At 63.3% G+C, this 137924-nt stretch overlaps 1 protein-coding gene, 2 long non-coding RNA genes and 1 pseudogene across 7 annotated transcripts; 2 read left to right on the plus strand and 2 right to left on the minus strand.

Annotated features, from left to right (window-relative positions):
* Positions 1-34023: 34023 nt before the first annotated feature.
* On the plus strand, positions 34024-59557 carry LOC107503401. 5 transcript variants are annotated; one of them, XR_004950901.1, is made up of 3 exons: positions 34024-35450; positions 56543-57857; positions 58058-59557. XR_004950901.1 is itself a non-coding variant. In XM_036220991.1 (3 exons), the coding sequence occupies exons 1-3, from the start codon at positions 34827-34829 to the stop codon at positions 38551-38553; spliced, it is 633 nt and encodes a 210-aa protein (XP_036076884.1). In that variant the 5' UTR covers positions 34042-34826; the 3' UTR covers positions 38554-39414. The 5 variants fall into 5 exon arrangements, 3 of the variants coding, with proteins under 3 accessions (XP_036076883.1, XP_036076882.1, XP_036076884.1); XM_036220991.1 differs by lacking the exons at positions 56543-57857; positions 58058-59557 and adding an exon at positions 38439-39414 and having other exon boundaries at positions 34042-34949; positions 35054-35448; XM_036220990.1 differs by having other exon boundaries at positions 56543-59557.
* Positions 59558-59895: 338 nt separating this feature from the next.
* LOC118603310 lies at positions 59896-60014 on the plus strand (annotated as a pseudogene).
* A 4453-nt stretch (positions 60015-64467) lies between these two features.
* On the minus strand, positions 64468-66924 carry LOC118603004. Its single transcript, XR_004951082.1, has 2 exons — positions 66164-66924; positions 64468-65502 (listed from the first exon to the last, which is right to left on the minus strand). It is a non-coding gene; the product is annotated as an uncharacterized LOC118603004 (long non-coding RNA).
* A 41-nt stretch (positions 66925-66965) lies between these two features.
* LOC107503993 lies at positions 66966-68745 on the minus strand. The gene is made up of 3 exons (XR_001595343.2): positions 68256-68745; positions 67615-67737; positions 66966-67510 (listed from the first exon to the last, which is right to left on the minus strand). It is a non-coding gene; the product is annotated as an uncharacterized LOC107503993 (long non-coding RNA).
* Between the last annotated feature and the right edge of the window lie 69179 nt (positions 68746-137924).

Here is a 137924-nt window from a genome sequence, read left to right on the forward strand (position 1 = left end):
GCTGGGGGAAGCCAGCTTCGTGCGGCGTTGCCGGCCCCGGCGAGGGCTGACCAGCTACCATTGCGCGCAGGGCAGGCAGGCACTTCCAGGGCAAACGCCCTGCGACCTGGGGCGTGTGAGTGTGCCCTCACACGGCCGCCTCTCCGTGCGCGTGCAGAGAGAGCGTGTGCTCTGGCGTCTCTTCTCCGTGTAAGACACTGGCCCTGTGGGACCGGGGCCCCACCTTATGACCTCAGGTAACCTTAATTGGTCTGTCAAAGCCCCATCTCCAAACACAGCCAGTCACACTGGGGCTTGGGGCGTCAACATATGAATCCGGAAGGGACACAAATGTCCCTAATACCGCTGGTTTGTTCTCTGCTCCTATCATTTTGCCTTTTCCTGAATGTCATAGAAATGGAATTACACGACATATAAGGGGAAAAGTCCAATTTTTCCCCTTACTATACTGTGTGTCAATATTTTAATGTGTGTGGCATATTTCATCCTTTTTCTTTGCTGAGTAGTATTCCATTACACAGATGTACCACAACCGTTTATCCGTCGACCAGTTGACAGACACTTGGGTCCTTTTGAATTTCTGCCAGTTTTAAATAAAGCCACCCCAAACACTCCCACACAGGCTTATGTGTGAACATAAGTGTTCATTTCTCGTGGGTGAATACCTGGGAATGGGATTTGGGGTCCTTTGGTGAGGGAATCGTTTTTCTAAGAAACCGCTGAACTGTTTTCCACGGTGACCCTGCCGTTTTTACATTGCGTGCCATCCAGCTCCTCTGCACCCTCAAAGCCCTTAGTCTTGTCAGGTTTGTTTGTTTGTTTGTTTGTTTGTTTTTTCAAGAAAAAATAAACGTTATCGTGCTGTTCTTCCAAGAGGTAAGCGGTATCTCAGCGTGGTTTCGATATGCTTTCCGTAGTGACCGACGGTGCTGAACGGATTTTCATGCACTCATTTTTCAGCCATTCATCTCCTCTGGTGAGATGTTTGTTCAAACAGTTGACTCATTTCTTTGACTGTGTAGTTTGTTCTCTTGCTATCGGGTTTTGAGAGTTCTTTAAATATTTTGGATACAAGTCCCTTATCGGACGCTTGGTTCGCAAATATTTTCTCCCAGTCTGTGGCTTGTCTTTTTCGTTCTTTAAAGAGTATCTTTCGATGACCAGACGTTTTTAGTGTGGATGAAGTCTAATTTATCAGTTTATTCTTTCATAGATTTTTTTAAGTGGATGTATTTTTTACTGATTGTGATTTTGGTGCCACAGCAAAGAAATCTTTGTCTAACCCAAGGATACAAAGATTTAGCGCCTCTGTTTTCTTGTAGAATTTTTATAGCTTTGGGTTTCACATTTAGTTCAGCGATTCCTTCTGAGCCGACGTGTGTTTATAATTTTCACCGTGTTTGGAAGAACTGCAGCCATTATTTCTTCGAGTATTTTTTATTGTTTTTCCCTTCCTTCCGTCTGGGACCCCATCGCGTGAACGTTAGAACTTTTAACGTCGTCCCGCAGGTCACGGAGTCGCCGTTCATTCTTCGCGGTCTTTTTCCTCCCTTTTCTTCGGCGGAATGGGTCTAACGTTGCCAGGTCTTTGCATTCCACGACCTTCTGCCCTGCAGTATTCGAGCTGCTCTGATGTCAAGGTGGCGAGTTTTTTATTTCAGGAGCCGCATCTGTCATTTCTAGAAGTTCCGGTCGTGCGGGTGTGTGCGTATACGTCTCCCTGTCCTCTATTTCTTTCTCATTACGCTCACGCCTTCCTTTCGATTCCTAAACACACGTAGTGGAGCCGTTTAAAAGTCATCGCCTGCGAGTTTCAACATCTTGGTCACGTCCGCGTCTGTTTCTTTTGACTGATTTTTCTCCTGGTCTTGGGCCACATTCGTCGCCCGTTGGCATGTCTAGTAATTTTTGGCTGCGTGCTGAGTAGTACGAATGCCGCGTTGTTCTGAGTGTGGATGTCGTTCTTTTACAGTGGATTGACGTTTGTTTTGGCAGGCGGCGAAGTTCCTCGTGAATCGGTTTCATCTTGGTGGAGCTTGTTTCTAAGCTCTGTTGGTGAGGTTCTAGAGTAGCTGTACCGTAGGACGGACTGGCTCGTCACCACGACTGAGCCGTGATCCTCTGGGTCTCCGCCGAGCGCGTGTCCTGGGCCTTCGGCAAGGTCCCTCGGCTCCAGCGGGTGGGAGCTGTGTGCATCCCTGGCTCACGGGGCTCCGGTCATGCTGCGCCCAGCCTCGCGCCTTCTCCACACTGATGGGCAGCTCAGTCTCACAGCGGTCATTCCCCCACGGGCGGCGGTGGGGATTCCACTCCTCAATTTCCGTGCCTGAGAAATGGGATGACGATCCCTCCCGCCGGGGGCGTCCTCCCAGCCCCGCCCCCGAATCCCAGGCCGGCCCCCGCCAGTCCACTTCCTGTCCTTGTGATCTCGACCACTCTAAGGACCCGCCTCCTCTCTTTGTATCACCTTGGAGTATGGGAATCTTTTTCTAGAGGTACCGGGCGATCGACTACGGAGCGGGGTCGAGCCTCTGGGATCTCGGGGGGCCTGGGTCCCCGGCGAGGTGAGGGGGGTGCGCCCTCCCTGGGCACGTACACCCCTCCGTCTCTTACTTTCTCACTTCCCGGCCTCGGCCCACCAGCCACACCCCTGTCCCAGGTCCCTACCTGTCCCTGTGCACCGCACGGCATCTGTCCTGTGGGCGGGGCCATCGGTGCTCTGTGTCCGGCTGGCACTGAGGCCGTGTGAGCCTCAGTGTGCCCGGCCACACGGCGGGGCTCAGATCCCCGCGCCGACCCCTGTGGGCCCGCGGGATTCAGGGCGCCTGGCCTCTGCATGTCGTAGGTGCCGCCTCGTTCCCATTGTGTTTTTTCTGGCTCCTGCGTGGGCTCCCTCACGGGGGGCGGCGGCGGGGGGTGGGGGGTGTTTCGTGCCTGCATGGGGCAGCAGGGAGCCGAGGGTCCGGGCCGCCCGTGGGGAGAGCGAGCATCAAAGGAGCCGGCGCAGCCGAAGCGGCCTCGCCCGGATTCTTGAACACGGCCTCTTGATGGACCGATTGTGTAACCACATTCCTCCCGAGGAAACACATCTGCCCCTCGGAGAAGGCGCGAGAGCTTCCCAGACTCCGAGGGGCCCTGCGGGGCGAATTAATTCTTCCTTATTCCATTCCTGGGCTCTCGCGTTGGCCAAGTGCTCGGCACACAGACGCCCGCCCGCCCGCCGGGGTCGCCCAGACGCGGGGGCCGCCGAGTCGCAGGTAGTGTCCACCATCCCGCAGCGTCAGAGGACGCTCCAAAAAGGCAGATTCCCACCCACCCCTTGGCCCTTAGCCCGGGACCAAGGGTCTGTCGTGGACAGGTGGGCCGGCTCCCTGGCGCCCGTCCGCGTCCGTCCGTCAGCTCAGCCGGCTCCATGCGGCCGGGGCTTTCGCCCGGCCACTCACTGTTTCCTTCCTCAGCAGGCCATTGTTTACCCTCCGTCACCTCTGCAAACACACTCCAGGGCCGGAAACGCCACCTGCGGTGAAGATTTCCGAGTGGGGCCAGTTCCCAGGGTGTGGAGCGTGCACCGCCCGGAAGTGGGGGCGGGGGTCACGGCTGGAGCGGAGCCGCCTCGGCAGGGACCAGGGACCAGGGACCAGGGACGGCTCCTTACCGCGAGGCCTCCCTCGAACGGCCCGCCGCGCCTCCTCTCGCTCTCTCCGCTGCCTCTGCTCCCCGCTTCATTCAGGACGGAGGCCGGAGATCAGGGTTGGAACCCCGTCAGGGCCACTGACGAGCCCCGAGCCCGGCAGCCCCCGGCATCCTCATCTTTAGAGTGGGGGGCTGACCCCACTCCTCCAAGCCAGCACGTGGGGGAAGGAGAACAGGAGGGTGGGAGGGCGCGCTGAGGACGTGCCCAGTGCCGGGGGGGGGGGGCTCGGGAATGGCCCCTGGGTCCCCCGGTTGCTCAGTGTCCTGGGCAGTGTGTCGCGGGGCCTTGCCCCAGGGGAGGGCAGGGGATCCCGTCCGGGCGTCGCCAACGGGCCCCGGGCGTGGCGGTGACAGTCGAGCGGTGAGGGTTCGCCGTCGGGGCTTCCCGGTACCCGCTGCGTGCCTCGGTTTCCCCAAGGCGAGGTGGAGGCGATGCTGATGGCCGTGCTCGTGGGGCGGCGGTGCGGGTCTGCACGATCCTCGCGCGGAGCCCGTCACGCGGGGCCGTGTTTATCGTCAACGCGTAACGGTGTCTGGGCCGCAGCAGCGGGGACGTCGCGAGCCGCGGCCCAGATGCGGGGTGCAGGGGGTTGGCGGGGTTTGGCCCCCGATGGGCTCGATGTCAGAAGCGGCGAGGGAGCTGGCCCACGCTGGGCCCCTCCCGGAGTCGGTGGCCAGGAGGGCCAGGGCGGAGGAGCTCGCATGTCTTGTCTGCAGACGCCCGGCCCCCGCCCAGCCACCCGCCGTGGCCCCTGCCGCCCGCCCGCCCGCTGCAGCCCGGGCGCTTCGTCCACCTCGGAGGGGGCGGGTCACGGCGGAGGCCATGGCTCCCGAGCACAGGTGGGGATGGTGCGTCCTGACGGCCTGAGGGTGGAGCCCTGGTGGCTCCGGGCTCCCGGACGCCCCCACGGCCCGGCCCCTCCGGGCGCCTCCAGCCCGGGCGGCTCGGACGCCCCTGAGAGCGGCCCGTTCGCCGACACGGCACAGGGACGGAGGGCGCATTGCCGAGGGCGCCAGCCCGGCCTCTGCGCCCTGCCGGCCGCCCGACCACAGGAATTGCTCTGCTCGCCCTCGCGCGCGGCTCCGGGGCGGCCTCCCGGCCCCCCTCGTCCTCCCTTCAACGCGGCCTTCGGGCCGGAGGCCGAAGCCTCGCCACACGAGCCTCGCCACCCTCTTCCAGAACCTACTCGCCGCTCGGTGCCCGTGACGGGCACCGGCCCAGGGCCCGGGCCTGCCAAGCGCCTCCCGTGCGAACACCTGCCCTGGGCATCTCCCGTGGGAACCGGGAGCCGCGCAGGGCCTGGCGTCGGTCCCCGGCCCGGCCCGTGACATTAGGCAGATCAAAGCCCCATTGTAAAAAAGTCATGTTCGCTCCGTTCAGCCGCCGGGGGACAGCCCTTCCCTCCTCTCAGACGTGCTCAGGGGGGCACTGACCCCCGAGGCACGGCCCTCATTGGACCCCCCGGCGCTCCTTCAGGCTACATTGTCTTCCCTGGGTCTGAGGCACGGCCTGAGAGGGCGCGAGAGCGTGTGGGGTGGCCCGCTCCTCCCCGGGGCCTCAGGGGACCGAGCTCCCACTAGGTGCTTCGGGGAGCAGCCCCGGGGCCAGCGGTGAGGGGAGGGCGGCTGGAAGGGCCCGGAGGGCAGGCCGAGAGGGAGGTGAGTGTAAGCGTCTACGGATGCTCCCAGGGACACTTCCCTCGCTCCCGATGTCCCCCACTGGGCGCCCCATGGGGTGGGGGCGACTCAATCACATTATTTAAGCAGCCGAGTGGCAGCGTGCAGGCCGGCAGGGCTCTCGCAGCGCGTGGACCCGCTGGCGCGGCTGCTGCCTGGAGCTGGCGCGGGGAAGGAGCAGTGTGCCTCACTGGGGGACACCCGGTTGCTCAGGGTGCCTGGAGCCCGTGGTGGGGTACAGGCGCTGAGGCTGGGGGGCCGTCTGGGGCCTGCTGACCGCCCCTCGCCGGACAGGGCTGAGGCGGGCGAGGCGCCCCGAATAGCAAGCAAGGACTGGGGCTGGGGGCCGGTCTCGACCTCGGCCCGCGAGAACGGGCAGAGCACGCGCCGCGGGCCTTTCTCCCGTGTGGCGTGGATGCCCAGAGGGGGTGGCGAGGCAGAGCTGGGGGGCTGGCCAGGTGTGCTATTGTAATCTGGCCTTTGCCTCCTTTCCGGGCATGGGGTTCCTAAAAGCCTCGGAATCTCCTGCGATGGGAGCACAAAGGTGTCCTCCGGTATTCTGACGCGGCGACGCTTAGAAGCCACCTGCAGGTGGGGGCTGGTTGCCAGGGGAGCCAGCCATGGGCTCAGAGAGTTGACCTTTCATTCGCGACCATGGGCCGGAGCGGCCAATGGCCAATGACTTCATCAGTCATGACTACGTGACGAAACTTCTAGAAACGGGAGCTTCCGGGGAGAGGCGTCCCCCACGCCTCACCGGTGCGTCTCTGCACCTGGCTGGCGGCACCCGCCCTGCTTGGCCTCTGAGCCCCAGCCACGAGTGCCCCCCCCCCCGGGCGAAGCTCCCCCAATGCCACCAGGGCCCCTGCTCTGCGTCCCCACACCATGGGACGTGCCCCTTGCCCGTGACTGGCACTGGAGTTCGTGCGATGCCGGGACGTGTCTGCGTGGTGCCCACCGGTCCTCGCAGACGCCCCGGGCCACTCCGGTGCGGTGGCCCCTTCTGGGACATCCTGGGGCCCAGGGCCCTCAGGAGACTATGCGCGGCCATGGTCCAAGGGGCCCCTGGAATCTGTGACCGGGAGCTCTCTCCCTTCCCTCCTGGGCAGAACAAAAACCACACTTCAACCCCAGCACTGTGACATTGTTGAGACACTAGAAGGACCAGAAAGATCTAGAAGAATCTAGAAAGACCCAGAAGAACCTGAAGAGAACTGGCCCTGAGCACCCTGTGTCTGGCGTGCAGGCGGTGCCCAGGAAGTCGTCGCTGACAGGCGGGATCACCTGGTTTAGCCTGAAACATCGGGAGGAGCCTGAGAGGGGGAGGGCCGGGCGGAGGAGGAAGGGCGAGCCCAGCCGCAGAGGACGGAGCGGGAGCGGATCCGCCAGCTGCCTCGGCTCCCCGCGCCGCCCCGTGGCTCCCAGGCTCGGACCCGAGGGCAGACAGAGTCCTCGGAGTGGGCACGGGCTCGCTCCGTGGAGAAGGCCGGGTGGGGGGCAGGGGGGGGGGGCACCCACACGGCGCGGCCTTGCCGGGGACCTGCGGAGCCGCCCTGGCTCCCGCTGCAGGTCTGGGCGGAGTGGGACCTTCCTGGGTGTCACGGTGGTGGCCAATTCGGGGCGCCGGGACCGTCGGCCCGCAGGGCGCGTGCTCACCGCGCGGTTTGCTCCGCGGGCCGCTGACTCCCTTGCCGCGGCTCCGGCGGCTCTGCTCCTGCTGCTCGGCTCCCTACGTGCAGCAAGGACGGGCCCAGCCCTTCCCCCCGCGGGAGCGCTGCGTGCAGGTGGCCAAGGGGCAGGGGACCGGCACGGGGACCGTCCACACCGCTGAGTGCCCGCTGCGCGTGCGGCCCGGCGCCCAGCGCCTCGGGGCCCCCGGAGCGACCCTGCAAGACCCCACCCCCACCCCGGGGAGCTGGCGGCCCGGACGCAGGTGCCGGAGGGAGATGGCAGTGGCCGCTGGGGGGCTTCACGCCATGCGAGGGCCTCACGCCAGGCGGGGCTCAGCTGAAGAGCCCACAAGACAGTGCGGATCCCACAGCGGGTTGGGCTGGGGCAACCGTTCTCATTCCTGACAAGTATTTGTCGAGCGCCTCCTGTGTGCCCGGGCCCCGCCCCGCCCGCCAGTGCGCTGGTGACAGCCTCACGCAGGGGCAGCCCCCCACACACACACGCGCGCGCACACACACACACACACACACGCATAATCTCACCTGTGGCCAGGACAGGGCCATACTGGGAACTGGGACGCTCCGAAGAAATGACAGCCTGGGTCCTGAGGGGTCAGCTAGTCCCTCGGTGACAGAAATGAGGGTGGCAGAGCCTGGGGACAGGGACGGAGGCCAAGGGCAGGCGACAGGGACGGGAGGCCAGTTCCCGGCCGGGACGGTACAGGACTGAATCCTGGAGGCTCGTGAGTGCCCGGCGCAGGGCAGGCTTTGGCGGAGCGGTCACACAGTTGTCCAGGGCCCCACACCTGGGGCTGGCCCTCGGTCCGATGCCCTGTGCTCGCTGTCCTGAGACCCTTCATCATTTCTGAACGAGGGCCCCGTGTTTTCATTTTGCACCGGGCCCTGCGAGTCCTGCCCACCTTGCTGCTGCCCAAGACCCAAGCCCGGCCAGAGGCCGGCGGGCAGCCCAGGCTCGGCCCTTCCGCTGTCCTCTTGCGTGGGAGGGGGTCGGGGCTGCGTCAGGGCCTGGGGCTTGCCCTCTCTGCTGGGCAGGCCCCCCTCACGGATAATCACATGGGGAGCTAAGTTGCTTACCCTCAGGTGGGCCCCAGGGCCTGGCGTCTCACGAGGACGGGGCTCCCCCGGGTGCCTGCGGGAGCAGGGAACAGAGTGTCTGCAGGGAGGGCAGGGGCTTTTCAGGACAATGTCAGAGCCTGGGCCACATCCTGCGAAGTGTGGCTTCCCGGGGTCCGAGGCTCAGAGCGGTCAGGTGGCTCACCGTCACTGGTCAGTGGGGGCAGCGCCAGAACCCCGAGGCCAGTCGGGACGGCCCTTCCGTAGACGGGGCCGGAGGGCAGACATTCCCGTCCTGCTTCGCACAGCCTGGGGACCCGAGCCGGACGCGAGCCGCCGAGGCGACTCCTGACCTCAGCTTCATCACAGGGCCTCTCTCCAGGCGTCGGGAAGGGGCTTCGTCCCTGCCCCAGAGGCCTCGCGAGAGCCCCCAGCAACACTGGGGACTCGCTCTGTCTTCGGAGAGGAGCCCCGACGTGCACGGGGTGCACCCAACGAAACCTGGGTCCCTGAGCGGAGGGGGGGGAGGGCGGAGGGCGCGCGCTCCAGGACGCGGGGCGGCCCGGCCCTCACGAGGCTCGGCCGCAGCTGGGAGGCAGCGAGATGGGCCGGAATGTCAAGGGGACGAGGACGGGTTGGCCGGTGCTCAGGAGGGAGGGCTAAGTAAGCAGCCCTGAAGGATTAGGAAAACTCCGGGCGGAAAGAGGCGTGGAGGGCCCTTTGCGAATCAGACGGGAAGCCAGATAGGGCGCTGAATGAATAGGAGAGGCTTCGGATGGAGGGCCCTGCTGGGGACAGGTGGAAGGCTACCCGGGGTCAGGCTGGAGGAGGAGGGCCCTGGGCAGCCAGTCGTCCCTGCCACCCCTGCGGCCGGGGAACCAGGCCAGTCGGCACCCGCCTACCTGCCCGCCGGGCCCTCACAGGCTGCTCGGGGCCCCTCGGGGCTGGTCCTGCACTTGCCCCCCTATGTGGCAGCCAGCCCTCCCCGGTCCTGGGGGCCCTACCAGCTGTGGGGAGGGCACGCCAGGCAAGGAGGGCGGGCAGGCAGAGGTCCTGCGAGGGGCAGGAGCAGACCCAGCCTGCCTGGTTCCTTCCTAAGGGACAGTCACCTGTGTGGGTCTTTCCAATGCTTCCTGAAGCTTTTGTTCAGGCTGTGGCCACAGGCTCTCCCGGGCTGTGGGGGCCGTGCCGTGCCTCCGGCCCCCAAGAGGGGCTGCTGCGTGGTGCCCCCACATCCTCGGTGGTGGCCTCGTGGGCTTTGGGGCCACGTACTCCTCAGCAAGGAGGCAGCTGCAAGTGTGGCTCACACGGTGTGTGGGTGGGTGAGACCAGGAGCCCCTGCTGGGAACCCCGAGGTCTCTAAGCATCGTCCCCTGGCCCCAGCCACGCACCAGGGTGGGCCAGAGTGCAGCATCCTAACATTTCGGGGCTTCAGAAGTCACTTGGGCAGTGTTCCTCAAACAGGGTTCCGAGGAACACTGGGCCCTGAGGCAGCCCGGGGAAATGACTTCCGAGGTCAAATTGGCTCAGAACCCCTGCATTTTCTCCTCTCGGAGGGACGGTCCCCAGGACAGTCCCGTGGGGCCCGAGCTTCCTCGGTCCTTCCCGTTGACAGCCCGTGGAAGGGACGCGAGCCCACACTCTGCCCACGTTGGGTGCAGCGAGATCCACTTCCTGCCCTTGGACTTGCACGTGGACTGTCTGGAGGGTGGGCCCCCTGCTGCTCCGCCTCCCCCTCGGGGACGGGGCGCCGGCGGGGCATCTGCTCCTTCGGTGGGAGCCCCTTTCCGCCCGTGTGGCCGGATCACAGAGTGGGGGGCCGGGGCTCTGTCCCGGCCGGAGCTAGAGGTCCGTGCAGTTACAATGGCGCTGCGGACTTGCCTCTCTTCATGCTCCTGGTCCCTGGGGAGGCTGGGGACAAGAGGGGTCCCCCATCCTGTCCAGGGAGGGTGAAAAGGCGGGGGGGTTGGAGAGGACCCCCGGGCCCAGCAGTGCCATTTGGCACGCACAGAGGGTGCCAAAGCCCGGGACGCCGGGCAGAGAGGGGCCTCCCACACCTCGGCTTCGGGGCTGATGACTCGGGCTGAGCAGGGACCTGCGGAGGGCAGGGCACATGGGGGCGGGGCCAGGCAGGCCCGGGGTGGGGAGCCAGGTGGGGTACGGGGGTTTGGGAGGGGCTGGGGGTCAAGGCGCACGGGTTTGTGCCTGGGACCCTGCGTGAGCGGCCGAGTGGGACGTATGAGGGGAGGAACCTCCCAGCCGGCGGAGGCCCGCGAGGCGGCCGGCCCGGCAGAGCAGCCAGCACCTGTTCGCGGGAGCTGCTCCAGCGAGAACCAGGCGGAGCGGCGTAGGCTAGAGGGGCAGAGTGTGGCCGTTGCGGCCCTCACTCGCTCACGCACTCCTTCCTTCCTTCCTTCCTTCCTTCCTTCCTTCCTTCCTTCCTTCCTTCCTTCCTTCCGCACCTACTACGTGCAGGACACGGCTCTTCCCCTTCCTCGTTCTGCGGCCTCGAGCAAGTCATGACTTTGCTGAGTTGGGTTTCCTCCCTGGAGAGAGTGAGTCTGAGAAACAGGGCCTCAAACAGCCCTCAGGGGACACTGTTGGCTTTGGACGGGCCCCCTGCCTGGGCCACCGCGGGGACAGAGAGCCGGCGTGGGCGTGAGGACGGGCCCAGGAGGCAGTGACCCTGTGTGTGAGGGTTGTAAGTGGCCCGGTCTGCTGACCGGCACAATGGGGCAAGGGCCCGGGCCTGCTGGGGTGTGGGGGCCCAGGACCGGGACCTCCCGGACTCGTGCCTTATACAATTCACCAAGTTCCTTACCCACGGTGGCTTCCCCCACGGGCCCAGCGTGGAGACGGGACCGTGGTGCCTGGGGAGGGACAGGGCTTGGCCCACCGCACATCCAAGGGGACGCCTCCGGCCGGGTGAGATTAGGAGCCCAAAGAGGCCAAGCATCTTCTCTGTATCCAGCTGCCTTTCCTTTGCAGCCTGTGGGGGCCTGGGGTTTCCGGCCAGAATCTCAGCCTGTCAAAGCTGGAGGGACCGCGGGAGCTGGTCCCCGCTGGCGGGTCCGGAGCGCCCTGGGCCCCAGGGAGGAGCCACAGGACTGTGGTCAGGGGCGTGGCGAGGGTCTCCGGGGCTCCGTCGGCTGCAGTGGGGCCACTCCACCTGTGTCCACCGGTGTTTTCGCTCCTGACCGCCGCCTGTGCCGGAGTCCCCCAGGTGGGCAGTGCCCTCCAAGGACATGTAGCAGGTCAGTGCCAAGGCCGGGCTCTCCCTCCAGCTGTTTCAGTGGGGAGGGGGAGGGGCCGCGCCTTGGCCTGCAGCCGCCCAGCCTCAGTGGGGCAGGAGCGGAGGTGATGGAGAGGGGCTGCCTCGCCTAGAGCTGCGGCTCAGGCGCTGGACTCAGCACAGCTGGAGGGGAGAGGGGCCTCCCCGGCCTGGCCCCGCCCCCCTCCCGGCGGCTCCCGGACTCGGCACAGCTGGAGGGCACACTGGCTCTCTGAGGTGGCTCTGAAGATACACGGGCAGCACCCAGACCACGAAGCTGGGCATCGGGCGTTTGCGAAGAGTTTCTTGTGCAACTGGAGGTGATCAGAAGGGACCCACCCACTCATCGCCCACCTGCTCCCAACCTGTCTCTCCGTCCAGCTTTCTGTTCTTCATTCCAGTCCTCCGCGCAGTCACCCGCCTTCATTCGCTCATTGCTTGCTTACCCTAGTCATCCGTCTGTCGATCCGTTCATTCGAAGGTCCAACCATGCATGCGCCCATCTATCCGTTTCCCCCTCTCTTCACCCATTTGTCCATCCGTCCGTCCATCCATCCACCCAGTCGCCCCTCACCCGTTCACCCCTTCCGTCATCCACAGAGTCATCTACCAGTCTATCTGCTCCCAGGCGATCCATTTACCCATCCCTCATCCATCCGTCCATCGCCCATCCTTCTCGACATCCATCCATCCACCCATCATCTATCCATCCTCCCACCCCACTCATAAGCACGGCACTCATTTATTCACCGTCTATCCATCTATCTGTCCAGCTGTCCATCCACCTGTCCCTTCACTGATCCAGCCAAGTATCCATGAGCAAATAATGCCAAACGAAAATTGGTCACAGAGTGGCAGAACGAAGCCATGTCTGGAATTGTGTGACTCCGTCTACTTAGTAGATGAAATCATTGAGTCATGGAGGGCAGCGTATGTATTAGAAAAAACTACTCAGGGTCAGACAGACCTGGGTTCGGATCCTCACTGCAGCATCTCATTAGCTGCGTAGTCTTGGGTCGGTTTCTTTTTCTGAGCCTCAGTTTCTTCCTGTGTCAAGCAAGAGTATGAGATAGTTTGGGGGATTTAAAAATAAAACGTGTAAGGTTTCTGCCCGTAGTAGCTTCTTAATCAAAGTTTATGCCCTGGGGGAATGACCATTCAGACAGCGCTGTGCCCAGAGCTCGTTCCTCTGGTCCCTGACCACCTGGCCATCCTGTGCAGGTGCTCATCTTGGCCACCAGTGCAGCTGACCGGTGCCAAACAGTAGGCTTGCCACCCAGATGTGGCTCCGGGCTGGCCTCTGGCCGCCCGTGAAGGAAGCCGCGGCTCCTGGCCTCCCCCGTCCCCGCCACGCTGCCAGCCGAGCGTGCAGCCCAAGGGACCGGCCCGCGACCCCAGGATGTGAGGCGTAGCTTTGCGCCGTCTCCTCCGCCCGCCCGCCAGGCACGGGATGGGTACACACAGAGAGCGGAACAGAACTCAGAGCCAAAGTCCTCTGAGCTCATCTCCGTCCACCCCGCTGGGCAGGCCTGGCCCGCTCCCACGGTAGGTAAATACAGGGTTCTGTTCACGTGGCAGCACGGCTGGCCCGAGGTGGCCGGGTAGGCGGCTTACGTAAGGGCGGCATGGCACCTGGCAGCCCCTGGGTGCTGCGGGGGAGAGAGGCCTCCTGCACAGTGCGGCTTGCACCCAGGTGCTGGCCCCTGGGGGCCACCTGCTTGGACCTGGGAACCCCAGATGTCAGGCATGAGACCTCGCCTGCCGGCTGGGCTCCCGACTTCCCGTGTGGCCCCTCGGGGTGGACGCGCATGTCTACGGCTCACCGCGCCCGGCCGGCCTCCACACGTCCTCTCACGGGGCCCTCCCATCGTCCTCTCTTTGTGGATGGGGCGGCCCTCAGAGAGTTCACTCAGAGCAGGGTTGGTTTGACTCAGCTGTGCTGGAGGCTGAGGCCCCCGCCCCGGGCTGCCGGTCCTCGGGCCGGCCGAGGCTCTGCCCGGTGTCCCTGGGGCTCTCCCGGCCCGCTCAGCGTGTCTGAGGCTGGCAGCCACCATGTCCGGTGGGGCCACCAGGCTACACTCGGCCCCATTGTCCTGCCACCTTCCTTCCATCACGCGACACCCTTCCACGTTCCACCGCTGCTCAGGGGACCCCTGGGTGCCTGGCCCAAGCCCACCGGGCTGTCCCCTCTGGGAAGCCCTCCCTGACCCCGAGGCCCAAAGTCTCCAGGGTCTCCTTGGACCACAGGACCAAGGGGAGAGTGACCCTGGCCTGGGAGTGGCCTTGCGGGTAGAGCAGCGCTGTGAGGCACCCCCTGTGCCCCCACACTGGCAGGGCCCGAGTCCGGAGTTTGAGAACCACGTCGCCGTGGATGCTGATCCCCGCCCCACCCTGTCACCAGGCACCGACCTTCCGCAGGCAGCCGCCATGTCTCCTCTGCCTTCTACCTCTCTCTCGGCCCAAGCCCAGCACCGAAAACTCCTGGGGGCCCAGCGGGTGGGTGGATGGATGGATGGATGATGGATGGGTGGTTGGATGGATGGATGGGTGGATGGATGGATGGATGATGGATGGGTGGTTGGATGGATGGATGGGTGGATGGATGGATGGATGATGGATGGATGGGTGGGTGGATGATGGATGATGGATGGATGGATGGGTGGGTGGGTGGGTGGATGGGTGGATAGATGATGGATGGATGGATGATGGATGGATGGATGGATGGATGGGTGGATGGATGGATGGGTGGGTGGATGGATGGATGATGGGTGGGTGGATGATGGATGATGGATGGATGGATGGGTGGATGGATGGATGGATGGATGATGGATGGATGGATGGGTGGGTGGATGATGGATGGATGGATGGATGGATGGGTGGGTGGATGGATGGATGGATGATGGATGGATGGATGGGTGGGTGGATGATGGATGGATGGATGGATGGATGGATGGGTGGGTGGATGGATGGATGGATGATGGATGGATGGATGGGTGGGTGGATGATGGATGGATGGATGGATGATGGATGGATGGATGGGTGGGTGGATGATGGATGGATGGATGGATGGATGGATGGGTGGGTGGATGGATGGATGGATGATGGATGGATGGATGGGTGGGTGGATGATGGATGGATGGATGGATGGATGGATGGGTGGGTGGATGGATGGATGGATGGATGGGTGGATGGGTGGATAGATGATGGATGGATGGAGGGATGGATGGATGACGGATGGAAAGGTGGAGGGATACACGGACACACGGTTTAACAGAGGGAGGGCGGCCGAGGAGGGCGGGAGGGACAGACAGATGGGGCGAGGCGGCAGGCGGCACAGCGCCATGACCCCGCGGCACGCAGCCGGGCTGCAGTTCACGCCCGGGCTCTGCCCGCGGCCGCCGCGTGACTTGGGCTGGGAACCGCACCTCTCTGCCTCTCCTTTCTGCTTTTCATCTGTGCAAAGGAACACGTCCGAGCCTTCCCCTGGCGCGGTCGTGAAGATTAAACGAAGCAGTCGTGCCCCGGCAAAGGACACTTGACTGTCCCCCTGCCTCCCCCTCTCCAGGACAGAGCCGGCCCCAGCTCCCGCAGGGCGGGGCGCCTGTGCAAGCCATTCCTGCACGGGGCGTGCCGGGGCTCCCCCCTCCAGCCCCCTCGCCTGCTACAGCCCCGGGGTGCGGGGTGCCTCTCCCAGGTATGTCCTGGTTATGTAACCGCCGCGATGCCAGCCAGCTTCCCTCCGCCTCCCGCCCGCGTGTTTACTTTTTGGCTCAGGGGAGAGTTCCATTCAGAAGAAATTGCTATCGTTTCTCAGCCTTCCCATGGGAAAGTGGCTGTGGGAGGGGCCCGGCGGCCCAGCAGGGGCGGGGCGGCGGGGGCCCGGGAAGCAGGCGAGCGGCTCACGCTCTCCCGACTCTCGGGCTCACCCTCCGCTCTATCTCTTTACAAAGGCCACAAAGAATTTTTCTTTGCCTGACCTGATTTTCTGATAAACCTGAAAAACGCTTCCTAAGAAAAAGGTGGGCCATTGGCTCATCTCCTTCCCTGGTCGTGACCTTTTCACGTCTTACCAGATGTCGTTACCATTTCGTTCATTCGTTTTCGTGTGTGTATGCGTCCACCTGTCCGTCCGTTCATTCGTCTGCCTATCTGTATGCCGACCCATCCATCCACCCACCCAGTTATCTACCCATCTACTCACCACCCATCCACCCATCCATCCATCCATCCATCCATCCATCCGTCCATCCATCTGTCCATCCATCCATCCACCCACCCGTCCGTCCATCCACCCACCCACCCATTCGTCCATCCATCCACCCATCCATCCATCCATCCATCCATCCATCCATCCACCCACCCGTCCGTCCATCCACCCATCCATCCGTCCATCCATCTATCCATCCATCCATCCATCCATGCATCCTTCCCTTCCTTCACTCAACATGTACCAAATTAGTAGAAATTTCCTCATCTGTGAAACGAGGCAATAATGGCACTTGGCTTATTATATGGGGGACATAATAAGACATAGACGTGGAAATTCATGGATTCATTGTGAGGCTTCTGGTGGGAGATTTCAGGCCACGCGATTTGGGTGGGGGACATCTAGACAGGGCGAGAGATAGCGCTCGCCTTTGGGGGTCCCTGGGTAGTGGAGCAGCCAGCTCCCGGGGTGTCTGTGGGGGGATGCAGGCAGGGGGCGAGGCCAGGGCAGGTACGGAAGGGTCCGGAGGGCCGTGGTGGGCAGACTGGACTGGGGGTTTTGAGCAAGGTAGGACATAGTCACGTGGGTGTTTGGGAAGGACCTTTTCCAGTGGCCGCGTGGGGAAGGTATGAGACCTGGGACTCCACCGCGGTGGGGAGCTGGTTAGGACACCCCAAGTCGCTGCAGTAGATACCACGCGACTAAGGGACGGCGGGGGAGACGTGGCATTGCACTCCACAAACGTTCTTCCTTCTACACGCGGAACGTGTGGGCCCGGCATCGACCACCGAGGCCGCAGGCGACCGAGGGCCCCCCAGACGCCCTGGTCACGCCGTGCCGTGGCGTTCACGCCTCCCCCCATCCCGCGTCCCTGGCAGACGTCGCTAACCGACCACTGCCCTCTTTCTCCCGAAGCCGAGCTGCTGCCGTCCAGCGCGCTGGCCGCCGTCCGCACGCGGCTCTTCCCGTCTAAATCAGCTGACGCGAGGTGAGGGCCGACAGCCGCGTTTCCAGGGCTCGATGTCGACATGCGGCCGGCGGCTCCGTCTTGGACAGAGCGGGCCCAGGGCACCACCGTCATCGCAAAAGTCCCCTCGGGCGGTGCTGGCCCCGGGGAGCCTCCGATGGCCAGTCACTTGTACCAGGAAGGAGAACAGACCCTCGGGGTCCCCCCGGGCCAAGAGGGAGCGAAGCCCGCCGAGCCTGAGCCCAGCCAGCCTCACTTCTCACCATGGGCTTTGTTTCCGTGTGACTTTTACGTGTGGCGAGGTCGTACTTACCAGGGCACAGACCTTCGGGGCCGACCTTCTCGAGTTTGCTTTTAGTGTCTCTTAAGAAAAAGATAAGCGTGAACCCCGCGCCTTGCCGCGTGGCCCAGACGTAATCGGCGAGCCTCGCCTCTGCCCCGAGCTCACCTTGTTCCTCCAGCCTCCCGAGTCTTGATGCCTCTGTTTTCACGGCTATTTTTAGCGTCTCCGGGTGAATGTCATTGCCGCTGGAGGCTGACATTTCATACTCTGGGAACCTTGACCTGCCGCTTTTCCGGTTGTGAGTGGAACCTGATTTTTTTTTATGCCCCAGAAGGAAAGAACAATGATCATTAATAATCGGAAATCTTCTGGAAAATCGGAAGTGAAGCTTCCACGATCCCAGGCTGCGCTTAACCCCAGCCGAGCTGCTGAGGTTACACCCGGGGCTGCCGGCCACGCCGACGCAGGGGAGGTGGCAGTAAGGAGTGGGCCGGCCGCAGGACCAGGGGGCAGAGGAGGCCAGGGCGGAAACTGTGATGAAAACTGGTGGACCAAGCGCCCACAGCCGTGTAGAGCCCTGTGGCCCACCTGCGGAGACCAGCACCCAGCACCCGGACCCCCTCCCAGGGCAGTGGGAGGAGGAGAGGGTGCCTTGCTCTTGCGGGTTGGGAGGCTATGGGCCTCCCCTGAGCTGGGGAGCTTGATTGATTCCCAAACGCCTGAGCCTCTGACCTTGGCTGGATGCCATGTGGGGTCTGGGGGGCACAGATGGATGGGGACGAGAAGGTGGTGGGGTTGCTGGGATCCCGAGGGAGCCTGGACGGGGTGGGTCGGGGTGGGGGGGAGGGGCATGGGGCGTCGTACCTGCCGAGGGGGGCGGGTGGCCCCTCAGCCCCTTCGCAGTGGGGAACCACGCTGGCCTGGCCCTGGGGGAAGGGGGGAGGCGCTTGCCAAGATCACCTCTGACAAGGAAAGCAAAGGTCACGGGAACAATCTCTCCCTTTCACTCTGGGTGACCTGGCAGGAGGTGCTGGAGCTGACAGAGGGTGTCGGCCCCTCCCGAGCTGCCCAAGACAAACAGGGCGGCAGGAAGTTCCCACGCTCCCAGGGCCGGCGCCTGGAGCCATCGTAAGTCACCTGCAGCACGGGGCCGCGAGGGGGGGGGGCCCCGGGGGACAGGTGAGCCTCGAACCCTGAAGGCTGCCTGAGGGCGGGGCGGCGCACACGGCATCTGCTGAGCACCTACTCAGCGCTGCCTTTTGCAAACATTGTCTCACTGAATAGAGACCCTACTAAGTTAACACTGTGATCTTCACTTCACAGAGTGGGACCCCCCCCAGCCGAGACCCAGAGAGGTTAAGCCACTTTCCTCAGGTCACACAGCCAAGAAAAGGAAAAGCCGGGATTTGGCCCCGGGCTCCTCTGGGTCCACGGCTGGGTGGGACTGTGGTGGGGTCGATGGCCATGTGACTGCGGGATCCGCCCTGAGCTGTGACCTCAGGTCCCACCTGCAAAACGGGCCCGGGGACCCTGACCGCCTCTTCTGCAGGGCGTGCTGGGAGGTGCTGGCCCAGCACCCCTAGCGGCGGGGCGGAGGCACTGGGGGGCACCGCCGGTTCCCAGTTGGCTGTGGGTGCCCCTTCCGGGCCCTCGGGCCTGGCGCGGTGGGGCTTTTCACCCGGAGTCGGGGGCACGGGGGCACCACCACCATCCGCCTGTGCTCACGTCCAAAGGAGCCGATGGCGTGAAGACGGGGGACCTGCAGGCCATCGCCCCGCGCGGGCCGCCTGTCCCGGAGGCGCTCCGGGCGGCAAGCCGGCTGCCACTCCCGGGAAGGACCGGCCGTTCCGGGGGTGACAGGGACTGAGTGCCTGCCGCATGCAGACGCAGGGCTCCCTAGGGGTGGGGGGCGAGAAATCCCCACCATCAGCACCCGGCGCAGTGCCCGACACATAGTAGGTGAGCAGGAAGGGTGGGCTGAGCGCTGGGGGCCATCGCTGGGTCATCAGTTGTCACCGCTGCCCCCGGGGACCGAGGCTCCTGGGGGTCCCTGGGGCTTGGCGGGTCGCTGGGCCTTCAGGCCTCCGAGAACAGAACCCTTGGGACCGAACCTTGTGACAAAGCTGTGTCACAGGGACCCCGCCAAGGCTGGTCCCCTGTATGGGGCCTGGGCCCCCACTGTGCCCTTCTGGGGCCTCCTCACGCCCCATGGTTATGAGGCAGTCGGGCCAGTCGGGGTGCAAAGCGCAGGCTGGAGCCTGGGGCCGGCATCAGCTGCTGGGGCCCAGGGTACGGTTGGAGCCAAGAGGTGGACGAGGCCGAAACCCCGGCGCCAGGCCTGGCTGGGCGGCCACAGGCGAGGGGCCTCCTCCCTGGGCACCAGCCGCGAGAACAGTGTAACCCCTACGACCCTTCTCACCTGCCCAGTTCCCGATTCTCAAGGTCAGGAACGAAGGGCCTCGTGGCCACAGGGCAGGTGCTGGAGAATGACCTGTCCTCCAAGGGCGGGTGTCTGACCGGGCCCTTCCTCCGCCAGCCTCCGCCTCGCTCTGGCTCCTGGCTACAGAAACAGGAAGCCAGACCCGCGGTCAGGGACCGGTTCTTGTGCCCTGAGCGTGGGATAGCCTGCCCATCATCTAGTCCACTGCCCGCCTCCTTGCGGACCTGGCCACGGTTCGAGCTGGCATTCGCCATCATCCGCCCGAACCCACCCGGCCTTCCCCGCCCCTCGCTTGCCGGCCGCCTGAGCGTGTGGGAGCCACCCTGCCCGGTCCCCAGCCGCCCACCCCTCTCCCCCTCCGCTGCACTGTCTCCCGCCCACCGCCGGGTCCCCGCACCCCCGTCTGCTCTCTCCAACCCCTGGGGCAAAGTCGTGCGTGGGGCCTGGGCCAGCACCGTCCCCGTCCGGGGCCTCCTCTCAGCCCGTGGCTATGGCATTAGCGAGACCGGCGTCCATTCTGGCCCAAGGGGCAGACGCCCAGCCGGGTAAAAGCGAGCGCTTTCGGTCGCTGGCTTCGCGGCCTTCCCACTGGCCACGCCTGCCCTTCCTCTCTCGGGAGGCCGAAGGGTGCAGGGTCGGCTTGGATCCGCCCTGTGTTAGCCGCACGACCTTGGACAAGGCCACCAGCTTGTCCTCGCCTCGGAGTCTCACACCCGCCCTCTTTGCTGAGCCGCGATCGCAGCGAAAGGCCCCCGGCCTCGGTGCCACAACCGACTGTCGCTTACCGAGACCGCACTGCCCAGCCGTGCCTGGTCGTACGCAGGGTGGGAGGCTGCTGTGATCACCGGGCACCAGACCGGTAAAAGGCGATCTCATTTCGCAGTTTCTCCTTCACCCGGGCCTTCTTTTTTCCGATCGGCCACACCTCCCCGCCCATTTTTCCTCTTTAAGCCGCCCCGATGACACCTTTTTGCTGAACGGAGAAACCAGACTTCCAGTGGAGAGGGAGGAGAGGCCGGCCGAGTCCTCGGTCAGCGGTCTGGGGCGGGCGCGGCCCACATTCCACTCGTTTTCCCACTGGAATGTGAAAGGAGACGTGCGAACTGTTTGTCCGGACCGTTGGCCGTGACTGCGGCATCGGTGGCCGCGAGCGATGTCGGCCCTTTCTCCCGAGCGCCCCCGGGAGCGGTGGCATGTCTGGTAGGCCGAGTGTGTGAGGGCGACAGCCTCGCCCACCGGCTGACCCGGGACCAGCGTTCCCTGCTCTCCCCTGGGGTGATGTGTCTGACCGGTCAGCGGCTTGTCCTGCTGCCGGGCCTGGGCTGTGTCAGAGGCCGAACCTGACCTCTGCCAGGGGCCAGGCCTCCTGACGCATGTGGCTTTATTCTCTCCTGGCGCGGGAGAGATGATTAATTACCCCGTTTTAGAAGAGGAGGCTGAGGGTCAGAGCGGGTATGGGAGACTTACTCGGGGTCATACCCGGTGGACGTGTTTTAGGTCTGCGTCTCAGCCAGAAGTGCCGCCATGCGCCTGTCCCCGAGTCCCCACGGTGCGTCTCGGGAGTGTGTCCAAGAACGCCTCCGGGGCCCGCCCGCACACTCGCTGTGTCTCCCAGACGCCACGAGGCCCGGTGTGAGCGTCGCGCCTCGGCCGAGCCCCAGGCCCAGGGCTGCCTCCGCGGCCCGGGCTCTGTGTCCTCTCGGCGTGGCCAGCACGCCCTCCGGCATGTCCCCTCCCCGGACCACCCACTCCCGGCTGTCTCTGAGAACCCCTCAGATGCAGGCAGCATCGCGCAATGGACCGCGGGTCTCGTAGCAGGACACGAGCTCCTGGCCGGAGGCGGGGACAGGCCTGGGCGGCGGCCGGTCCGAGATGGGCCCGACGGTCACCCCTCGGCTTCACACCCTCACGTAAGCCTCCCACCTCGAATGGGACCCCCCTTGACCAGTAGGACTCTGTGGGAACGATGGGGCGGGACACCCAAGGCCGCGTCCCAGAGGCCGTGTGGCTTCTGCCCGGCTTTCCTCGACCCCTCACTCGGGGGCGGTGGCCGCCACGTCGTGAGGACGCCCAAGCGGCCGCCCGGAGAGGCCGCGGTGGCCAGGCGTGGAGGCCGCGCGCCAGCAGCCAGGCTGGTCCCCCGGCCCCAGCCCCACCGACCTCTCGCGAGAGACCCTGACCCGGAACCGCCTGATCCGGCCGCTCCCGGCCCCTGACGCAGCCGCCGCGCGAGGCGGCGTGTCCCGGCGGCTTCCGGACGCTCCGTTTCGGGGTCGTTTGTCCCTCGGCAAGAGAAAACCGACGTGTGAGGTTGGAACTGCGCTCTTCCCCCTACCAGCTGGGCGACCTGGGCCGGGTGACTCGACGTCGAGCCTCCAGTCCCTCCTCTGCAGGGCGGGGTCACCTAACTCCCCAGAGCGCCGCGCCGGGACCGTGGGGCGTGCGGGCAGAGCGCCCCGCCCCGTGCCTGGCCTCCGCGGTGGCCTCGATGCCACTCATGTTGTTGCGGCCATGCCTGCCGGGTGGCCTCTGGCCTCCCGCCTACGGGGTCGGCAGCCTGCACGCCGGGGCGCCTTTCCACGTGCCTCTTGTGCCCGGCGCACACGCACACGCACACGCACTGGCCCAGTGCCCAGGGGGACTCCGTGGGCTCTCTGTCATTGCCCTGGAACCCAGGAACGAAGCGAACGTTTTTTTTATTTTTTTGATTAAAAAACATTTTTAACCGCGATAAGATGCTCATAACATGAAATCGGCCGCCGTCATCGTCTTTCCGCGTACAGTTCGGCGGTGGCCGAGTACGTCCCCGCGGTCACGCAGGCAGTCTCGGGCGTGTCTTGCCCCCCTGATGCTCACACTCTGTCCCCGCCCGATGACAGCCCCGGTCCGCCTCCCCCGGAGCCCGGCCCCCAGCCTGCTTCCTGTCCCTGCGAGCCCGACTCCCCCGGGCTCCTCGGAGACACGGCCTCGCACAGGGGTCGTCCTTGCGTGTCTGGCTTATTTCACCCAGCGCCATGCCCCCGAGGTCCGCCCGTGCGGCAGCCGGTGTCAGGACTGTCCTCCCCTTCGAGGCTGAGTACCGGTCCCTGGCGACTGGTTTATTTGTTTACGTTCTTCCCTCCCGACCGTGATCGCCGGGGTCAGGCATGAGGTCTCATCTGCCCCATCTCGGACCCTGGCCCCGAAGGCGCCCCGCGCGAGGTGGAGAAGAAACGACTAGAGGCCGAATGTTGGGGGTTGCGTCCTGGTGCTGCCACTGGTTGGCCGGGCGGCCTCGGGGAGGTGGCTTGCCTCCCGGAGTCCCAGCTTCCTCGTTTACGGGACGGGGATGGCGACTCACTCGCGGGACAGCTGCCGGGGTGTGCCGCCTGCGCCTCGATGGTAGGGGGTGCTGGCTGCTCCCGATTGGAGCCCCAGGTCCTGAAAAGGTGACACCCATTTTCCTGACCCCAGGCTGACCCCTCCGCCACTCGGCAGGGGACAAGCGTGGTGGCCAGCTCGCCATTTCAACATGGCGGCACGGGATGGTTTCATTACCTCCTGTCCTCCGAGATAAGGCGTGGGCCCCACATTCCAAGCCGGCGATTCCTTCGCTCAGCCCCGGGGGCCACGCCGTGAGGGCTCACACCCACACACGCCCGCGGAAGGACAGCAGGGGCCAGAACGGGGCCCGCGCTGGCTTCGCCCGCGGTGGAATTTCAGACGGTGCTGAGGGCGGCGCCCAGGTCCTAGAATCCCCGCTGTGCCCAGGAGACGGCGGGGGGTCTGTGCCCAGGCTGGTGGCCAATGACCTCAGGCGAGTTACCCGGGGGCGGTGGGGTCAGATGGCCTGGATCAAACCTCTGGCCAGCCACTAGCTTCTTAGGTGACCATGGGGACCTCGGTGAAGTGCCGTGTGCCTCAGTTTCTCCAGCTGTAAAATGGGGAGAATCACTATCATCCCACCGTGTCCTGGGGTGGCCGAGCGGCATGGACAAGCCGAGGCTGCGGGCTTGCCCCCGCGAGGCTCCCTGGCTCTGTCCCCCCTCTCTGAGCCCGGCTCTGTCCCCCCTCTCTGAGCCTGGGTGCCTTTGTCTGTGAAACAGGGAGACCCTCGCCCAGCGCTGAACACACGGCATTCCTCCCTTTTCTCCCACCCGATCCCTGGGGTCTGGGGAGCTGGGAAGTCACGCTTTCGGAGCGAGGCGGCTTCTCAAACGCGATTCTTCCGGGCGTCGGCCGGGCCTGCTCTCCTGAGCGCTGCGCATTCGACCGCCCGGCTGCAAGCCCGCTTGGGGGCTCGTGGGCGCTGCGTGCCAGGCACGTCCCCCGTGGGCCGCTGGTTTCAGCCCCCCGCCCCTCCCCCCAACTCCCGTCCTTGCCTTTTCCGCTCAGCAAATGCACTGTCTCCCCCTAGGGCCTGGGACCAGACCCTCCTGGTCCACCTCCCCGGCCCCCGCTGCCCACCCCAGCCTCTCGCCCCTGCCTCTCCCTTCTCGGCCTCTCTCAGGTCCGTCCCATCAGGCCGTGCTGCCCCTGCCCATGCCGGCCGCCTGCTCAGGGCCTCACTGGGCGCGGCACCCCGACCCCGGCTCTGCGTGTGCCCCCCGTCCCCCCGGCACCTCGCACCCCCAGGTCCTTGGCACTTCCTGCTCCCGGGCCGTGCCTGCCCTCTGCCCCGTCCCCCACACTGCTGGCTCCTCCTGTCCTTCAGGCCTCGCCTTCGGGGGTCCCGCCTCAGAGGGCCACCCCACTGTTCCACTGAAGCAAGTCAGAGCGAGGGAAGCAGGTGGGGCGGCAGGTGTTCAGGAGAATCCCTGCATCCTCTCCGCTCCCAAAACGGCGCTCCCGGCCAGCAGACGAGTGGGTCCCCCACGCCGAGCAGCTCCAGAGGCCGGCTGTCCCGCAATTTCATTCAGGTCCGACCCCGTCTCCTGGGAATTAGCCGGGACCCCGCAGGCCAAGGTCTCCGTCCCACGTGACCGCCCCCACCTCAGACACCAGTCGCCAAGTCCAGATTGTCACCTGTGCTCCAGACTGGCTACGAACCGGAGGTTCCCACAACCCCTGCCCGCACCCCGCTCCACCCAGGGGTTCGAGACTTGCCGGGGCGGCTCAGGACTCGGGGGAACAGTTCAGGTGTGAGACGACTGGGTCGTTACGAAGGGGTGTAAGTGGGGAACCACCACATGGGGGAGACGCACGGGGCCAGGTGTGGGGGTGGGGCGCGGAGCCCCCTCCCCCCCCATGTTCACCAGCCCGGAAGCCCCCTGAGCCGGTTCTGATTTTTTTCATGCGGGCCTCGTTACATCGGCCCAATCGATAAGTCGCTGGCCATCGGCCATCGAGTCAGCTTCCAGCCCCTCCCTTCCTGGGTGATTGGGGACGGGGCTGAACGGTCCAAACCTCCAGTCAGGGGCTGGTTCCCCTGGCAACCGGCCCCCACCCTGAGCATAACCCGGGTGTGGCTGGGAGGGGCCGGACTTCGGGGCTTCTCCACCTGTCTCCGGCCTCCGGGCCTTTGCATGCGGGCTCTCCCTGCCCAGAGCCGTGGGCCCCGCAGGCCCCACTCTCCTGGCCAACGCGGCTTCTTCCCGCCGCGCGGTCTCTCCCTTTCCCAGCCTCCCTGAGACCGTGGACGCCCCTCGTTTCTCCAGGTCACTTCCGGTCCGAGGCAGTCGGAGCCGGTGTGAGTTCTCCGCACCCCGTGCTCCCGGGTCCCTGGGTCCCTGCTGGAAGAGCCCTGCTGGGGAGCCCCTCGCTGGGCCCTGACAGGGCGAAGGACAGGCGTCTGTCGTGTTGAGACCCCGAGGTCTGGGTTTCCGTGTTACTGCGGCACAGTGTGAACTGACTCGAGGTCCCCCGGGCAGATCGAGCCGAGCCCGGCGGGGACGGGGCATCTTCCCTGGGCTCCCCCGCCCCTCGGACTTCGCCGTCATGTCCCGCCTTGCCGGCTGCCCGCTCTCGGGCCCGGCTCACGGCACCACCTCCCGGTCCGGAGCAGGCGGGGCCTGCCCCGGCCCCGTCTCCGTCCCCAGGCCCCGGGCCCCACCGTGGCCCGTCCTGCCTGGGGCTCAGGCTCTGCCCGCTGAGTCCGCTGAGCGGCTGCCCTTGGCGGGGACCATCTGTCCCCCACGTGCACATTCTTCTTCCCGGAGGAATGTCCCAGACCCAGGTTCCCACAGAGCCGTCCGCACCGAGGGGAGGGACTCTCCGCTCGGGCTGTTGTTTTGCTGCAGGAAAAAAAAACCCCAGCATTCTTTTGAACTCTGCTGAGTGAGCCCCGAACGGGGCAGAAAGGAGACACAGGAATTCCGGGGTCACTCGGGCAGGGCTGCCCCTGCCCGCGGGTCAGCGGGGACGCCGTCAAGTGAAACCCATTCTAATTTAAGGGGGCATTAAGCAGGGGCCTCTCGAACACCGCTGTTTCCTAAAGGCCCCTCTTGGTACCAATTAACTCCCCCGGGGGAGGGCAGGGATGGGGGTGGGTGTCGCCGGAGACCCCTCGGGGCGCCTGGTTCTCCCACCCCTGTCAGTCACTCTGGATTTATCTAGAACTTTATCTCGACAGTCGTTTAAAGACTCCAGGGGCCGAGTCACCCGCAGATCAGTGGGGGTGCCGTCACTCAGCCTCCACCCCTCCCGGGAGAGGGGAAAGTTGAGGGGGCCTGGACGGGGGTCCCCAGATGGGCACAGCCAAGGGCACTGCCGTGACGGCACGGCTGGTCCAGAAACAGCGCGGACCATAGAAGTTCCTCCACCCGTCAAACGTCCGGGGGGCCGGGACAGAGCGCCAGACGGGACTGGCCGGCGCCCTCGCCCGGAGGCTTCAGGGGCGCCTGGCCTTGCTCTGCCAAGGTTTCGGGGTGCGTGTGCGTGCACACGTGTGTGTGTGTGGGGGGGCAGCTGGCTCACAGTCCCTTCGCACTGGATTCTGCAATTTTTCCAAGAGTCTTGGGCAAAAGCGGAGGGCGGGAAGGGAGGCCAGACGCTGGTGGGCCTCGCGACAACGCCGGGTGCTCGACTCCCTGCATGGAGCGGCCCTGACTCCGACCAGCCCCCAGGCTCGTGCGGGAGCCGGGTCGCGTCCACCTGTCGTGTCTGCCTGGGGTGCGGGGTGGGCAGCAACGGCCAGCTGGCCCTGCCCGCTCCGACATCCAAACTGGGGTCATCTTCGAGGACAAATGATGAGAGCAACTGCACGAAGCCCTTGAACTTTCTCATCTCGAGGGCCCGGAGCAGCTCGCGACAGGCCCCGCCATGAAAGCTCACATCGGCCCCGCCCGTTGCCCAGAGCCACCTGCCGGCTTCGGACCCCTGTGAGGACTAATTCTGCATCCGCCTGCTGTATGGCTGCCGCTGTCCCCCTCTGGCCTCGCCCTGGGGCCCCGTTTGGCTGCCAACTCAGTCTGCAAAGCTTGCTGGGAAAATCGTGCCTTCAGTTAATGAGCCGTCTGTGTGTGCGCCTCGGAAGGAAGTCCTGTCCGCAAGCAAGGCCCGCCTCCCGCACCGAGCAGCTCGTGGGGCCCCAAAACGCCATGCTCCCGCCAGCCTCTGCGCCTTCGCCGAGGCCGACCCTTCCTCTTGGGGTGTCTTCCCCTGCCTGGTCCGCCAGCAGAACTTGCTCCACGGTGCTCAGAGCCGCCTGCCCTGCCGGAGCCGTCTGCCCCGGAGCCGGCCTCTCGACAGCTCTGTGCTCTGCGCTGGTCACACCATGCTGTGTGCCGGGGTCTCCATCCTCGGTTCGATTCTAGGGTCCCAGAGGACCCCACGGTCCAGCCCGAGGCGTGACGCATGGCAGGGAACCCCAAAGACCCCAGCATGGTGTTGCCAGCCATTATTTCTGAGTCTGCCTCTTCCACAGTGGCTTTGTTCATTCTGGTGCCCACGGTGCCCGCAGAAGCCTGGGTGTCCAGGTCTCCCTTGGTCCCCGGGCACAGAAGAAAGGCCCTCTCAAGTTTTGAAATTTTACCTTTTATTATTATTTAAGAAATACCCTCTTAAACTCTTCTGAAAGGTTCCCGAGGATATAAATACGCGGGCTCCTCGGGGTGAGCAGGAGTCGAGGGGGGCCTCAGGGCCACCTCTCTATTGCCCCTTGGGGTGAGAGTCCCACTTGGGGCTCTGGCCAGGGAGGCAGAGATGCAGAGCCTGTTTCCGCTCTAGGACTTGGCCCGGACACCCCCACCACCTGCATCGTAATCACGGTACCATTCCGGTTAATATTAGGGTATCATTCCATCCGCGTTTTCTTAGACACCTGCGGATTTCCAGACACCCGCCGAGGCGGCCTTCAGCGCAGGCCCCTGTTTCGCCGTCTCATAATTTGCCAGTGTCAGGCCCGTTTCGCTGGTGAAGAAGGGGCGGTCCAGAGAGCCTGGGCTCCCACTATGGCACCCGCCGGCTCTCCAGCACCCGAGCCCCCAACCTGATCCCAGGCTGCACTCGGCCTCAGGGCCCCTCCCAGGAAGGTGCCTCCGACTGTGACCTCTGAAGTCCCATCAGAGGCTGCCCGATGCACGTCTGTATCAGCTATGTCTGCCGCGTACCAACTCACTGCTACCCCGGAGGCTTAAACCCGCATTCACTTACGGGCTCACGGCTCTGCAGGTCGGCAGTCCGGGCTCGGCTTAGCTGGTTCCTTCGCTCAGGGCCCCACATGGCTGCCTGCAAGTGCTGGCCAGGCTGCATGTCTTCCGGAGGCTCCGGGGAAGAGTCCATGTTCTTGCTCGTTCAGGTTGCCGGCCAAATACAGTTCCTCGCAGCGTGAGGGCCGAGGCCCCCCGTGTCCTCACGGGTCGGCCGCGGGCCTGTTCTTAGCTCCTGGAGGCTGCCCGAACCCCTTGTGACGCAGCCCCCTTCCTGTTCGAGGGGCCCTTCTCATTATGCGAACCTCTGACTTTCTAGTCCCTGAATAGCTGGAGAGAATCCTCTGCTCTCAAGAGGCTCCTGCGATCAGGTGGGGCGCACCTGGCTCATGTCTCTCTCTCACCGCGAACCAGGGGACTACGCCATGTGACAGCGTCTCGTTCCACGAGTAAAATCCATCACAGCACTGAGTCGGCGGTGACGCGGCGCGTGGACGCGGGGACCGGGGGACCTTGGGGGCCGCCCTAGAAACTCGCCTGCCACTAATTCAGCATCGGGCGTCAGGCAGCCCCGGGGTGGCATCGTGGCCCTGCTCCCCAGCGGCCCATGGCAGCTGAGCCGGTCCGGGTTGGCTCGTCTGTGAGGTGAGGAGGGGCCACCGGCAGGGCGGCTGGAGGGCTGGGTGAGGTGGCGCCGGCGAGGGACTCCGGCGGAGCCTGGCCCTCGGGGACCGGGCAGCAAGTCGAGCACGTGCCACGTTTTTAAACACAGCCCGGCCTCCTGCCTTTGTTAGAAGCAGGTTGTGATCGATGGTGAAGCATGTTTTCAGGCCCAAACGCATCCCCGTGGGCGGCAGGTATCTTTCGAAGTCCAAGTGCGGCCAGAGAGGGGTCTGTCGCCGAGCCGGGTCCGGTCCCAGCAGGGTCCGGGTGGCCTATCGAGGATGAGAGTGTGGGCCGCAGAAGCCAACGCCGGCCTAGAGAAGCGACCTCGGTTAACCAGATCCAGTGTCACGCGGCACGGTCTTGGGTGAGTGGAGGGATGCCGGAAGCGTGTGGGATTGTTGGCGTGTTAACGGGGTTGGAGCAGACAAGGGTGGGAGGAGGCACCTCTGGTCCCCACCTTTCCAGCCGCTCCCAGGAGGGTAGAGGGGCTGCAAACAGGTCTCCTGCCAGCCACACCTCTTCCCCCCTGGGGGACCCCAGACAGGCCTCTCTCAGCCTTGATCCCCCCATCTCTAAAATGGGGACACGGCTGGGCCTACCCGAACAGCCAGTAGGTGGCGCTGATGGTCACGAAAGCTGCCTTGGGGCAGGTGGAGGGGCCGTGGGGGTGGAGGTGGCCAGGGACGCTGAGGTGCGGTTCCCGGGAGCAGCCCCAGGGTGCCGTCAGGGCCCCCGTGACTCCCGGGGGCACAGAGCCGGCCTGCGTCAGCGGCCGCCCTCCCGTGGGGCCGCGGACCCCGCCCTGGGCCTCCGAGCAGCTGTCTGTAGGTGTCTCCAGCTCGGCAAGGAGGAGGAGTGCCCCTCCCTCGGGTGGCACCCCGTGTCCCCATGTCACTGAGTGCTGCCTCTGCCCCCCCAGGAGTGATCTGGGCACCCCCCTCTTTGACCCGCATATCGACTGTCCCCGAGCCCTGTCGAGGTCGCCCTCCGCTCCCTTGCCACCCCCGGTCTGGGACCCGTGTGGCAGTTGTGGCCCCTCCAGCCCTCCCTCCCCACCCAGCATCTAGACGGAGCTTCTAAGGTGGCAAACATGGCCCTGTCCCCGTAGCTTGCAGGTCCCCCAACCCTAGGGACAGAGTGCGAGGCTCTGACCAGGCCCGCGAGGCCCGGCGGAGTCTGGGGCTGGCTCCCGGCTGCGGCTCCGTCTCTGGCGGCAGGTCGGCTTGCTGCCGGGTCCCAGTGCACGGGACCGACTGAGCCAGTCCGCGTACTCTCCCTCTGGACCACGGCACCTTCCCCGACCCCCACGGAGGCCTGCGGGTCACGGGAGTTACCGCCTGGCGCACATCCGGAGCCTTCAGGAGTGTCCCGCATTCCTACGCCTGCTGTTACGACCCAGGGAGGGATGAGGATGAACGAACGGGTGAACGAATGAATGAATGAATGAATGGTACCCCGGATGCTTCGTTCCCCGGTTCCTTAGGTGGCTCTAGGATCACTTAAGGGGGTGGCTGTGTAGGTCTCCCACAGGTAGGACCCAGGTAAGCCTGGGTGGGTCTAGTTGGCTTGCAGCTCCACCCTGACCTTAACCCCAGAGGGAGGAATGGGGGCCCCGCCCACCTGAAGCCCCTCCCCCACCGGAAGCCCCTCCCACTCGCCTCCGAGGTCTCGCTTCTGTCCCCTTTCTGCTTTCACCCACCCAGCCACCCGCCCTCTTACGGAGGAAGAAAGGAAGTCGGGGAGAGGGCAGGGCACTGGGCTAGAAGCCGGGTGTCCGGGGGCCTCTCCCACCTGAGGCTACGACCGGCTCCCCATCATCTCAGGGCCCTGGGAGACAGAGGGCGGGGCGTGCTGCTGGGTCACCCTGCTCCCTGCACCGCTGGGGAAGGGTCTGGGCTTTCACACGTGTGGGGCTGGGGCTCCCCACCTCGGGGACAGACTGTTCAGCTTCCGGGGAGCCCTGCCGGCCACTGAGCCACAGTCCGCTTCCGGGACATTCTGCCTGTTGTCTGGGGCCCCGCGTCCTGGGGGGACCCGCGGGCTCCCTTCACCCCCTGAAGAGGTCCAGGGACCGCGGGTGTGCGTCCCAGGAAAAAAGGATCAGCGCCTCTCTCGGCCGGTAGGCTTTGGCGGGGCGGCGTCGAGGACGCGTCCCGGGGACCCAGAGGGATGACAGCCACCGCCCAGTGGAGGAGACTGTCAGCCCCCCGAGCAGAGGTGGCGGCTCCCGGGGAAGAGCCAGGGCTGCGGTCGACCCGTGGGGAGTGAGCAGGGCACCGTTCCCAGAGCTGGTGCACAGCGGTGGCCCCGGAGAAGGTGACCTGAGGGCCACGGCAAAGAAGCAGGTGGGAAGAGCAGGCGCGAGGCGTGGGGAGACGTGGGTGGCGGGGTTCCGGGGAGCGGAACAGTCGTGTAGAGCTCGGGACGTGGGAAGGAGCGAGGCCGGCCAGGGGCTGGCAGAGGCCGCGAGGCCGCGGCAGAGGTGGGGGACAGCGGGCAGCCGTTCCATGATCGCGTGGCCTCCAGGTGTGGTGGGGACTCTGGGTTCTATCCAGGGTGAGGTGGCCGGCCCTGGTGGGCCTGAGGGGGGACAGCAGGGACCCTGTCCTGCTTTAAGTAGCGTCCTTTGGCTGCTGCGTGAACTGGCTGCGGGGGGGGGCCGGGGGGGTGTCGCCTCCCTATGGGAGCCAGATGCGGCCACACCAGGCAGAGGGGGCTGCAGGTAGAGGCTCAGAGGTGTTTTGGAAGGGAGACCAACAGACCTTGGGAGGGGCCAGGCCAGTGAGCTGTCCAGGGCCTCTTCTGCCAGGTACCTCCCCGCCCAAGGCGATGCCAAGGCTAGACCATCACACGGCAGCAGGCTGCCACCCGAAACAGCCGGTCCTCACCTCATGCAAAGGGCAGTGGTCCCCGAAGACCCTCGAGCCAGGGCCGAAGCCCCCCGTGTCCGGGTCAGCCTCCACGGCTTGTACACGCCGGCGGGCAAACCCGGGCTAGCAAGGCTGCCACCCCTGTCCTCTGAGAAGGGGAGGCTGGGGCGCCGGGGACAGTGGGAGGGATGTCGGGGCTGGGACTGTCCCCACGGATGCGGGCAGGTTGCTCTCCGCCACCCAGGTGCTGTGCCTGCAGGTGAAGGTGCGGAGGGCGCAACCCCGGCCCAGAGCAGCTGCCCCCCCCAGGCCCAGAGGGGCTGCCCCCACCCCGCCAGGCACAGAGCAGCTGCTCTTCCCCCCCTCCCTGCGCCAGGCACAGAGCGGCTGCCCCCACCCCCCCCCCCCAGGCACAGAGGGGCTGTCCCTCCCGCCCCCACCAGGCACAGAGCGGCTGCCCCCCCGCCAGGCACAGAGCGGGTCCCCCACTCCAAGAGAGGGGCCCCCTGGGTTATGGAAGTCAGGGTTCACCCAGAAGCAGGAAAGTTCTCCTCGGTAGTAATCAAGTCGTGTCGCACCGCTGGCATGTGCGGCACCACGAGGCCCCGGAGGCCCGGCCCGCCTGGGTCTGTCCGGCTCAGGCGCGGTGCCTGCCCCGGCCTCCGGGTCCCGCCCGTCCACCTCGCTGAGCTGTCCCGGACCTGGGCCTTCGCACGTGCCGTCCCCGCCCCAAACAGCTCCTCCGCCTTGGTTCTCAGCTTCAAGGTCACCTTCGCGGCTTGGCCTTGCCGACCAACCCTGGAGCAACTGCTCCACTTTGCCCGCACGGCCCAGACGCAGCTCGCCGCTTCGGGCTTGTTCCGGTCTGTCCTCTTGTTTATCAGCTGTCCGTCCCCCTGAGGACAGACTGGCTTCTCTTGACCACTTGGTGGACCGGCGGACATTCCGGGGGGCACCGGAAGCTGGGCCCCGTGGCCCTGTCCCTCCCACCCGGTTCCTCTGGTGAAAGCGCTTCTTAGGGTGACGGCTGCGCCAGAGCCATGCGGGGGAGGAGAGAGGCAGAGAGGACCTGGGCTCCGGACGGGAGGTCACCGATGCCGCCGGGAGCCCCGGTCGAGTTGAGGACCAGGCACCTGGGGGAGGTAGCTCTGAATCCAGCTGCCCTGACCGGTGAGGGAATTGGGCAGACCCAAAAACCCCACCCACGACCCGCCCTGCTCCACGTGGCCCTGTCCTGGGGGCACTGGGGGCACTGGGGGCCTGCTCAGGCCCTGGGGACCTGGCGCCCGTGAGTCAGGAGGGCCGGCCAGGCCGGGGCCGCGATGCTTCCAGTGTCGGGCCTTCCTAGGGACGACGACGATCCTCACCCGCTGAGGACTTCCTGTGGGCACGCCCGGCCTCACTGAACTATCAAGGCCACTCCATGGGGCAGTGACTAAAACCCCCACTTAATGGATGAGGGAGCCCAGGCCCCGTCCCCACCCTCCCTCCTGCGTCTTCCTCCTCCCCTCCGCTCCCCCCTTCCCCCCATCTCTCCCCGTCCCTCCTCCCCTAGACAGTTTTTATTGAATCCCCACCGCGTGCAGGCATGAGCCAGCGTTGGGGTCCCCGAGATGGCTGAAGCCCTCTTGGGCCTGTCCTCAGCTCGTTACAGGCCTGGATGACAAGCAGGTGCGTCCCCAGGCTGCCTCTGACATGCCGGCGACCGTGCACGTGGGCCTGTGGGGCAGAGTCTGGCTTGGGGACGCACGTGGGTGTAGGGGGCAGGGTAACCGTGCTGCGCGGAGACCCCAGACCCGCCGAGCATCCGCAACGCATGTGACAGTGCTGGGTGCCCCGCACGGCCCCCACCCCCGCCCGACCACCTCCGCCTTCTTTCTGTTTTCAGATGAGAAAGCAGAGTCTGAGGTCTCACAGCAAGTCCGCGGCAGAGCTGCACCCTGAACCCGGGCCCCGAGGCCCCCAGTGCCCCCCGGTGTCGCTGCTGCGCCTCGGTCCCTTCTTGCTTTGGCTGCCAGGGAGCTCGGAACGAAGCTTTAGGCTTGCTCTAGGGCGCCACGTGATCCCCAGGGCTTGGGACATTGTGTCACCCCCTCCTTTGGGTTCTTTATCTTCCCCCCCGCCGGGCCTCCGGTGGGGCAGGCCGGACATAAGTTATCAACTATAAATAACACCGAGACTCCCTCTCTCGCTTCAATTTCCTGGTGCATTTTTTTTTTTTTCCAAGTCCTTAATGGGCCGGGGTGGAGGGGAGACTCCTAACGGACGGTGACATCACCATCAGCTGGCCCCGGGGGGCCGGCCCCCAGCTCCGCAGGCCTGCGTGGGCCCTGAATGCCCCCATTATGAGGGGCACCTCGTTACACAAGTCGCACTGCACAGCGGAATTCAAATGGCGTTTTGTGGTTTCTGTCCTTCGCGGCAGAGCGCTAGCAGCTGCGGTCACCTGCTTCCTCTGCGTCCCCCCCCCCACCGCCCGCCGCCCCACCCGGCCACCCCCCCTCCACTCCCCACCCCCAAGCCCTGGCACCCAGCCAGGCCCGGGACCGCCCCTTCCACCCAGAGTCAGTTTCATTCTTAACTCTGACTCAGACCCCTTTAAAGGGACAGCAGAGTTGATTTGTCTGGACGAGGAGGGGACAGAGGTCAGGAGAAGCTTGGGGTACCTCTGGCAGAGCTGGGTGGGCAGGCCGTCCCCCTCCCTGGGGGCGAGGGGTCTGTGATTCCCCGAAGCTGGCCGTCCGCAGGGCCGGAATCCCCAGGCATCGGGCGGCCTCGCTTTGTGCTCGGCCACCGCAACCGAGCTCTGGCCCAGAGGCCCGCAGAGCTTGGCCAGCCGCACTTCCTAGAGCACCCCCAGCTGCCTTCCCGGGCAGCCCCTCCCGCCACGCCGAACGCGCGGCCCCTGATTTCTGGGGGGTCCGGGTGGGGCTCGGCTTCATGCCGCCTGCTCCGCCTGCTCCGAGGTTCTCCCCGCCTATGCCCGGCAAGGCAGTTTGCTCTGTCCTTTGAGACACGGATAAGAGCCCATCGCTTTACTCCATACGCCTGTGTGTTGACTCGTCCCCCCCACCCCCACCCCAAGACTGGCAGCCCCTTGAGAGCAGGGATGCTGTGTCTCAGTCACAGCACGAGGTCTGGTATGTAGTAGGAGCCGAACCGGTAACGGAGCAGAGTTCCTCCTCAGCTGTCCCCCGTCAGGGCCCCAGACAAGTGGGGTGCGGGGGAACAGAGGACCCCCAGTGTGGCGCACAGGCCAAGGTTGCTTGAGTCCGAGGGCTCCCGCGGGGGACAGGTCTGTCACCCCAGCTCTGGGACGAATCTCGGTTTGAGGCCTTAGTGAAACCAAGCATCTCTCTCTCTTTTCCTGCTGTGTGACTCACACTTAGACGGTGAAGTTCCTCTTGTGGTCAGCGCTTCCCCTGAGGTTACGGGGTGGTCATGCGAGGCCGGCAGGCAGGAAGCTGGGCTGTGTTCCATTCACAAAACCAGGACCCGCCTAGGTCCGCGTCCTGGCTGGCTTCTCAGGCCCCCAGCCCCGTGGCCAGCCCGCTGCGTTGGCGGGTTCGCGTGGCGGGGAGGCAGGGCCGGCTGCTGGGGGGCGGTGCAGAGAGCCAAGGGTTTTGTCTGCATGGCTGACAACCATCTTTCTCCCTCTGACCTCCTAGCTCACCCTCCTCAGGGTCCGGGGCACGGGCGGGAGCCTGGAGCTGGCCATGGAGGACACCATCCTCAGGGGACTGACTGGTGTTTGTCCCAGGGAGCCAGGAGGCCAGGGCCCAGGTGGGGCAGCCGGCTCCTTGCTGCATGGGCCCATTTCTCACCGTGGTCCCCACCACCCAGGCGGGCACGGACCCGAGGAGGAAGGAAGAGAAGGGAGTAAGACAGAGCCGATGCCCAGCAGGGCACCAGCTGCTAAAGCCAGCCGCATGTCCCCTCCTGGGCTACGGCGCGAAGTCTGCAGGGAGCCCCGGGCGGCCTCACTGGCATCACCTTGTCTTCTCTCATTCCCGACCTGGAGCTCCTCGGTGCCAGAGCCCTCGGCACCGGGCAGACCCCCGAAGGGTAAGGAGACATCAGCCAGGGGGAGGGGCCGAAGGCACGCAGCAGGGGGCGGGCCCCCCGGCAGAGGGACCGTCTGCTCAGCGGCTCAGAGGGGGCTGGTGGGTTGGAGGAGCCGGGGGTCGAGGGTCCTCAGGGTGCTGGCGGGGAGGGTGTGTGCTGGGAGGGGGCCCTGGACGGGAGAGGTTGGGAGGGAGCAGGGTCCAGGTGAGCCGAAAGCCAAGCCTGGCTTCTAGAGGCTTCGGCCAGCCGGGTAGCTCAGGAGGGGGCCTGAGCAGGGGGCCTGGTGCGGGGAGGCAAGCCTTCGCCCCCCCAACCTGAGGTCCGGGGGCAGGCGGGCCCGGGGCATGTGGTAGGGACACCTCCAGGCCCAGCGGGCAGGGTGGCTGACACTATTGGCAGAGGGAAATTTGAGACCCTGCACCTTGGCCAGTCTGGGAAGGGCTAAGGCAGGTGGGAGCATGGTGGGCCATGGCCCTGAGCTCGAACCAGAGAGAAAGGACTGTTGGGTTACAAGCCACGGCCGGCCCTGCCCTGCCACCCGAGGCTCCTGCCCCTGGGGTGGAGCAGCGTCCCCAGACTCTCCCTGGAGACACCCCAGTAGCTCCCTGTCAGCAGGCTCCAGTGGCTTGGGAACCCAGGGGGCCGGGGTGCAGAGGTGACCCCGAGCATCCATCGGGGACCCCTTTGCAGCCGTCGGTGCCGGGTCCTTGCCTAGGCTCGGCCACCTTGATCCTGACTGCATTCGCCGGTCCCATCTGTCATCCATGGCCGTCTGCCACCTGTGGGGACTGTTTCGATTAGCTGGTTTGCAGTCAGCACCAGAGAACGACGATTCGGCGGAGAAAAGAAAGATGGCGGTTATGCTCAGGAGTCACCTGTGGGATGTGGACGGAGGAGGCAGATGCCGAGGTCGCCATGGAACCTCAGGCCTGAGGCACGTTCTGGACCGCGGAGCAGGGCGGTTTCTCCGCGGCGGGCGGGACAGCCCGTCGGCTCCGCCACCCGCCCTCGCCCGCCGGCCTCGGCCTCCTGCGTCACGCACCTCAGGGCGCTGCGCTGGGCTCTCCGGCAGAGGGCCGCGTTTCAAACGGCCAGGCAGGCATCGCCCCGCCTGCACTGTCGAGCTGTCCCGTGGCCTGTTCGCTGCCCTCCTGACCCTCCCGCCGCGGCCGCTGCAGGCCCCTACGCGCACTCGTGGAGCGCTTCGGAACGCAAGCGCCGTGGAGTATCACAGTGATCGTGAAAGCACGGCCGCTTACGGTTTCGCGAGGCTGAGCGGCCCATCTGGAACTTCCTCTGACCCAGCAGTCTCAAAGTGCCCGGCCGTCCAGAAGGTCCTAGGCCCAGCAGCCGAGGGCCGCAGACTGCGCCTGGAAGCTCCGGCCGCTCTCACTGCTGCCCTGAGTCCGGATCCCCAGGCCTTTTCCTGGGGGCGTCGAGCCCATTCTCCCGGAGCCCGCTGGCCGGAGAATGGGAAGCCTGGGGGCCTCTCCCTCCCCACTGGGTCGGGGATAAGGACCAGCGGTAGTGGGAACGAGGCCGAGGGTTCTACAGTCAACCTGGTGGGAGGGAGCGAGGCGGGCCGGGGCGGCGGGGTCTGGTCTAGAGTTTTCCGGGTCCAGATCTTGTCTGTCCCTTGTGACCGTGAGCTCCCGAAGGGCATGGGCCATGACCTGAGTCACAGGGGCGATTGAGATGGACAAGGGTTTCATGGCTGGGAGGAGGGAGTAGGGGGTGGAAAATTGGGGAGCAAAGGGAAAGCCACGGGACCTGGTATCTCGTTAAGGCTTACTAAGTTTGGCTCAGCGAATAAATAAATGGGTGGATGGATGGATCGATCGACAAATGTATGGATGTTCTAAGGAAGGATAGATGAGTGGGTAAATGCATGGATGAATGAATGAACAGACGACAATGTGGATGGGTGGATGGGTGGACGGGTGGGTGGGTAGATGGATGGATGGGTGGATGGATGGATGGATGGGTGGATGGATGATGGATGGGTGGATGGGTGGGTGGGTGGGTGGGTGGATGGGTGGGTGGGTGGGTGGATGGATGGATGGATGGGTGGATGGGTGGATGGGTGGATGGATGGATGGACGGGTGGACGGGTGGATGGATGGATGGATGGGTGGATGGATGATGGATGGGTGGGTGGATAGGTGGGTGGATGGGTGGGTGGGTGGATGGGTGGGTGGATGGGTGGATGGGTGGATGGGTGGATGGATGGATAGACGGGTGGACGGGTGGATGGGTGGGTGGATGGGTGGGTGGATGGGTGGATGGGTGGATGGATGGGTGGACGGGTGGATGGGTGGATGGGTGGGTGGGTGGGTGGGTGGATGGGTGGGTGGATGGACGTGTGGATGGTAGATGACTATATGGATAGACGGAGGATGCATGGGTGGGTGAACATGTGGGTGCATGGATGAGTAGGTAAACGAATGGATAGACAGACGTGGAGAATGGGCCGTGAGTGAACACAGGATGAGCGTGTATGGTCCAGATACTGAGATCTTGGCTAGCCTGGAAGAGGTCACATTGGATGGACAGGTGGGCAGATGCGCAGAAGGGCAGATGAATCGATGGGTCGAAAGGCAATAAAACGAGCACCTGAGTCCATCCCTAGGGGGAATGCGGGCAACGTGAGGTGATCCTGGCAGAGACCTCGGAGGGGCTAGCAGGGCCCCCTGGACGGTCGCATGATGTCCATGTCCTCCACCAACTGGGCTGCAGCCTGGGGAACCAGTGACCTAAGCCAGGACTGGGAGACTCGGAGCCGCTTCTCGATTCGGCTTCATCTGCTCTGCAACCCTGGTTGGTCGCCTCCCCTCCAGGCCTTGGTCTCCCCGTCTGTAACGCGAGGACTTGCTGGGTGAGATGGGCTTCCGAGGAAGGCAGGAGGCTCCCAGGGACTCGGGGGTGATGGGCAGCAGCCCGGCCTCTCTCTCCTCCTGCTCACAGGGTCTCCCCTCTTCACTCCTGTGTGGGTACCCGCCAGGCACCCTCTTCTCCATCATTCTCCGAGTGTCTGGGCGTGAAGCCAGGCTGCGAGACGTGTTCTGGGGAAAGAGGAACTGGCCCCTACGAGGTGGGCCGGTGAGGGCTGCTGCGGCCGCAGACGGCTGCTCAGCTGGCCCTTGGCAGGCTCCAGGCTGAGTCACCCTGAGTCACCACTGTCACTTCCTACCACACATTCCTTCGTTCATAGTGTCTCATCCTTAAGGCCACCTCCCTGGAATCTCTCAGGCAGTTGCCAAGTGTGAGGGGCACTCCGCCTGCCCAGCCGGAAGGGCCAAGGCCTCGGCCCCGGGAGCCCTGGCAGGGAGAGGGGGCCGGGCAGCGTCGTGTCCCAGGAAGGAAAGGACGCCCCCTGAGCCCTGCTCTGGCCCAGGAGGTCTCTGACCCTCGCGGGCCAGGCGCCCCCGGATGAGAGGTGCAGGTCCCTGCTGCTCTGAGGCCCTGGATCTGCTCCCTGGAGACTTGGGCACCTGGGGACACAGGTCCTGCCCCAGCACGCTGGAGTTCGCCGAGCCGGAGAGAGAGCAAGTGGCCGAGCTGCCAGCTTCACCTGTGCCCTGCTCTCGGCTCCTTCACTCGCTCGGAGGAAGACCCCGCCCGCCTCGGCAGGCCTGGCCCCTGCAGCCCCAGCCCAGCCCACAAACGCCCCTCCCTCCACGGGCCCCTGTACATCAGTGCGGCTACATCTGCTTCGTTTCCGAAATTTTACCGATTTTCCTTTGTGTCTTTGCACTATTGACACGCCAAAGGGACGTTTTTACTCCTGACCGTTCGGAGGAGAGGGGGAGAGGGGCGGCCCAGACTGCGCTCCGGGCAGCCTCCCCACACACACGCCAGAAGGGACGTCAGCTCGTGACAGTTTGATAGAAATTACAGTCCCAACGGTTCCTGGTGGGGTGGACTGTCATGACTTCATGACTCTTTTACAGGAATCCATGCCGTACCTCTTTGTCGGAGAAGTTTCTTTTGCGTCCCTCCCCCGGGAAGAACTTGTTATGCCCAGAAGCTGTGGCGGGTCCGGGTTACGGGGGGAGAGAAACAGGAACAGAGGCCCGAGGGTCGGGAACGCCGGGTTACTGTGCGGCCTTCGGCAGGCTGCTTGCGCCCCCGGGCCCTCCGCGCTTCATCGGGGAGCAGGTGTTGAGTGTGGTGTGGCTGGTGGGAACAGGCTGGGGCTCGGGCCGCCGGTTTCCAGCTGTGTGTCCTTGTGCAACGTCTCTGAGCCTCCGTTTCCTGAGCCGTAACGTGGGGATACTGATGAGAATTACGCCCCCACGGGGTTGTTTTAGGAACTGAATGATGCAAGCAAGCCGATCTAACCTGTGCAAGGCAGCTGGCAAGAAACGAGCGCTGTTTCCGTTTGAAAGTCCCCACGTGCAAGGGGCGGGAGTTACAGGCGATGCCGACGGTTCCATACAGAGAAGGAACCCGTAATGGTCAGAGCCGTGAACGAGGCGGGGTCCCACGTCACCCAGGGCTGAGGGGAAGTGAGGGAGCCCGCGAGAAAACCCGAACGCTCGCCTCCCTGGCGCGGGGACCCATTCGGGGGGGCGCGCGGTCTCCAAGGCGGCGCCGGCTGGTGGATGCCGGCACACGGCACCAGATGCCATTGCCGAGGCCGTCCTGCCTCTCTCTGGGGTGGCCGGCGATGGCACCGCGAGAGGATCTGGGGGTGGGGGAGCTGGGAGCACCTCCCTACTCGCTGAGGCCTAAGCGGACCCCACGGGGCCCGAGGGCGATGCTGGGGATGGCGGCCCCGCCCTGGGACGTTTGTTTCACTGCGATTGGTGGCAACCGCTCTCTGTTCCTGCTCCCTGTCACCCCTCCCCTGAGCCGGGTGGCACCAGAATGGCTGTCAACATGTCTGGGACCCGGTTAGGGAGGAAGTGAGCTGGGGACACATTCGATTCGGGCTTATGAGGCGTATGTATCTATGCAGTTTGTGGGCATGGCTGTCTGCAGCTGGGTCGCCCGTTGCGGGCTGTGCTGCTGCGGGCAGGGCTTTCGGGGGCCCCCTGCCACACTGGGAGCTCACCCAGCACGGAGCTGGGGAGACGCAGGGACAGCGAGGATGGAGGTACCCGTGCCAGACTCAGCCCGGGCCATGCGGGGAGCCACGGGGCAGAGCAGGCGGTCTGGAGGCATGAGGGGCAGGCACCCCGCAGAGGTTAGTCAGTGTGGCAGCTCTGCGTTCACAAGCAGGGGACACGGAGGCCCGAAAGGGCAGGGGACTCGCCTGGAGGCACAGGTCTAGGTCCCGGGAGGACTGCCCGGAGCTCAGTTCCCCTCTGCTCCCGCCACGTGGTGGCTCGGGACTGGGGTCACCCCACGACTTCTCAGTCGAAGAAACAGGCCAGAATGGAAACTGCCGACCGGCGCTTTGCGAACCCCTCTCGTACACCGCCGCGCGCTCGTCTCCGGAATGTTCTTCCTTCCCCGTCGAGGAGCGTCTGCAGTCTTGCAGGAGGCCACTTCCCTTTGCTGCCAGGAAGTTGCCGCAGGGTGCAAAGGTCACAGCAGTGGCCGAGGGGGTTAGAAAGCGCTGGTTCACAAGCCAGGGAGCCCCCAGCGCCCCCGGAGCTAGACCCCTCGGCAAAGGGCTGTGCCTCCCAGACGGTGTTGGGTCCCGGCTGCACCTCTCCAGCGACAGGTGCAGGGTGCATCGGAAGGCGAGTCGGGCGGCAACCTGGGGGCGACGCCAGTGAGGGCCGAGGTGTGCGAGCAGACGCGAGAGCAGAGGGGGGCACCCCTGGGCTCCCCGGGGGGGGTCGGCGCGGGTCCAGCCTGGCATGTGCGGAGGTTTCGCTGCGTCTGGGCCTCTCAGGAGAGGAGCGGCTCTGGGCCCAGGGGGACGTCTGGGCCAGAGGAAAAGGTTCGAGGGTCCCAGTGCTCACGTGGGGAGGTGACTTCAGCCTGGAGGGGACGAGGCCCCTCTGTGGGGGGGCGTCTGGAGGACAGAGGGCAGTCGCCTCAGCTCCAGGCCAGATCAGCGGCTGGCACCCCGCCCCCGTCCCCCCCACCCCCAGCCACAGGACCTGCTCTTCTCCGGCAGAGCGGCTGGTGCCGGCCCGCTCCGGCCCGTTCTGACCCGGGAGGCCAGCCGGGGCTGAGAGCAGCCGGGGGGTCCTCTGCCTGCTGCCCCTGGGTTTCACGGGGTCAGTGTGACTGAGGCAGATTGGCCGTTATTTGGCCGCAGGAAAAAAAACCGTATCGCTGTTGGGCTCTTGCCGACGATTCCAGGGAAAAACAGCGGGAAGGTTGCGCGTTTCTAAGCGCACCCCGCCCCCCGGGGTTCGCCCCCCCTGCGCCTCCTGCAAACCCACAGGGAGGGCGCGGGGAGGCTCCGGGCCCGCTCTGCTCACAGCTCTCCGCATGACCCCGGGACTGTGACCGCCAGAGATCGCGCAGCGGCGCCTGGTCCCTGCGCGCCGGGCCCGCCTCTCAGCCTCACCCCTGCGTGGGAGCTCAAAGCACCCCAAGGTTTATCTTCCAATCATCTACTCAGTGTCACCTTCGGGGGCCCAAAGGGACGGTCGACCCAACACGCCCCAAACCGAACCGGTGATCGCCTCGCCAGCCAGGCCCAACCTGGGCCTCCAGGGTGCTCCCCATCTTAGGGAACTGTGCCAAGCCCCACGTGCGGCCGTCACCCCGACACGTCCTTCCACACCCTGTCCAGGGAGGCCCACCCTCGCCCCTCTCGGGTCCAGCTGTCAGGGTCTCCCGCCTCGTTCCGGGGTCCCGGCCTCGCTCCGAGGACCGCAGCCCCATCTCCTGGCCTGTACCGCGGCCGCCACCGGCTCTGCCGCCTGCTGCCTCCACGGCCTCCCCGGCAGCCTCCGCCCTCCCTCCCCACGTGAGCCTTCGGAGCCCAGCCTTGGTGGCTCTCCGGGGACCCGCGGGAGGCGAGCAGAGATAAGCGTGTGCCTCAGGAATGCGAGTCCAGCGGGATAGGACGGCAGCGTAAGCGGAACACGCCCAGCAGGGTCGGGGGAGGCGCGGGGCCCGGCCCCGGGGGGCCGCAGCCTGGGGAAAGCCCCCAGGACGAGGGTGATGTCAGCGCTGGCCTTCGGGGCATGGGAGGCCGGGCCGTTGGACGGGAGAGGAACCGCAGGCACTTTCTCTCCCTGGGGCGACCCTTGGGGAGGTGGCTGTGTGTCCCTCAGCCCCAGGACACTCCGGGGCTGGCGCTGAGTTTGGGAATAAATGAATCACACTCACGCATGTCACGCCAGCGTTTACCGTGTGCCAGGCCATGGGCGACGCTTGACATGCATTGACTTCACAGACGTAGGGACGGAGGACGGGGGCTCAGGGAGGCTCTGGGGCTTGCTCGAGACCACGCAGAGAGCAGGGCCCGTAGCAGGGCCTCGCGGCTGCGGGCCCCGGGCGCCCCTGGAGGCCGCCATCTCGCTCGGGGTGGGCCACGAGGTCCCAGGCGCTCACATGGCCGCGGCCCAGAGGGCGTCTCCTGATCCTGCAGCTTCTTCCCTTCATCAGCCCGGACCGGGTTCCCCTCGCACCCCAGTTTTGGGGCAGGAATGCAGCGGCTGTCCGCTGGGCCTTCATGCCCATCCTCCGCCCCATACCTTGCACAGTGGAACCGTGGGGGACCCATGAAGGTCGGCGGCTGTCCCGCGTTTGAGTGCGTCCAGGACCGGAACCCCAGCCCTCCAGGGGCGACCGACCGCGCCACACCCTGTTTCACGCCCGTTACCGGGGTTCATCCCTTCGCCCTCGGACGACCCAGCGATGTCGGGACCCCTGCCACTCCCCGATCATGGACCCGGAAACCGAGTCGCAGAGGAGGCGTCGTTCCGCCAGGGCCTCGCGGCTCAGCCCGTGAGAGCCCGGGGGGCAGCTGGAGCCGGGCGGCCCGCCCTCGCCTCCCCCTGCGCTGCCTGCGAAGGGGCGACCGGAGCCGGGAGAATCCTGTCCTCGTGCCCGCCTTCCTCCCACGACGCCGGGCGGCGAGAGCCTCGCGTTTGCTGAGCACCTACTACGCGCCAGCCCGTCTCACGCCATTACTTCGCGAGGTGAAGACTCTTGACAGCGTTTCGCGGGCGAGGAAGTGAGACTCGAGGAGACAGGGCCTACTTGCTGCGGGTGACCTGGTCGGGGGCGGGAGGCGTGGGGGTGCCCGGGACACCAGAGTCCCCGTTGGAGATGCCCGGAGAGGCAAGGCCTCCTCCAGGCGGAGCGGCCTCCCAGGTCAGCGGCTTCCCCTCCCCCTGCTTCCCGCCCCGGGGAGAATTAAGCAGCGGCTTTCGAAGGGGGCTGGCAAAGGAAGGGGGTCGGAGGAAGGAAACGGTGCAGTCAGGAGCTGCGGAGCGGCTTCCACGTCGCCGTGGGGTCCGGGCTCCGCCGTGAGCGCCCAGGGTGGCGAGCACTCCGAGGACAAGGACGCTGCCCCCCCCCCCGGCTGGGGTCCCCGCCAGCTCTGCAGGGCCCCAGGCGGGGCCGGGCCCAGGCGGGGACCCCAGCAGGGAGGCGGCGGGCGGCCGGCCTCGGACCAGGCAGGCAGCCGGGGCTGTGGGAAGCTCCCATTCCCAAGAGAGGCTGCATCCAGCAGCATGTCCGGCCTTACAGAAAGGAAATATTAACATTATAATTATAATTCTGTGTATTCAATTAAGTTATTAAACAGGCCCGGCCTGCGGGAGACAGGAAAAAAAATCCCGAGCTTCATTCTAATTGTTTCTCCCAGGACGTAATTAGAGCTTTTCGGAAGGAATCGGGGCCAGAAAAGGCGGCGGCTCTGCCGGGCCTGGCCCTGGGCCTGGGCCTGGGCCTGGGCTGTGTCTGGGCCTGGGGTCTGGGCCTGGGGTCTGGGCCTAAGTCTGGGCCTGGCTCTGGGTCTGGGGCCTGGGCTCGTATCCTTGGAGGAGGCTCTGCTCTGGGAACAAGTTTCAGGAGGGCAGGGCTTCGGGCCCGTTGCTTTCCTCGTGCCTGGCACGTAGTAGGTGCTCCAGAGATCGCTGCGAAATGAGCGTCTCGTGGGCGGTGGACAGCTGGAGGGGCCGGGAAGCCGCCCTGGAGATCCTTAGCAGAGGGCTGTTCCGGAAAAGACAAAGCCGCTTCTTGCTGGACTCAGGGCTGGAACACACTGCTTTGGCCTCCGGGCGGTCAACCCCGGTGCCCACCTGGCTGTCATACATATCGACCTTCACCTTTTCCTTCACTCTCTGCTCGGAAGGGCCAACACGCCCCCCCCACCCCCCTACGGCTCCAGGCCCTGCACCTCCTTAAAGGGACAGCTTGAAGGTCCCAGGGCCCCGGATCTCCCAGAGTTGAGACAGCAAAAGCTCTTCCCCCATACCCCCGCTCCAAGGCCCCCGGCGGAGCCTCCGCTGAGGGGGGCCCAGGGAGGGCGTGGGCCCCGGGCAGGCCCCAGATCCGGTTCCGCGCTCCCCCAGCCGACAGCTGCCCCCAGGCTCCGTGCAGAACCTCCCGTCGGAGGGGAAGTGTCTCCTTCCAGCTGGCGCGGCCTTACCGAACAGTCGGGCTTTGTGAGTGCGGACAGCTGCGGGCTGCGGGGACGGGGGGCCGGCCCTGCGCTGGGGGCGGGTGCCGGTGAGGGGGCTGGATTTGGGAGGCTGAGGAGGGGAGGCCGACGCCAGCAGCGTCTCCCAAGCGGGTGGGTGGGCAAAGATCACAGGGATTTGGTTAGAACCGAGCCTCCTGAAAAGCTGAGCCCCTTAGGCGGGTGCCAGGGGGTGAGGCTACTTGTGGGTGGGAGGGGTGACCATGAAAAGGAGGCATGTGCAGAGAAGGCGGTAGGGGCTGGGGCTGCCCTCCAGGGCTCCTGCTCCCTCCTGGCACAAAAGAGCCATCCTTCAATGGGTGACACTGAAGCAGCCATAAAGCTAACCATTTCGGAGGGACAGTGGGTGTGGGGACCCATCCTACACACAGCCATGCATCCATCCATCCATCCATCCACCTATCCACCCATCTATCTAACCATCCACCATCCATCAATCCATCTACCCATCGTTCCTTCTGCTTATTCACCCACCCATCTACCCACCCATCCCGACTCCCAGGTGTTAGGCTGAGCGATGTGGAAACCGATGACCCATTTGCAGAGACCGGGATGACCCCGGAAGGGGAAGGTTTGCAGATCGATGGCACACACCTCGGTCTATGCACACGGGCCCTGGAGTCAGAGAGACCTGGGTTCGAATCCTGGTCCTGCCGCCTTCTTTCGTACCCTCGCGTTGGTCACTGAACTCCTCTACGTCTCTGTGTCCTCGCCTGGAAAGTAGGGCTCGTCACATCATCCCATGACGTATGGCAGTTAATGTAACGTGCTTAGCTTGGCACAGTGCCCGCACAAGGCAGGTCATTACCTGTCCCCTGCATGGGGACCTGCTCCGATTGCTTGTTCCAATGCGCCCTGGGACCTGGGTTGCCAAGAGCAGCTCCTGACACCTGCCACTCCTTCTACTGCCCTCCCCAGGCTCTGAAGCCCGGGGGTCTGGGGCATCCCTTGGGGGCTCTGCTGGTTCCAGAATCAAGCAAGCTCACAGAGGGGGATTTCGCAAGGGTGGGAGGGAGCGGAATTCACCTTCCTGGAACCCAGCGAGGAACCCCATTCATGGCGGTCTTCCTCCGGCAGCTCTAATTGGCAGAGAGGGTCCCCCACCCCCACTCCCTCTGCTTCATGAAAATCCTGTAACGACTTTTTGGGTATCAAAAGGGGCAACTGCTGGGTGAGACTATGCTTAGGGGCAAAGTCTTCTGAGAGGTGGGATTAAGAGGTGTTATGTATAGTCACCTAACCTCGGTAGAGTTCAATGTTTTTGTTTGTTTTGTTTTTGTTTATTTGTTTGTTGTTTGTCTTACCTCTCTAAGGGGAGGGAAGGCTTTGGTGGAGGTGAAGATTACACCACTCTCTACAATCCCGGGCGCGAGTTCATCTAGTCTCATTTCTATGCTGATGCCTTTCAAACATCTGTCTCCCAGCGTGGGCTCCCTCCTGAATTTCGGACCCATATCTCCAACTATGTATGTTAATGTCTCTAACTTTTCAGTCCTAGAATTTCCATTTGGTTCTTTATTACAATTTCCATTTCTCTGCCTAGTTTTCTTATCTGTTCCCTTATTAAGACTATGTTTTCCATTAATTCTTCAAGCATACTTTTCTTTAATTTTTGGAACCTAGTTATAAGAGCTGTTTTGAAAGATGTGTTTGCTAAATCTATTATCAAGGCCATCTCAGGACTGATTTCTATTGACTGTTCTTTTTCCTTCTTGACTATGGGTCACATTCTCCTGTTTCTTTGTGTGTTTGGTAATTGTTGATTCCATATTAGACGTCGTGGATGATATAGCGTAGGAATTCTGGATTCGGATATCTTTCTTGGAAAAAGGTTGATTTTTAGTCCATCAGGCAGTTCAGTTACTGACTTGTTACTTGAATGTTTGTGGTCTCGGTTTCCTTCCTTGCGATGGTGGGTCTGTGGAAAGCCATAGCATCTCCCAGAAATATTTAGCTTGGCGAGAAACTGAACTGCAAATCGCGAGGCTTCGTTTTGGGCTTTGTTGTGAAAGGTCTCCAGTAAGCTTTCCCCTAGGGTGTGGTCTTTATCACTAAGACGAGGCCTTGGGGGTATCCTAGCCTAGATGCCTGCTGTTAACGAAGTCTCTCTACTCTGATTGGGCAAGAACCCCAAAGTCCCCCAGCACCGCCTGACATCCAGCATCTCTGTTCCGCTCTCAAAGTCTTAGGGATTGAGACAAACTTTTAAGCCTCAGGTGGTCCCACCAACACCCAGGGACCCTCACGCAAACTCCTCCCCCTCCGCTGTGTACCAGCTTCTTCTCTTGCTCCCGGCCCTGCAGAGTGCGGCTGCTTCCGAACTCCCAAACCCTCACATCGTCCCCTTCATTTCGGTGGGATCACCAAGTCCTCCTTGGATCCCCGCCCGCCGCACCATGATCAGGGACGTGTCCCCAAGCACGGGTCCAGGGAGAGCGCAGGGCTTGTCCCGTGCTTTCTCTTTCCCTTGGGGATCCGAGTCTTTCTCCGCCTATGACACAGTGTTGAAAACGGTGGCTTCGTACATTCTGTTCAGTTGTACGGTTGTTCGTGACAGAGGGCTTGGTCCAGTTCTGGTTACTGGGCCATGACCAGAAGTGAGAACTCACTCTCTCACCCCAAACCTTCCTCTGGAGACTTACTATAACCCACCCATTCCTCCAAAACAGAATCCTGGGCGTCATCTGCGGAACCACCCTCTCTCTGTGACCTCTTGTGGGAGCGCCATCAGCAAAATCAGCCCCCTTCGACATGTGTTGGATCTCTTTGGGGCCGGGGAAATTTTTTCTCCACTCCCACAGCCTGCTCACTGGGCTTAGGGATTCCGGCCTGGCTCTGTTCCACCCCGCCCCCACCCAGCAGCCCGGGAGCCCCTATTCAATCGATAAGTCTTCCGGAAATCCCTCCAAGTCACCCCTGATGGCCACTCCCTCACGCACCTGCCACACGGATCTCTTCGCGGCACGCGATGACGTCATGTCCTCTCTTCTCAGAGCCCGCGCTTGGTGGGCCGCTGGATGCCATCCTCCGAGGACTGTGCCTGGTGAAGACCCTTACGCCTTGCTTGCATCCCCTTTTGGGTGACCTTGCCTGACCTCCCAAGCCTGAATTAGATGCTGTCTCTTCGCAAACACGGCATCTGTGTTTTCTTCCCCAGAACAGGCTCCGAGCTACTCAAAGGGGCGAGAGGCAGGTTTACTGTGTCCCCTCCCCCCAAGAGCCTGGCCCAGGAACGTGGTCCCCTCACCGTTTGGTGAAGGAGTCGCTGCCCTGGGCTGCTGAGGGACCAGTAGGGGGAGGTGTTTGTGCACCATGGTGCTGGAGGTGGAGCCCAGGCATTTCCTGACCAAGATGCCAGCCCTGGACAGGGAGGGGACGTTTCCTCAGGCTGACCACCACTGGCGACAATTCAGGGGGCTCGGATCCCTGATGGTCCCATGCAGGGAATGAGACAGTGAGAGCTCCTTGCAGGAATAGCGAGCCACCCCCAAGGCCTGGGCGTGCTGCAGACAGGGTTGTGTGCACATTGGTCCTCAGGTGCTGTATCCGGGGCCACCTGTGGCCTCTTGAGGACCCTGAACCCCCCGGAAGACCTGAGATTGGATGAGTGTCCTGCTCCTCCCTCCTGCTGCCTCCCCTCCCTGATGTACCCCCATTCGTGGCAGGAAACCCCACCAGACACCTCTATTCCTGTGACAATTCAACCTCTGGCCTCAGCCACATTCCAGGATTCCCCAAACCAAGGACATTTCCTGCCTCTCATCACGCGCCTCCCGCCTCCACTCTCCTGAGCCAGACCCTCACCCGGGGCCGTCACGTCCCGGCTGGCGGATGCAGGCGCAAGGGCGCCCTGGGCCCAGGGGTGCCCTCCGTTCCTGGGGCCAGGTCTCCAAGCAACTGCTGCACAGGGCACCCCTGTCCTGCCTCCCCCAAAGTCTTTTCAGGTTGCTTTGGTCTGGTCTCTCTCCTCCAACACCAACACAGTTCAGGTCTGGATCGCGATGCTCACGTCACGACATCTCTCCTTTGGGGTCACCTCGGGCAGGCTGTGTCCCTGGATTCAAGGTCACATCCTCCCCTCAGGCAGCCCCCTCTGTGAGTCTCTCCTTCCGGGTTCGGGTAGTGGCGCCTCCCCCCCCAAAAACCTTCAGCCTAAATAAGGGTGTCGGTAGCCCTGGGGCGTGGTGCGCTGCCCACCCCTCAGCTTTCCTGCCCTTCGAAGTTTTCCCAGCCTGCATCATCTCTTTCCTGGTGGACCATGACTGACACAGAACCCCATCCTGCGGCAGCCCAAGGGGGCCCTCGGTACCCCAGAGAGGCCTCCCACGCCGCTGCTCCCGCAGCGGACTCTGATGGAGGACGCCCTTGGCACCACCCGGGACCACCGAGCCATTGTCCTAGAAAGCTGGCTGAAAGCCAGAGAGATCCCACTCGGAACGGGGCTCCCGGGTCCGTGGGTGAGTGGCGGCCACGGAAGGCCGGCCTCGTGAAGCGTGGTGACAGCATGGGACAATGACGTCTGTGGGCCCTGGAGCCACAGAAAGCGGGGTTCGGAGTCTACCTCTTCCTGCCATTCACTGTGTTACCCTGGGGCGCCCCCCTCCATCTCTCTGAAACTCAGTTCCCTTCCAAGTTCCACAAAGGAGTCAACAAAAGACAATGCGGAGCCCCAGGCGCCTGCCGCCTCGGCAGCGCTTCCGAGGGGGGCAGAGTTCCCAGCTCCCCGAGGAGGGCAGTGTTCCCAGCTCCCCGGCCGGGCGAATCGCTGCTCAGCCAAACTTAGTAAGCTCCCAAAGTAGAAACCTTGTCAGAGCCCAAAGAATGTCAGCCCCAGTGACTCACGTGTGTTTCTCCCCCTAAAACGATCACAGGCCTTTGGGATCAGTTCAGCCACCTCCGAGAGGCATCGCAAAGCTGTGAGTGGAATGCTGGGTTCCGGCCACAAAAGAGCTGGGCCCCGGCCCAGAAAGGAGTCCCGCTAGGAAAGTCTGATTCAACAGCTTCTCCTTTTTGGTTGAGGTTGACGGTTCCTTGGCTGTGTCTACAGCTGAGAACTAGGGCTCCGGGACGCGCTGCTTAGCGGATGGCGATGGCCAGGTTTTTGTTGTTATGGTGATGGTGTTGTTGGTGATGGGGGTGATGGGTTTATTTTTTTAATGGTAGTGGTGGTAGAGTTGATGATGGTGATGGTGGCGGTGATGGGCTGTTGCTAATGGTGACGGTGATGCCGTTGTCGATGGTGGTGTCAGTGATCCCAATGGTGGTGGAGGGTTGTTGTTGATGGTGATGGTGGTAGTTGTGGTGGTGATGGTGGTGGTGGCGGCGATGGCGGTGGCGGTGTTGGTGGCGGTGTTGGTGGCGGTGTTGGTGGTGGTGTTGGCGGCGGCGGTGGTGGCGGCGGTGGTGGCGGCGGTGGTGGCGGCGGTGTTGGCGGCGGTGGTGGCGGCAGTGTTGGCGGCGGTGGTGGCGGCGGTGTTGGCGGCGGCGGTGTTGGTGGCGGTGTTGGTGGCGGCGGTGTTGGTGGCGGTGTTGGTGGCGGTGTTGGCGGCGGTGTTGGTGGCGGTGGTGGCGGCGGTGTTGGTGGCGGTGTTGGCGGCGGTGGCGGCGGTGTTGGCGGCGGTGTTGGTGGCGGTGGCGGCGGTGGTGGCGGCGGTGGTGGCGGTGGTGGCGGCGGTGTTGGTGGCGGTGTTGGTGGTGGTGTTGGCGGCGGTGTTGGCGGCGGTGTTGGCGGTGGTGGCGGCGGTGTTGGCGGCGGTGTTGGTGGCGGCGGTGGTGGCGGTGTTGGCGGCGGTGTTGGTGGCGGTGTTGGCGGCGGTGGTGGCGGCGGTGGCGGCGGCGGTGGTGAGAATAGGACGTTAACACTGATGGCAGTGATGATGAGGACGGTGTTGACACCTCACAGCCCGAGCCCAGGAGCAGAGTAGTACAAGAAGATTGAAACGCAGAGAGCCCGACTGCCGGTCCCTATCCTGCTACTCCCTGGTGAGCTGGAGCGATTTACTCAGTCCCTCTGAAGCTCAGTTTCCTCATGAATAAAAGAAGAATGATTTTGTCTCCCTTTCTGGGGTGTTCGGGGATCAGAGTGGCCGAGGCCTGTCCACATCCGTGATTAAGTGTCAGTCTCGGAAGCTGTAAAGCTGTAAAGCTCTGAGCACGTGCCGGCCGGGCAAACACATACCAGCGCCTATGGAGTGAGGCTGCGGTGGATCATGGCTACTGCGATTGCTTTTCTGGTGGAGCGGGATTCCCCTTTCCTCTGAAAAATGTTAATGCTCTCTCTCCCCCTTGATGTGGTTTGGAGGAGCCTGGCAATCCTCGAACCCCACGTCCCCTGGTCCAGGCACAGCCATGTGGCCCCGGCTGGGTGGGGCAAGCGGAGCATTCCTGAGAGGTTTTCCAGCAGAGGGCGCTGTCATTTGGCTCAAGACTCACAAAGCTGCCTAGGGCTCCCAGCAGGCATTGCTCGTACCCCAGGAAGGGTACGAGACGCACTGGAAAGCCTAAGGGTAACATGGGAAGAGAAGCAGAGACAAGAATAACCGGAAGAAGATAGCAAGAAAGAGGAAGAGAGAGATGACGGAGGGACTTTGTTTGAGCACCTGGATCCAGCTGTACCTGAAGATGGCCAACCACCTCGCAGACCTCCAGGTTACATGGGCCAGATGGCAACCTCGGGGAGTTCGAGGCGGGCGTCTGTATTGTGCGAACTGAAGCGTCCTTCCTAACATCTCTAACGTCCTCAGTCTCCTACACCTTTCCAAGAAAGCAAAATTTATGGCAAGGCTGACTTCCAAGCTTGAGGACAAAAGACTCTTGTCTCATCAGACCCAAATCTGGCTCCTTTGCCCCCCTGTTTCCAGGGAACAAGTTGGGACTGACCCAGCTCCTGAATATCAAGGGACAGAGTTCCAGATCTGCTGCGGCCACCATGTCCCCAGGCAACACCTTCATAGGAAAACATTATAAACCGGAAACTGCTGTGACTCTTTTCTCTGGCTATGTGAACACAGTCTCACCTAAACTGTTTGAACAATATAGGAATGCATGAGAAAAATGCACGAACCAGCCGACAGCCACCTCCGCCGCCAGAGGTAACCACGGGGCACCTGCAGTCTCCCAGGTGTAAACATTTCGTTTCCCGTCGGCAGAATGACTACTTGCTGTTTGGGAATTTTGTCCAGGCACTAACATATCACGGAACCTTCTGGACACCGAGCACACCTCCCCTCTCTGAGCAGAACTGCTCAGCGCTGTCACATGGGCGTCTTTGTTTAATCCCCAATGATGCGTATTTAGGTCGTTGCCAAGTTTTTACTATTTTACAAATCTCTTTAGCGTATGTCCAGATTTCCCACGTGTCCGATCATTTCGGTGGGGGTATTTCCTAGAAAGAGAAGTGCTGAGTCAGAGAATGTGACTATTTTAAGGCCATCTGATGCATTCTGCTCACGGGTTCCCAGCGGGGTTGAGGGTCCGTGTGCAGGGAGGTGCCGAGCTCCCCACGGATGACAACATTGGCCTTTATTTGCCCCAGAGAAAGCTCTTCTGAAGCGGGAGAGGGAAGTCGGTGAGAAGGTCCCACTTGTAGGAACAGTGGCTTTTTTGGTGCTCAGTATGGGCTACTGTCCCCTTTGGGAAGAAAAAGTGGCCAGAGGGGAAGGAGGAGGTGGCATCGTGGGCGGTGGCTCTGTTAGACATGCCAGGTTGGTTTTATCACCGAAAATCCCGCATCCCAGGAAGCCCCCTCCACCTGAGCAGACCCAGACAGTTGGTCACCTACGTCCACCTTCTGGGGCTGGCCTCCTGAGCCCCAGAAGCACTGCTGGGACACTCTGTCCCTGTCCCTGGGACAGCAGGTCCCGTTGGTGCCTCCTCACTGGCTTCTGGGAAGGCGTGTGCTGAGAAGTGGCCAGGCCAACCGCCTGGGCGGGCTTGTCCCCCGGCTACCGGAGGCTGGCAGCGCAGCCTGGGCCCCGGTCCTCTGAATCCAGGAGCCCGGGGCGCCATGCCTGTTCCCACGCAGCAGGTGCCTTGCAACAGTCCAGCTGGCAGAGGCGCTAACGCCGGAAGCGCGCAGGCTCTCCCCTCTCCCCGCCCCCACGCTCCACACACAGGAGGGGACCCAGGCGCAGAGAGGGGAAGTGCCTCGGCCGAAGTCATTAGCTCTGAGTGGCCAAAGGGGCAGCTGGAATCCAGGTCTCCTTACTCCGGACGGGTCCCTTCTTTAGCCCTGGCCCACGTGCACAGTGCGTTGCTTTGAGAAAACACCAATCTGCTTTCTGTCACTCTAGAGTGTTGGCGTTTTCCAGAATTTTATATAAATAGCATCACATAGTACGTACTCTTATTTCGCCCAGAATCGTTTGGTCCGTATAATTATTTTGAGATTCATGTATGTCGTTACGTGTATCACAAGTTTCTTCCTTTCATTGCTGAGTAATGTTCCACCGTGTGGATGTATATGGTGTGTTTCTAGCCATTCACCTGTTGATGGACGTTTGGGTAGTCTCCAGTTTTGGGCCACTGCAAATAAAACTGCCACGAACGTTTGTGCACAGGTTTTTGTATGAACGTACGCTTTTATTTCTCTTAGGTAAATGCCTAGGAGTGAGCGGCTGAGCTATATGGGAGGAGAATGTTTAGCTTGTGGAGAAATGGCCACGCAACGTTCCCACCAGCCGAGTACAAGCACCCTTGCCGGCCCTTGGCATTGTGACCCTTGAACATTTTAGACATCCGACGAGTGCAGCATGATATTGTATTGTGGTTTTAATCTGCGTTTTCCTAACCACAAATGATATCGAGCATCATTTCATGGGCTCGTTCTCCATCCCTCTGTCTTCTCTGTTCAAATCTCTTGTTCATTTTTATTGGGCGGTTTACTTTTTTATCATTGGCGTCGTATGGTTTGGATGCAAGTACATTCGTATATTCTGGATGTGAGTCTTTTCTCAGACATATGAGTTGCAAACATTTTCTCCCTGTTTGTGATTTGACTTTTTATTCTCTCTAGTGTCTTTCAAAGAACAGAGATTCTTAATGTTCGATGAAATCCAATGTATCCATTTCGCAGAGGTTGTATCGCAAAAATCTTGGCCTGATCCAAGGTCACAAGATTTTTCTCCTTTGTTTTCTTCTAGAAATTTTCCTTCTAGATTTGTGATCCATTGTGATTTCATTGTTACATGTGGCATAACGTGTCAAGCGAAGTTCTTTTTTTCCACATATGACTATTCCGTAGTTTCAGAGGTATTGGTTGAACACACTATCACTTTTTTACTAACTTGCCTTTATGCTTTTGTCAAAAAAAAAAATTAACCATATATGTATGGGTCTGTTTCTGTACTCTGTGCTGTTCTATTGATCTCTTTGTCTATTGCTGGGCCAAGAAATCTACCACCATCTTGGATGCTTTCAAGAGTCTGTCTTTGTGACAGCAGCCTCTCGGATCTGTGAATTTACAGTTTTCATCAAATTAAGAAGCCTTTTGGCCATTATTTCTTCACTTGTCTTTCTGCTCCCTCCTCTTTTTTGACAAGTCCTTTGATGTGCACATTGGGACCCTGAAGTTTTTTCACAGTTCACTGTCACCGTTCATTTCTTCGTTGGTGTTATTTTTTCCCCCTGTGTTTCATTTTGGATAATTTCTATTTCTCTGTCTTCGCATTCACTAATCCTTCCTTTGGCGATGTCTAATCTGCCAATAATCCCATCCAGGGTGCATTTCATCTGAGAAATTATAGTTCTTATATCTCTAGAAATTCGAGTTGGGTCTTTTTGAGTCTTACATATTTCTACTTGACATGTCCCATCTTTCTTCTACCTTTAAAAAACTAAACGTTTTATTTCAGAATAATCTTAGATTTACAGAAAACATGTAAAGTGAGCACTGAGTTTTACATAGCTCTCACCCAGTTTCGGTCTATTGTTAATGTTTTCATCCCGTGTGACTATGGTATAAGAATATGGTTTTATCATAAAGTTCTTATTTTCTAATCCTATTAACTTTGTCATTTTGGGGTCGGTTTGATGGACCTTCCCTTCATTTGGTGTTGTATTTTCCTGTTGATTTGCACGCTGATAATTTTGGATTGGATGGTTGGCATTACACATTTTACTTTGTAAGGTGCTATATATATATATATATATTTTTTTATTCCACAAAGTATTCTCGAGCTTTGCCCTTGGGTGTGGTTAAGTGTACTGGGGACGATCCGATCCTCGTTGGTCTCACTTTTAAGATTCGTTAGGTGGGACCAGAGCCATGTTTTGTCTGGGGTTAGTTTTACCCCACTACGAGGCAAACTCTTCCCTAGCATTCTAACTGACGCCCGGAGGATTGTGAGATTTTCCTCTCCGGCCGCTGGAGTCAGGCACCATTCCCAGCCCCTGTGCTCAGGGCACCACTCTCTCTCATCCTGTCCCTGTCCTCAGGTGGTTTCTTCATGCGGGTCACGAAAAGCATGCCGCTGTCCCCTGTTAAATGAACTTAAGCCAGCTCGCCCACTGTGCCTTTGAAAAGCTGAGTTGCCCGGAAATGCGAGTGGCCCGCTATCCACGTCCATTTCCACACTGGCCCTGCATGTAGGCGGCCGCCATGCACAGAAGTGCACGATCCTAGTGGGTGCTACTCACTGAGAACGGGGCCGACCTTCAAGACTCAGAACTAAGAAGCGAAGGGAAAGAAAGCCCAGTCTCTGACCTTGTGGTTCGAGCTTCTGCATCAAGCTGTGCCTGATGCCATGAATCCCCTGTGTTTTGAAATCCAGTCTGAGGTGGCAGTTCTTTTCCTTGTGGTGGGAAGCATCCTCCATGACACATTTAATGATCAATGTGGAGAGTCAGGGAGAAAGGGCCGTCAGAGATGCGGCCCAGGTCTCCAGCCCAGGGGACGGGGGACTGTGAGGCCACCACCAGGTGAGGAGCACCCGAGGAGGAGGAGGTCAGGTCTGGGAGCCGGACGATGATTAGAGTTTACGAAGGGTCTTTCTGCCCCAGGCCATCTTTTGTCTTTAGGTCTCCGACCTCGTCAGATGGGACTTGTGGTTGTAAAAGGCTTTGCAAGGTGGAAAGCTCTGTGCACCTGGGGTCGGGAGATGTGAACGATGGCCCTTTAGTCCGCATCTCCTTCCTGCGCGAGAGAGGGATGTCCCCACGGCCGTCCGGCGACGTGGCAGCGCCTCCTGCGGCGAGGGCCTGCGTCCGTCCCCGGCACTGCTGGGCTCGTCCCTCCGCTGACCTGAGCCGGGGGTGTGTGAGACGGTGCCCTCCCGAGTGGGGACATTAAGTGCCCTGAGTGTTGCCACAAGAACCGAATGTCCCACAGCGGGGCCGTGCCTTCGGCTTGGACCCCGGCATGAAGAATGTGGGACAGGCCCGCGGCTACCACGTGCGCTGCGTGAGACGCAAATCCTCCCCGGCGTAGGCCTTCGAGATGTGGGGCAGCTCGCGGCCGCGGCAGAGCTGCCAGGGGCTGTCACGGCCACGTCGCCCTTGACCTGGTGTTCACCCTTCTGCTCACCCCCAGGAATCTGGTCCTGGCTCAGCCCAGCAACAGAACACGTGGTTCTGGGCGGAGAGGAAAGACAAGAAGCACGTGTCTCAGACCGGAAAAGACCGGGTTTACGGGAGTATGATCGACATGCAACAGTGTCCACCAGTTTGAATGTACAATTCGACCAGTCGACAGATGTGCACAGTCGGGCAATCGCCACCTTGATCAGGAAACGAAACACTTCCAGGAAGCTCCCTCATGCTGCTTTGCAACCAGCCCCTCCCCACCTGCAGGTAATGACGGACCCGCCTCCGGGGGCTGCCCCTTCGGTTTGCCCGACGCGGAAGCCACTCGGACAGAGTCCGTCGCCCCAGGTGCTCTCCTGGGTCCCGTCCTTCGGCTCGGTGCGACGGTGGCGAGACCGCGTGAGCCCGTGCGCGCCTGTGCTTTGCTCCTGTTATCGCGAACCCGCCCTCGATTGTTGGTCCATTCACGGGCCGATGGCCGCTGGGCGTGTTCCGGGCCCTGCTGCGATGAACTCTCGTGTTCGAGTCTTTCCGTGGGCAAATCTTGCCCTTGCGTCGGGGCATGCCGTAACGGCGCATTGAATGAAGTTCGTGAGACGCTGCCAAGTTATCCCAAAATGGTAGTGCGATGTCACATGCTCCTCCCCTCTTCCCACGTCGGTGTATGAGCATTCCAGGCGACCCGCATCCTCGCCGACTCCGGGCAGGGCCCACCTCCAAAACGCAGCGCTGTAGCGGGCGTGAAGCGGCGTCTCGCTGTGGTTTCAGTCGGCGCCCCCAGGATTACTGCGTCTCGCGCCGTGTGCTGGTCGGCCGGTTAGAGAGCTGCTTTTGGGGGGCGTCAGGGCGCAGCCTTTGCCCGCGCCTGCACTGGGTCGCGTATCTTCAGGCTGAGTTGCAAGGGTCCTTTGTACATTCCGAATAAAAATCCTTGGGCAGAGACACGCGTCGCAAATATTCTCTCCGTCTACGGTCTGCCTCCTCAGCTTCCTTCACCGTGGGTTTGGAAATGCAGAATCCTTTCATTTGGGTGGAGTCCGTTTATGAATTTTTTTTTTTTGCTTTCATGGTTAATGCTTTCTGTGTCCTGGCGATGACTTCATGGGCCTATGAGTCATCTTGCGGTTAATTATCACTGACTGCTTATTTCTCTACGTTGGGTCATTTTCCTGTTTTTTGGGGGGTTTTTTTTGTTTTTTTTTTTTTCTTTTTTCACTGTGTACTGAACCTCGTGAGGGGCATGTTCTAGTCTCTTTTATCCCTCTGGAGAGTCTAGAGTTTTGTCCTAGCAGATAGCTCCATTTCCTCCCTGCCCTGAACTGGTATGTACTTGACTTCATATCTTGTTGGTGGGTTTGGGGAAGTCCCAGGTGTCCCTGAGTCCCTGGCTCAGGGAGAGCCACCTCCTGCCCTGCCTCCAGGGCCTCCGTCTGGGCTCGTGGTAAGTTTGTTGGAGGGTGGGGGTCTACAGCGAGTCTTGCCCTGGAACGTGTCCTTGACCCTGGGCGTGACCTCTCGCCAGCTGGGTCCCCGAGGCTCTGCGCCCCGGCTGGAGCACGTCCGGCTGACACCGCTCAGCCTCTGGAATCACGCCGCAGCCCCTCACGGGCGCCCTGCACGGCTTCCAGAACCGCCGGCGCCCTGAGCTCCGTCCTCCGCCTCCTCCACTCCGTGCGACCACCGTGCTTTCTGAGGACCCCGCTTGCTGAGCCATGGCAGGAATCGTCCCAGGGGATCTTGCTGTTCTTCTCCCTTCACCCACCACACGGTCACACACAGCTGGCCATACGATGCCTGGCACGAGGTGCCTCGTACCTGGCATCCAGGTGCGTGGCCGTCTGTCGGAGGCGGGTCGGTCCAGCACCAGGTTTGTCGACAGACGTGGAGGCGGAAGTCGCCCAGAGCTCTTTAGTAGAACTGCTGAGGTCTATCCCGAACCATGAGGCCGGGGCAGACAGCCCCGAGCAGGTGAGCTGCTCCTTCCCCCAGGTACACGAGCGAGGAGCTGGGACGACCGGCCAGGACGCGATGCCGGGGGAGCACCAGGCAAGACCGTGGGTCCCCAAACTGCCGAAGAGCCAAGCGCAGTGCCTGGCACACGCAGAGTGTGATGGCAGTGCCCCCCGACCTGCGAGGCCGCCGGCGTAGAGCCGTCTGCAGCTCCCCGTCTGCGGCTCCCCGTCTGCGGCTCCCCGTCTGCACCTCCCAGTCTGCGGCTCCCCGTCTGCACCTCCCAGTCTGCGGCTCCCCGTCCGTGTCCTGCCCTGTTTCTCTCATGGTGTCTAAGGAAACGCCTGTCTTTCCTCTTCTCTCCCTGGAGAGGCACAGACTGCCCAGCAGGGCTTCCCCCGCCAGCCTCGAGCCATCCCAGAAGCACTAGCCTCCAGCCCTGGCCGCAAGGGGCTCCAGCGACAGGGCACCCACCCCTCCCCCGTCCTGGGGACATCTGTGCACAGCCCTCTCCTGACCAGCGTGCCGTGGGACGAAGGGGCACCACCCCAGAGGAAGGCATGACCTGGCCTATCGCCCCTCCTCAGGAAAAGAGACAGAGACCCCGGCTGGAACGACGCCAAGGTCAGCTCCTGACCTTGACACTGACTGTTCTGCTCCAAACGGCTCACATTTCCATGGCTCCGCGTGGCCCTTTTATCATTGGAGGTACACCACAGCATCATTCATTCACTCACTCATTCATTCATTCGTGGTGGGGCGAACATGACCTGAGTTCTCCCAGCCCGCCCCCTGCCTCTCCCGAAGGGGGCTTGGTTTCGCCCTCTGGTGTCCTTACAGAGAGGGCCACAGACGCGCCCTGTGAACATGAAGACGGCCGTCCGCAAGCCCCACGGGAAGCCGGCCCGGCCGACACCTGGATCTCGGACTTCCGGCCCCCGGGCCTGGGAGACGATAACCTTCTCTCTTTTAATCCCCTAGTCTGACATGTGTATTCACCGTTTCTTTGAGTTTGTCTTGTTTGAGTTTCTCTGCACTCTCGAATTCATAAATATATGTCTTTGGCCACGTACAGGAGGTTTTGGGTTATTCTTTCCTGAAAGGTTTTTCTGCTCCCATCTTTCTCCCTTCCTTCTGGGCTAAAGTGGGATGTCTTAGATCTTTTGATATTGCCCCACAGAATTTCCAATGATCTGTTCATTGTCTTTCTCATTTTTTTTTTTTTACTCTACAGTCATCAAATTGGATGCTTTTCATTGCTCGACAAGTTCGCCTCTCTTCTGCTACTGAGCCCACTCACCGATGTTTTAAAATTTCAAATATTTCAGGACGTGGCTCCACAGTGCAGCGGCGAGCATGTCTGCTTTACACGCAGAAGGTCCTGGGTTCACACCCCGGGAGAGCCACATGGTCTCCGGCCACGCCACCCTGGACAAGCCAGATCCCATCTGATCTCAGAAGCTAAGCAGGGTCGGGCCTGGTTAGTACTTAAATGGGAGGCCGCCTAGGAAGACCAGGTGCTGTAGGCATAAATAAAAATAAATAAATGAAATAAAATTTCCGGTCTTTCGTTAGTTCCGGCATTTGACCATCCTCCTCCGATACTTCCTCTGCCGAGATGTCCTGGCTTTTCATTCCCTCAAATACATTTCTCTTTGCCTCGGGGCCGCGGTAGCTGCTTTGAACACTTTGTCTGAAGATTCCAGTGTGTAGGTCATCTTGGCATTTGCATCTGTGGATTGTCTCATCCCTTGAGAATGTGTCGGAATTTTCTCTTTCTTTGTACGTCAAATAACTTTGGGTCGTATCGCGGGCAACGTGAATGCTCTGCTGCGTAGACCCTGGGCTCTGGGGAATGTTTATTGATTGATTGATTTTTTTTGGCAGGCAATAAACCTGGTGGGGCTCAGACCGTGAGCTCTGTCTCGCCTTCCGTGGGGGGTTCAGCTCTCTGTTCAGTGCTCGGTTCGGTACTTGGCTCGGCCGCTTTGGGTCCCGCCTGTGCATGCATGGCTCAGGGTCCGGCGGGTGCTTGTTCAGGCTCCTGCTTTGAAAACAGCCCATTGTTCTCAGCTGTGCCCCCAGGTGAAGAGGAACGTTCTCCTCAAACGGCCGACCTTGTAATCAGCTAGGCCGAAGGGCAGGGTGACCTCGAGATCAGCTGAAGACTCCCCCGCCCCTCTGCTTGTTCTGTGTAGGTAACAGGTGCGTCCCCTTTACTTGGACTCTGTAACTGCCCGTAACCCATAGCAACTCCTGCGCTCTGTAACCGCCTGAGGACAAATGAGCTAATCGGCCCATGCCAACCGTAACTGTGCAGATAAGCCCTATAAAAGCAGGGTTGCCCCTGAGCTCGGGGCCCAGATTTTCAGAGCGCCAGCTCCTCTGGGACCGCCGGCGTTGTAACCCTGAGTTCTGCAGCTCCCCGAGTGCTGCTTAGTTTCTCGCCGCTCTGATGTTTCTGCAACACAGAATGTCTCCCTCACCCCGAGCCAGCCTGGGCTCCTTGCCTCTAGCCAGGAAGACGGCAGGGTTTCGCTCCCGGATGGACCTGATTGGGACCGGGGTCCACCTTTGGGGCAAAGTTATGAGACAAAAGAAAACGAGGGACCCCACCCTCCGCCCTCGCAGGCAGCTCTGCTCCAAGTTGCGACCTGCATCACAACTTGTTTTGTGCGGAGTGTGGACTTGTAAGCAGTGGGGGGCGGGGGCGAGGGGGGAGGGGCTCACGCCGTCACAGTGGACACGTGTCCTCCGTGAGTGTGCACGTGCTCCCGCGTCCACGTAGTCATCGCCTAGGTCGACAGAGGCACTGCTCGTCCTGCTCAACGCCCCATCCGCGGCGGAGCCCGCTGCCCCGGGAATCATTGTTCCGACTTATTTAACCTGGCTCGTTCGGCCCGGCGTGGGCCTTGTGCAAACAGAACCGTGCAGGGTGCACTTTGGAACGCCTGGCTCCCTTGTGTGTTTAACACGGCGTCTGAGAAGGCGCGTCCGCGCTGCTCCGCGTAGAGGCGGCTTGTTATTCTCAGAACTGGGCGACGGCGCGCCCGGCGGTGCGGGCAGCCCACCGTCGGTCGATCGGGCCCACTGTCGCCGGACACGGGGACGTTCCCAGCTTCGGGAGCCGGGCTGGGCAGCACGGAGCGGAGCGGCCACACGCTTGTCTCCCGGAGTCACGCAGGCCTGGCTCTGCCGCGCACCAGCTCTGTGACCCTGGGCGGGTCCCTGGCCTTCTCTCGGCTGCGATGTGGGGATCATGACATTTTTACTATTGACTGCGCTGCTGTGGCGACCGAGTACGACGGGGCACATGAAATCACTCCGCCCGCCGCCTGCTGGAGCGGGCGATCGATAAATGGCAGCTGGGAAATCGCCATCGGCGGGAGGGGACGGGGTGACAGGTGTCAGCTCCGGCATCTGATGTGGGTCCCGGGTCCAGGTTAAGTGAAGCGACTGTCCCCAAGCGCGCCGTGTAGGGCCACGCGAACAGTGAGCGCACAGTGTGTCCTCGTGGGAGCCTGGTATTGCAGTCCTCACGACCTCGGTGACACCCCCACAGCAGGCCCCGCCGTGTCATCCAGACGTGAGCTGGCGGGCCCCCGGTCACACGGCAGGAAGGAGCTGCAGCCAGGGCTGGGGTCCGGGCGGGGGCCCTGCTCACTCCGCACTGCCTTCCAGACGTGGGGGCCCGCTCCCCCAGGTTCTGGGTGCTGTCCCTCCCTCCCCCGATGGCCTCGCCCTGGCTTTTGCTTCTGGCCGCCCTGACTTCTGCTTCTGGCCGTCCTGGCAGGACCGCGGCACCCTGGGAGAGTCGAGAGGACCGGGGTGGCAGCATGACTCTCGGGGGTCGGCCTGCAGGCCCGCAGGGCTCACGGGCGTCCCCTGGCCCGTCCACCCCCGCGTCGGCCCTGGGTCCGGGCAGGGAGTCCCCTGGCTGGGCGGGTGGTGGGCTACACAGCTCCAGGCCACCGCTCTCTCTGGGCCATGGTCACCCACCGCCCCGGAGCTCCTCGGGTGCGCGCTCTGTGCACAGACCTGCACCCCGCCTGCCGTTTCCCCAGCACAGGCGGTGCCAGCACCTCTGGGGTCAATGTGGGGAGCTCCGGCAGGGCGCCGTGGGGCTCTGCTCCCCAGGAATCCAGGCCCCTCTGGGGCGGTGCGGCCACCGGCTGGTCTGCAGAGGCCAGACCTCATGACGGGCCCGCGCCCACTGAGGGGCTCTGAGGGGCCAGGGGGTGCAGGTCCCAGGAGATGCTCTGGGTGACGGAGGTCAATCTGGGGTCCCTGAGTGGGATCAGGCTCCAGCGTCGGAGCCAGGGTTCGAATCCACATAGCACCCTCTCCGTGCCTCGGTTTCCTCATCTGCAAAGTGGGCGTGATGGCGGCGCCTGCGCACGGGGCCCTGGTGGGGGCCGAGCCAGGAGGCCCAGGCGAGGAGCCGCTTGGCCGGCACAGGCTGTGCTGGCGCCCGAGGCAGCCAGGTCAGGGCAGTGCCGCCGGAGGAGTCCAGGGGCCACCCGGGCCTTTGAGAGGCGCCGCGGGCCTCGGGTCCACATACCAATTGCCACCCACACAGGCTGACTGACGTCCCTTCCGATGTCACAGCGGGGCCAAGGTCACTTGGAATTGCAGAGGGGGCAGGTGAGCCGGGGGTGGGGGCAGGACAGAGTCCCCATCAGGGGACAGGCGGGTCTCAGCGGCTCCCCTCAGAGAAGACCCCAGGCTGCTCCAGGTCAGGCCCGGGCTTCGTCGTGGGCTTCGGGGAACACCAAGGGCCACCACCCCCCCACCCTGCACCACAACCATCACCAGCAAGTAACCCGGGGCCACAGACCGGAGGGGCTGGGGAGAGGAGGCAAGTGCAGAGGACAGATCTGCACAGCCCCGGGCCAGGCCCAGAGGGGTTAGGGGGCAGATTGCAGGGTCGTGCGGGACGGCAGGGTGAGCGGGGACCTTGAGGCCTCTTCCTGTCCTGTCTCCGCTGCCCTTCTCAGCCCAAAGAGGGGGGTCGGTGTTTAGCGAGCACCGCCCCCCTACTCCGTGTGCCAGGTAGTAACCACAGAACGCCCCTGCGAAGGGGTAGCAGTCACCCCCTGTCCCCCGTGATACTGATGAGCAAAGGCGGGCTCGGGGATGGATGCCCAGGCTCATACCCAGGGGCACCCGGCTTGTGAGTGGCGGCTGGCCCGGCCGCCCCTCCCTGCCACTGCCTTCCAGCCTCCGAACAGACGTGAGCCTCGTCAGTTACACATGGCGTAGCTGTGGAGCCCAGCGACCCCCCGTCTAGGTATAAGCTCACAAGAAAGAAAAACACGGGTCCACACAGACACTCGCCCACGAATGCCCATAGCGGCGTGATTCGTGAAAGCCAGAGAGTATAAACCGCCTGAATGTCCACTGACTGATAAATAAACAAAGAAAAGGTGGCCCGCCCGCACGAGGGACTAGTTCTCAGCCCTCGCAGGGAACGAGGCGTGACACACGCTCCGGCGAGCATCACGCTCCGCGAGAGAGCCGGGCGGGAAAGGACCGCACGGCGTGGGACCCTTCTACGCGAAACGTCCCAACAGGCAGATCCGTAGGGACAGGAAGCGGAGTGTTGCCAAGGGCCGGGGTTCGGGGGCGGCAGCCGAAGGGCGCGGGGTTTTCGTTTGCAGGGGGGCGGCGAGGAAAATGTTCTAACACGGATTATGGTGATGGGTGCATGGCTCTGAATATACTAGAAACCACTGAATCGCACACTTCAGATGGGCAAATGGTAGGGTACGTGGATTATACCTTTAAAGGTAAAATCATTAAAGGGGAAGAAACCTAGTCAATGTGGAAGGCGCCTAGCCCGGTGTCCTTCCCCTTGTAGGTAACTAGATGAATAAACAGATGAAAGATAATAAAAAATAAATAAATAAATAAATAAATAAATAAATAAATAAATAAATAAATAAAGAGAGACCACACAAAAAAGTGCCCACCCCAGAACGCTGCCGCTTTAAAAACATTCAATACATGCAGGTTTCTGTTTTCATTCTGCTTCTCCTGCAGTGCCCACTTGGGTCCAGTCTCAGGGTCTGTCGGGCTATGCCCGCCAGCTGCCCCGGCCGGGGCCTGGTCCGGGTATCGCGGTGCTTGGGAGCCTGGAGCACGCTCACTCTGCTGGCAAGACACCTCAAGGTCCATCTGCCAAAGTAACACATCGGAGGTCCACGACGATAACGGGGAGGGCAGATTTGGGTGACTCTGTGTGAGTCAGGGTGCGGCTGCTGTGTAACAAAAGGCCCGAAAAATATTGTGGCTCGATCTCGAAATTAATCTCTTGCAAAAAAAAAAGGCCAGACAGGCAGCCCGGGCTCCCTGGGCGCCTTCCATCTTCCTGCCCCGCTGTCCTCATGAAGCAGCTTCCATCGGGTCGCAGGTGGGGCAGGGGGCAGGGAGGACACACGTCCCCACACGGCACGGGGCAGACCTTATTCGTGGCCGTGGCTTGTTGCAAGGGACTCTGGGAAACGTGGCGTGCGGCCGGGCGGCTGGGCGCCCAGCTCAGCTTGCTGCTGCTTGGCAGTGGAGTGGGTAGGAAGGCAGGAGCAGGGAGTGGGCTGGGCGCGCAGGACCAGCAAGCATCGGGCGTCGCGATTCACATCTGTGGCGTGAGGGTGACCGTTCCGAGGGCCGCTCGGGAGGGGGAATGGGGCGCAGCACGCCCTCAGGACACGGGAACTACCTCGCTGTTCTCCATGCCCGGGCTGGGGGCCGGGTTTGGGGTGAGAGCCCCACGGTGTGGAGTGAAGACTGGGCACGGGGCGAGTAGAACCTGCCGGAAGCTCGGGAGCCTCGGCCTCTGCCGCCCTCGGCCGGGGGTGGACAGGCCGCGGGGCTTCGGCGCTGCCCGCCGTCCGAGGTCTGGCCGAGCTCCTGCGGGCACTGCCCCACCTGCGATGCCGACTCAGCATGCCCAGTGGTCACAGCTCCTCCGTCTGCTCTGGCCCCAGACCCACTGGCCGGCCGGACGCTCGATACGTTCTGTTTTGAAAGAAAACAAACTCTTTTGAAACTGCTGCCGGGAGCAAAAAAAAAGGCGTCTCGTCCCCTCCCGTGGGACCGGCGGACACCTGAGCTTCGGGGAAACCTGACGGGGAGGCCTCACGTGGGATGACCACCCCACCGCCTCCGCGGAGGCGGTGCGGCCCTTTAGGAGGATGTCGCAATTGATGTGAGAGTCGAATTAGGCACGAGATGCGGGTGACAGATGTGAGTGACATTGTCAGGCAGAGATCCATGGCCTTAGGGCGCTCAGGCCCACGGGGGCCCAGACCATGCCGTGGAAAGCCGGCCCGGCCTCAGGTCCCGAAGGCGGGTTCCTATTTCGAAGGTTCTAGGGGCCCCAGCAGGGCAGAGGGCTTGGGGCAGGGCTGCAAGGTGGGGTCCTCGCCATGTCCAGGGTGGCCAAGCTGGAGGGAGGACAGTGTCGTGCAGAGCCCGGGGTGGGGGGTTCCCGCCGCCCTCCTTCCTCCGGTAGCAAGAACAAGCTCCCCCCGGAGCTCTGGAGGTTGTGGGTGTCTTTCCTGTAGCCTGAAGGGTGTGGGGTACCCTGGCAGCTGCACCCCACAGTGGGCGCGGAGCCAGGCGTGAGGAGAGTCGAGTCCTCCAGAGCACGGTCACCCAGCCTCAGAGAGGCACTGACCTTGTGGGGCTGGGCCAGGGTCACAAGGCAGTGGCAGCCATGGCGACCTCCTCCTGGGCCAGGGGCTCAGCACTGAGAGCTTCTCGCGTATCATCTGGGGTCCTCCTCAAAGAACCGGGTGAGGGCTGCTAAGGCGCCACCTTGCAAATGAGAAACTGGGCTCCCAGGAGGAAGGGGACCCTGGCTGGAGGGGGCACAGTGGGGGAGCGGCAGAGCCACGGCCCTCTGCTCAAGGCCCCGTGAAACCGCGAGCCGTGAGGGCACCAGCATGCGGCGTGTGTGCGCGTACGTGTGTGTGCCTGTGTTCACATGTGTGTGCACGCAGGTGCGTGTGTGCGTGCATGTATGTGTGTGAGCATGCATGTGTGTGCATGTTAATGAAACAAAGCCCTGGGGGGTCTAAGCCGGACTACTTGGGCTCCTCCCCTGACTTGCGGGAGTGCCGGCCCTGGGACCCCGGGACAGGCTGCATTTTGGGGCAAGGGTGACTTTGCGTCCTGGAGCCACAGGCTCAAGCCAGGCCCGGTTCTGCCAAGACCCTCAGCCTTTCCCTCAGGAGCCGGCGCCTCGGCGTTCGTTTGAGGCCCAGACAGGCGAGCAGCGAGGCCACGCCTTCTGCCTCTGCCTGGAGGGCCCGCGGGTGGGGGAGGCTCTGTGGGCCGGGTGGCCAGGCGTCTCTTCCCAGGCCCCCGCCCCGTGGAGGGGGCCCCACGCCAGGGCAGGAAGCTCCTCCCTGCACGGGGCCTTTGTGGGTGCAGATCTCCCCCCGCCCCCACCTCACTCAGTGACGCCCGTCCTCGGCTCACATGCCAGATCTCGGGTCCCTTCCGGGGCCGGCGTCTCTGGCTTCCCTGCTGGGGTCACCCTCGCGGCCTCCGGCGGCCTCCTCCGTGAGAGTCGTGTCAGCATGCTGACGTACGGGCTGCCTTTTTCGCTTCCTTTGTCCCCAGTGGACTGAGAGCAGCCCGCCACTGCAAACCCGGTGCCCGGCCCCTCGGCCCCGGCCGGCGGCCACTGAGCGCCTTAGGGGGCGGGCGCGAAGGTCGGGGAGGGGCTGGGCGGCCCCTGAGGCTGGAGGGTCCAGGGGCGCAGGTGGCGAGGTGCTCAAGGTCATAGATTTAACGCACGCTGCTGCCGACGAGCTGAGTGACCGGGGACAGCTCAGCAGCACCGTGCCTCAGTTTCCCCTTCCGTGGAGTGGGGGTAATGACGCCCCTGCCAAGGCTGGTGCAAGGACGAACCGGAGGGTTCGCGTAAAGGTCTCAGAGTGGCGGCAGCTCGCCGCGCATGCTGGGCATGGGGCAGCTGGCTTCACTGCTTCCCCGTGGGCTTGCCGCTGAGAGTTCCCTAAATTACGGGTGGGTTTTCGTTTAGCAGTTGACACCCAGGCTTCTACTCTAAATTTCCCCTTTCATCGGCCCGCCTCCATTTTCCCATGGGGCGTTTCTTACAGTTCGTGAAGTGTCGGGTTTGCTGGTTACTGATCCTTCCTCAGTTACCGCGGAGTTCACCTCTGGGATCTCCCTCGAGGAACGAACTCACTGCTTCATTAGGGAGCTTGAGACGAGATCGGCCTGAGGACAGGGTGGGCTCAGGCCTCAGGAGGGGTGAGGGACACGTCCAGAAGTCAGGTAGAAGAGGGGGAAGGGGGGACGGGATTTGGGGGCCGTGGTGGGGACTCGGGCATTTACTCCAGCAGAAACGAGCAGCCCCAGGCAGGTGTTGAGCAGCAAAGCAACGTGACCGGATATAGACGTGACCTGACCAGGTACAGCACTGAGGAGGGCAGAGGCCGGGCCGGCGGGGGTCGCACGGGGGCCGGCGGGGGTCGCGCGGGGGCCGGCGGGGGTCGCGCGGCCGGGCTCCCGCCGGTGCGGGCCGGGGTGGTGGCAGCGAGGAGCCGTGGTCAGGCTCTGGGGCAGGGCTTGCTGGACTCACGCGTCGGAGGCGGGAGGTGAGAGACCGGAGCCGAGGGTGAGCCCGGACGGGGCGCCGAGGTTGCTCGTTCTCCCGTCTCGTTCTGTCCCCCCCCCCACCCCGGCTTCCCGCCGCGGGGGCCCCCTGACGACATCTCGTCCATCACTGTACCGACCCGTTCACTGGTGCCCTCACACGGAGAGGTCAGGACGCAGACATGCCCCGAGGCCGACCACGCGGGGACACGGGAGGAGCCGCCGTCCACACGCCGGGGCGGGAGGCCGCGGGGGGAGCCGCCCGCCCACACCTGCGTCTCGGGCTCCAGCCTCCAGACCGCGGACAGTAGCGCCTGTGGTTTGAGCCGCCCGGTGTGCGGGACTTGGTACCCGCCGGCCGAGCCACCGCACAGGCGGTGCTGCAGAGGGGCGTGTGTGCAGCGGGGCGGGGCGCCCGGTGGCTGAGCGGGCGCGGGATCCCCGTCTCCTGGGCCCCCACACTAGTCCTGGGGCCGTGGAGCGGGGCAGGGGACAGCAGGCATGTGAACCCTGGGCCTGGCGGCAGGACAGTGGCTCTGCGAGGACAGGAATTCCAGCTGTCCCTGGTCTGCTTGGCCGTGACAGAGGAAACCGCGCTGGGTGCACTGCGCGCTTCTCCCCAGCGGTCCCCGAGCCCAGCACAGGGGACCTCGGGCCTCGAGGCCCCGCCCCCCGCCTGCCGCTGGGGCACCGGGGGGGGGGCGGGGTGGGTGGGGGGCTTCCACGCGGCCGGGCCCGCTGCTCCCTTGCCAGCCGCTTCCTCTGGGTGCGTCTGTTTCCTGGAGCCCGGCCGAGTTCCACCCACCCCCTCCCCTTCCTGCACCCCCTCCCCCGGCGTGGGTCGGCGGCCCAGGGCCCAGGCGGGTGGGCGCTGTGGCCCCGGAGGGCCTGCCCGCCCCGGGCCACCCGGGCTGGCACCGGCGGAGGCCGAGGTGGGGACCGGGGCCGAGGTCCCCGTGCGGAGCCCGGGAGCAGGCAGCGCTTTGCCAGCACGATCCGTTGGCCGGGGGCCGAGCCGCCCCGTGAGGGATGAGGTCACGTCCTGCAGAGGCCGCGCGGAAAGGGCGGGCCTCCCACTGCGACCGGGCCTTTCCCTGGAGGCCCTTGGGAGGGCGATGGCTCGGGGCGACCCCCAGGTTGGGGGGCAGGGGCCGGCACCGCTGGGACACACGGTGGGAGATTGGGGGGGGCGGTGCCCAGGGCCCCACCCTGGACACATTTCCTTCCACCGAATGGACAGTGACGGCCAACATTTCCCCCGTTTCCTCAGACCCCACCCAAGGGCCACACTGCATGGCGTCCTGCTGGCCGGGGACCGTGTCAGAATAAAACACTGCAGAGAGAGAGACGAGGTCCGGGGCCCAGTGCAGCCTCCCAGACGCGAGACCTTGGAGGGCTCGCCGGGCCCCTGGGCCCACCCCCAGCCACCTGTGCCATCACCTGCTGGGGGCGCCCGTGGGACCAGGGACTCGAATGCAGGGGAGCCGCTGTTGTCACCTCCCTGCGTTCTCAGCTCCATCCCCAAAACGTCCCCTACTTGTGGGACTCCGGTAGCCGGAGACCCGACCTCCTGAAGAGAGAGGTCAGATGCACGGGACCCTCCGGCCTTCAGGTCCCCGGATGCAGGCAGGAGGAGCTGGACGGGACCCGGTGGCCAGCGGGGGTGGCGAAAGCTTTGTGGTGGGCGCGCAGGCGGGGCAGGGCAGGAGGGCCGGGCGTGAGGCGGGGGGCGTCTTGGAAACCACGTAGACTTTGGGGACAGCCAGAGACGGTTGGAATCCTGGCTGCCCTGTGGCCAGGCACCCCCCCCCATGCCTGCATGTGCCCCCTGTACACAGGGGGTGCCGTGTACGGCTCAGTTTAGAATGACTCACAACTTCACATTTGGGGTCCGAGCAGGGAACAGTTTTTTCTCTGTGCATAAAAATCTGCACGTGACCCGATATTCCCCGCTCCCTCTCCCGCCCCCCTCCCCCCACACTTAGCTGAGATTTGAGGACGCCGGAGCCCACTTGGAGCCTGGGCTCCTGAGAACCTCATCGAGGTTCGTCCACCGTCAAAAGGCGGCTCCGAGAAGTGGCACCCGAGGACGGACTCTCGTGCCAGAGCTGGGGCGCACCGGGTGCCGGCAAAGAGCTCGTGTGCTTCCGCCGTCCCGAACACGGGGCACACGAACCCTAGCGTCAGGGGGACCGTCCAGCCCAGCGTGTGGGGCCCGAGGGGCTTCCCAGATGTGGGACTTTCAGAGCGGAACCCGGGAAAGCCCAGGCTAACCGGGCAAGCTGCCGCCCTGGTGGGAACAGTGGGTGGGCCAGCCGGAGGCCGGGCTGGGACCGGCCTCGAGTGGCCTTTGCGTGCTGGGACAGCGGCCGGGGCCTCCCAGGTGACGAGGGGCCCCGGGAGACCAAGCAGGGCGGGTGGCATTGTGGCCGTACTTCCAAAGTGACAACCCAACACTTATTCTGCCCAACCGCACGGCCACCCTGAAATCTCACACCCGTAATAGCGGGGGGCCACTGTGGACCCCGACTACCCTCGCGCCCCTTGTCACCCTTGCTCCCCCCTCCTCACGCGACCTCCTAGGTGGCTCTTTGAGAATGTGGGGGGGTTTCTTCCCTCAGCCACACACTAAGATGGGAGAGGACCGTGCTCTGAGGGCGGGGGGCCCTGCACCCCCCTCTGCTGCACCTCGACTCCCACCTCCCCACGGAGCATCGAGTCCCCCAACGAAGCCCTTGGCGGCTCTGGAGGAGGACACGCTCCCTCGAGGAATGCACGGCGTGGCTGCGAGCAGACCCCGAGGTGACAAGGGGCACGGCCTCCCTAGGGTCCAGCGTTCACCCCGACCCAGGTCACAGCTCAGCGACCGCACACCTGCCGAGGCTGGGCCCTGCGCCGAGGCCCCGGCTAAGTGACCCCTCCCCCGTGGAGGTGTGAGCACGGCGACACCCGCAGCCTCGGCCGGCCGGCAGTCACTCTTCCCTCCCGTGACCCTCCCTCCCCTCCCTCTCCCCTCGCCATTTATAAGTCAGACACACGTGGCAAAGAGCTTCCGAGAGCCTCCTTCTCCTCAGCTATCCAAACGTAACAAAAACCCCTCCCCACAGCAGCGCGAGTAAATGAGTAAACGTGATGGGGGTGATTCTGGTGCTGGTGCAGGAGGTGATATTGGTGGTGATTCTGGTGCTGGTGCAGGAGGTGATGGTGGCAGTGATGCTGGTGATGCAGGAGGTGATGCTGGTGATGATTCTGGTGCTGATGCAGGTGGTGATGCTGGTGATGCTGGTGGTGATCCAGGAGGTGATACTGGTAGTGATTCTGGTGCTGATGCAGGTGGTGATGCTGGTGATGCAGGAGGTGATGCTGGTGATGATTCTGGTGCTGATGCAGGTGGTGATGCTGGTGATGCTGGTGGTGATGCAGGAGGTGATGCTGGTAGTGATTCTGGTGCTGATGCAGGTGGTGATGCTGGTGATGCAGGAGGTGATTCTGGTGCCGATGCGGGAGGCGATGCTGGCGACGCTGGCGGTGACGTCGCGGTGGTGAAGGAGGACCAGGAGAAGAATCTGCAGCTGGTGCGGAGCAGGTGCTCACCGAAGGTGCCTTCCGCTTCATGTGAAGCTCTTTCCCTCCTTTTAAAGCACGACGCTGAGACGTAATCGAGCTCCCAGGCGGGCAGCCCTGGGGGCCCCCCTCGCTTCCCTGGGGCTCAGCTTTGCAGCGTGGAGAGCTGGGCCAGAGACCAGGTTTCCGTCTGGCGTGGCCGCAGTCTGTTCTCCCGTCCTTAAAACGGGGATGACAATCTGCCCGAGGCATCGGTTGTTGAACAGTCCACAAGGTGACATGGCAGGAAAAGCCCCGAAAACTGTGTCTGGCTCGTAAGTGCTAATAAGTATTAGGTCACCCTGTTCTCCAAGGACGCAGACCGAGAGGCGGATTCCCACTCGGGGCCACTCCGGTCTACCTTTGCCCTGCCGGGGGGCCTGAGCAGGGGTGTCCGCTCACTTGCCTCCTGTCACAGCCACCTGGAGCCAGGTAGGCTCTGCTGCCTCCTCAGCGAGGACCCAGACGCCACAGGGCCGGGAGCTGTGGGGTCGCCGGGTGAGGCGGGACCGGTCTCCTGCCTCCTGGCTCCCCTCTCCTGCGGGCGGGCGCCTGGCGACTCTGCCGAGGCTTCTGCTCCCCGCTCTGCCCCATTAAGCACAGACGCCATCTGTCTGCTGGCTCCCCGGTGGCCAGAGGGCGTCTGGTCAGCTCCCTGCACACAGGCTGCAGCTTGTTCTCCGAGGCGGCCCGTCTGGGGTCCCTCTCTGTCTGGCCCTGTCCGTCTGGACTTGGAGAAGCTGGAGAGGATCCCGCCGCCCAGGGCTGTTTGTTGATCTTCCCGGAGCCCACTGAGGGCACCGGGAGGCTCTGCCTGGAACTTGGGGCTGTGCGGGGACCGTCCTCGGTCAGCCAGGAAGCCAGACCCCGCCCAGGCCTGCAGACAAGGCCACCGGCGGGCCAGCCAGGGGTGACCACTCGCTGGGGGTGAGGTCTGGGAGGGTGCATAGCCATTGGTACACGTCCTCAGGGAACCTTCTCAGGGTTGTGACCGCCCTGGCTCCTGGGTGTCCATCCTTCTCGGGGCCAGTAGAACCAGAGTGTGGCCTCCGGCGGGAGTCGGGCCCCTGCCCCGGGGAGGAGCCTCAGAATGCTGGCTTGGCCCAGCGGCTGCTCAGGCCTGGATGCCCAGAGGCCCTGGCCACTGGCGTACCTGGCCTTAGGTCATGAGCTTTGGACCCCAGGGACAGCCACCCAGCACGCGGCAGCTGGCGCCCGGGCCGCGGACACCGGGCCGCCAGCTTGGAACCCGGGGCTGTAAACAGCCACGGGACTTGGTGGCCCCGTGACCACAAACGCACGCCATCACCCTCCAGACGCGGAGGGGGCTCTGGATCCCCGGCTCGGGACCGCTCTAAATTACCCCCGTCCAAAACTGCCACCAGACTCATCAGCACCGAGAAGGGGGCGCCGATCCCGCAGGGCCCCAGGCTGGTCTCGGGTTCTGGGGGGAGAGCCAGGCGTGGAGGGCTACATTTATGCCAAGGTCCCGAGGCTCACCCCAAAAAGGCCCAGAGCTGAGGGGGGCCGGGGTTGGGGCACAGAGGGACTCAGTGTGGGTGATGCAAAGGGCAGTGGACGGAGGCGGGGGACAGAGCGCTGGCTCGTGACAGCGGCCGGAGCGTCCAGCCCAGGAGGTGGAGAACCAACCTGCCCAGGACGAACGCGGCACATGCTCCCCGCTGCCCCTGGCCGCCTCTCGGGGGCTCAGGCGGCTGTCTGCGGAACGGGGGCCTTAACTGCCAAGCTCCCCGGGAGGCCCCGCCTAAGCAGCCGGGGCGCGTGGGGGAGAATCCAGTCGTGAAGAGGACAGCCAGGTGACGCCGACAGCGCACGACGAGGAAATGGCGGGACCGCCCTGGTCAGCGCCGCGCCATGTGCCCTCAGCGCGGACATCGTGTGTGGTCCGCCCCGAAGCCTCCGCCCGGGCTGTGTCCCAGGGTGGTCTCAGCCTCAGACCCCCGCCTCCCCCGGGACCCTCACGGCAGAGCCGAGTTGGGTCGCGTATCGGTCAGGGAAGGGCGAGTCACGCTGCAGTGACAAAGGACCCCAAATCTTAGCAGCCGGAGAAAGCAAAGGCCGATTTCTGGCTCACACGGCGTGTCTGTCACACACCGGCAAGGGCTGGACGGCCGCCCTGTCCAACACGGCAGAGGACGGCCGGAGACCCGTCCGGACGGGGGTCCACCCGCGTGACAGCTGTCCGGCTTCCTGCCCCCAGGCGTCTGTCGGCGCCGGCGCTGCCGAGGGCTCCACCGGCCGGCCTGCAATCCCACAGCTCATCGTGTCGGACCAGGGGCCCCCCTCCAGCACGGAGAAGGGCGCCGGCCTCGAGGGAAGAGGGGCGAGCCCCCCACCCACCTTGCAGACCCACCGCCCCGGCTGGAGCATGACACAGGCTCAGCGGGAGGAGCCTGCCGTGTGGCCCCGGCTGTCCGACACCCAGGGAAAGGGACCCCCCGACCTGCGCTCTGGGAGGGCTGGAAAGGACTCGGCTGGGAAAACGAGCCGGGGCTGCAGAGTGACCCCAGACGCCCTAGTCCCCTGCCCAGGCCGCCTCCTGCAGCCCAGCCGAGGCCGTGCCCAGGCTGCAGGGGGAGGCTGGACCCTCGAGGCCGGGGGACAGGCGCCAGAGGGGTCAGGCCGCCGGGCGGTGGCTCCTGGGGTCCAGGCGAGTGAGCTTTGTCTGAGACGCTGTCTGCGCAGGGCGGGCTGAGCCGCGTGGGCGCTTCCAGTCTGCTGTCTGCAGAGAAGCCCCAGTGGGGCGGGGCGGGGCACCGTGGAGAGCTCCGGGCGCTCGCACCCAGGTGACAAGCTGCCATCTGTGGAGCACCGTGCCAGCCGGGTCCTGTGAAACATTCTCCCACATTATCCAGCCGTGCCGTGGAAACGGCACTGCCCCGAGAGGCGGGGGCTCTGGAGAGTCCAGCTCAGGTGGGGAACTGAGGCACAGGACAGCCCAGTGACGCCCCCTGGGTTGCCGGGGCTCCGGTCTGCGTCCCGGCTCCCCAAGACCCCTCCCCCCAGCCTGCCGCTCTGAGTGGTCCCCGAAGTTCACGAGCACCGCGCTGTGGGGCCCCTCGCGGGACCCCTCGGGCCAACGCGAGCGGCTTTAGCTCCCCCCCTGCGCTGGCGGAGGCCCCCGGAGGCCCTGATGTCACAGCTAGAGCGGGCCTCTGTTTTCACCAGGAAGGCCTCATTTTCCTTTTTCCGGTCCTTTATTCGTGCACTTCCTGCCATGCACCAGGGCGGATTGCATTCTGGGGTGGACGACCGACAGCCTTCCAGGGCGAGGAGATGCTCAGCCGCCCTCGGAGGGGTGGAGGCAGCCAGAGGGCGGCCAGCGTGCAGGCCGGGGCCCTCGTCCATGTGTATCAGAGCGTGAAGCCTCGCGGGAGCCTCCCGCGAGCGGGGCCGGGCAGGCCCCTCGCCTCGCTGGGCCTCTGTTCCTGCGGCATGAACGGGGCGGGGCAGGAGGAGCGAGGGCCGCAGGGCCCACAGTGCTCCAGCCTCAGGCCGCCTCCGTCCGCTCTCGTCCTGGAGAGCAGCTGAGTGGGGTAGACTCCCAGGACGCCTGGGCGCCGGCTCTGCACCCCGGCTCTGCACCCCCATTCAGCGGGACCGCCCCACCGAGAAAGCCTTCCTTTTGCTCTGACCACGCAGGGCTGTGGGACGAGGGGCACCAGGGTGATCTCGGGAGTGGGGAGACCACGGCGGGGGCCTGGCCCTGCGGCCGCGAGCCCCCCACCTCTCTGCAGGCCGCTGAGGCGCTTGAATGAGAGATCGGAGGGGGCTTCGGAGCAAACGTGCTCAGTGCTGGTGGACGGAGAGTCTCCTCTCTCCCCTCCTCCTGCCCTACCTCCCTCCCTTCCTTCCTCCTTCCTTCCTTCTTTCCCTTCCTCTTTCCTCCCTCCTTTCCTTCCCTCTTCCTTCCCGGAGCGCAGGCTCGTCGAGCTTGCCCGGTGTTGCCTGAGCCTGCGCAGAAGCCAGAACCCCAGGCACCGGTACCTGGGGCTCCGTCGATCCCAGCCCCACCCACGCCGCCCTCCGTGCTGACCGGCTGCAGTGCCCAGGAGTCCGACCACCTGCTGATCACCGCTGCACCTCCCTCCCACGCCCCTTGCCCCCAGTGTGGTGCAGCCACCGCCCCTTCCACAGGACAGGACGGGACCGGGCCCCTCTCTTGCTCTCCCGGCCTCGCGTCTCCCCGCGGGCTCCTCGCCAGCCCCTCCCCTGCACCCCCAGTCCCCTCCTTCCTCTGCGTGGTCACGAGGACCCACTTGCGGTCCCAGAACGCACCGGGAGCTCTCATCCCCCTGGACGCCGGCACGCGCCGTTCCCTCCGCCTGGAAAGTGCCCCCGTACCCCATCTGCAGAGTCTGCTCTCTCCTGTGGGCTGCGCAGGTGTGAGAAGTTCAGGACAAGGACCCCAGCACTTGGCACAGTGCCTGACCGCAGAACGTGCCCGGCGATCCTTGTGGAATGATGAATGAATGAATGAACGAACGAATGGGCTTTAGTCCCAGAGAGCCTCTGCGCTGACTCTGATCTTATGTGAGCGATTCCCCTTCAGGCTCGAGGTCCTCACCGGTGAAATGCGGGTGGACGTGGGACCCCCACGCCCCTCCCCCCGGGCTGTGGCGTGATGCCCGCGTCCGGAGCAAAAGGGGTGCTACGCCCACGGAAAACCGAATGGAGTCGCTTCTTCTGTCCGGAGGAGTTTTGCGCCTCTCCTGTATTTTCCTGGCAACGTCTCTCTTGCCAAGCAGATTCCAAAATTCATGGGAAACTGCAAAGGGCCAAGAATAGCCATGCAAGGAACAGAAGCAGAAGGCTGGCAGAGGGCAATGTGGGCACGCTAACTCGGAGTGGCGAGGCCGCGGCCGGGGACGAGAGGGGAGGGGAGGCCCGCCCACGCTCGCAGGGGCCGGGCCGCGCCGAGGCGCACTGCGGAGCCTCGCCCGTGAGCGGGTTGTCCCCTAAGGAAAAAAATAAAGAACATGCCTCGACGCTCACCCCGCGGCACGCACGGATCGGTTCCTGGCAGGTTACAGATCTGCATGTGAAGGTTTCCGAAGAAACAGGAGAAAACGTCTTTATACGTTGGCGTGGGCAGCTTTCCCAGCTCGGCAAGAGTGGAGGACCCTTGCCTGCTGCACGGGGCAGCGGCGTTTGCGCCCTGGAAGACGACGTCCCGGTTTCCTGTGCGATTCGCAGCGGGAGAGCCGCAGGAGGAAACACGGTTCCGTTCAGTCCGCATTAACATTTGGACGGTCGACAAAGCAATCGATCAGCGCTTGCCCACGTCCACGGCGTAAACGCTCCCGCGACAGCCAAGGGCGAGCCACCGAAGCGGGGTCTCTGGGCGCAGAGCTGGGGAGAGACGCGCAGCAGGCGCCGTGAGACGCTGTTTCCACCGTGCGATTACAATAGATCACACGACCCCAGGGCACTGAGAACGGTAAATGATTAGGAAGTGGTGCGTTTTGAGCACCTGCGATACTTAATTCCTATGCGATTGTAAGTGTGTATAATTGAATTTTCAGTAACGGTCGTGGTAAACAGCCAACTCCGCAAATTCCCGGAAGCCGAGCATTCGGCTCTGGGGAGCCGGCGTGAGGGCGGGTTAGGCCCGGCCTTTCCCTGCTCCGGCCACCCCCCCGGCCGCCATTAATTCCATTTAATGCAACTGTTCAATCCTGTTCTATCTCCTCGACCCGGACCGCGGGGGCAGAGGGGATGCTGTACCTGCCCCCGCCCCCCGCCCACGGCTAGTGAGCTCAGGGAGGGGGCAGTGGATGTGGAACCCCCTTTCCTAGTGAGGGGACAGAGGCCTGAGTGGAGAAGCCTGCCCGGAGCCCCACGGAGCCACAGCAGGGCTGGGCTGAGCCTCTCATCTATGACCTGTGAGCTTTGCTCACCAGCACCAGCTCCTTCCACGAGAAAACGGGGTCGCGTGGGTGGCACGCCATCTCTCTGAACTGGCCCTGGGTCCCCGGGGCACCTTCGCTGGAACACGAATGGCAGATGGGCAAAGGGCGGCAGGGTCTGATGATGACGGGGGGGGGGGGGGGGGGGGGGGGGGAGGGAGGCGGGAGATGGTCGGGGGCAGTGGATGAGAGGGGACAAGACAGAGAAGGCCGGGGACCTGGTCTCTGCAGCCTCTTAGGTGACCCAGAACCGAGACTGGACAGAGAGAGGGTGGCGGCCCCCATCTGGGGCACACCAAGATGCGCTCTGGCTGACTCTGAGGGGTCTGAGGGGCTCCAGGGGCCTCGGCACAGAGCTAAATCCCCAGAAAGGGGTGGGATGTGGGGTTTTCAGGATCCTTGGGGATGGAGTTGGAGTTGGAGCTCTGTGGGCAGAGGTTACTCACGGCCACTCAACAGCCCCGCCCCACTGCAAAGACCCAGCTCCTGCTGGGAGAGCCATCCAAGCACGCAGAGGCCTGGAGCCTCGAGCCTCCCTCCTGGGCCTCCACCTCCTTCTGTGCCAGGGGCCAAACCACTTCCGAGAAGGGCAGCAGTGCAAGGCTGAGCTCCTGCTGGAGGCGCACGGGATTGTCCCACTTAACAGCTCTGGGTCCCTCGGGCTGGGGGCGGGGGGTGGGGGGCTGCTGGGAAAACTTGGTGAGGGGAAAGTCAAGGTCGGTGATCGAGAGGACACTCGGGAATCGGAGGGTGAGAGACAGGTGGATGTCCACCTCAGAGAACCGGACCCTCAGAGAATCTCAGAGCAGCAAAGGCTGCTGGGAATATCCCGTGCCGCCCATCCCTGAAGGAGGCCAGAGAGGGCGCCCAGTGGAATCTCGTCCCGCAGCCCGTCAGGGCAGAGCTGGCGAAGACGTGAGGAGCACTCCGTCCTCCACCCCAGGGCCCGAACGGACCCAGGACAGGCCACGGGGGGAGCTCCGGGTGATGCTGGGGGCCCCGTCGCCTGGCGACAGGTCCCCGCAGGCCTGGCGGGCCCCTCGCCCTGGCCGCTGCCCACTCCTGACACAGGCTACAAGCACCTTCCACTGCTGTGCGGCATGAATAAGCGCCGAGCCTCCTGCCAACTGTCCCCCTCCTAAAAGGCAGCCCCGGCGAAAGGCCTTTTCAGGTGGGATCATGCAGCGTCACCCAGGCCGGGTGGGCATTGTTAGGGGTCAGCGGCCTCAGCGGCCGAGGCCAGGGGCCACACAGAGCACCTCAGCGGAGGCTTCGCGCACTCGGCCGCTGCAGCCTTGTTTACGACTCTGGGAAACTCGCGCCACCGTCTTTGGCGGGGGGACCGAGTGAAAGGGACGTCCCCTGAGGAGCGGCCTTTGAGGGCGCAGTCGTGGGCGCCTCGGTAAGTCGATTTTCAAGGGCAGCGGAAGCCCCCAGGGCTGGGCGGGGGCCGGGTTTGGGACACGGCACGGACCGGTGTGACTGGGCAGGCGGCCCCGGCCGGGCGGGCGGAAGCCGAGTGTCGTTGAGGGCTCGGGAGGATGGTCTGCCTGGAGTGTGCGTTTTCACACACATGTCCCTGTAACACACACACACACACACGCACCCCCCGCAGGGACCCAGTGGAACGCCCCGGAAAACTGGCTGCTCTGGGCCAGCGGGTGGGGGAAAATCAGGCAGGGCGGGCGAGCTGGAGCCTGAGGTCTGGACAGGGACACCGAGGCAGGTCCAGGCATCCGGGCCACAGGCTGGGACCAGGAGGTCTGTGTCACATGTCAGCCAGCGCCAAGTCTGGCCCACCTGGAATGCTGCCCCCCACCCCGGGCTCTCCCAGAGCACGCGGGCGCCCACGCGGAGGCCCACCCCCCCACCCCGGGCTCTCCCGGAGCGCGTGGGCGCCCATGCGGAGGCCCACAGCAACCTTATTCATCACAGGCCCCACCTGGACTCGCCGCAGGCCCCTCGGCAGCCAGTGTGGTGTATCCGCGCAGTGGAATATTACTTGACAATGAAAAAGGACGAGCCACAGAAACACGCACCGGCAGCGAGGAATCTCCGAGACATCACGCTGCGCGCAAAAAGCCAGGCGCAGGAGAGAACGTGTCGCACGGTTCCACGCACACCGAGTTCAAGAGCGGGCGCAGGGGACGCGAGAGAACTTCTAGGGGTGACGGAAATGGCCTCCGTCTTGATCCGGGTGGTGGCGGTGGCGGAGGTCTCTCCACGTGACAGAAGCCGCGGAGCCGTCCCGCGAGATGAGATCTGGGTGTCTCGCGCCACGTGAAGCGGACCTGTGTTGAGAAGGAGTCAGTTCCGATGGGCCGCGGGGGCGAGGCGGGGGAAGGAAGCAGGCACACCGCCTCCCTGCACGCGGCGTGGATGCCCCGGGCGCGGGAGGAACCGCGGTCCTCTCCCGACCACGCCCCGGGCGACGGGGCAGGTCGTCCGATCCCTGGGCCTCTCCTCCCGCGTCTATCAAGCGGAGCCGCACCCGAGCGCCGGCCCGCGGCCTCTCTCCCCCAGCCTGGCTTCCTCGTCGCCGGGGCCGGCACGTCTGCCGCCTGTCCCGGAAACGTGCCCCTTGCTCCCCGTTCCGTCTCAGCTTAGCGCGGTTCCCGCCCGGCCCGCGGCGTGCTGCCTGGACCTCTGGGTGGGCGGGAGAGACAGGCCGCCAGGGGCCGGCCAGGAGGGAGCCGGGCAGGGCCTGGTTCTGCCGCCCCCTGTGGCCACGGAGGCCCGTGGTCTGTGCCGACCCCAAGTCCCTTTAAATCTCATTTGTGTCCAGACCCTGGACACCCCTGGAGGTGACAGGGAAGTCGTGTCCCTGCCCCGGAGCACAGCTAGCTGGCCTGGGCTGCCGATCGAGACCACGGCAGAGTCACACCTGGCGAACAGGGCCCCGAGCAGTAATGGTCAGGAAGGCGGCCTCGTGCCGGGAGAGGGACAAGAAATGCTGAGCATGTCCCAGGAGGGAGACAACTGAGCTCATGGGGTGGGGTGCTGCGCCCGTCCACGCCCGCCCCAGTGACTGGGTGCCGTGCTGGGCGGGACGGTCTGCCGTGGAGCCCGGGGCCTGCCAGCCGGAGGGAGTTAAGGTGGTTTAAATCGGGGGTGCGGCTAAAATTCTAGGGCGTCAGCGAGGAGCAGGTGAGCTTGCCATGGGGCCCAGCGTGATCTGCGGCGCGTGGCCTGAAGGGGGAGGGGCAGTGAGGTGCCTCAGCACGAGGCAACCGCGTGGCCCAGGGACAGGAAACTCCAGGCCAGGCCCTGGGGCGTGGGGGGCACGGCTCCCTCTGGGGGCTGGAGGCAGGCGGGGCTGCAGAGGGTGGTCCCCGTGCCGCAGAAGGAGCACGAACTCTCAACGGGGCCGGGGGGAACTGGGCCACCTGCCAGCAGGGGAGCCCCGCCAGAACCCCTCAGACGGCCGGTCCTCTCGTCCTGCCTGCTGCCCCGTCCTCCAGCCCAGGCCTCTCCCCCTGCCCACGCCCCGAGCTCAGGGGAAGGAGGCGCTGGCAGGCCGTGGCCTGCCCACAGCCTCTGCCCTTCCCCGGGCCTGGGAAAGGAGGCCGCCTCTGCTCCCATCCCCCAGAGGGCCGCGGGGCTGGGGCGGAGGGGGGGGGATGGGGGGAGGGCTGTGGGAAAGCGAGAGTCTGGGCTCTGACGTGACCCTCGCCGCTTCTCGCACCAGATGAAGATTTTGCGCCTCCGGGAACAGGGTCAGAGCTGAATCCCGGCCCCTCCCTCCCACCCTGAGTCCCCTGCCTGCCCAGGGTAGGCCCGGGCCCCGCTGCAGGCCAGCGGACTGAGGGGAGGAGCCCAGGTTCGGGCCCAGGTCCCCGGCCTGCTAGGCAGGGTGTGCCCAGTGCCCGGCCATCGGCGGCCTGGAGAAGCCCAGGTCCGTGTGGCTCAGTTTGCAATCATGGGTTTGCTCCATCCTCCTACCCTGCTGGTCGCCGCTCTGGACTGGAAGCTCCAGGGGGCGGGGGCTTTGTGCACCTTCATGACAGGCAGGAAGGAGGACTGGGTGCCCGCCTGTGCTTCATGCCCAAGTGGGGCCAGGTGGGAGGTCCCTGGCGGGCAGGGAAGACAGGAGAGGCCCGTGGGAGTGGGGGAGAAGGCCGAGGGTCCCCCCTCCTCTTCTGCCAACCTCTGCCGCCAACGGCGGGGGCCTGACCCCTAAGTCGCTGCAGAGAACAGGGCTCCCGGTGTCAAGGCCCTGGCCGCAGCAGCAGAAGGATCCCGAGTGGGGCCAGTCCGGGGATGGAAGGCAGGATGCGGCCAGCTGGGAAGCCTCGTGCACCCCCGAGTCCTTTCCTGGGGTCCCCTGCAGTGGGGCAGCTGGCCCTGCCGGCCCCTAAACCCCGCTGCGACCTGCTCAGAGACGCCGCCTTCCTCCCGACCAGCTTCCAGCTGACCCCGTCTTCGGACCCAGAGGCACCACCTGGTGAGCGGGCGCCCCTTCTGCCTCAGGAAAGCCCCCAAGGAGGAGCCCAGAGAGCTCACTCTTGAACACCAAGGGGGTTCAGGGACGACGGATGGCCCCACCTGATCCAAGTGGGGAAGGAGCGAGGAAGCGGACCAGGTCTCCACGGGCAGCAGGCTGCGGGGGGCCCTGGGCCCACGCCAGGCTCCAAGAGGAAGGCGGTGACTGAGAGCAGACCCAGGGGGGCACCGTCCGGTGGGGGAGAACACTGCGCAAATATTAAACGAAGGGCCAAGACGCACGGCACCCCGAGTCGGGGAGGACGGGCCGCGAGCCGGAGCTGAGGGAGGAGGGGGCGGCAGAGACAAGCCGAGCCCAGGCTGCCAGGCCAGAGAACGGGCTCCGGTCAAGAGCGGTCAGGTCAGCGGGAGAGTCGGAGCAGCCACCGGGAGCCGCAGACCTCTGCGACGCGGCGTACCTGAGGCAAGGTGTTCATCGAGGGCAGGGTTGACTGGCCCGCGGACTTCCCTACGACCGCGTCCGACTCATCTGCTGGGCGGGGGAGGGTGCAGAACCCCACAGTTCCCGTCAGGTCCCCGTCAGGAGCCGTCTCCGGCTGCCAGCCACGTCCCGTTGGTCCACCACGAGCCCTGGCTTGGAACCACTCGCAAGTGATGGAAATACGAAGAGTTGGTGGACAGTCCAGCTGAGGATGGTCAAGGCCGGAGGGCCGGCAGACAGGGGGGATGTCTGGAGCGCAGGGCTGTGGAGCGCCGCTTAGGGAGAGCCCAGAGCCTGCCGGAGCGAGCCTGGGTGCGGTGGTCGGGGACCGGGGGAGCAGGAGGGCGGTGACAGCCCCCAGGGCTTCAGCGGGGCCGAGGCGGGGCGGGCGGGAGGGCGGCCAGGAGGCCACCTACCCCGTTGTGCTTGAATTGGGACTGGGACAGCCGGGGCCCGCGGAGGGGCGGGGCAAGCTGCCCAGGGACGGACGCCTGAGCCCGGCAGGGGCCCCGCGGCCCGCCGGCCCCGCCTGCCCCTCACGCGCCCACGGCGGGGCCGGCCCAGGCTGCGCCTGGGTGCCACGCGCAGACGTTTAAATCACGGGGCGAACGCGTTTTTCTCGCCTCCCGCCCACTGCCCCGCATTCCCGAGGCCGGGCCTGGCTCCGGAGGGCGCCCGCCCCGCGAGCTGGCTCGGGTCGGACGATGCCGACGGCTGCTCTTCTCCAGCAGCAATGAAGCAAGTCCCAACCGGCGACGGGCTCGCAGCGAGCCGTGGAAACTGTTCCCCACCAGGGTCGCGCCGGGGGGCCAGGGCGCGCGTCGGGGCGTCCGCGGGCATGGAGGTGCGCGCGCACGGGTGTGGCGGGCGAGTCTGCCCGCCCGTGAGGCTGCCCGTGCACCTGCGCGTTATCGCGGGCGTCGGCGCGAGGTCAGGAACGTGCGCCCACACCTGCGAGGGAGCACACACGTGTCCCCGTGTGCGCCCGGCTGTGCGCGGTGTTTACGCAGCACGGCCCGCTGCCGCAGGCAGGCGCAGGGCCGAACTCGCACACCTGGGCACCGGTCCCACACCCGGGCACCTGTCGCCTGAGCTCGCACACCTGTCTCTGTGTACCCCTGGGAATGTACGTGCGTGCACGCATCTCCGTGCCCACTCAGGCCTGTGGACCATCTGCATTTGTGCACGGCGTGGGATCCTGGCGAGCTTGGGTATCTTCCTCCATCCTTATAACAACCCGCCACTATTTTTTCCATCATGGTAAAATAGACATAAATAATATTTATTATTTTAACCATTTGTAAGTATACAGTTCAGTGGCATTAAAAACATTCACAATGCTGTATCATTAACAACACTATCTACACCAAAACTCTTCTGCCATCCCAAATAGAACGTTTGTGCCCACGAAACGAGGACCGCCCTTCCCTCCTGGCCCCAGCCCGCGGCAGCCTCCGTCCGTGACTTCGCCTGCTTACTGCAGGCGCCTCCTCCACAGGGCATCACACAAATCGGTCCTGCGTCTGGCTTATTCCACTCAGCATAAGGTTTCCAAGGTTCATCTATGTTGTGGCATGAGCCGAATTTTTATTTCTTTCTCTGGCTGATTAATATGCCACTGCATAAAGATGCCGCTTTTTTTTTTTTCTCCTTTTTTTGCTATTTTACTATTTAAAAAATTTTTTTTTGTTTTTCCGTGAGTCGACATTCAATATGCTATCAGTTTCAGGTGTGCGGCGCAGCGGTTAGACATTTAGGTAACATACGAAGCGACCCCCCCGCCCCCCTGCCCCCGATGTGTCTCGTCCCCGCCCGGCGCTGCCCGTGGTTCTCATGGTATTGTTGATTTTACCCCCTGTGCCGTGCTGGTCCCCCCAGACCTGCCGCTCGCCCGTCGATGCACACGTGGGTTCCCGCTGTGAATGAGGCCGCCGTGAACGCGGGCGCGCAGATGCCGCTCTGAGTCCCCGCCCTCGGACTTTGGGTGCGTCCTCGGGGGTGGGCGCCCAGCTGTGCCCCACCGTGGACGCACGATCCATCCCCGCGAGCGAGGCACGAGGGTCCCAGCGTCTCCTCCCCGATTCCCCCCGCCCGGTGTTAGCGGCGGCCGCCCGCGTCGGGGCCGGGTGGGATCGCGCTGTGCGTCTGGTCACGACACGACGGCCACGGGCAGCTCCTCGCGTGCTCTTGGCCGTCCCTCTGTCTTTGTGGAAAACGTCTGCGCAAGCCCTCTGCCCGTTTCGGAACCGAGGTGCTCGTTGCGCTGCTGCTGAACCGTGGGGGTTCTGGACACATTCTGAATGTCTATCTCTCGTCAGATTCATGATCCGTAAGTATTTTCTCCCATTCTGTAGATCGTCTTTGCGCTGTCCCGATGCTGCCCTTCGATGCACAAAAACTCGTAAAGTCAGGTTTATCTATGCGTTTCCTTCCGTTGCCTGTACTTTCGGTGTCATAGCTACGAAACGGTTAGAAAAGCCAACGCCTTAAAGATTCTCCCCAATGGTATTTTTAAAAGAGTTTTAGTTTTAGCTCTTAAGTCTTGGATCTAATTTGAGTTAATTTTTGTACCTGGCATAAGGTAAAGGTCTAACTTAATTTTTTTTTTTTTTTAATGTGGATATCCAGTTTTCCCAGAACCTTTTGCTGGAAAGATTGTTCTTTTCCCCACTCAGCGGTCTTGGCGGCCTTGTTGAAAATCATTGGCTGTTATGTGTGAGGGCTTCTCTCTGGGCTTCCCGTTGGGGTCCGTTGGTCTATACGTCTGTTCCCGTCCCACTGCCATACTGTTTTAATTACTATAGCTTTGTCGTAAGTTTTGAAGATGAGAGGTGTGAGTTCTCCAACTTTATTCTTCTTTTTCAAGATTGTTGTGACTGTGTGGGACCCCTCGCACAAATATGTTTGAAGATTGGCTTTTCCATTTCTGTAAAAAAAAAATAATAATAATGCTCTTGACAGTTCGATAGGACATGTGTTGACTCTGTAGGTCACGTTGAGTAGTCTTTGCCACCGGAACAATGTGAAGTCTTCCTATCCGTGAACATGGGCTGCGTTTCCATGTATTTAAATCTTCTTTCATTTCTTTCAGCAGTATTTTGTCATTTTCAGCTTACAAGTCTTTTACCGTCTTGGTTAGATTTATTCCTCCTAAACATTTTATTCTTCTAGATGCTACTGTAGATTAAACCCCTTTCCTCGTTTCTTGCTTTGATTGTTTGTTACCAGCACGTAAGCTGATTTCGATGTGCCAATCTCGTGCCCTGAAACTTCGATGAATCCATTTACTAGTTCAAGTAGCTTTTTTTCGTGAATTCTGGGGATTTTCCTGCATGTCGGATTATGTCATCTGAAAATAGCTTTCGCTTTTCCTTTCCAATTTGGATGTCTTTTACTTATTTTTTCTTGCCTAATAGCTCTGGCTAGAGCTCCTAGAATCGTGCTGACTAGAAATGGTGAGAATGGATAGCCTTGTCTTGCTTCTGATCTTAGCCGTGGGTTTTCCACAATTGAGGTGTGTTCCCTCTATTCCGAATTTTCTTGGAGTTTTTGTCATGAAAGGGTGTTGGGTTTTGTTAAATACCTTTTCCACATTCACCGAGAGGATTGTGTTTCCTTTTCTTCTTCATGGTACTCACGGGATGCATAATGTTGACTAATTTTCTTATGTTGAGCCACCCTTGCAGTACTAGGACAAACCCCACTTGGTCATGGTGTAGAATCCCTTTCATGTGCTGTGGGATTCAATTTGCTGAAATCGTGTTGAGGGTTTTTGTGTATAATTTCATAAGGGTTATCAATCTGTCATTTTCTTTCCTCGTGACTTTGATGCCAAGTTAACGCTGACCCCGTACAATAAGTTGGGAAGTGTTCTGTCCTCTTCGATTTTCTGAAAGAGTTTGAGGATGGTTAATTCTTGGAATGTTTGGTAGAATCTACCTGTGACGCCATCTGGTCCTGGACGTATCTTTGTTTGGAGGTTTTTGATGACTGGTTCAGTCTCCTTACTCATTATGGGTCTATTAAGATTTTCAAGTTCTTCCTGAGTCAGTTTAGGCAATTTGTGTGTGTCTTCCAGGTTATCTAGTTTGTTTGTGTTTAGTTGTTCATGTTATCATCTTATAATCCTTTATCTCTGTAAGGGTGGTAGAAACATCTCTATTTTCCTTTCTGATTTTAGTTACTTGCTTCCCGGTAAATCCATCTTTACTCTGATGAGAAATAACTTGGACTTTACCCACTGACACTATTGAAAATACAGTTTTTCCTTGAACGGGGCCAAGTGAAGCTCGATCCCATCAGACACACGCCCAGGTCAGCCATGGTCAGTGTCTATTTCTGTTCGCCTGGCAGGCCCAGGGACCTCTGCCAGTACTTGCAGGGTGACCTTGAGAAGCACTTGCCCCGTCTGGAGCCACATCTGCCCCACGGAGGGGTGGCAGCCCTCGGCGGGCCTGGGCCTCCCGTGCATGTGTGTACTGTGTCTCCACGACGGAGGGACAGCCCGTTCTCAGGGGCCCGGCCTCCAGGAAAGGAGTGCCATCCTGGCCTTGCTTCAAGGTCCCTGGCATCGTCACCTGGCCTGTCCTTCTGCAGTGTCCACTCGCAAAGCCCTACAGTCAGGTGGCGCACGTGGGCTCCTCCAAGTGGGAATCCGCTTTCCCTTTGCCATTAGCCTGGGAAGACATTGGGACCTTCACAGATGGGGGGAGTTTTGGGGGAAGGGTGGGCAAAAGCAAATGCTCGCTCGTTCTAGGAATTATTACACAGTAGTTCAAAGCATAAGAATTAGACATTATGGCATCGCTGCCTCTCTCGGAGGGGCTAAAAGCCATGAGTTTCTAGACATACGACCTATCAGACAGGGGCCTCCGGAGGCCGAGGTCCTGTCCCTGTCTCGCCTTGCCCGTCACGCCCTTCCCCTCCACATCCGCAGGGATGAGGCTACAGGCTCCTGTGGCCCAGGGTCCTCTGAACTGTCAGGCCGTGACATGCACACAGTAGCCACTTCCTGCGGGGAGACGAAGGGGCAGAAGCCTCTGTCGGCAGCCTCTGCTGTGGGGTCTGGGAGGATCGCCCGCGGTCACTTTCTATCCCCAGACACTCGACCGCAGCAGGCCTCTCCCCTCAGGGCGGCGGGCACACGCCTGGAGGCTGGAGGGTCACCACGTCTCTAGCCACCAGAAGGCTCCGAACCCCACTGAGATGTTCCTGGGCCCCTGCTGCAAAAAAATTCTGACATGTGCAGGTGCTGATGTCTCGTTGAGAAAGACCGGTCTGAACGTACCATGTACCCGCACACAGAGTGGCGGTGAAGGACTTCAAGACGCCTGCTCGCCCACAACCCCCTTCGGAGTAAGAAAAAAAACCATTAACGAAGTCCAAAGACACAGGAAGTATTGCAGCACATAAAACGGAACAGCGACTGATACATACCTGACCAGGCAGTGAGATTAACAACGCAGTGGATCGCTGGAGTAAAGCAAAAAGGGATTTCAAAGTCGAGATGCAAGCAGTCCATGAGCCTCCTAAAAAGGTGCTCGCCCCCCAACGCCCCCGAGTGACACGCCTCGCCAGCAAGCAAAGTATTGCCACCCGGAACACGCCGGTGCCCCCTGCAGCCAGCACGGACGAAGCGTGTCACTTGACGGCATTGGTGGCACTGTCCTCGTACACCGCCAGGAACGTAATGGCTGGCAGCTTCCTGGGGGACGGTCCAGCTCCGTGTAGCTGGCCGGCAGTCCCCCTTCTTGGAATCGCCCCGAGAAAACCCTTGCACGTGAGTGCAAAGTCTCATGCCCAAGGACGAACACCCCGGCAGTATCTGTGACGTCTAAAAGCGGGGAATGGCAGGTGACAGTTAACGGGTTAAACACTCCCCTCGATCAAGCATCGTGATTTTAGAGACTGCGAGACGCCATGGCGAGGTGATCCCGATCCGTTCGCGGAAGGCAGGAGGCGCCCAGCACCCGCCACGGGGCCCTGATTCAGGGGCGTGAGCGAGTCTGCGTCTGCGTGGGAACTGGCCGGAGCGAACACCGCCACGTGCGAACGGCTGGCCTCCCGTGGGGCGCCCCGACTTTTTCCAGGGCTCTACGGCGATCGCGAGGTGACCGGAGAGCCGTGTTTGTATCGTCTTTTCAGGGCTGTTTAGCCAGACGGACCTAGGTTTATGATGCGGCCTTTAGAGAAAGCAGCCTGAGGGTCATCAGATCCACTGACGACGGAGAGGCAGGCGACGTCCGTGTGGAGGAACGGCGCGGTCCGATCCCCTTCGCCCTACTTCCCGCGTCCTTCCTGGACCGTCTGCGTGGAATCGCGTAACCTTTATCCTCAAGGTAGAGAAGCTATTTTAACCAAAGGAAGCGCTTGCCGAGGCCACGAGGAATCTGGTCGCGGGTCAGAACACCCTCCGGGAGTTCTGACATTGTCCCGAGACTGCAGAAGCACTTTCCAGAAGCGCCAACCTGCGAGGCTTGCAAACCCTTCATCCCAGAGGCCCCGCCCCCGGGAGCGGACCGGGTGGAGCTGTTTGCACAGACCGGAGAGGCTGCGCGTCCCGGGGGCGTCCAGTGACAGGAAAGCTGGGAACGACGCTCACATCCGTCAACAGGGGCCCGCTAACAGAATTACGACGCGGCCACACAATGGGCACGACGTGGCAACGGTGCCCGCCTCTGTTTGTTGACATGCGCAGAGGCCCTCGCTCCTCTGCTCCTCCGTGGGGAAAGCAGGCCTGGGAGGGCGGGGCTCAGCCGCCGCCACTCGGAAACGGTCCGCGTCCGCCGCGTGCGTCTCTAGGCAGGGAGGCGGTGGGGGGAGATCTTTAAAGGATTATTTCCGGGGTGGTAGTTTACAGTCTTTTTAATATTTCTATTGCTTTACGTAGTGAGCTCTGGTCGTTTTTACAGATAAAGCTACTTTAAGACAAGAATTAATCCGTAAACAAATGGAAGCTATAACCCAATCAAATTTAGATGCGAAAAATAATTCGGAGCCACATTTGGAGGACGAGTGGGGAAGTGGAGAAAGGGAGACTCTAGCCCTCCACGTGGTGACGACGGTGACATCGGCTCAGCCACGCCCAGTGGGGGACGAGCAGCGCCTTCCGGGTGGCAACCCGGGGTCCCAACAACGGGGCAAACGCGTTCAAAGTCACACACCCTGCTTGCGCCGAAGCCCAGCACGCCCCGGAACTCACGGCGCCTGCGTGTGACCAAGCCGAGCCCCCTGGGCCCACCACCTGCGTGGTCTTACCTGGGCCCCGAGGCGATGGTGCGCCCGCGCACCTGGCCTCAGGAACGCTGCGCTTCCTCTAAAGCGACTCGGACTCCCGCTGCCCACACAGCAGGTTTCCCGAAGCCTGCCCTGGGGGTGAGGGGCTCGACCCCGGAGCCGAGAGGGTCGGGGCCTGAGGCAGAGCAGGTGCTCAGGAGACACTGGCGGTCGGTGAACACGCCAGGCTGCAGGAGGCCCCAGCCGGCGGCTTCCACTCCCTCCCTCAGGCCTCTCTCCCCGCCACCCCGTGCACCGGTGACTCCAGCTGCGGCTCTTGCACACAGCGCCCTCTCTTCCTCTCTCTCACCCACTCACTCACACACACACGCACAATCGCCCACTCAGTCAAGCGAGAGGCGACGAGCGCGGACCTTTGAGTCCGGCCACCTGTGCGTTCTCACTCCCGGCTGCTCCGCGGCCGTGTGGCTTTGGGCCCGTCGCTCAAGGCCCGTTTTCTCGTCTGAAACGCCATGGCGGCGACGGGGGTCTCGTGGGCCGTTGGAGGGGGCTCCGCGGAGTGTTCACGCCCGTCGTGGGTGCCCCTCCCCCCTCCCCGGTGCCCCCAGTGCCCCCGGGAGGACCTCAGAACTGCTGGGCCCCTACATCCTGCCCTGGGACCAGCTGGCCTTGTGGATTCCAGAGCTTTCCTCAGCGCTGGCCAGCCGCGGGGCCAGGAAGCGGAAGATGCAGAAATAGAAATGCACAGCCAGCCCGTGGCTCCTTTTGCCCTGTGAGGAAGGGAAGTGGGAGGCTGGGGGTGAAGGAGGAAGATGGGGGGGGGTGCACAGGAAAGGAGGCGGGAGGAAGCCAGGGAAAGTGGGGCCTGGGGCTGGGCAGCGGCCCAGGCTTTGCACCGTCACGACCTCATCGCCCCAAGAGGCAGATACAGAGGGAAACCGAGGCTCAGAGCAGGTAAGTGGCCAGGGCAAGGTCTGCCTGGTCCGAGCCAGACCTGCCCCCCCCCACCCTGTGTGAACCCTGGCAGGAGGAAGGAAAGGGGCCTGTCCCCACAGAAACTGCCAGGGCAGAGGCCCGCCCAGAGCCCCGTCCCCTGACCGGCCGGGGGAGCCCCCAGACGCAGGCGAGGTCAGTGAGCAGCAGCCGGGTCCTGGGCGCAGCTTGGAAAACCAAGGCTGGGCCGCGACCCTGGCTCTCGGCCCTGTGGCCTGCAGTTGCGGGCAGTTCGGCTCCCCTCGGGCCTCTCTGTCCCCTCCACTTTGGACTCAGGGCAGCTTCCTCCAACCCCATTCGCACCACTGTCCCCCAAACTTCCTGTTTTCACAGGAAACAGGAAGACAGAGCGTCCACGCACCCCACTCTCCCCCAAGAGCATGGCCTCCAGACCCTGCAGGGGAGGGTCCATAGCTGTGGGCCAGGTGGGTGGGGACCCCAGCCCAGAGTGGCCCCGATGTCCCAGGTCGTCGTCCCCGGCTGGCTGGCCGGCCACGTGAAGTCCAGACGCGCTGCCTGCCCGTGCTGAGCGGAGTCCCCCTCGGCTCTCAGCGCGGCGGCCCCTTGGAGGCCCTCCAGGGAGGGCTGGCATCACCCCTTCCAGTCAGGAGCCCAGATGCCCACCCCCCACCTTGGGAGAATGGGCTGAGAGGTCTCCGAGGAGGTACCCCACCTCCTTCTGGGCCGCGAGCTTATACGGGGCCCAGGCTGACCCTGGGCTGGGGCCTGGCCCCCCTGCAGAGCCCACCCTCCCAGCAGGGGGCAGACAGGACCCTGACCCTTCGGCCTGGCCCTGGGCCAGGCCCCTTGCACATAAGCATCCGGCTTCTGGCCTTTCTCCTGGGCAGCTGTCAGCCGGGCAGGCGGGCGGCCGGCGTGTGCGGGCGGGGCGGGGGCGGCGCTCGAGCCCCACAGTTAAGAAGCCCTGGTTTCCTGCTCACGCTCCCGAGAGGAGGAGGACGGCAACACACCAAGTACCTGTCCCGGACACGCTCCGCGTCCACCCCCTCCACTCCCCCCGGACGCTCTCTAGACGTCACGCCGCAGAGACCCTCCCCCAACGAGAACGACACCCAGCCAGCGACAGCGGGAGGCGGGGGACAGACAGGGTCCCTGGGGGGCCTGCTCGCCCTCCTTTAAGGATCGGCCCAGTTCCCCAACCACGAGCTGGTGGCCCCCTGTCCCTGCAAGATCCAGGAAGCAGAGGGTGCCTTCGGCCTGGGGTTCCGAGCCAGCCCCAAGAGGAGGTAAAATTTAAGGCATGCGCGCTTCACCTCAAAATGCACACCAAGGCCCGTTCCCCCAAAACACACGGTCTTTCCAAATGAGGGGCCGAGCTCGTGTTCCTCAAATGTCTTCCCCACCCGCCTCGGGAATGCTAAAAAAATAAGAATAAAAAAACTTAAAAATTACGTGATGTGTCTTTTAAATAGCACAGGCTTTTCCGCTAATCAGGAAAAATGGAGCCTATGTTTTGCTGCAGTGACGCGATTTTTCCCCTCGATTTATTGTGCAAAGGAATTCAAGACAGCCTTCAGCATCCAGAAGCAGGAAGGGTGTAGGGAAAGTTCAAAATTAGCATTTCCCCAGACTCTCTTTCAGGGCCGAAAATGAACACAATCTCTCAGCTACATTTCCCAGCTCGGGGTCTCGGGGTTTTATAAGTGCAAGTTCATTTCTGTGGCCTTGGTTTCCTGTACAGCTAACAAATTAAAAGAGCAGCGTTTGATTTCACCTCGTCAGGGCCCGGGCCTCGGTAGACGCCTTGTCTCCCTCTCCATGTCTCCCACCCGCCTTGGGCCCAGCTTCTACTGGGCATTTGCTGCCCTGATCAATACATTGGCCTGAGAAAAATATAAGGGAGCCAAGCCCATTGCAGGTGATTGACAGAATCTGTGCCCAGTGAGCGGTGATGATTCATGGGACTTCATCAAACCTTCTGTGCACCCGCCGCGGGGACAGACCACCTCCCTGCTGGCCGCTGGTCCCCTCCGAGTCCCGGGGAAGGGGACCCCCTGCCGGAAAGGGGCCCCGCCCCCCTGTGCGGGTCGCGAAGGCCCTGGAGACGTTTGTCACGCACCTACTTCTGATCACATCTCACGTTTCACACACACTTCCCAAAGGCCTCCCGTCCTTGGCCACCAAAGCCGCAGCAATTTCCGGAGGCCGAATTCACTTTCGGAGGACAAAGGCGTGTCTTCTGTGGGACAAGAGACTGTATGTCCTCCCGCCCTTGTGTGTGTGTGTGTGTGTGTGTGTGCGCGCACACGCATGTCCGTGTGTGCGCGGATGCCTCTCCGTGCGTGCGTGTGCGGTGACTTGCTTGTGCACGCAACACACACCCGCCTGGCCATTCAGGAAACGGAGAGCCTGGCCGCTCGTGCGGAGGAGATGGGGAGGCTGGGGCTGGGGCGGGGGGGGGCGCATTTTTTACCACATTTTCCTTTATAAGTTTTGAATTTTAAACCACGTAGATAAATTATTACAGATTTAAAGTGTTGTTAAGGGCTCCTCGTGGAGAAAACGCAAGAGCGTGTGCAAAGGGGGGCCCTGAGCCCCGCTTTTCCCCCTCTGCCCGCTGACGTCCCCAGTCCCGCTCTAAGGAGCGCGTCCTGTCCTGTCCGCCACAGGCTCCCGGGCTCAGGCCCCCAGCGGCATGGCAGTCGGGAAGGCAGACTGCCCCTCGGGGGTGAGGAGAGTGGCCAGGTGGGCACTCAGCCCCCTGCCCCCCAGCCTGTCCCCCGGGGCTCCCCGCAGGCCCTTGCAGGACACAGACTGTGATTCTGGGCTGGGGAGGCCGGGCCCACAGCAGGGCACAGCCAGTCTCTGCTGAGCCTGACCTGGAATCTCAAAAATGTCCTGTGGTCAGAGGCCGGGGCAGAGTGACTGACTCAGCAGGAGGCCTGCGCCGCCCTGCACCGGGCGAGCCAGCTCCGCCAGGGTGCAGCCTCAGGCCTCCAGCGCCCGGCGCCGGGGCCTGGGGAGCACGGGGGCCCCGCATGCCGGCCAGGCACCCAGGCCGGGCAGCGCTCGCGGCCTGGGGGCTCCCGGCTCCACTGGGCCCTGAACTGCTCACTGGCTGACTCAGGCAGGTCCCTTCCCCCCGGGCCTTGATTTCCTCATCCGCGGAGCTGGCATCAACAAAACGATCTTTATTCCCTTCCAAAAATAAGGTCTTATGACTCAGTGGAAAGCACCAGCTCCCTGCATTTTAAAACCGGGTCATTCTAACGCCCGGTGACACATTTGTCAGGAGCAAAAGTGCAGAGTCAGACGGACCCGGGGGCATGCCAGCGTGCCGAGACGGGCTGTGCGGAGCCCAGGGCCCCTTCGTCCTCCGTGAAACGGGGCGGTAAGGCGCACTCCGTAACCCACACGCGTACGGGTTAACGAGACGGTGCGGAACCCCGTCAGACACCCCTGTGGCCTTTCGGGGCGCAGTCATACCCGTCAAGGCCTTCACGTCTGTCTGCACACGACCTGTCCCGGGGTCGACCTGCTCCTTCCGGCCGGCTCGTTTTCTCGAGCAGCTGTATTTTAAAAGGCCGTTTTATAGCCACGCTGTACGTGGCGGATTACGTCACTTGCCATAAACAGATCACTCACCGAGACTCATCCCGCACAACTTATCTGCTGCGTTCACCCCAAGCCGGCTCACACGCCTCCCCATCGGCGGACGCCCCGGGAAAGGGCGTAAGGGAAAATGTGTCAGGCGCGGAGTGAGTGCGCGCTCAGGGGGCCGGCCGCACGTGGGGCAGTCGGTCACCTGCTGCCAGTGGCCGGCCGCCCCCGCTTCTCGCGACAAGGACACCAGCAGCAGCACCCACTGCCGCGTGCAGCAGGACGGCTCGTTTTGTGCCGCCGCGTTCGCACCCAGCGAGAGGCCCTGGGTCAGGGTCCCGGGGCGGCCGCAACGAGCGACCGCGAACCCGGAGGCGCATAGCAACAGAAGCTCACTCCCCGCCGGCCCCAGCCAGGACCGGCCCCAGCCAGGAGCGGCCCCAGCCAGGACCGGCCCCAGCCAGGACCGGCCCCAGCCAGGAGCGGCCCCAGCCAGGACCGGCCCCAGCCAGGACCGGCCCCAGCCAGGACCGGCCCTGCCGGCCGTCGGGCTCTCCCCGGCTGGTGGCCGCGGCCTCCGCCTCGTCCTCACGCGTCCTCCCCGTGTGCCCATGTAGGGCCCAGGGTTTGGCTTCAGCCCGGGAGGGCCTCCTCGTCTCACGATCTCTAACGTCACCTCCGCGAAGGCCCTTCGTCCGAGCAGACGCGGCGGATCACAAGCGCCGGCACCTCTGTGCGCGTGGGGGGAGCGTTCCGGAAGCCCCGACGGCCAGGCAGCGAAAGGATCGGTCAGGGCAGGCGGGTTTCCCACAGGGCAGCGCTCCCGACCCGGCTCTTAGCCAGCGCCGGCGGCCACGACGAGGCACGCAGACCGGGCGACGAGCAAACTTACTCCTCACCGCTCTGGAGGCCGGAAGCTTGAGGTCGGGGTGCCAGCGGGCCTGGGGTCTGGTGACGGCTCCCTTCTGCTTTATGCACTGCTGGCTTCTCACCTGGCGGGAGAGGACTCGGCTCTCCTGCCTCTCGTTATCAGGGCACGAATCCATTCGCGAGGGCCCCAGCTGTGGACCAGCCACCTCCCGAAGGCTCCTCACAGCATCGCACCGGGAGCCGGGTGTCAGCAGGAGTGGTGGGCGGGACACGAACATCCAGCCCACGGCGCTCGGGGCGAGCGGGACCAGGGCCGAATTACGAAATGCGGCTTCTCCCTCGCCGGTGTCCGAAGCCGCCTGGAGAAAAAAGTCTCTCCCCTCTGAAGCCCGTGCTCTGGGTCTGAGCTTCCTCGACAACGACACTTCCCGGGACTGAATTAGCCCTGAAAGAAACTTTTTAAAGCCAAAAAAAAAATAAAAATAAAAAAGCCCAGAGAGCCCAAGGTACGAAGCCACGGAAGGGCGGGCAGAAGAGACGCGACTCCCCACTCCGATGGCGCAGAATTGCCAAGTTGTCTGCATGGTTTCTTTCCTCGCTGTGTGCCTCTCAAAACTCCAGGCACAGTAAGCAAGGCCAACGAGGAAGTGCCGCTGTGCGCCTTTAAATGGGCCAAACGCACACGCATTCCCAAATGAGAAAACCCGCTGCCGGCGAGGTTGTGGTGAGACTGTGTCGCTCACTCGCACGTGAAACGAGTTCACACGTGAAAAGCGTGCGACACGTGCCCGGTGGGTGTTCGCTAGCAGTGCTGCTACGCGAGGCCGGCGGCCAGCACACGCCGGCCCGGCCGCGTGCGGATCGGCGCGGAGCTGCTCGCCCGGCTCCGGGGAAATGCGCACAGCCCCGAGCGCCTCGCTCCACACGTACGTGCCGATCCCAGGGAAACAGACCCGCCGGCCCCCCCCTCCCTGAAAACGGGCCCCTGCCGAGGCTCGGATACACCGTGGCTGTCATTGTCACCATCGTGTGGCAATCCTCCCCGTTGGTGCGGTCTGCATCCCTGTTCACCCTGCCCAGCCCACCGAAACTCCTCCGCGCTTTCCCAGGTAGGCCCCCGCCTCGGGGCTTTGCGTTTCCTCGAAGCATCTCCCCCAACTCCGGCATCCGGGGTCTCCCTCTTGCCCCCTCCACTTCTGCTCAGAGCCGCCGCCCCAGAGAGGCGGTCCCTTGGCCACGGCATTCGCGGCAGCCCCGGCCCCACACCCCAGCTCCCCGTCCCGTCTAACTTTGCTTGTGTCACTTCTCCCCAAAGCACCTACTACCACCCGACATACTGCTTAAAACTTTTTGGCTATTTACTGTTTATTTGGTAATTATTCGTCTCCCCGAACTACGGAATGCCAGCTTCCGGGGGGGAGGACTTGTTCTGTCCACTGCTGCGTCCCGGCACCTAACTGTCTGTCACACAGGAAACGCTTGGTCCATATGTGTTGAATGAATGAATGAATGCGTGCATGCAGGAATGAATGATGCTAACAATGGGACCCATCCAAATGTCTAAACTAAGTGAGGGTGCAGACCCTCGACCCACGGAGGATCGATGACTCCAAACACTGCGGAAACGTGAAAAGTCGCCAAGAGGGAAAACTAGGGTGTAAAGTTACAGCCACGGTGACGCGCTAACACTGAGCCAAGGCGTTTCCAGACCAGGCCCGGCCGGGGACGCAGGCAAAGGGCAGCGGCTTGATCTGTGGGCGAGCAAGGCCAGTGGACACATTTTCCCCTCCGCGCCGAAACCTGGAAAGGTTAAGGTGAACCGTCCATGTGGTAAAGCCACGAAGTAAAGCCCGACCGCCCAGACGCTGCTTCTGTGCCGGAGGGAGGCGTGAGACCAGCTGGGACCATCTCTGGTCAGCCCCGGCCTGCGGCCGCCATGTGCCTCTCCACCCCGGGTCTCGGCCAGGTCTGTCTCTCCCTGGTGCCTCGGGCCCCAGCCTGCCAATGTTCCAGTCTTTCCCCTGCCGATGGCATCCAAACAACTTCCCATTTCCAGCCAGGCCCACCAGCGGAGACGCCTTCCTTTGTACTGGGTAAGGCGGCCGGGGTGGGACAGGGTCGTGGTAAGGAGCTGGCCTCAATCCGGCCGCGAGCTGGAAGCAGAGGGCATGGCGGTCCGAGAACACTGGCGAGCCCAAAGAGTTACTCCTCTAACGGGGGTGCAAAATGGGACGGGACCACGAGAATAAGGAGGTGACGGGCAGGGGTCTTCGGGGGTACCGGCCGTAGACACCTGATCAGCGCATGCGGCTGCGGTGGGAATGGGAGGCGCGGCCCCCTCCTGTGTCTGCAGGACGGCTGGGAAATCACACCTACACGCTCCGTTACCACGAAGGTTGAAGAAAGAGGCGTCCGTGGGTGTCGGAGCCACACCGGGGACGCGAGGTCATCCCGTCATTGCTGGCACCATCGCCCTCACCACCGTCTCTGTCGCCAGAGGCTGTCGCAGCCATCCTCAGCCCCGGGGCGCTTGAATCTCTGAATTTGATGCCGGGTTTGGAAATAAAAGGGAAGAAGGGGGTGGTCCCTTCTGGAGTCTCTTCCCTAGAGAGTGGCTACGGGAATTCTCCTTGCAGCTTTCATTCTCACTTGCAGGAGCGTTCTGGGTTCTGGAGCCATGTGGCAAGGGCAAAGAGAGTCCTCTGAGGGCCCGATGATGTGACCGAGGTTCTCCTTGGAGTTGAGGAGCTACACTGAGCGACCTGCGTGCACACTGCACACTGCACACACATGTACGTAATGTGGAATCCTCCCAAACGGGAAAGAATCCAGGCTTTCAGCTGGGAAATGGATGAAGAGACTGTGGTACATCCATTCGATGGAATACTACTCGGCCGTGAAAAGGAACGAACTCCTGATACAGGTGACAATAGGGATGATCCTTAAATACATCCAGTAAAAAGAGCCCGACTCACAGCTCACGCATCGTCTGATTCCATCCGCACGACAGTGCCAAATGACAGGGACAGGAATCGAACCCTGTCCGTGGGCTGGGATCCGCGAGGTTCAGCTCCAAAGGGGTGGCGTGAGGAGATTCTTGTGGTAATAAAACTGTCCCGTGTCTTGATTATGGCGGTGATTACACAACCCTTTGTGTCAAAACTCAACACAACCACCCACTTTAAAAGCCTAGATTTTATCGTAGGTAAATTTCACCCTAATAAAAATGTTTTAAATGGGTGACTATATTTTTTTAAATGGTGGCACAGATAAGAATTTGTTGTAGTAGAAAAAGGTTCGTGTAGAAGCATCTGTCTCAGGAGTTTGGGCCGCAAGCGACAGAAACCCCCACCCTTAAGTAGAACCAACCGGCTCATGCAACTCGAAAGTCCAGCTGCAGACATTGGGGACTGTGTGACTGAGGGTCATGGATGGGGTCGTCAGGACCCTGGCCCTGTCCGCCTGTCCCTCCGCGTCCTCCATGCTGGCCTCGCTTTCAGCCAGGTGTCCTTGTGCGGTGGCCTGCAGAGCTCCAGGCTCACGTCCCCGCGTCTGGTAATCCCAGAGGCACGCGGGAGCCTCTGTCGCCAGGACACCGGATCGCAGCTTGTGAGGCGGAAGTCTCAGCTTCTCCGCGTCCGGTCCCCTGACCCAGCCAAACCGTGAGACGATCACGAACTGCCGTGTGACGCTTGTCAATGGACGGCGATTTGTTACGCAGCAATGGAAGGAAACCTGACGGAGAAGAGCTTCCTGGGCCCAGCACGTGCTCTGCTCAGAATCCGGCGGGGCAGAGAGATGCTTCGTTCACTCATTCATTCACTCATTCATTCACTCATTCATTCACTCATTCATTCACTCATTCATGCTCCCTTTCTCTCTTTCGTCCCCCATTTGCCACTGATCCAGCATACCGTGGCGGGCCGCCTCCTGTGTGCTGAGCGTGGGGGCTCCTTAGGAGACCAGCCGTGGCCCTGGCCCCGGGACCCAGAGCCACAGGGAATTATGCAGGACCGCCATCGCTGCGCAGGGGGGCCCCTGCACTGGGGACCCACAGAAACACCCAGGCACGCCCCTGCGTCGGCCGCGGAGCCTGGGCTGGACGACCCATCAGAGGCCACTCGGACCCAGCCACCAGGGTGGGGGGCCCGGGAGGGCTGGTGGCCGGCTGGCTGGCACATGTCCACTCGTGGCCACGTGGCCAGATTCCACTGCAGGCTTTGAGCTTCCCTCCAATCACCCCCAGCCCCAGGCCCCCCTGGAAGGCACCTCTGCCCTCCGTCCTCTCAAATGTCCCCTGCGTGACCGATCAGGTGAGTGACCAGGCCTTGTTATTCTTTCCTAGAACCATCCAAGGGGCCGCCCGCCCACACCGCTTGGACAGCTGTGCAGCCAGGAGCCACTGTCCTGGGCTCCCCCGCAGGTAAACATGACCCCTGACCCTGCCCACCGCGCCCAACACACAGAGCCCTACAGGGACCTGGCCCCACTGCCTCCTGTGGCCACCCCAGTGGTCAAGTTGGCCCACGCTTAAGAGGCCTCCCAGACCAGAGCTGGCAACAGACGCACGTGCACACACCGACACATATGCACACACGCAAACACAGATGCACACGCACACAGACACAGACATGCACGCACACAGACATGCATGCACACACAGGCACAGATGCACGAGCATAGTCACACCCAGAGAGACAAGCATGTGTGCATTGAGACATGCATGTGCATACACAGACACACATGCACACACACACGTGTGTGCACTGAAACACAAGGACACAGAGACACACACAAAAATTACACATGCACACACGTGTGTGCCCTGTGTGTGGCCGGCTCCTTCTCTCCTTCCAGGTGACCCCGATCACTTTTGCAATTGTATCATTTACTTGTCTGATTAACGTGGATGCTCCTTCCTTTCTCTCCATCACAATGTGATCTCCTCGAAGACAGAGATCGTTTCTCTTTTGTCCTCCATTTCATTCCCAGCACCCAGCTCGGGGCTGAGCACATAGTAAGTGCTCAGTGAGTAGATGGATGGATGGATGGATGGGTGGGTGGATGGGTGGATGGATGGGTGGGTGGATGGATGGATGGATGGGTGGGTGGGTGGATGGGTGGGTGGATGGATGGATGGATGGGTGGATGTGTGGGTGGGTGGATGGGTGGGTGGGTGGATGGGTGGATGGACGGGTGGGTGGATGGGTGGATGGGTGGATGGACGGGTGGGTGGATGGGTGGATGGGTGGATGGACGGGTGGGTGGATGGGTGGATGGGTGGATGGACGGGTGGGTGGATGGGTGGATGGGTGGATGGACGGGTGGGTGGATGGGTGGGTGGATGGGTGGGTGGGTGGATGGGTGGGTGGGTGGGTGGATGGGTGGGTGGATGGGTAGGTGGGTGGATGGGTGGGTGGATGGGTGGGTGGATGGATGGATGGATGGGTGGATGTGTGGGTGGGTGGATGGGTGGGTGGATGGATGGGTGGATGGGTGGATGGGTGGATGGACGGGTGGGTGGATGGGTGGGTGGGTGGATGGGTGGATGGACGGGTGGGTGGATGGGTGGGTGGGTGGATGGGTGGATGGACGGGTGGGTGGATGGGTGGATGGGTGGATAGATGGATGGATGGGTGGATGGGTGGGTGGATGGGTGGATGGACGGGTGGGTGGATGGGTGGGTGGATGGATGGGTGGATGGGTGGGTGGGTGGATGGGTGGGTGGATGGATGGGTGGATGGACGGGTGGGTGGATGGGTGGGTGGATGGATGGGTGGATGAGTGAGTGAGTGGATGGGTGGGTGGATGGATGGGTAGATGGGTGGATAGATGGATGGATGGGTGGATGGGTGGGTGGATGGGTGGATGGACGGGTGGATGGATGGGTGGATGGATGGCACGTCCTGGTCCCCAGCTCTGTTTCCTGTGCCTGAAACGGTATCCAGCACACGGTAGGAGATCAGTCAGTTTTCCGTTGAAAGCACGACTCTCTCAAAAGCAGAAGCAACAGGGAAGACCCGCTGGCCCGGTCCCCTCTCTTCCTCTTGCCAGAACTTTCTCCCTCTCCACTCAGCCTCTGATTCACCCCCTCTCTCTGCAATCAGCTGAAAACCTCCCGTGTCCTGGGCCAGAAGGCAGGCTGGGATGTGAGTACGGCCCGGAGGGTCCCCGGGGCTTCTGGGGTGGGGCTGGCTGGACAGCCCTCCCTCTCTGCTGGTGGCTGGGGGAGCCGTGTGAGCCCCGCTTTTGGGCCATTGCTTTACAGAGGTGTGACTTCCCCCGGGGGAGGGGGAACAAAGCGCCACCACAGTGAGGCCTGTGCACGTGGTCCCCGCTCCTGGGAGCAGCCTGGGTGGGTGCTGTGGGGGTCCGGAAGGGGGGTCTGGAAGGGGGGTCAGGAAGGGAAGCCGGGAAGGGGGCGGTGGGTGCAGTGAGCAGGGCTGGTCGACAACTGGTTCACTCGCGGCCGGGGACTCCGTGCCTCGATTTCCTCACCTGTAAACTAGGGGGCGAAGCCACACCCCTTTGACAGGTGGGCCCCTCACCTGGCTCCAGGGCCAGGTGAAGAACGGGCAAGTGCGCCCCTTCCCAGAGAGACAGGAGCCGTTTTACTCTCGGCCGGTCGCACGGCTCACCAAGTCCAAAGGCCGTGAATTTTCTCCGTCCTCGAGCCCCTCAAGCAGGCCTCGGGGGTCTCGGCACTCTCGACTTCTCTCCCTGTGAGCATCTCCCACCCTCTGCCTCCCCCTCCCAGGGGACCGGCTTCATCCTGGACACGGGGCCCTGGAGCTCGGGGAGCACCCATCCTGGGAAAGTGGGGGCCAGTGTCTCCGGGGTGTCCCCGTGCCGCTCTGGGTCTCCCCCTCTTCACGGCAGGGTGGGGGCGAAGGGGAGAAGCCAGGAGAAGGCGGAGGCTTCCGGACGGAGTTTGCTGAGATGGCGAGAGCGGGGCGGGGTGGCCGGGAGAGGCCTGGGGAGAAAACCCAGGAGCCCGGCGTGGTCGCGATCTGCTCGACATGTCTGGGAGACCCCAAGGGGAGATGTCAAGTGGCCGCCGGATATGAGGGTCAGAGCTCACAGGAGAGGTCGCAGCTCCAGAGACAAATTTGGAAGCCATCAGCCTAAGGATATTTAAATCCATGGGAACTGATGAGATCACCCAGGAAGGAGGGTGTGGAGACAGGAGAGGAAGCCCCGGACCAGCCCCCGAGGGACCCCAGCCATCCCGTGGGCCCCGGAGCCCCAGATCAGGGGTCGTGTGCGCAGCAGGGGCAGTGCCAGCTCACGGCGGGCGGCCGCCGAGTCCTTGCCCGTTGGGGGCCTGCAGAAGAGCCGCTGGCTTAGCAGGAGGAGCGGAGGGCAGAGGGGAGAAGAAAGCGCCGGAAGTCAGGAGTGTCCTCCTGGACGGGCTCCCTCTGTCTGGGAAATCGAGGGCCGAGAAGTGGCCGTTGGCTTTGACGACACAGAGGTGGCTGTCACCGCTGACGAGGACCCTTCCGCTGGGGTGGGCGGGCTGGCAGCAGACTAGGGTGGGTGCGAGGGCCGGTGATGGACAGAGAACTGGAGGCAAGAGGAGGGGTCAGGAGGCGAATCGGGGAGGTAACCGTCTGGTTTGTGGGCTGAGGGGACCCGTTTAACAGGAGGGGGAGTCACGGCGAAGAGCCACGAGGAGCCTGCCTCCACCCCCACCCCCACCCCCGCCCCTCCAGTGGACAGCAGGGAGACCGGCCTGGGGAGGGCAGCCCAGGTCTGCGCCAGCGCGGGGCCGGGGGGGCGCCCGGCGCTCTGCGGTCCTCTCCTTTACGCTGTTTTCTAAATGTCCCACCACGAACCCTCTTGGCCTCGGGCTCTGGCTGAAAATTAAATGCTCAGATCAGAGAAGACCCCAAAGAGAGCCCAGGTCCCCCGAGGAAACTCGGCTTCCTCTCTGCCATCCCCGCCCTGCCCCGCCCCACCCTGCCCTGGGGGGGCCTCTGGGCTCCCGGCCTGGCCCTGCTACCTGTTTCAGGGCACTGCGGGCCTGCAGGTGGGGATCCAGGAGGGCTTTCTGGGGCCTGATGGATGGCGCAGGACTGTGGGGAGACCCACCCCAGGGAGGTCACAGTTCTGGAGTTAGAAGGGTCCTCCCTGTGAGAGGTGAAACCCGAGACCTGCGAGAAAGGGCCTGGGCTACTGTGAAACCCAAAGCTGGACAAAGGCGCCCAGCAGGAGGCCCAGGCGCAGGACCCTGCTGAGCTGGGGGCTGGGGAGGGTGGGCCAGCCTGGGGGCGGTGAGTGGAGAAGTCTGTGACTTCAGACTGCAGATGCCCAACTTCCTGGGCCCTGGGGCCCCAAATGCACCCTCCAGACACTCCCCAGAGGAAGGGGGCAGGAAGGGGGGATCAGACCCCACTCCAAAAGCCAGGACCTGGAGCCCGCTGGCCCAGAGGGCCACACCCCAGAGTCTGGGAGCCCTGCGGTGGGGTGGGGGAGAGGTTCCCGCAAACCAGAGGCCCTTCCAGGCACCCTGCACCCTGAGAGTCACTCCCCTGCCTGGATCTAGCGGGGAATGTGGACATCGGACACCCCTAGGCACCCGGACTGTTGCTGTGTGACCCTGGGCCGCTCTCTGGCCCTCTCTGAGCCCGGTGTCCGGTCTGCGAACCCTGGATTCCAGCATGCCCCCCAAGCTCTTGCCACACCCTCTCCCTGGGGCAGATGCTAGGAGGCTGTGGGCGCAGGTCTGGGGACAGCCCCTGCCGCCCCCTGCGGTCCCGCTGGGGTGGGCGGTGGGCGGGAGGCTGCAGCCGCCGGCAGGGAGCAAGTTGCATTCTCGGGGGTTCTTTACAGTCGGCCGCTTGTCCGTCCCCCTTTGTATCTGTCCCTTTCTTCTGCAGGGGGCTCTCTTCCGAGTTAGCTAAACATGAGGGCAGCAGCAGGGTCTGGAGCCCAGGGAGAGCCAACCTTCATCTGATCCTTGAATCAGAGGACGAGGCAAAGGCTTTGTCCCCAGGCGGGGCCTCCCCGCCCGCTGCCCGCAGGCGTCCGGGGTTTGGAAGTCTTCAAACAGCCGCCGATGCCTCTCGAGCCCCTTTTGCATAATCCCCTGGAATCTGCCAGACAAAGGCCCTTTCGCAGTTTATTTGGGAAATAGGTGAGCAGTGAAAGAGGTAATTGGGCCGAAGCTGCCCGTCTGAATGGAAGTTCTCAGGGCGTCTAAAGTGTCCGAAATGTGGGCCTGAGACCCCGGTCGCCCTGGGGCCTCCAGAAGCTTCTGTCTGCGGGTCGCTGGGGCTCCCGGGCCGCCTTCCGGCTCATCAGAGGGATGCTAGCTAGCTAGCTCGCCACCAGCTGGGCCAGGAGCTCGGGCCTCCCAAGTCGCCCACCGACCACGGAGCCTTCGGCACTCGGGCCGAGGCTCCACTGGCGGGGACACACATGCGTCTTCCCCGGACTTGTGCGCCTGCAGATTATTGCATAGATTCGTTAGCCATTCAGCCACCATCTGCTGCAGACTCGACGCGAGGGAGCCGGGGCTGTGGGAACAGTAGGTGCGACCCTGCGGGGCCGCCCGTCTCCTGGAGGAGACAGACAGCGAACACCGGACCCGCGCGCAGGTCACACGGAGTCCGGAAAACACCGCGAGGGGCCTGAGTGCCGTGGCTCGACACAACATCCCCGTGCGGCAGCCCTAACCCCGCCCCCCTCCCCGAATGTGGCCGCGACTTGGAGAGGGGGCCTTCGCAGAAGCGGTCAAGTTCAAGCGAGGTCACTAAGGACGGGGGTCCCTATGAGAAGCGGGGATGAGCACACAGACACCCACAGAGGGGTGACCATGTGGGGCCCCAGGGAGGACATGGCCATCCCCACGCCCAGGAAGACCCTTCCTGCTGCGGCAGCCCGTGCCTGCGGGGTCGCGGGCCAGCAGAGCCTCTCTTTGGGTTCCGAGCTGCGCATGCGCCCGGCCCCTGCTCCTCGCGCGCCGGCACCCTCTGTGGGCACCCCGCCTCCCCTCCCTCTGCGTCTGTCTTTGCCCTGCGGCCCCGACGCTGGGCTCCCGGGGTCCTACGCGCCCGACGCTCACGGTAGAGTTTGCTTTTTTCTTTTCTGCGGACTGGCAGTTAGTTCTCTTAGCTCTGCTCGGGCTGCGCCCCCTTGCAACCACGCTGGGTTCAGCCGGGTTTCACGTGCTTCTGAACCAGCCGCGTGGCGGGGGGACCAAACACCCATCGGTGGCGTTCTCGGCGGGTCCCCAGGGGCTGTGATCGAGAGCCGGGACCACCGTGGGTGGCTCGCCAGCAGCCACAGGCACAGCTCGTAGGACGCCCTACACCACTGCCTCCCCTTTCCAGGGAAACTGAGGCTCGCAGAGTCGAAGGCACTTGGACGAGCCCCGCAGGGTGGCACCCAGGCCCACTGGACGCAGGAGCTGAGTCGGCCTGGGCCACACCACGGGGAGAGGCGAGAGCCCTCTGGGTCCCAGTAGCTCGGGGTGGGCCGTGTGAAAACCGCACCCTTTCCCGCATCGAGGGGTCTAAGGCTCCTCTTGTTCGCTGATGACCCAGAAATTGGCTCCAAGCCTCAGGCAAAGCCCCCTCCTGCTCTGGATAGTGGGACGCCCTGCCCATGGCCCCGAGAGCCCCCGATTGACTCGGTCGGGGAGGAGACAGGTATTCAAGACCCGGAGAGGTGTCCTTGGCGCAGGCGAGCTGTGGGGAGGGTGGGCGCTCCCAGGAGGTCCTGGCCAGCGTGCAAAATGAAATCAGCCCCTGGCCCAACACTGGTGCTGGTGAGCTGGGCGCTGAGTCTGGAGGCCACGCGCCCCACGGGGCCACAGCAGGGCGGGCAAACCCAGTTCCATGCTGCGTGCTGTGTGGACACCGCGACCTGCCCCCGAGGCCTTCCCAGGCCCCGCCCCAGCGCTCCAGGTTCCCCCTCTACCCCGTGTACGTCGCACATCGATGCCCCCGTCAGGACGGGCAAGCGTACCCTCGTTAGGGAAGCGGCCGATTCTCTCCTGGCCCCTTCCTGCTGGCAGATGGCCGCCCATCATCCTGCAGGGACACTCTCACTCCTGGCCCTGGAACCCGGGCTGGCTCCTGGTGTCTGCAGGACAAAGCCCTCGGCCCTCTGCCCCCCGCACCCCTGCACGCCCCTTCGCCAGTTAAGGCCGGGCATTCTCAGCTCCTATCCGGACTCGCCTTCCACCGAGCAGCGACTCTTCTCAAGACCCGGCTTGGCACCCCCTCCTCCAGGAAGCCTTCCCGTGGTCCCAGCAGTGTCTCCCGCATCCCTGCTTCCTCTTAGAGCCTCCCCCAGAAGCACTCGTCCCCCCAGAACCTGCACGTGTGCCCCTATTTGGAAAAAGGGTCTCCGCAGATGTGATCGAGGTGAGGGGCTCAAGACGAGGTCACCATGCCTTCGGGCGGGTTCTAAATCCGATGACAAGCGTCCTTAGAACAAGGAAGGACAAAAGGAGACACACAGAGCAGAAGGCCACATGGAGATGGGGGCGGAGCTTGGAGTGGCGCAGCTACGGGCTCGGGGAGGCCGAGGGGTGCTGGCAGCGCCTCCGGGCTAGGAAGGCCACACGGGCGGTTTCTCCCGCGCAGCCCTCAGAAGGAGCCAACCCCACCAGCACCTTGATCTTGGACCTCGGACCCCCACATCAGCGAGACGGCAAACTTCCGTCGTCCCGGGCCGCCCAGTGCGCAGGTGCGACGGGATCCTCACGGCTTGGAGTCCGCGCGCTCTCCGCTAGAGCCACCTGGCGCGTTCAGTTTGGGGCCGCCCACTAGCCCCGAGCGGCTCGGCAGGCTGCTGGGGACCGGGGCGTGTGTGGGGGAAGCGTACCTCATCCTGGATCTGGTCCCGGCTTCCAAGAACTTTGGTCTGCGAGACGGAAGAGCCTGCGTGAGGCAGCGAGAGCGGCAGCCACCGGCCCGAAGGGCGGATCCCACCCCCGGGTCATGCTGCTGTTCCCACCACCCGGGCGGCCCTTTCTGCTCGAGATCGGATGCCCAGGGGCTCCGCGACGCCCCAGATGGAAGTCGAGGCGTCTTCTCCTTGGCGTCTTTACAGCCCCGAGGCCCCCTCCAGCCCACCCCACCCAGTCTCTTCCGGGGAAGAGGGGTCGGTGGCGCCTGAGACTTTCTGCCCAGGGCGTGCTGGGCACTCCCCGGATTCTCCCAGCGTCCTCGGACACGCTTTCGAGGACCTTCAGGCTCACCCCGCTCACCGCCGCCCCCCCCCCCCCCCCCCGTTTGGTTAGCAGGCCGCCGCCTGTGGGCAGAGCGGCGGGGCAGCCAGGCTTCTCGGTCACCACTGACCCACCGTCCTCTGCACGTTATGGCCCCGTGCTGGTTTCTGCTTATGAAAACGATTATTGGGAGCCCTTAAACCCACACACGTGTGAATATCTAGCGATTTCGCTTAAAAGCACCCTGTCGGCGTTCTCAGTGCCCACGGACGGACAGCCCAAGTGCTGGCTTGGGGTGACCCAGCACCCAGTCAGCATGAGGCGAAGCCCGGCGGTCATGGGCTGCAGACCCGTGCTGGCCTCGGCCGCTGCACCCTGAGCGTTGCCCCGGCGAGCTCCTGCCACCTCCCTCAGCTAGTGGGACAGGCCTGCCTTCCCGCCAACCTTCATGCCTGCTTTCCGGGCCTGGAAGACCCACCGGGCAATTGCCTCCCACTCAGGCTACTGGGCTCACCCCCACAAGCCGCCCTATTCCATCCCCAGCGAACCCTTTGAGGAGAGCCAGGGGTGGGGACAAAGTCAGGGGCGCACGCAAGTCACTGGCTCCCCCCCGGCCTCGAAGCCAGCTTCGCGCTATGGACCCTGCCGTGGCGTATTGGCCGCTGGGTGTTTCACCAACTCGTGGTCCCAGTGGAAGGTTCTACACCACCCAAGGGAGCATGTTCAGCCGATGCATAGTTCGTCCATGTGCTTGCCAACGTTACGAAACCAGAAAGCCCCAGGATTGGGTCCAGACGTGTAAAAACGATCACTGTCCTGATCAGGATTCAGGCTATTATGACGAGAGACCCCAAAACAGAGTAGCTTGAGCCAGGTAGCTGATTTCTCTTTCCCTCCCACGGGATCTCAGGCAGGCAATCCAGGACTACCACGGAGGCGTGACGGGACTGGTGACCCAGGTCCCCCACCCCTTGAGGGTCCTCCGTGGTCTGCGAGGTCCAAGTTGACTCACGTCCTCATTTACATCCCCTCCCTTGAAAGGGGCGTAGGAAGGGGAGGGCTCACTGCTGTCCCTTCAGAGATAGGATGTGGCCACTGCTCCTCCTCTCGCAGGGCCGTCATGCTGCCCACATCCAGGCGGCTCCATCCACACGTCCCACATGTGGTCCACAGCACCGAGGACCGTCCACAGCCCACATGGCCAGACCCAGCCACAAGGAAGCCAGCAGCCTCGCACTCTGCTTCCAATTCTCAAAGTGTGAGTTCAGGAGCCCCGAGAGGTCAAAATTATTTTCATGATAACACAAAACCATTAACTGCCTTTTTTTCTCTCATTCTCTCGTGAGCGTCCAGTGGAGTTTTCCAGAGGCTACATGACATGGGACGACATGGTCACTCTGATAGGTAATGGAATGAGTCCTCGAATATTCTGGCGTTTTACGTCTGTTTTCCATTTTAATTTCTAATGCGGTAAAGGTCGATAGATAAAACTCACATCGACAAAATCTCTTTGAGGTCCTCAATGACCATTAAGATGCCAGCGGCCCGGGCACCAACAAGTTTATGAACTGCTGGACCAGAAGATGAAGACAGCGGGCCAAGAGCTGGCGGAAATAGAGGTGACAATGGGAAACCTACAGGAATGGCCCAGGCTGGGCCCCCGCTCAGGGACCCCGGCAACCCCCTGGGAGGTCAGAGTCTGGCTCTGAGAACTGTGGGAACAGACAACGTTTCTCGCCAGCTACAACCCTAATCGCTGCAGGAGCGACTCAGCGCCAGGCCTGGTGCTGGGTGCTCTACCTGTGTCCTGTCATTAATCGTCACACTGTCCTGAGCCGGGCGGCTCAGCGGCAGGGCACCTCCCCTCTACTGTCAGGCAGAGCTGGGTTCATGTGCTGGGTGCATCACTTATAAATCGTGGGAACCCTTGCAAATTCCTCTGAACCTCAGTTTTCTCATCTTGAAAATGGGGTGGTACCCCAGGGGCTTGTCATGGGGAGTAACCGGGAGTAACCAGAAGTCCCCGGAGGCGTTTTGCATGTACTTCCCTGCTAGGTCAGCCCAGACAGACAGCAGCTGGGTGGAGGGGGAGAGAATTCCCTGGAGAGGGGAGAAATGCCACCGTCTGGCTCCCCAACCTTCCACGACTCCCCAGGGGTCACGCTGACATTTAAGGCTCTCCCTGCAGGGCCCCAGCCCACCTCACAGGGAGCGCTCTGTAGCGTGATTGAATTCTGCTGAGTCTGGTCCCCCTAAGCCAGGGGGTCTTTCCGTTCAGCGCAGTCCCCACTTTGTCGCCACAGACGCGCTTCATCTGGGGCGTGGAGGCCGGAAGCAGACCCATTAACCACGCTCTCCCAACATGCATTTGTAAACACATGCCTTCTTTATAACATCAGCAAAAAGACCATGTTTTCCTACTTAACAGGAAATGCAGCTGAATGGTGGGGTTCGAGGAGGCCCCAGGCCTCACTTGCCTGGAGGCATATGCAGCTAGGACAAGGCCAGTGACCCAGGGGGGCACCCAAGCCCCTGGGGTTTGCAGGAGAAGTTCCCAGCAGTTTGCAAGTGCCAGGAGCCCCCTGCACTAGCAGGGAAGGGGTCCGGCCTCTTCCCAACCCCCTGCCTTTGTCCCCTGGCAGTCTGCCCGCTCACGCTGGGAGGGCTGCAGAGCTTTCTCCAGAACTGGAGTCAGACTGGACCATAGGCGAAGACGTGCATTTCTAACCACACAAACCCTTCCCGTGTCACAAGATCTTGAATGTCAACAGTGACCAAGCAAGGACGCCCAAGGGCTACTACTGTCAGGAGCCCCAAGCGAGCCTCAGAATGAGACAATTATACCAGAGCTCTGAGAGTCTGAGAAATTAAAAAAAAAAAAAAAAAAATCCCCCGCGCTTTCTCCCGCTGGGGGAGGGGGCTCGGCAAGGCGGGCGGCGGCCCGGGCCCCACGCGGAGCTGGAGCCCAAGCCGCGCCCGGCGCCCGCGCTCCGCGGCCGCTGATTGGGCCTTGCGGCCTGCGGCCCAGCCAATCCGCTGCCTGGGAAGCTGGGCCATTCATGAAAGCGGTGGCGGAGAGGAAGCTGGGGGCGGGGAACGCGGGTTATCACTGTCCCCTTCAGGGCGGCTGGCCTTCCATCCTGGTCGTCCCAGAGGAGGGGAACCGGGACTGGAGGCCGAGGAGCAGGCCAGGTTTTCTGGAAGTGCCTCCGGGCAGGGCCTGGCAGCCAAACGCTGCCTCTTTCAGTCAACTGTAGCCATGAAGTCATTCCCCCGCCCCCACCCCCCCCACCCCCCCGCTGATTGAAATCATCTGTTTTTAGTTCTCTGACAAATTCATTGAGTTCCCTCCGAGGCTAGGGCCCCTCAGCTGCACCGTCTGCATCCCGTGCTGAGGCCCAGACCCACACAATCCCGTCTTTTTGGAATTTCATGAGCTCCGGTTTCCAGAGACCCAGTGAAAGGCGCATTTGTGTGGGCGGGGCCCTGGCCACAGCGAGGATGCTTCTAGAAGAGCTGTTTGCCCGCCCTGCCTGGATCCCTGGACTCTGAACTTCAGATTCCTGGGGCCCTGGCCGACAGTGTGGCCAAGGAAAGGCCCAGAGCCCCACACCCTTGTCATTCCACACGAGTGGAACCTGGCCTTGTCTCCCTGCATGATGAGCCCTCATTTCCTCTCCCGATTCAGCGAGTAATTCAAAAAACACACTCCCAGGGCCACAGAGAGTATATCCTGGGAGTGGCTGTTCTGTGGCTGGGAGGAGGGGCGGTGTCTGCTTTTGCACGGAATCGTGCAGGAGCACACTAACTCAGGGGTCCCGAGCCCCAGGGCCTCGGTCCGGTACCAGCCCATGGACTGTTAGGAACCAGGCTGCACGGCAGGAGGTGAGCAGCGGGCAGGTGAGCGAAGGAGCGAGAGCAAAGCTTCACCTTCGCCACTCCCCAGCATCAGCATCACCACCTCAGCTCCGCCTCAGGTCATCAGACATTAGAGTCTCCTGGGAGCACTGGTCCCTGGTGCCAAAAAGGTTGGGGACCGCTGCCCTAACTGACACCCTGGCTCCGAGCCTTAGTGTTCACCTCTGTAACGTGGGTATGAGAACACCTAGCCTTCCATCACTGCGAGCACCCAATAAAATTAGAAACGCAGAGGCCTAGCGTGATGTCCGGCCGGGGGGCAGAGAGGGGAGAATGCAGTTGCTGACTGCTGGCCGTTGGTGGTGCAGCCAGCACTGATTCTCCTGGAGGTCAAAGGACAGGGTCGAGTTCCATTTCCAGAGCCAGCAGAGAGCAGTGGGCTCCAGAAGAGCAGCCCCTCTAAGCCACTGACTGCCCGGGGACACACCGGAGCCACCAGGAGTGTGAGCACGCGGGGAATTTCTCTCAATGGAAAGATTTCTTCATCGCAAGTGTTTCGAAAACCTCTCCTGGGCTGTTGATAATGAAGCTTGGCTTCTTGACTTCCAAGCACGTTACGTAAGCCTAAGAGGCTGGTCCAAAACAAGTAAGAATGTACCAGAGATAGCGGGCCAGTAGGTTCTGCAGCTGTCCAAACGTTCGGACAGCTTGGCAGGCTGGGAGGACTCACAGGCCTGGAGGACTCTCGGGCCTGTCAGAACCATGCTGGGGAGCATGAGCTACTGAATCTGGGGGAGGGGTGCCCAAGAAGCCGGGGCTGCAGAGCAGGCTGAGGCCGGCCCCTCTCGCAGGTGGGACCCCAGGTTTCACCCCAGGACCTTCCGCATTTGGAGTGTCCACCGCTGCTGGCCCAGCAGCACCCACCCATCAAGCGCAGGCACATGGAAGGGAAACCGAGGCCCAGGGATGGGGGCAGGACCACGGGCCCCCTCCTTGGCCTGTTGGTCCCGCTAGAGGTCACGTGGGCCTGGGAGGTGGTGTTCACCGAGATCAAATAAAGGAAGCAAGAGGAGCTGGGCAGAGTGGGGAAACCAGAGCTCACCACTTCCCACTTCTGTTTGACATAAACCGGCTCCTCTGTTCATGTATTTTCTTAAAGGAAAGGCGCCGGGGGTAGCAAGGCCCAGGGTTCCTAACCCGGCTTGGCACCCTGCCTTCGGCCATGCAGATCACACTTAAAAACACTCCGTGACCCGTTTTAACATGGGTCAGAGGCCTGGGCGAGCCCTAGGTGACTCCAGAGCGGTCACTTACCTCCCTTTCTAACATGCAGAGTGGCGACTGTAGTGGACACTCAGCAACCAGTCAGCGGAAACAAACTGGAAAAGCCGTAACTGCTCTGCAAATATTGGTTATTTTAAAGTGTTAGGGCACATGGTGCGGCATGCAGGAGTTCCGAGCATGCCTAGGAAATGTATTGGTCAGCCTGGGCTAGGTCGGGCTGCAGTGACAAACAGTTCCCCAGATCTCGATGACTTAAAGCAGGGCTGGCAAACGGCTTCTGTAAAGGACCAGATAGTAAAGGTTTAGGCTTCGGGGGAGCAAGCAGTCTCTGTTGCAAGTCCTCAACACTTATTACAGCGCAGAAGCAGCTTCGGACAGAACATGAATGTGTTCCAATAAAACTTTATCAACAAAAACTGGTGGTGGTGAGCCGAATTTGGCCCACGGGCTGTAGTTCGCTGACCCTTGGCTTAAAACGACAAAGATGTATTTTTCACTCGTGCCATATGTCTAAGGTGCAACGGGCATGCTCCTGGGACCCAAATGCTGGAGGGGACCCGGGGACCCAGGTCCCACCTCACTTCCACTGTCACGGAGACCAGCCTCATGTCCTGGTTTTTAAAGCTCTTGCTCACAGGTGACCAGAGTCCTTCCGCTCACATGTCATTGGCCAAGGAAGTCAGGACTTTAAGAACAGGCCTCCTGTCCGCCCAGGAAGCAGGGGGCTGGACGTCTGTGGGCTCCGACGCCCCAGACTAGAAGACCTCATCTCTGGTCCCCTCCTCTGCCACCAGCTGACCCTGAGTCAGTTCCCCTCACTTCTCAAGGTGTCATTCAAGGTGTCTGTGTTCCTCCCTCTCCTCAAATTCACATGTTGAAGCCCCCCCCCACCCATGCGATGGTTTCAGGAGGTGGGGCCTTTGGGAGGGGACCAGGGTTGGATGAGGTCTTGCAGGTGGGCCCCTGACGTGGGGTTAGTGCCCTCGTAAGGAGAGGAAATGACGCCAGAGCACTCGGAGCGCATGCCCCACGGAAGGCCACGCAGGCGCGTAAGCGCAAAGAGCGACCGCACCGAGAACCTAGCCCTGTCCGGCGTCACCTAAACCCCGAACTTCCGGGGCCACGGGAAACGTTCCCCGTTGAAGCCGCCGCGTCCGCGGTGCTGTGGCGCAGCCGCCCAAACGGGCGGACGCACCTGCGCGCGGAAGGTTTTCCCCGACGCGTCCGCCTTTCCACCTGCGCCTGCGACCGTCACGCTGGGGACGCCGCATGGCGGGGGTGCCCGCCGGGCACGCGCGACTGCGGGACGCCGGGCCCGGGCTGGGTTCCGGGTGGGGCTGGACGAGGCCCCGGGTCGGGAGGGCGGAGGTGACAGGGCAACGGGGACCGGGCTCGGGCCCATCGGGAGGCTGGCGCAGCGCCCGACACTGGTCGCGGAGGGCGGAGCGAGGGGCGCGTGCCGCGGGGTTGAGGTCCCGCCCGTGCAGCCCCCAGGCCGGCTCGGATGCCTCGCCATCGTCGGGCCTGCGCGTCCTCTCTGCCTTCCGCCCGCACTGTGGTCGCCAGGTGTCCACGCCGGCTCCCCTCCCCTCCCGCAGATCCCTGTCATTGTCGCCGGCTCCCTGAGGCCTTTGCTGACCACGCTTTCTAACGTGTCCACCCCCTGCCACGGCCAGTTCACCCTGTGCCTCCGCCCTGTCGTCTTTCCCGGAGCCCTGGTCCCCTTCCACGACCGAATTTATGTCGCTGAACCGAGGCCGACAAGGCCGCGCTCTGAGCTGGCTTTCAAAGGAGGAAATGAGAATCATGCCCGGGACAGCCACGCCCGGCCTCTGCCTCGGAGCGCGGCGGGCGCTCGGCGAGGTCCGAGTGTGCACACGCTTCGCACGCCCGCGCCAGGCCTCCTTGCAGCCGGCGGAGGCCATCGGGGACCAGGAGGCCGTCCAGGAGCTCGGGCGGGGACACTCTCGTTTTGCAGATTTGCAAACCCCTCCAGGCCACCTGCGCTCTGCCAAATAGACTTTCAACCCCCCCTGACAGATGGAATCATGGAAAACAACTTTTAGTTCAAAATGGAAGAGAAGGATATTTTGGGGGTTTGAAGGGATCCGTAATCTACAGGGGGGTTTGGATTTGGGAGGCAGGGCGCAGGGAACTCCTCAAAGTCCGTCCTTCTGACGGCGGCGGAGGAGCCTCCGTCACCAAGCGGAACACGTTCAGGTGGAAAGTGCGGATTCTCAGCGTAGAAGCCGGGCGGCGAGGAAGTGAGAACCCCTTCTCGCCCCGCCCCAGCCCTGGTGGTTTCCGCGCCCCCCGACCTCCGCCCATCTCTTCGGCTCCTGACTTTCGGGGTGGGGTGTTGTTCCCTGGAGGTGGGAACGACAGAAGCTGCATGTTTTCCAGAATAACTGCAGGGGACGCGCAGCCCGCTCCACGTGGCCAGCGTGCACACAGGCGTGCATCGCTGCGTGCACACGCCGGGGCCACGAGCAGGCGTCTCAGGCAGACCCCCGAGGTCCTGCTCAGCAGGGACAGGCCCGGCTTCCTTCTGTTGGGCTCCGAAAGGCCTGGGTCACGTGTGGCCCCTGAACCCTCCGTGTCACTCTGGACAAGGAGAGACGGACTGTCCCTAGCCCAAACGAGGCCGTGACCTTCAGGAAGAGTAGGGCTGTCATGGAGTGTGCTCGGCCAGGGACAAAGCTCCCGGGACAAGGGGGCCCGTGGTGGGGCAGTGTCGAGGGCGGCAGAGGAAATGCTGTGAGCAGCGAGCGTGTGGCCCCTGCTGCCAGGCCCGGCTGGGGCGGGGGGCGCCTCTCCACTCCTCGCCCCTCCTGCCTGCCTCCGAGATAGCTTTTCCTGCCCGAGCTGGAGGGCCGGACGGAACTGGGGTCATCCGAGCCACAGCTCCTGAGGCCTGCCTCCCAAAATAGGCCTTTCTTCCTGTGTCCAGGCCTCCACCATGGGCCCGGCAGGGAAATGCATGTCTCCAGGGCGGATGGAGCATCTAGAATCTCCAGCTGCCCACACTCTCAAGGGTCAGGCCGCAGCCAAGTGTCACGGGGCCCAGAGGCGACACCTGGTCTTCGTCTCCTCACGGCTAGGCGAACGGCACTCGTTTTAGGAGCATGAGTCAGGGCAGAATCTGCGTGTGCTGGAGCTGGCAGGTGGGCACTCCAGGGGCAGCTCCTGCGGCCGTGACCCCAGAGACCCTTCTCGAACTTTCCCTTCCCACAGCTCTGGGAGCCGGCGGCCACGTGGCGTGACCACAGAGCCAGCGCCCCGGCTCTGGGAAGGCCGGCCCCGGGCGTGAGTCACAGCCCGCTCTGGCCGGGCCCGTACAGTCAGAAGTGGAGCCGTTTCCTGCAGATAAGTGACAAGGGCCGGGGGACCTGGCCGGGAGGGAGCCTTCCTTCAAAGCCCCCGAACGCTAACGAGCAATTCCAAGCATAGTTTCAACAGCATTTAGGGATTTCCTCATCAAAATAAACTTCCTCCCATGCTATCTTCATTTTTGGCATCTCATAGGATCCTTTTTTTTTTTTTTTTTTTGGTCTCATTTATTTATTTTTTCGCTCCGAGTGGGGAGCGGTGCTCGTCCGGCTGGCCGCGGTGGCCACTGCGGGTGGACGGGCAGGTGAGGACACAGGAGCCTTTGAAGCAGGAGCCCTCCTCCCCCGCCCCCCTGCCAGGCCGCCTCGTCCCTCTTCCCTGGCAAGGGGCCCGGTCAGGGTGGTCGTGGCCGAGGCCTGCTCAGTGGGCCACCGCAGAGTCCTGTTTCGCCTCTGCTTAACTCTACGACCCAGGGGCCAGGCCGCCCCACAAGCCCTCGGCCCTCGGGGCGAGCGTCCGCTGGAACCGGCTGGGAGGCCGCTCACTGCCCGCAAGTTCTGGGGCGCCTGGGCTAGCCCACGGACTGAGTGGAGGGCTTCCACTTGGGCCCCAGCGGGATCCCTGAGTGGGGCAGAGCCGGAACCGGAAAGGGTGTTGGTGGCGACTGCTCGCGGGAAAGGAGCCCGTCCACAAGCCCACGGGCGCGTGGCCTCGCGTGTGTGAGGCGCCTCCGGGCACCCCGGCCTTGCTTCCTGCATCTCCCCGATTTTAGCCACAATAGGTAATTTCCCGAAGGATCTGCTGATGCCTGGGGTTGGCGGGCCGCTCGGGGCCTGAGATGAAACCAGATAAGACCAGTGTTGTTTGGGGCTGGACGGTTTGTCAGGAAATGAAGTAGGGGCTGAAAACGGAACTGGTGTCACTGCGGGTTATTTTGGGGGAAACCGTCCTTGGAAGGCCCCCCCCCCCCGGGTTCTTCTGAGGACAGCTGAGCGGGCCGAGCTGGGGCCGCACGGCTTTGCCTCTGCGAGGAACAGGCTGCCCACCTCCAGCTGTGCCCCTGAGGCCAGCATTTGGGGCCCTCTCTCCAAGGGACAGTTGTCCAGGCTGGAGACTCACTCAGATAGGGGTGGGAGACGGCTGTGTGGGGATCCCCACTTCCACCAAGTGCAGGGAGATGGCTGCCCCGTGGGACCACGTGGGGAAGGAGGGAGGGAATGGAGGGACAGGTGGACAGAGAGACTGAGAGGAGGGTGGGCAGGCAGACGGATGAATGCGAGGGACAGGTGAGAGGAAGGAAGGAAGGAAGGAAGGAAGGAAGGAAGGAAGGAAGGAAGGAAGGAAGGAAGCCAGGCAGCACCAAACTGGTTATAACTGTGTTGTTTCGTAGGGCACTTCCTAACCTCTTTATTTCCTTATTTATTTTGGTGAAGGAAGAAACGACATGAAAGTAAGCTCTAGAACCCCTTTGAGGGCTGGAGCTCAGCCAGCAGTGCGGGAAGCCTGTTTCTCAGGCAGACAGGCAGGCCGGCCCGGGCCGAGGGGCAGCGGCTGCCCAGGGTCCAACGCCACGTGGCCGCGGAGAAGTCCGCTGCGCCGTTCCCTGCCTCCAGCTCCCGGGCCCTGACGCGGAGGCTGCGGCTCCTCCCAGTGGAGCACTGCCCGGCCAGCCACAACAACACAACAACAACACAATGACACCCGTGGACACCACCCACGGGCAAGGCTCCCAGGTGCCAGAGACGGGGGCCGGGGGCGCCCTTCCCCGTGGCGGGGACGGAAAGCAAGAGGAGGAAGCATGAGGCTGAAGCCAGAGACGGAGGCCGTCTGGGCTTGGGGAGGGGGGGGACAGGGGGGCGGGAGGGAGCCAGCCCACGAGGAGCAGCTCCGGGGGAGAGGAGGCGGGTCCGAGCAGACCACAGGCCAGATGTGCACGCGCACCGCCTCCCGGGAGCCGGCTTCTCCGACGTCTCGCCCCTCATCCCAGGCCCCTGGGGAGTGACGTCGGGAGGCGCCCCGCACCCCCGGGTCCTCGCAGACCCTTTGAGACAGTGGAGCTGAGCGGAATGCAAGGCTGCAGGTGTTCGATCCGTTTACACAGAGGCCGGAGCCCAAATCAACACTGGTCCGCCGCCACCGAGGCCGGGCGCTGTCACGCGGCGGGGTGCTGGCCCTGCTGAGCGGGCCAGGAACTCGGGGACGCCAGGTCGTCCGTGTGTGTCCCTCTGGGGGAGCCGGCTTAGGCCCGGGTTCCTGGGCCCGGCACTTGCAAAAGAGACCGGATCGCACTCGGGTCCACCCGTGGAATCGAGGTGGGTGCACCTTCCGTGCCCACGTGAGCCACACGAACCCAAATCGGGGCCGTGCGTAGGAGTGGACAGTGCTGTTGGGAGGACACGTAATGCCATCGCTACAGGACGGCAAGACAGGCCTGGGTCCCCACGGCGCGGTCTGCACCATGAAAGAGCAGCGAAGCCCCACCTCGGTCGTTAAGAGGCTCTGGCGGATGAGACCTCCCCACGCGGCCCCGGCGACGTCTCTGGTCCCACGCACGCTTCCGCTCTCCGCCGAGAGGCGAAGTCTGTTTTCCTCTCCCTTGAAACGGGGATCAGAGCCCGGTCCGGCTCAGAGCTTCTTGTCAACTACGAGCGGGGAAAACTGTCGTCCCCACTTTACAGACAAGCAAACCGAGGCTTCCAGGGACACTGGGCGTGGTGGGTCACACGGCCAACCAGAGGCAAGAGCCAGGAGGACCTCATACGAGCAACCGTGGCATGGGGCCACCCGTGGGCACCACATGCCAGCGGCAGGGCAGGTGGCAGGCACCGCCACCGGTGGGAACCCTCCTCCCCCAACAACCTCGCGGGGCACGTGGGCCCAAACCCACCCACGGAGTTCTCGGGAAGCAAACCTGACGACCTCAGCACATTTTTTCCAAACACGCCCTTCCTCCCTCTTCCAGAATCTCAGTGTCTTTGGGTGGTTTCCTGGGCAAGCCTGAGGGGCCTAGGAGGGGGCTCCCTCCTCCCTCCCAGAAGCGGCTCTCAGACCTCACCCCCCACCCCAGCCACTGTCCTGGCCTGCTCAGCTGCGACATTCAGCAGAGAAACCACAAATAATTTAGCTGTTTAGGAGATCATCAGTCGGAGCTTCCATGGCAACAGCCTCTGGAGCCAGCTGCCCCTGCAGCTGACCACACACAGGGCCAAGCCAGGCCCCAGCCCAGGAAACGGGTCCGCTCTGGGGTGCCTGCGTTTCCAGAATCTCCAGGCCGGCAGACGGGGTCCTCCAGGATGCAGAGGCTGGGCCGGGGGGTCTTGGAAGCCCGCCGGTCTTGGGATGCGCGGGATCACTGCCTCGCCGGTGAGGGGAGGTGGGGGCAGCGTCAGAAACCCCGGAGCAAGCCCTCGCCCCAGCCGTCACGCGTCAGAGACTGCAGGGCGCGGGCCCACCAGGAGCGTCGCGGTGCGTCCAGCCCGTCCCAGCACCCCAGGAGGCCAGCCCACCTGCGACCCTGCCCGCGAGCAGGGAGACGGAGGGTCAGCGGGAACCCCCGGCTCTCGCTGCACACAGCAGGCGTCCGGCCACGGGGCCCGCGTTGGCCCCTCTCTCAGCCACCCCCTTGGGGGCCTCTGCCCGCTGCCTCAGAAGAGCAGAGGGGACTGCGCCCTGGGATACCTGGGAAAAACAGAGGCCAACGTCTCCTCGGGCTTGCTGTGACCGACGGCCGCCCTGCCGTCCCTCTGGCCTAGTTCATCCCTTCCTGAGAGGGCTGTGCCCTCGCCACCTTGCCGATGACGAAGGGAGGCTCAGGGAGGGCAGGGGTAGCCCCGAGTCCACGGCCCCGGGTGGCGGGGCCCAGGTGCGAGCCAGGCCAACTCATAACGGGTGCCCAAGAGGCGTTCGTGCTGGTGCCGTGGACGCGGCTGCGATGCCCAGAGTCGCCTGAGTCAACCTTTGACCCCTGAGCACAGGCTCTCTGCAGGGCAGAACAGCGCTTTGGGGGATGAGGTGTCTCGAGGTCTCTGGAGCTGGGAGCAGGCCCCGTAGACAGCCCCAGGAACCCGGGGACCTGGCCTGAGCAGGGTGCCAGGACACGTGGGAAGGAGGAGGAGCAAGTCTGCCACCCAGGACCCAGCCGGCTCAGGCCGGGGAAAGTTATGTAGACAAACAGCCACAAAGCCACGGAACGACGTCATCCACGTGACCCTGACAGTCCTTAGCGGACAGCAGGGGCTGCGGGAAAGCGTCCCGGAGGAGGAGCGGGGAGGCCGGCCCTGAGCGGAGGGAGGCTGCCAAGCCCGAGGAGTGTTAAAAGCAACCGAGGCCCCTGCAAGGGGCGGAGGTGGCCCGGGGCCGTGGAACATGCAGCTCTGCTAAAAATGCACAGGGACACGGCCGGCCCTGCACGTGGGTGACGGCGACCCCGAGTGTGTGTGACGCTCAGAGGTGAGGCGACAGCTCTGCACCTAACAGCCAAGCAAAGGAAAGCGGTCTGTGTCTCTCATTTGCTCATCTGAAGCTCTGTGTCCCTACTTTGTCACCAAAAGAAAAAGGGATCTGATGTGGCTCTCAAAGCACAAATGATACTACGTGATTTTTAGGAGGTAAAGAGGACAAGGGGGAGAAACATAAGGCAAAGCAGAGGTAAAGTTAGGGGTCAAAATATATGCCATAAGGTCCTCTGTGAGTGCTGCTCGATGGCGCAGCAAACTTGACTCTGAGTTCCCTGGCAGCCAATGCAAAAAGGAAAACACGCTCTGCCATTCCATTTGCAAGGCACAAAGAAGCCACTGGGAGATGTTGCGCTCCAGCTACTTCTGAGCGAGAAGAGGAATTTCTTCCCAAGGTTGTCCAGACAAGGCCTGCATGCTTCGCAGCTGGATCACAACCCTGCAAAAAGTGAAACAATGCCTCTTGCATCACCTCGAAGCGCCCCTGGGGACAGGAGTGTGGCTCAGGCCTCCTGCAAGGGATGATCCTGGGCAGACAAGCATGCAGTAGGCTGGTGGCCAGGCTTCTTCGAGCTACGCTCCAGCACAGCTGCTCAGCAGGAGGGCGACGTATCTAACTCTAAGCCTTGCAACTCCCTATAACCACAAGATTCTGCAAAGTCCCCGCCATCTTACAGGCAGGAACAAGACACTGCGCCCAGGAGGGGCACGAGTGAGCAGGAAGCACCGCCTTGGAACCAGGTGCTCCAAACTGGCTGGAATCCCCTGGGAGCCCACGAAGGCGCTGGCTCCTGGCGTCGCCCCCAGTTCTGAGCTAATCCGCTCTGGGTGCAGTCCAGGCACGAGGTGATTCTCATGTGCATCCAAGGTTAGAGGCCTGGCTCCAGGTGAGCTGGCTTACCTGTCTTCTGTGCAAATCCCAGGACTCACGGTTTGGCAAGTGCCCAGCAGCAGAGAATCGGTGACACCCCGAGGAGCCCAGTGCTCAGGGGTGGCAGGGACGGGAGGCGTTCCGACGGGAGTGCGGGGCTCGAGGGGAGGCCACCGCCCTCAGAATGGGGGTTAAACAACAGCTGTGGGGGTTCCCCAAGAATAAGTTGGGGTCTGTGCCAAGCCCCAGTTAAACAGGTGCTGGGACCCTTCCTTTTAGTCCTTAGAACAGCTTCTCCCGGAGATATCACTCCGCTCAGCAGCGATTTCATGGAATTCGGGGCGAAGGTGTCCGTGGGAAAAGATGTAACGATGTTCACCAGCCTTACCATTTCCCCAAAGGCACACGTGGGTCTCCCCAAACTCCCAGCTCTCGGGGAGTCAGGAACTGGCTTCACGGGGCGGTTTTTCCAGCACACTTGTTAACCAAAGCTGCCGTCGTCATTCTAGCCAAACCCAGTTGTTTATTTAGTTTTAATCACGTACGAAAGAAATCTCAGGGCTGGCACACCACCGAGCTGTGGACGCCGAAACCGCCCGGCGGCCCTTCCGAGGTAACGCGGTGGAAACGCGCCCCCACGGGTGGCCCGCGAGCCGCATCGGCCTCGTCCGCGCTCGGTCGGCTGCACATGGGGAGACAGGTAGAAGCGACGGCTCAGCCTTCGGGCAGGTGGGCTCTGTGCCACTCTCGACGGGACTTACACACGGGGGACCGAGCGCCTTCTCAGAGAGATTTCCAGTCGGTAACAAGAGAACCCCATCACGCGAAGGGCGACTGTTTCTAACACAGCAATAACTCCGAGAAATGAAAAGGAAGCAATGGTCTAAGTCAATAGGACATGACAAGGGACGAGAAAAAAAAAAAACAATCGAAACAATAAGAAATACTGGGCTCTCTAACAGATGCGTGGGGAACAGGCTGGGTTAACGATACAGTAACAAACATCCCCCAGACGTCAGCGGCTTAAAAGTGGCCACGCTCGTTCCTTGCACACCCTGCCCGTCAGGTGGGAGGCGCGTCGGTCAGATCCCAGGCCCCGGAGGCTTGGCGTCTGCCCAGGCTTCTGAGATGCCGGGAACAGGGCGACGGAGGTGGGACCCCGGCTTCTAAGGCAGCATCCAGGGCCCGGGGACCCTACTCTGAGCCGAGGAGCGCAGAAATCCACCATTTGATCTAGAGACCACCGTGAAAGACACACTCCGCCTCCCGTCGACTACAAAGACGGCAGGTCGGAGCAGTCGGTTGTTTCCCAAAGATTACAAAAACGAAAGCCAAGAACGGTCAATGAAAACGCGCTGTCTCCCTTTTGCAAATGTTTCTCTTTTCTCTTTTTCTTTTTCTTTATTTTTGAGTCCTAAGCATGCTCACCTCGACGTCAGGGCTAGCGAGCGCACGCCGCGGGGCACATCTGCTGCCTGTGTCCGCACAGCTGGGAGCTAAGAGTGGCTTTTAAATAACTTCTAATGATTCAAAAATATATTTAAAAATTTTTGAACGACTGAGAAAATCAAAAGATGACAGTTTTGTGACACATGATCATTATTGAAAATTAGCATTTCAGTGTGCATTACTGTACCAAAAAAAAAAAAATCACGCTCGTTTGCTTACAAATTCCTACTTGCAAAGGCAAAGTTCAGTACAAAGACCGTACGTGGCCCACAAAGTCGAAAATAGGTACCGTCTGGGACAAATACTTACCTTTCCAGTGTTTTGGTGGAGGAAGGGGGGGGGCTGGGAACAGGGACAGTGGTGTGCCCCTCGGCTCCGGGGCGTGGGGGGTGACGCGGAGCCCTAAGGTGAAGCCCGGGAGTTGGTCAAGGCTGGGCAGTGCACTTCCTGCGGGCTCCACCCGAAGGTGAGCTTCTCACGTAAGGATCTTGGCATGACTTCACCTGGCAGTTCGGCCCGTCACCCCACGCAGAGGGCAAAGACCGAAGGGAGGTCGAGAAAAGCAGCCGGCCCTGACCTGGGCCCTCCCAGGTCCTCAAGCACAAGACGATAGGACAACGCCAATGATAGGAAACGGAGAGCCAAAGACGGCCTGTCCCGTGTTGGGGCCTGGCCTGAGAGGAACGTGCTGGCAAAGTACGAACGAGGCTCCCCTCTGAGAGGACGTGGCTTGGGGGGGCAGGGGCGGGGGTGGCAGGAGAGAGTCGCGGCGTGTGCAGGGTTAGGGCGGCCGAGCTCAGCTTCCCCACCGGGGAAAATCCATCAGCTGGGGACCTTTCCGACCAGATTCACCTGAACATTTAGCCCGACTCAGAATCTCAGGAAGTGAGAGGGAGGGACTGGGAAGCGGGTGGGGAGGGTGAGCCTCCTGGCGGAGCCTCGGGCCAGGCTGCACTGTCTGTCTGTCGGGGCTGGGACCTCAGGCGTGAGCCGGTGGCACCCCGAGAGAGACCGACGCCCCGAGGGAGACCACACTTGGTCACAGCATCTGGAGCCTGGCGGGAAGGAAGGAGGGAGGGAGGGGCAGGTGGCAGAGGCCGAGCGGGCCACGTTCGTTCTGCTTGAAAGGAGACATGTGGACGCCCCTCTCCGTGGCGTCGGCAGAGGGCATCGAAGCGAGCCGGCTCCGGGGTCCGGGCGGTGGTCTGGGACGGCAGGGGGTGTGCCTGACGTGGTCGGCAGGGGGTGTGCCTGACGTGGTCGGCAGTCCTCCACACACGCACCCAGGGCCCCAAAGCCCCTCGTGGACACCAGGGGACAGTCATGAAAACCCACTTCATGGAGGGCTGTGGCGCTTCCCCCTGATAGAAGAAAGAAAGTTCCGGAACACGTCAGGATGGGGACGAGAATTCCGAGCTGACAGGGAAATACGAGCAGAAACACGTGATCTCCGGAAGCAGAAATCCGGGGTGACCGGGGGTGAGAACGGAGGACGTCGGGGAGACTGCAGCCCAGGGAGTATGAAGGGGCGAAGGAGCCGATGAGGCCGGGAGGTGTCTGGGGCCCCCCGGAAGCGGCCTCGGACCCGAGGAGGCTCGTCAGGGTCACACGATCGCAGCGGCATTCCCGGCCGCTCCAGGCTGGTGGCCACACCAGCTCCAAGTGCGGACTGTCTGTACGTGACCTCGCAACGGCCCTGTGAGGCGGGCGCAATTATCACCTCCGTTTTATAGGTGGGCTAATTGGGGTTCAAGCAGGACCGCGGGGGAGTCATTAGCAGGGGCTGGTCTATTTTTCGTCGGACAAGCAGGAAGGAAGCGCAGCTGTCCCGTGGAAGCCCGGGGGGCGGGCGGAGGGACACGGGGTCGCCCTGGGGGGGGCAGCTTCCGGGAGAAGTCGCCGTGCCGACAGCGATACAAACCCACGTCGCCGATTCGAATTCCGAAATCCGAAAAGCTCCGAACCCCAGGATTTCCTCGCGGCGTCCGCGGCATCGACACGTGACCCAGTCTGAAGCTCTGGGCGGCAGAACTTGGCCTGGACGGTCAGCACGTGGTCTCCCTCGGGGCGAGTGTCCCTGGGTTTTGTGGGCTTGACAGGGGGCGCCGCCGCAGCCCCCACCGGGAGGGCCGCATAACAGATGGTATTCGCACCCAGTTACCTTTCCCTGCCAGGGGGCCGCCGTCAGTCCGGGGGCTGGGGAGCACCCAGCTCCGGGTCCGGCCCTGCCACTCACTCCCTGCCGCTGTGGTTACAGGGGGGACACAGAGCCCTTCCGAGGGCTGGCCCTGTGTGACTGCATGGTCCCCAGCCAGAGAAGCTGTCCTGCGGTGGACAACTCTCCAGCCTCTCAGGGTCTGGGGATGAGCCCTGCGTGCAAGGCGCGGAGGCTGGGGTTGCAGGCCTGCCTCTCCCTGGCTGGGGAGGCCGGGCTCACGCTCACTCGGAGCCCTCTGGGAAACTGGGGTCGAGCAGAGGGCCGCAGCGCCCCCGGCCCCGCCCTGCACGCTGCACCTGGCCTGAGCTGCCGCCTCTCACGCCCCCGTCGTTGAGGATACTTGCTCTTCAGCAGTCACCTGTCACTGGTGCCATCGTGGGGCCACCTCATGACCCCCGAGGCCCCGCCTCCGAGTTCCATCGCGTGGGGACGGGGGGCTCCGGCGTGGGGGACGGAGGTAAGGGCACAGACGTGCAGGTCACGGCAGACACAGACTCGGGCTCCGCTTCCGGGAAGACCCACCTGCACGCGGCGGCCGGCCGGGTGTGGGAACGTGGGGCGGGGGCGGGGGCTCCCGGCCGGTGAGGCCGGCACTGCGGGACGCGGGGGCCGGACCCTGGGACGGTCCCTCAGCCCGACACCCGCCAGCCCTGCGACCTCAGGCAAGCCCCCCGACCTAGAATGTGTGGTCGTGGTCCTGCTCCTCCCGAGGCTGAGGGGATGCTCGTCGCGGGCCTGGCACCTGCCAGGTGTTCCGAGGGTGCGGCGCCCATGCTGCCCCCCAAGCTCCGCTCAGCGATCTCGGGCACGGCCCGCCCTCCCCACGTCAGAACCCCCCGAGCCAGCCCTCGCTCCAACCTGGTCCTCCCCCCACTCCCGGGCCCCCAGCCCCTGGCCCTGGCGCCTCTGATGCTCGCCAGTGGGCGGCCGGAGCACGTGCCGTGGGAGAGCGAGCCGCCCGCTCGTCCTCCTCCTCCAGGCCTGCTGGGGGCCGGTGGGTGGCCGTGGCCCCGTCTTCACCCCGCGCGGCCCCCTGTCCTCCCCCAGACCTCCAGGGTGGGCCGTTTGGGCGAGCGCCGTCTCTGACGTGGTCCTTCCACACAGAGGGTCGCGGGCCTGTCAGATCGGGCCACCCCAATCAAGGGCGATGATCAAACCTGTCCCTCCCAATTAGGCCGGAGCCCGGGAGCCCCGCTGATTACGGCCAGCGCGCTCCGCGGACAAAGGCGCCGAGCGGGTCCCAGAGGGTCGTTAGTGTGGATTGAGGCCCATTGTTTCTTCAAACTAGGCCACGGGGGCGCCCCAGGGAGGCACGCCGCGGCCTCGCTTCTGAGGGGTGCCGGATCCGGCCTGGGGTCCCTCGCTGGCGACGAGGAAACCAGGCCATCTGTCCCTGGGGGATGGGGCGCGGCGGAGCCGCCCACCACCGTTCTGGAGAGTGGGCCTGCGGACCGGGTCGGGGCTCTCGGCTCATGGGGAGGCCTTCGCTCGTGGCAAAGTATCCCAGATCGCGGCCTCCGGGCCAGCCCCCAGCCCTGGGAGGCGGGCAGCGCTTGGCCGTTGAGAATGCGTCCTTCCTCCGCTTAAGCTCGGCAGCAGGTCACGTCCTTCGGCCCAATGACTTGTCTAAAGTCACACAGCATGTTAGAGGCACCTGGGCCCGGAACTCGGGTCGGCGGCCCTCACCGTCCCTGCGCCAGGAGGACAGGCTGCCCTAACTCCCGCCAGCATGTCCGCGGGCCGGGGCCGGGGCCGGGTCAGGGGTCGAAGGAAGAGGTGCTGAGGATCGGAGGACACATAGGTGCCCCTTAGTCCCCAGCGGGGTGAACCCGGGCCCCCGTAAGGACCAGCCTGGACCCGGGGTGCGGGGCTCCCTCCTCGGCACAGACGGCGGCCATGGACTCCCGGGTAGGCCTCGCCGGGCGGCAGGACTCGCGCTGGGCCCTGGGCCCAGGGAGCCGCCTCTCCCGGCTGCCCAGAACCTCAGCCGGACGTGAGACCGGCATGGCCGGCGACTTCGCGCGTGGGGCCCGGCGAGCCTGCTGGGGCGGGGAGGAGGGGAAAGTCAAGTTCATTCAATGCGTGTCTGCCGAGCGCCTGCCCGTGCCAGGCACAGCTCCTGTCCCCCTGGAGCCGTCATTCGAGGGGCGAACAGGGGCCGGTAACGAATAAGTAACTGCTCCGAAGGAGGCGAACTGCGGGGTGTGAGAGATGCCGCCATGCCCGGGACAGACTCCAGGGGCGACTCCGAGGGCCGGCCCTGCAGGACCGCGACGTGGCAGACAGGGGCGGCGCCAGCAAGGGGGTGGGGGCCGTCGGGGCCCCCCACTGCGCATCCTGCCGGCTCCCGCGCGGGCACCCGGGGGTCCGAGAGCGCGTTCCCAGGGGCTCTGCGCCCCAGCCCCGCCCCCGTACCCGGAGTCCAGCACCCCGACCTCGACTCTGGGCCGGGCTGGGATCCTCCCTTCCCGAATGCAAAAGGGTTAACATTTCGAAGAGGAATTTTTCAAAAAGCGATCGGATGGCAAGAAACCACGAGATGACGTCACACGAAAATAAGGTTGCAGAACAGCAGCGATATGATTTTTTCGATTTTTTCGATTTTTTCGACAGCAGGGTGTGTACGCGTGGGGGGCAGAAGACCGAGTGGAAGGAAGGGCGTGGTCGTCCACCGTTCCCGCCCCTCCCAGCCGGCCAGGTAGCCGGCCCTGAGCCGTCGTGAGGGTTCGATTCCCGATATTCTTCTGCTTTCTGATTGTTTTGTGCAATAAACTTGTGTCAGTTTCCACAGCCAGAAAACGGCCGCCTGCTCACGCCTGGGTAGGGCGCCGGCGCAAAGCAGCCGGGACGGGGTGGGGGCTGCTTCCCTGCCCGGCCCGGCTGTGTCTCCTCTGCTCCGGGCCCGGTTCTCCCTGCCCAGCGGTCACTGCCACAGCTCTGGCCACCCGGCTGCACACTCGGCCTCCCTCCCCCGACGCCCACGGCCCCTTCCACTCCGGTCAGGCTCCCCCACCTCCGAGCCTTCGCCCAGGCTGTGCCCCACGCCTGACTGCCCGCTCCTGCTCACCTCAGCAATGCACATCTCAGCCCGGGGCCCTGCTCTGCAGCCCCTCTGCCAGGAAGCCTGCTCGGATCCCTCTGCTGGGGTGACCCCGCCTCCCCCCAGGCTCCCTGCTCTGGCCTCTTCGATGAGGCGACCCGGCAAAGCTCCAGGTGTGTCTAGGGGTGGCCGTCTCAGCTTGGAGGACAAGGTGCGAAGCTGACTCCTCTCCAGCTGCCGCTGGGTGCCGAGCGGACGTTCACTACGCCCATCGCCCGCCTGCAGGTGGACACCACCGTGGGGCGAGGCCTCGCGTGGCTGAAGTCGCAGCCCAATGCTCTCCTGATCCTGGAACCAGCATCTTTATGTGGCGGCCGTGGGCACCGGGCAGAGGGGTGTCCTTGGCCGCCTGTCTCCCGCGGGCCGGCAGAAAAGGTGACTGGAAGGTGACAAGTCATGCTAGGCCACAAAGGGAGCCCGGGCTGGAACCAGCGGCCAGTTTCCGCCGCTGGCTCGGGCCCTCCTGCAGGGCTGACCCTCAGCACCCTGAGGACGCCACCGGCTGCCCAGGGAGTGTTCCCCGGAGTCTGCACTGGCCCGAGAGGCACTCAGGCCCTGGGCGTGTGCCCGCAGCCTTCACGGGCTCCCCAAGCCCCAGCCCGGCCGGTGTCTCTGCCGACCCCTTGACACGCTGGGCACAGTCCTGCCTCGTGGAGCGGCCAGAGGTGGCGTGGTGTGGCCTGGCGTGGTGTGGCCTGGCGTGGCCTGGTGTGGCGTGGCCTGGCGTGGCGTGGCGAGGCCTGGTGTGGCGTGGCCTGGCGTGGCCTGGCGTGGCCTGGCGTGCAGCCGGCTCCGCAGCCGTGGCCGCCACCGACCCCGGCCAGGGTCACCTCCCACTCACTGTCCCGAGGCACCCCCCCCCCAGCGTCCCCCTTCCGTAAAGACCCTGGCGGGTCTGCATTAGAGCCTCCGGTGACGACCCCTGTGGCCATCCGTTCCTCAGCCTCTCCCCCCAGCCTCCCTCTGGCGAGCGTGGGCACCCCGCGCCCATTAGCTGCGTGTCCTCGGGGCTGTCCTTAGCCCCTCTGTGCCTCGGTTTCTTCCTCTGCACTTTGGGATGGTGATAGTCCCTACGGTGTAGGATCTTGTGAGGATGAAAGTGAACGTTCGTCAGGGACGTAGGAAGCCCTAGGTCAGTGTCTGATAAGTGCACAAAGGACCCACGTCCGCGGGGAGGACCCACGGCCTCAGGAAGGACCCATGGCCTCAGGAAGGACCCACGTCCGCGGGAAGGACCCATGGCCTCAGGAAGGACCCATGTCCGCGGGAAGGACCCACGTCCGCGGGAAGGACCCACGGCCTCAGGAAGGACCCACGTCCGTGGGAAGGACCCCGAGGCCTTGCTCTCCAGCGACTGGGGAGGCTAACGGCAGAGCGGCCGGGGGACTCGTTTATGGCCTCGGAGCCAGGGGGCTGGGGGCTCCGAAGGGAGGGAAGGGCCGGTGCGGTCAGACCCGGGTCCAGCAGGGCTTTGGCGGGGCAGGGCTGCTCTGCTGGGCCTCGGGGGGCTCTAGCCCCTTTGCTGGCACTCAGCAGGCAGCCCCAGCCGCACCCCGTTTTGTGCACGTCACAGAGAAACCCAAGCATGATGCTCTGAGGTTGTCCCATTTGTTTACAGTACTCGTTCAATCATATTTCTGGCAAAGAAGCCAACAACAAAGTCAGGCCCGGCGGCCGAGGCAGAGGCTTCATGGTGGGCTGGGGCCGGAACCGGGGTCTCCATTAGAGACACCTCGAAGGAGGGCCTTCGTCTGGGACACTGGGCGGGTGCAGGCGGGCCGGGCCCTGGGTGCTGCCAACTCCAAGTGGGCGGAGCCTCTCCCTGGGCCTGTTTCCCAAGGCCCCAGGGAGGTGACCGTGGGCACCTTCAGGCACACAGCGGCTGAGCCCTGCTTGGCTTCAAGGGAGCAGGGGACGAGGTATCGGCCAGTCCCGTACCTGGCATACCACTGGCACCCCACAGTTGAGCAGCCCCGAGGGGTCCGTGGCTCGGAGCCGGTCCCAGGGCTCCCGTGGCCTCGGTCTATGCTCTCCACACCCCCTCCTCATGAAGCTGCCCGCAGCGCCGGGGACCCCGAGTGTGAAGAATCTTCCATTGTGGGTGACGTCCAGGGTTTGTGCCACGTCCTCTCTGCCAGGAGTGGCCAGGAGCGGCTTGAGGGGCAGAGCTGTGCCCAAGTCCCTGAGCCCCATCTCGCCCCGGGCGACAGAGGGCTGGTCCCCTGACGCGGGCACTGTTCCCACCAGACACTGGATCGCACCCGACCTCCGAGCATAGGTGGCATGATGGCCGGTGCACGGATAAGGGGACAGAGGGCCGGGGAGGCGGGAGGCCCCTCCGAGGGCCCAGAACGCGATGCTGCTGGGGATCCAGGAATCAGACCCGAGCGGGACGGTTCCAAGGCCTGGTCCCTCTCGCCCCGCCCCCCGCCACCCCAAAGGTTGGCCAGACCAGAGGATGAATGAATGAGCTGGAGGTGTGGGAGCGCTTGGAGCTGGGGCCGGTGACACCGCTGACCTGGCTGGACTTAAACAACATTCATTCGACAAATATTTATCCTGGACACCGGAGGAGCCAGGAGAAGGCTCCGCCCCTAGCCCCAGGCCCCACGGGACCCTCGGAGGGGCCAGGAGGTGGGCTGACTCTGGCCGGCCGCAGAGGTGTCCCCGGAGGAACACGGGGGATGGGGTTGGCCCTGTGGCACGTCCACCGGTGACTCAGCAACAGACCGGCCGGCGCCCGATGCCCTGCCCAAAAGCTGACCCCTCCGCCCACCAGAGCCAATATTTGAGGTCAGGAGGCAAAGGCGGCACCTGTGAGCAGGCCACGCGGCCAGCAGGGTCCCGCCCTGGGCCGTTGGCCGCTGCCCTGCTTCCGGAAGCCAGCCAGGGCTGTCCCGGGCCAGACTGCAGCACACGCATCCTCCGCCTGCCTCCTCGGGGCGGCGGGGCGCGCTCTGGGCGGGTGGGCAGTGGGCACCTCTCGCGGAGGCCCCCAGGCCCTCCTGCCTCAGACTGCCGCTGTCCGAGGCCCCCGACGGATCAGGACATCACACCTGGGGCCCGCTTCTTAGCCACACGGGCGGGCAGGACGGTGACAGATGCAGAAACTGAGGCCCAGAGACAGAGCTCTGCCCGACGCGATGCAGCCCGGGACGCCCAGGCAGAGCCCAGCCTCTCACTCCAGGCGTGCAGTTTCCAAGGGAACCGCTGGTCCCCTCAGCTCGCTCTCGGGGGGACAGTGGATGACGTGGATGACCAGGGATTTGGGAGTCCTCCCAAGGCAGGACCTTTGGCCCCCCCGCCACTCGACCCGAGCAATCCTGGAGCCAGACGCGGGGCTGGCTGCGGGGAGCCTGGCGGGCACCGGAGACCTCGGCCCGCGCTGGCCCGGCTGCCGCCCCCTGCCTGCTCCAGGCTCCGCGTGTCCCGCGTCATGATGCCCAACCCCCACCCCGGGGCCCGATGCCACCGACTGGGCTGTGCTTCTGGAACCGGATGACGATGACACGAGGGAGCCCCGCCTCTGCCTCGGGGGGGAGGGGCCCGCAGGACCCTCAACGGGCGGGGTCCGGAGGGCTCTGGCGGGGGGCTCGGGTCTTGGGGTCCCAAAGGAGCACCTGCCCTTCCCAGGAGAGGATGGCGAGGGCGGGGACAGCCTGTGGGCCCAGGGACTGGGGGCTGCTCCACCATCAGGGGCTCCCCACGAGCCTCCTGTGATGGGCGGGAGGCCTCGGGCTCTAAGGCAGGCCCTCCGGTTCCGGGCAGCCCCGGGACGTCTTTCCAGTCATGTCCCCTGCTCGGGCTCCTGGGCCTGGCCCCTGCCACCAGACGCTGGGAGCCAGGCACACAGGAAAACGCGGGTGTCAGCACCGCCTGCCACATTCCTGAGGTCCCCCTCCCGCCCGCGGCCACCTCCCCCTCCGCCAAACCCCAGAGGCCGCGCTGGTGGGTCCGGCCCAGCCCGGGGCCAGCGGCTGGGCTGGTGGTGCTGCAGGCCCCGGCCAAGCCAAGGCTTCCAAGTGCGTTCCCAGGGCCCCGAGGCTGCAGCCGCCTCCGGCAGGCGGGTATTTTGGGGGACGCCCCCTAAATGAAAACAGGGCAGGAATGCTGGAGGCCGCGCGTGCTGTCCCTGAGGCTTGGGTGTGGCACTTGGAGTCCGGCGGAGGAGAGCAGAGGGGGGCAGGAGGCCAGCAGAGGACGGGGGAGAGGGACCGGCCAGGAGCCTCGCGAGCAGCCGCCATGGGGGAGAGCAGGAGCTGGGGCCAGTGAGGGGCCTCCCAGCCCCTCGCGAGCACAGCCTCATCCCTGGGTGACCCTGGGTGACGCCACTCACCGCCCCCCCCCCATGTCTCCTGTTCTCATCCGTGGGACGGGGTCTGATACTCGAGGCCCGAGCAGGGCAGGCCCGGGTGAGGGCTGCTGGGGTGCTGTGCCCAGCGCCCCAGCACAGACGTTTCCAGCCCCGTCCTCCAGAAGGAGCTGTGTGTCCTTGTGTGCCAGCCCTGGTGGTAGCACCCTCTCCGAGCCCCACACTCAGTTATGGCACTAAGCCTCCCTGTGTGCCCTAAGGGGGCCCACGTCGCTCAGGGACAGTGGGGGACAGTAATTCAGGTCCAGAGGGACTCTTGTCAGAGGACCCCACCCCACGAAGCTCTGGGGCCCCTCTGCCATCCCCCTCCCCTGCAGAGACAGCAGGGCACGTAGCTGTGCCTCTGCGGCCTCACCTTCCTGGGTGCTGCGGGGCACCGGAGAGATGGCCTCTCCATACAGGGAAACTGAGGCCTGGGCGTGGAGGACATTTTCCTGAGGCCCCTTAGCCTCCCGGGCCAGGGCGAGGGGTTCCTTGCTTTCTGGCCTCTACCCTGTCGATGTTGGATCGTAGCCCAGGCCTCGCCTGGCCTGGACCCACCCCGAGGGCCTGGCAGGGGCCAGGGGCCAGCTCCGAGGAAGTCCGCTGGTTTTCCTCAACACCTATGAGCATCACAATGCACTGTGTACCCACGGCCCCCTGCCACGAGGACGTTCTCGGGTTTGGCGGCCACAGCGCCCCACGCGCCTGCCTCACCGGCCGGGACTGGCCGGGGCCCCGTGATGGAGGCAGGAGGGGGCATGTGTGGAGACGCAGACAGGTCACTGACCCCAAGGTCCCCAGCCACAGGACGCTGGAAACGTCTTGCCTCCCGAGCCCTGTGGGCTGCCACAGGCCACTCCGGGAAGCCACCCAGCTGCTCTTCCGGCCCCCCCGGTGGGCAGCGTACCCGCAGCCTCCCCCAGGGCAGCAGGAAGGCACAGAGAACAGGCCTTTGTCCAGCCCTGCCGCGGACGGGCCTGCAGGCCTCACGGCCCACCCTGGCATGGCCGGGGCCCAGCGACCACCCGGCAGGAGGCGGTTAACGAGCCCGCCGGAGGGGGCCGGACACAATGGCGCGCTGTGCGGCCTGTCGGGGCCGTCTTCCTGCTCACCCATCAGGGCCTGGGAACACGCCACTCACGGGTACCAGCCTGCGGTGGCCGCCAGGGTGGGCCGGCCCGGGGGACGCGGCCCCGGGACCCCCGGGAGCCACGGCCGGCTGTCTGGGAACACAATGCCCCTTGGCTACCAACGGATGGGTGGGGGGACAGGCACGGGAACGAAAGGCACGCGGTGAGCACCGAGGGCAACGCCGAGATGCCCTGCCCCGCCTCCGACCTGGACCCGCCCACCCAGACTCGGTGCTCCCAGCCCCACAGCAGGGTGTGAGCCCCGCTCATCCTCCCCGCCCCCCCAGCCTGTGGGGGAGAGCGTGCGAAGTAAAGGAAGGAGAGCTTCCCGTAAACTTGACCATGCCTAGAAGGCTTGTTCTAAGGAGGAAGAAGCCCGTTCACAGCCTCCAGATGCCCCTCGGGTGGGGAAGGGCCGGACCCCAGGGCGTCCGCAGAGAGCGGGCTGCCCAGGCCCCCATGGCACACGGCGCTGTGACCTCGGGGAGCCCGCTGGCCTTCCCTCTGGGCGGAGTCTGCTTCCTGGCTGCGAGGTGAGGGCTCGGGAACTCGTCGGCTCTGCCCACGTCCTGCAGACTGGTGGCCCCTGCCGTCGGGCACCGCCACCCCTGAGTGGACGGCCCCCAGCGTGGGCCCAGCGGGGCCTGAGCGGCGCAGGGGCGGCCGCCCTCCCTGCCCGGGCGCACGCACGGACCCAAGCAGCACTAAGCCACTGAAATAGCCGGGGGCAGCTTTCCCACAGGCCATTCGAGGTGGTATTTTTAGCTCTGGAGCCTGAGGCTCTGGCGCGTTAAGAATAGCCTCAGGCAGTGGGAAAGAGGGGGAGCGCTGTGGGGGGAGGGGCGCTCCATCCACTCCTCTGGCCTCCGTGGGGCCAGCGCAGAATCCACATGAAGCGTCTTGTGGCGGCTCCCTGGGGGACCCCACGCGGGAAAGCGTGCGGCTGTCCTCGCACAGCGCCCCCGCGGCCCCGGGCCTGCCGGCTGAGGCTGGCTTCCCACCTTGCCCTTCGCGACCTCGGGCCTCCGCACTCCCAGAGGGTGACGGGTGTGCTCCCAGGGCAGGACCGGAGGGCCAGCGTGGGATGGCACATTGACCCCCGGTTGGCTCCGGCCCAGGGGCGGGGCGCCCTTCCCAGGTCACCCAGCCGGACGCCATGCACCGCCAGCCCCAGCTCCCAGCGAGTGGCAGGCATCTCTGCCCCCTGGCCGTCAGAGATGGGGCTGGAGTCTTGTCTGCAGACACCCCCTTCTGGGACACGCTCCCCCTCATCCACTTCCCTGAGGACAAGACCCCGTACCCGGAGAGCTGGGCTCCCCGCCCCCCACCGGCACACCCCTGGCTCCACCCCAATACCCAGATGCTCCAGGCGCCTTTCATCCTACTGGTCCTCCGCCCCGAAACCCTCCGCGCCCCGGCACCTGCGGCGGCCGGAAACACTGCTGGCGGATGGAACTGCGTCTCCCCTGGGCGAAAGCTCTGGGGTGCAACTGTACCGCTAACAGGGGTCTCCCTTCCGCAAAACGCCCAGGCCCCTGCTGGCGGGGAACGGGCGGGGAACGGGGATAGAGCCGCGGAGGCCTAGAGGGGGCCTGGAACATGGGCGCCCTCAGTTAGCACGCCCCCCTTCCAAGCTGCTATCGGGAGACTCCGCACCCCACCTCAGGAAGTGTGGAGCAGGGGGACCCCAGCCCCTCAACTCCCCCTCTCCCCAACCTCTGTGCCCCGACAAGCTGGGCCTCCCCCGGAATCCAGCGCCAGCCTTTCCTCCAACCCCAGTTTTCTGAGCAGCCGCTGTGTGTCGGCCGCTTGAGACATGAGACGTTGAAGACCCCACGACTGGACCTCCAGGAGCCCCCTTTTAGCAGAAGAGCAGAGCGGGGAGACAGCACTGCACTTGGTGTGAGAATGACCTCATGATCAGGAACAGAGCTGGGGGCGGAGCTGAGGGCTGGAGGGATGCGCATGCTAGGGGATGTCAGGGACACACCCGCGGGCGGGGGTGGGGGAGGTGTGAGCGCATGCGCAGTGCAGGTGCAGCGCAGGTGCAGGCGGAGCGTGCGTGGCTGGGACACGGCGGGGGGTGGGGGAGGTGTGAGCGCATGCGCAGCGCAGGTGCAGCGCAGGTGCAGCGCAGGTGCAGGCGGGAGCGTGCGTGGCTGGGACACCCTGCGCCCGTTCGCTCGGCGGGCTCATTCCCTCTCGTGTCCCCGCGCCAGTCCTCCGCTCAGCTCGAACTTGGACTCTGAAATGTCTCACTTTTCTCAGCATCCGCCCAGGCGAGGGCCAGAGTCCACGCAAAGGCGTCAGAGCCTCAGCATGGAGGCCCGTGGGGCCGGGGCGGAGGGACCGGGAGCCTGGCAGGCCGTGCCGGGCCTCGTGGCTGCCAGAAGGACTTTGGTTTCACTGAGAGAGACAGGGGCCGGTAGACGAGGTGACAGGAAGCCGACGGGCAGGCCAGGGCAGTCAGTGGAGGAGACGAGATGGGAGGGGGTGGGGGTGGGGGTGGGGGTGGGGTGCTCCGTCGAGAGCCAGCAGAGTTTCCTGATCGGGACACGGGGCAGAAAGGGGGGGCAGGGGAGTCGGCCGGCAGAATCATGGCCCCCTCGAATGTCACAGCTCTACACTGGAACACGTGACGAAGTGACCTTACGTGACAGAAAGTTTCTACTTCGCAGGTGTGGTTAAGGACAGAGAGATGGGAGGGGGAACCAGGACTGGCCGCCCTTGTACGTGGAAGGGGGGATGGGGGGGCGGAACAGAGCAGGGGAGGGGCCGTGAGATGGAAGCAGAGGTCAGAGGGTCGGCTCTGCCTTTGAAGGCGGAGGAAGGGACCCCAGGGACCCCGAGCCAAGGAATGCGGGTGGCCTTTAGAAGCTGGAAGAGGTAAGGGCAGGTCGTCCCCTGGGCCTTGGGAAGGGCCGCAGCCCAGCGCCGTTTTAAGCCACTGCTACTGTGGTCACTTGTTACGGCAGTCACAGGAAACTGCCACAGGGCCAAGGATAGCTCGCTGGTCCCCACGCTCACGGGGGCCCACGGGGACACCCTCCGTGACCCTCTGCCGTCCGTGGGCTGTGAGCGGAGACAGGAGCAGAGCGTCCAGGCGAATGCCATGTCCACACTCAGGAGAGGCCCGGGGCACTGTGGCAGGCGGCTTCTCCCTCCGGGGGTCCTAAGGAACATGCCCGTCGATGAGGAGCCCTGTCGTGGCCTGTGGGGTGCTCAAAACCACTGTTCCAAAACAGACTTGATTTCCGAGAACGGTTTTGGGATTAGAGGAAAACTGAACGGGACGTCCAGAGAGTTCCCTCATACCCCGGTCCATGCCCTCCTTCCCGTTAGCATCAGCGTGGTGCGTTTGTTATATTGATAGATGGCGATTAGGGTTCACTCGGTGATGGACGCTCTGCGAGTTTCGACAAACGCATAATAAGGTCACAGAATAGTTTCGCTGCCCTAAAAGCCCCCTGTGCTCCGTCTAGTCATTCCTCCCTCCCCCACCCCTGGCAACTGCGGACCATTTTACCGTCTCGCAGTTCTGCCGTTTCCAGAATGTCGCACGGCTGGAATCCCACCCTGTGTGGCCTTTACAGGCAGGCTTCTTCTCCTTGGTGACACGCATCCAGGTTTCCTCCAGGCCTTTTTCATGGCTCGGTGGCGCATTTCTTTCTAACGCTGAGTAATGTCCCATTGTCCGGATGGGCCACAATCTATTTACCCATCACCTACTGAAAGACATCCTGGCTGCTTCCAGTTTGGGGTAAATATGGACAAAGCTGCTGTAAACGTACTTAAGTCAGGCCAAAGGGCAGTGCTGGTGGAGTGGGGGAGGGGCGTTTGTGCAGAAGAGAGTGGGGGGGGCTTCGGGACCCCAGGGGCGAGAGCCTTAGGGTGTGGAGAGCTTTCTGAGAAGGGGAGCTGTCCAGCAGTGGGGGACACGGGCTGCTCGGGACATCTTGGGGAGCCCTTCCCGGCCACCTGCCCTCCCCTCTCCCATGGGGTCCAAGCTGCGGCTACCTGACAGGGACGCTGGTCAGGAGCATCCTGCTCTGGATCGAGGGCGGGGACCTGTAGTGTCTCAGGACTCGGGGACGGGGTGCGCTTCTCCTCCTCGTGGAGGAAGCCGCTCCAGCCCCTGCCGTGGAGAGCACAGCTGTCTAGCCGTCATTGTCACCCTGATGGGCAGCCCCGGCCAGAGCCGGGAGTGAGACTCTCCTCCACCCACCCCCCACCCCAGGGCCTACTGAGCGCCGGCTGGGAGCAGGTGGGGGCCCAGGCTGCGGCATTAACAGCACGGCCCCCAGCCACGTCCTGTGACTACTGGCTCCGCCCCCGGCCCGTCCCGCAGGGGAGGAGCAGGGGAGGGCACAGGTGGCATGGAGCTGAAGCCACCCCGGGCCTGGTTTCCACCTTGCCCCCCGCGGGACCACCTCTGGGCAGGGTCATCAGAGCCCATCCGCGTC

Source organism: Rousettus aegyptiacus, unplaced genomic scaffold (assembly GCF_014176215.1).
Source record: "Rousettus aegyptiacus isolate mRouAeg1 unplaced genomic scaffold, mRouAeg1.p scaffold_m13_p_5, whole genome shotgun sequence".
Classification (NCBI taxonomy): Eukaryota; Metazoa; Chordata; class Mammalia; order Chiroptera; family Pteropodidae; genus Rousettus; species Rousettus aegyptiacus.

What these genes read in the sequence shown, in the direction of transcription:
- LOC107503401 (XM_036220989.1), top strand. Translation starts at nt 35,102, where the DNA reads ATGGAGGACACCATCCTCAGGGGACTGACTGGTGTTTGTCCCAGGGAG. An exon ending in ACCGGGCAGACCCCCGAAGG is followed by an intron (nt 35,451 to 36,140) that starts GTAAGGAGACAT and finishes ACCCCTTTGCAG; the next exon opens with CCGTCGGTGCCGGGTCCTTG.